Source organism: Poromitra crassiceps (genome assembly GCF_964638095.1).
Source record: "Poromitra crassiceps genome assembly, chromosome: 1".
Taxonomy (NCBI): domain Eukaryota; kingdom Metazoa; phylum Chordata; class Actinopteri; order Beryciformes; family Melamphaidae; genus Poromitra; species Poromitra crassiceps.
In genome coordinates this window covers 84,128,888-84,273,066 of record NC_139623.1, presented here as the reverse complement: position 1 = coordinate 84,273,066, position 144,179 = coordinate 84,128,888, and the positions used below count along the sequence as shown (strand labels likewise).

Here is a 144,179-nt window from a genome sequence, read left to right as displayed (position 1 = left end):
GACTCTCCAGATGACCCTGGCGTCGTCCTCCCGGCCTCGCACTCGCTCGTTTTTCCGTCCCCCTCCTCCAGGGTTGAGGACAGCAGAGCGAACACCACCGGCGTCGATCTTCCCCTCGGCTCTCCGCTCGTTTTTCCGTCCCCCTCCTCCAGGGTTGAGGACAGCAGAGCGAACACCATCGGCGTCGATCTTCCCCTCGGCTCTCCGCAGTGCAACGTTAGGGGGTGTATAGCGGTTAGGCTGGGCCGGTTCCCCCGGCGGTAACCCCCCTCGCTCACTCGGAGACACGAGCGTCGCTCTCCCGACTGTAACAACGCTGCAGACGATATCCCTCTCTTCCCTCTGGCTGTTCCCCTGCAGCACCGTTCTCCTATCCGTCACAACGTTCTCTTCTCCCCGGCTGCTCACACTCTCCCCAGCCCGTGTCTCACCTCCGGCCTCCCCACTCTCAGTGCAGTCCCTGGCCAAGTGCTCCGGCGACTGGCAAGTCCAGCAGAGTCTCACCTGTCCGCCGCCTGCACGTCTCTCTTCTCCCGCTGTCCCCCGATCTCCGACAGCCTTTTGACACTCTCTAGCCAGGTGTCCAATCTCGCCGCATGCCCAGCAGGCTCCCTGCTGTCCATGTCGTTGTCCCGCATACCCGGTCCGTCTCCCGGGACCGCCTCGGCACCACCTCGCCACGTGGCCCGGCTCTCTGCAGGTCCAACACAGTCTCTTCCGTGGCTCCTCCGGCCGCTCTCCCTGCTGCATTACCTCCGCGCTCATCAAGTCCACCCGCTGCATGACTTCTCGCAGCGCCCGCATCACCTCTACTGCCCAGGCAGGAGTCTCTTCCACCAGCCGTCCGACCTCTCTCAACACACGGGCCTCCGTGCCCGCCAGCATCGAGCTGATCCCCGCCGTCAGCTCTCCTTTCCTCCCGTTCACCGATGGCCATTCTCCGCGCACCATCGCACGTGGTCTTAGCAGCTAGCAGTTAGCAGTTAGCACCCCTGGTAGCTAACTTACTAGCGCTAGATCTAGAGCCAAAAAGCCGCACCACCCGTCTCTTTTGCCGTTCCTTCTCACCCTCTCCCCTCTCGGCCGAATCAGAGGCGTTACCGCTTTACTGTCTGACACCAATGTAACAAATCGGTATTCGTCCAAGGAACTGGAGACTTGAAGTTGGTACAGGCTTTTTATTCTTGTCTTCACAATATAGCTCCTAGCAGCTAGCTTCGCTGCTAGCTCTGCAACCACCCGGTCAGCTCGCCCACATGGCCTGACTGGCCTCCGCCCCGGCCGCTGGTCACATATATCCCCTTCCCCCTAGGAACACCCCCACACATATCAGTTCCTAGCCAAGCACGGAAACACCCCAATACACGTAATTACCCGATACGCTACAATATTTTATGTTGTCAATTTGATCAAATAGATGTTTCCCATTAATTAATGATAAAAACTAGCATATCATTGAACTCACTTAAGTATGAATTAGGTAAAGTTGGGGGGCCATTTGAGTTATATGTATTTGTTCTCTGTTTGTCTGGGGAGAGTCAACATTCCAAAACGAACAAAACTTCTTATTTGAAAAACTGAAGATTGAACCAGGAGGTTTCCATGCCTTTACCAAACAAGTGCAGATGCTTCAAACTTTTTTTTAGAACTAAAACTTTATCAATCAATCAATCAATCAATTTGTATTTAAAGTGCAGAATCACCATGAAACATGGTCCTGATACACTTTACAATTAAAAGAAAGCATAGGACAAAGTATAGCAAACAATGCATTAAAAAATATTGATGTTGCAAGGATGTTTAAAAACAGAAACAAGCACAATATAAGAGACTCAATTAAACATTGAGCTAAAAGGGGTGTTAAAACACAAGCAATAGAAAAAAATAATAATAATAAGAAAGATAAAGAGCCACATTAAAAATAGACAAATAACTACTCCTAAATAGTTATCCCTTACACATACACATATATACGTGTGTATATATATATACATATACATATACACATATACATGCATATCATCATCATCATCATCATCATCATCAGTATATAAATGGGAACTAGGGCTATGTCTGTTTCTCTGTCCCACTGTGATTGTCCCACTGTGATGTCATAAATCCCACTGTGACATCATCAGTGATGTCATAAATCCCACTGATGAAATCTCACTGTGACATCATCAGTGATGTTATAAATCCCACTGTGACATCAGTGAGGTCATAAATTTGACATCATCAGTGATGCTGGTCTCATTGGCCTTGCGAGCTGCAGGGCCAGCTTGGCGAGCTGCAGGGCCCTAGGAATCGAGTGCGCGAGATCCCTAGTAAAAAAAAAACGGCGGGCGGTCTAAGCCCATAGCAGCATAACTAGGGGCTGGTAAGCCAGGCCTAACTATAAGCTTTATCAAAGAGGAAAGTTTTAAGTCTACTCTAGTCTACTAGTTTTAAGTCTGGAAAGTCTCGCCAGATGAGAGTTGTGTCTCTCACTGAACCGACAGGCAAAAATGGGCTGCCTGTAACTAGTGAAAAGAGCGAGGGGGAGAAGTGTAGTCGTAGACTGAATTTCAATCATGGAAGACCAAATAAGGCATTAATAGAGCACCCCATGCTGTCATACCCCTCAGCCCAAATGACGTCACTAAATGACGTCACCATCTCCGACGTCACCTTCTCCATGACGTCCCAAATGACATCAGTTATGACATCATAAATGACATCATAAAATGACATCAGTTGTGACATCATAAATGCCCTTCTCCCAAATGACATCAGTTATGACATCATAAATGACATCAGTTATGACATCATAAATGCCCTTCTCCTGGTACTATATAAAGCCCCCATCACCACAGCTTAAATCACACTTGTGCAGTCATCACTCACCTTGTGTCAGCATCACGCATTCATCCAGCATCTCCAGAGCAAAAAGCTTCATTCAGTCCATCATCATGTCTGAGTCTGAAGACGAGCAGCAAAGGGTCAACTCCGCCGTGGACGCCTTCCTCCAGAGCACGATCAACGCCCCGACCAGCCCCGGGCAAATCTCCAATCCCCAGGCTTCATCTTCGGCGTCACAAGGGGCGCTCCTCTCACCAGGGGCCGCAGCCGCAAAAGGAGATCCAGCACCACGGAGGTCCAAGTCGTCTTGCCCGGATATCAGTCCGCGTAGCACTCCGGAGGCCGTGGCCGCGGCAAAAGAGCCCAGAAGTCCACCTCCCCCGGATCTCAGTCCGCACAGCACTCCGGAGGCCGTGGCCGCAGCAAAAGAGCCCAGAAGTCCACCTCCAAGAAAGGCCCAGCGAAGCGCACCACGACCGCCGGCTCCTCGGCGGACGCGCCAAGGCTCCAGCCCCTCCAGGCCTCCAAGATCCCCTGATCGCAACGATGTCTTCACTGGTCGGGTCCCTCATCGACATCGATGCCCGGCTGAGGACGCTCGCGAGCCCCACGCTCCCCACGGCAGCAGCCCAAACAGCCCTGCCCCAGGTTTCAGGTCGTATCCCCCCTTTTCAGCCGGCATCTCTTCCGGCGGCCGCACTCATTGCAGGCCGGGTGCCAATCCCCGAGCAACTCTGCCCTGTTGCATACGGCCGCTTCCCTCTCCCGTGTCCGGTCGGGTATTATCAAACATGCACTTAGTCCCTGGTTTCAGTCAACGTTGCGGCATTGCTGCTGCACTCATTTCAGGCCGGGTGCCAATCCCTTAGCATACGGCATACGGCCGCTTCCCTCTCCCATGTCCATTCGGGTTTTAACAACATGCCTCTAGTCCCAGTTTCCAGTCAACCTTTTCTTTTTCATAGCATGTTTCCTCTCTTACGCATCCAATCCATCGATCCAATCCCAGTCATTTAGATAAAGTATAACCCTTGTAAACTTTTCCGGCCATGCTGAGTAGCGCGCTAGCTACCTGGCTAGCCACCGGCCTTCCATGCTATACTGCGCATGCGCGTGGCTGGTCTAGCGTTGCCAAAGATGCGCATTGCAAATGCAAGATGCGACACTATCGTCTCGTATTCTAGAGGTGAATGGTTGCAGAATAGAGGCACCATGAGTTCCCTACTTTCTCCCAGTAGGGAATCGATCTTCCTCTACGAGATTTACTCTGGTATTGCAAATGCATACGAAGCTTCAGTCTCGATCATAAACAAAAGGTGCTCCTCCCAGTCCACCATGGCTTTAATGTGCAGTGCAGCATCACCCGGCTTTCCGTTATGCATAACTCGTCAGGTCAGCAGAGCTCATTCCCCGGTCACGGCGCAGTAGATTCAGCAGAGCACATCCCTGGTCACAGCACAGTGGCTACAGCAGAGCATATCCCGGCAGCGTTGCCAGACGTACGATAATTATCGTACCCGTACGATAATTTTGACCTCTCTTTTGGGGGGGGTGGTCCCCTCCCAGGGGGGTCCTCCCTTCAACAACTGGGCTGCTGTCCTCATCAGCCATGCGTCCTACATCCATCCAGAGCAAGCTGCTATATTATCAGCCCAAAGATGCCTCCTTCCATGATTGGTAGGAAGTATTAATGCATTTCGTTGGTGGCGGTCTTCTCTCCCAATCCCCGTTTGGTGCCCATGCCCGGGCAATTTGCATATAACCCCATAAGTGTCCTTGCCATTGCTTAACCTCAGTCAGCCCACGTCCTGACAATTTGCACAACCCATCATCCCTGCATTCTGCTTAAACATCAGTCAGCCCATGTCCTGACAAGTCAGCCCCCGTCCTGACAATTTGCTCAACCCATTATCCCTGCATCCTGCTTAAACTTCAGTCAGCCCACGTCCTGACAAGTCAGCCAATGTCCCGACAATCTGCATAACCCATCATTCCGGCATTTGCATAAACCTCAATCAGCCCTTGGCCCCCTTTTCCTCATCTCTCCCCATCATCACATGACAGGATCCTGGTTCATCCTTCACTTCAAGACCACACTCCAGAAATGCAACATCCCTGCAGAGAACTATTCCAGTCACTCCTTCAGGATCGGAGCAGCCACATCAGCAGCCATGCAGGGGGCGTCCTCCGCCTCCCTTCAACAACTGGGGCGCTGGTCCTCATCCGCCTATGCATCTTTCATTCGACCAGAGCAAGACACCATATTATCAGCCCAAAGATCCCTCCTTCCATGACTAAAGAGGCAACAAGCACTTCGTTGGTGGTGATCAAACTCTCCTTTTCCTCATCAATGCGCCCATGCCCGGGCTATCCACATCCACTCCCTTGCATCCCCGCTTTGCCTTAAAAAACCCCGGTCAGCCCCTCATCTCCCGACATGCCTAAATTCTCCCCCCGTCAGCCCACGACCTGACTAAAGCATACCCCAGGCGAGCTCCATGACCCCCGTTTTCACTCTCCCAGTTCCTGAAATAACTTTAAATTCCTTTGGGGGATGTCCTATCTCATACAGCACCGACGCCCTCTCTCATAAGCAAGAGGAGCGTCACATCATGGAGTCATACGCCATACTCAAACCGTCTATTCTGATTCAATAAAGTTTGTTAAAATTATATTAAGAGTCTCTCATGATTGAAGTGTAGTCGTAGACTGAATTTCAATCATGGAAGACCAAATAAGGCATTAATAGAGCACCCCATGCTGTCATACCCCTCAGCCCAAATGACGTCACTAAATGACGTCACCATCTCCGACGTCACCTTCTCCATGACGTCCCAAATGACATCAGTTATGACATCATAAATGACATCATAAAATGACATCAGTTGTGACATCATAAATGCCCTTCTCCCAAATGACATCAGTTATGACATCATAAATGACATCAGTTATGACATCATAAATGCCCTTCTCCTGGTACTATATAAAGCCCCCATCACCACAGCTTAAATCACACTTGTGCAGTCATCACTCACCTTGTGTCAGCATCACGCATTCATCCAGCATCTCCAGAGCAAAAAGCTTCATCCCACCACCTCCCCAGATCACCACCAATGTCATGACTCCTGTTGGAAACAAATCCCCTTAGGGGGGATGTCCTATCTCATACAGCACCGACGCCCTCTCTCATAAGCAAGAGGAGCGTCACATCATGGAGTCATACGCCATACTCAAACCGTCTATTCTGATTCAATAAAGTTTGTTAAAATTATATTAAGAGTCTCTCATGATTGAAATGCAGTCTGATCGTTCCTTAGGGAACAGTTTATGACGATATGCGTCGAAAACGGGAATAAAACTGTCTATTTAAATGGAGGAAAAGCATGCTGCCACTTGGCCCTCACAGAGCTCCATTCTAGGAGTGGCTTGGACGCTATTGATCTCAAAACAACGCCTAGGATGACAAAAACGCTGCGGAGAGCACTGGATGAGTCATCAGAATTAATGTGAGGAGAGGGCTGCAGGTTAAAAAAAAACGAAATTCTCCTTTAAGTCTTGAAATGAAGTCTCCAAAGTTCAACTTAAATATTAATTTAGGATCTTTGGGTATGGTGAGCCCAAGATAGGTGAGATGGTCCTTTGCCAATTTAAAAAGGAGATTTTCCAAGAAACCAGGAGTGAAAACATCGGAGAGAGGCATAAAGTCACTCTTTGTCCAGTTGATTGTATATCCAGACAACTTCCCGAAGGAGGTGAATAGTTCTAGAAGAGGGGGAATCGATTTCTCTGAGTCATGTAGATACAATATTACATCGTCAGCGTATAGACTAATGCGTGTTTCGATGCCTCCGATCTTCAGGCCTTCAATACTTGAATGAGCGCATATTTTTAAGGCAAGGGGCTCGAGCGCAACGGCGAAGAGGGCCGGTGAAGAGGGCAACCCTGCTGAACCGAGCGTAGTAGTGGAAACTTGGTCGACTAATCGCCATTAGTTATAACTGAACATGTTGGACTAGCATATATAAGCTTTACCCACAATCTAAATGAATCGCCAAATCCAAATTTGTGTAGTGACTCGAACACATAAGGCCAATGAACCTGATCAAATGCCTTCTGTGACACGATTGCTGCACCACGGGTCTTATTGTGATCTGCATACATGGAGTTGAGAAGGCGCCTGACGTTGAAAAAAGAAAGCCTATTGGGAATGAACCCTGTCTGGTCGGGGTGAATGATGGATGAGAGATGCTTATTCAAACGGGTAGCCAGAGTTTTTATTTATAGATTACTTTTCTATCAAAGTTCTGAAGTGCAATGGGTCTGTAGCTGGCCGGATCTGCTTGCTCCTTCCCCTTTTTTAAGATGAGTGCGATGTTAGCTAAAACGGTCATTTATTTCCTTAGGATTGGTCAGCAGGGTGCCCCTGATTTGATGGAAGAGATTAATCTGGAAGCCTGAGCGCCCTTGAGCTGTCATGCCAAAAGTTTCTCTGGCTTATCTCCCAATTCAAATTGCTTTTGTCTCAGTTTTAACAGGAGGGTGTTTATTTGGCCGCCCAGAATACAATTATATTCATATTTTAGCTTCAATATCTTATTGTAGTCCTCTGAGGATTTTGAGTTCTGATATGTCGCTTCAATTTCCAGTAGGCGCCTCTCTTAATTATTAATTTAATTTTAACTCATTGAGTGCCAGCCACTTTTGGAGAACGGACGCTCCCAGTGCCAGAGTTTCAGAGTGTTTTCAGTGATTTCTCGAGGCCCACAGAATATTGTGTGATATTACTATATAAACACCGAACACGCACAAAGAACGAGGAGACTCTATTGTATCATCAGCAAAAAAAAGTTTATTGATACCATTTTCCGTTCTTTAGTTATGAGCCGGAGAAGATAGGTTGTTTTCAGCAAAAACAGGCGTTTCAAATTAGAAGCTGAGATATTCCGCCTTTTGTGAAATTAAGCATTTCAAGCACATTCACTGAGTCTGAAGCTAATATTTTCTGATGTAGTGACGTGGTGTAGTTGTGTGGTGCCCTACGTGCCCCACCCCCCTCTCCCCCCCTCAGCTGCAAACTCCTCCCCACACTAACACACAGCCTCACGCACCCAGCGTCTATTTTCCGAGTGCTCCGTTTTTGTGCGCTGGCTCCCGCGCGACACGGAAAAGCCAAACCGGACTGCTGAGAATGGTTTGGCCCTTCGGCGTCGGGTGCTGCTTTTCTGGCGGCTAATCGTGTGGAGAAACTATACAGCAGAGACAGAGAGGCTCAGTTGTGGGCGCGGATTGACTGCTGTTCGCAGCCAACGTCAGCTCCAGCCAGAGCAATCTATATGGCTCTGGCTGCAGCATGAGCGGTTTCTCTTTCATCACGGGGCTTTTTCCTGCTGTTTTCCTGACCTTTCTCTAATCTGGAGAGCACTGTTGCCACCTAATGAGTCCGTAAAATAGGTTATACACCTTCAATAGCTACAATATTTGTACAGGAGATGCCTGAGGCTTTGATCCACGTCCCACCGTCAAAAAACGCATTTGACGCCGATCGACGTCATTGGCACTGAACGTTACTATTTACTTTGACGCCGATCGACATCATTGGCACTCAATGAGTTAATATCTGTTGATCAGACTTATTGTAGCTCACCATCTGCCTGGACTCCTGTGAATGCTGACATTTGGTCAACGACCTTTAACCTTGCTGGAAAATGTCACGACACCAAAAGTCCGTCTGACACAAAAGACCCTGAAACACCTCAGCCTTCGGGTAGAACAAGCAAACTGATCACAAAGCTCTGGATTCACTTGTATTGTCAAACAGCTCGATAGCCATCTTCATTCCTTTCCCTGGTAGTAAAATCATATGGTCGTCACAAGCACCAAGCACCTCTTTTCTAGAGGCTCGTCGTTATTGTCTTTATTGTCGTTGTCAATCGAGTTTTCCATGCCAGGTGCACTTACAGTATATGACACAATGTGAGGAGTGTTGACGATGAATTACTATGTGGGGGGGGGGGTTCAAGGGAGAGACATGAAGGGCAAAACTGGCACACACTTATCCATCTCATTTCAATCATATTAGGGAGGGATCGAGTGTGAATTTGTGGGATATCATGAGGACTTTTCTTTTAAACGGCACTGTGTCTCAGAATTGTGTTATGGTAGCACTTTTAAAAGTACATTATATAGGGCTTAGATCTCCTTGCATTTCTTTCTTTTGTTTTATTTAAAGCGGCCCGCGCGCCTCAACCCATCTAACACAAACAAATACCAACTTTTGATTCAAATTTCTAAGAAACTTATCTTCTTTTCATTTTCACTGTGGACACTTTCCTGAAAATGACAGCGATTTCCCCACTCTGCAAATGTAAGGGATGATGATGACATTTCATGCGGACATAAAACACACCTTTTTGGGGGGGTATGGTGGTGCAGTGGTAAGCGCTGTCGCCTCAGAGCTCAAAGGTCCTGGGTTCGATTCCCACCTGGGACACTGTGAACGCTGAAGGAATGCGTGCCCGTCCGCATGTCCTGGAGTGCCCACCGCCTGGGTGGGGTCGTCAAAAGGGCCCTTCTGTGTGGAGCCTGCATGTTCTCCCCGTGCCTCCCGGGGGCTTCCCTCATATAGGAACCCCTTCACCAAAACATGCAATATCCTGGTTGCTGATGTGGTGCCTCCTCTGGTTGTTAAGGGCGCCTGTTCGGAGGGAGGGGAACTTGTTGGAATAGTGTGATCCTCCCACGTGCTATGTCCTACCGGTGAAGCTTCCCCTGTCAGGTGAAAAGAAGCAGCTGGCTACTGCCCATGTCTCGGAGGAAGCATGGAGCCATTTTTTTTTTTTTTTTTTATGTGTCACATCACTGTAGTTGACTTCAAAATACTTAAAGGGAGCCGCCAGGGGTTTCGTTTGGGAATTGATTATTGTCAGGTTCCTCTGACAGGAGCTTTGTGATCAAGTGGGACACGCTCTTTTGGGAAGTGCTGAAGGAAGGAAAGAAGGTTAAATGCTTTTGTTTCATCTGTGAAATGAGTTATACCTCTTTCACACCATTTTTTGAGTTATTATATCTATCTCCAATAAAGTCCAAATAAGCACAAAAGGCCAATTATAACTGTTACCCAGAGGTTTTTTAAACGCTGACAACCCTATCACACACACACACACACACACACACACACACACACACACACACACACACACACACACACACACACACACACACACACACAAACGTTTTCAGCGCTAATAGATAAACCATTGACACACTGTACTCCATTGGTAAACCTTTCCATGGTCTCTGAATTGGTAGCGGTCAATTATCCTCCCTTCCACAGTGGACTGTAAGCAGCGAGAGGTGACCACACTAGTCAGGTCAGCTGCAGAGGCTAATGGTGTATTGAGCTGCGGACAGGCCTCAGGTCAAGAGGCCTTCGGTGGTGCAGCTGCTCTGCACCTGGGCCTGGGGTCTGACGGGATGGGGGGGGGGGGAGTGGTGGATCTCAGCACCCCTCATCAAACCCTCCTCTCCAACTTCCAACACCTCATGAATCATGACACCCCCCCCCCCCCCCCAGCCCTCACCATGGGGCCGCACATCAAGAGACAACGATGACCATTAGGACTCCTTCATTCATTTATGTCAACTGTTTTCTTTGTCTTGTCTCTGATGTCTGCCAACTGGGGAATTGCATAAAGCCAACATGGTCCAATGCAAAAGAGTGGAATCGCTGAGTGCACGAAGAAAGAGCATAAACAAAGTTATTTTTAGAGATAAGTCCCTTCACAATCTTACCATTTGTATTCATTCTCCATAAAATGTCAAGCATGGTAAAAAATCTGCCTTCTCTTGCAAAAGTTATATAGGTAAAAAAAAATTGCAATAAATATGACACCACTAAAACAAAAGATTAGCACTATGTAATCTATGAGTTTCATTCATGGTGACATATTTTATAGAAACTAAATCATCGCCAACCAATTATTTGCGTCTTGATTTAACATTCATGAGATGTTAATGAGCTGAGAAATAGCCCTAATTCAAAAAGCTGTCTGTGATATTTAGATGTAATTGGGTAATGCTGGTGACCATTTTTGGGTGGCATAAAAACTTTCTGTTGCACTGATTTAAACACTGCTTACTTTCTTGCATTGTGAAAAATTGCTTCAGAAACTACAGTATGAAAAGGTCTGATTTTGGAAGAATTGGGGCATTTGGTATGTTTTGATCAAGGAGCACAACATTATGTACATCAGACATGAGAATTTAAACCCAATTCACATAATACCCACCTAAAAAGTACATGGAAGGAATGCTGTAGTTTCCAGTTTCCAGAAAATACCACAAAGCAGAAAATGATCGATGTACGAGAGTTCTTGAGACTTGAGAAGTATCCAGAAGACAAAGACCAACCCTGCATGCATCCTCCTCAACCCCCACTCCCCACTAAGTGCTTGAACTTGGATTCCCTCACTCCTTGGCCTCCATCCCCCACCTCTCTCCCTCCCTCCCTCCTTCAAAGGCAGGCAGGCGTGACATGGCTTTGGCCCTGACCCTGGGCCCTACCTGGATGTTTTGTTTGGAACGGGTGGAGATCAGATGTTTTTGGTCATTACACCGCCTCTCATTAGGTTGCCCGTCTCATCCAAATAGACCTAATGAGACAGTGTTTAATGTCCAAAGTCCCCAGCCTGCCCCTGGTATAAGGACTGTGTGTGTTGGGGCGCGGTGGGCCAAATTACCCCGGTGTCTCATTCAGGGATGGCACCTGGGCCCCCTTGTCGCTTGGGGGAGGTTAGCTCAGGGTAGGGGAATCCACCGGGGGAGGGTGGGGGTGGAGGTGGAGCGGTGGGAAGGCGAGGCTGGGCCCAGCTGGAGGAAGTTAAGGAGCTAAATGCTGATTGGGGTGGCGTGGATGTGGGGATATGAGCAGTTTGAGGAAGAGTCAGCGGGGGACTCGCTGGGGTTCTTTTGTTTGAGGACATGCGGGAGAGTCCGGCCTGAGTCTGAGTGGAGCTGAATACATCAGAATCAGAATCAGCTTTATTGGCCAAGTATGTACACATACAGTACAAGGGATTGGACTCCGGTTTGCTTTGCTCTCAAAGTACACACATACAGGAAAAAAGAAAGACATGCCCAAATCAAAAACAGGCAAGGCAAAAAGAGTACATTTATACATAGCAAAAATTAGCAGCAGCTACTATATACAATTGTGGTGTAATGTGTATATTTTAAAGACGTATATGAAGGAATGTAAATTTACAGTAACTACTATCATCTTCATCATCATCATCATCATCCCCAGCATAAATGGGAGCTCAGGCTCTGTCTGTCCCACTGTGATTGTCCCACTGTGACATAATCTGTGATGTCATAAATCCCACTGTGACATCATCAGTGATGTCATAAATCCGTACAACACAGGAGACTCAATGCTAGCCTTCTAACGAGAGCACACACAAGAATGAGAACACATATTTCTGAGATGCCAAGTAAGTTGTAACAAAGCAATAACCCTGTAAACAGTGACAACAAAGACTTTCACTCCCTCTATATCAGTGGTGTAGTACTGTACAAAAGAGTTACTTCTGGACTGTTACTTCCTGGACTCAGTTTCCCATAATCCTCCACACCTCACATTTGCTCCTTCCCCTGATTCACCAATGCACACACCTGCCAGCAATCAACCATACACACCTGACATCACTCTGGACTGATTAGCCCCAGTCACTCTGCCACTGTATTTAAATCCTCTGCTCAGTGTTGTATGTTGAGCACCGCAGTGTTTGCTGCCCTTTATTGTGTGCGTCTATGAAAGAAAGTAAGTAATGATTTACCTTGTATTCTCACCTTTACTATGTACTGATACATGTTAAATATGCACATGTGTTCATGAAGTATGTTTGGTGTAGCAATTATATTGTTTTGCTTCTATTGTATAACGTGTAATGATACCTTTCTCTTGGTCTGTTGCAGAACCACACACACACGCATAATGTTGAAATTCATCAATGTAATAAATATGTTCAAAACCTGACCGGATTGGCCTGGACCTCCCTTCTTCTTTATACGATCTGACCATCATACCATGGTGATGTTCACTTGACCACATTGCACCAGCTGTAAACAAGGCTATCTCGGTGAGTACTCCACTAATTTGAAAAAATTATGCCACGATGAGTCCCTTAGACACAGTGTGGAAAATAGGGTCCAAAGTTGAAAATGAAATGATCCTTTAAGGTGGAATGTTTCCTTCTTCCTTCAAGCCACGAGTTGATGCCGTGTGAATCATTCAGCCCACCTTAAATATATTTATGACAACTTTGCCCAGTGATTTTCACTTATTTCTCCCCCCTTGCATGACATGACTGATGATGATGATGACACACACACACACACACACACACACACACACACACACACACACACACACACAGCACTACACCTATGCTCTATATTGTGTCTGTCTGATTCACACATACAGTGGCAGCCAGCTTGAATTTGCGCTCCCAGCTGGATCCATACCAAACAACTGAACTTTGTTACACCAATAAAGGACGTTGCTTTTAGATCATCTAAGGAAACTATAGACAGTTTTGTGTTTCGCAGGGAACAGTTTGAAACATAGCTTATTTCTTTTCAGCTATTGTATTAGCAAACACTGCAACAGGAAGTAAGCTGGGGACAATTTGTTTGTTTTGTCAAGTTAAAACCATCTATATGGTTTATTAAGATGTGATATGAGGTGATCAATAGTCCAGTTGGTCATGTGCAATTCCATGTCTTCTCACAAATGTATGTACATACAGTAGCGTGTAACAATGTAAGTAACATAACTCAAAATGCAAATGTGTTATATTACACATATATGATGTATATATCTATGAATAACTTGTAAACGTCACACAAATGTGATGTATGTATATAAGACTTGTATTGTATTGCAGTATTGTATTTGGACCCCAGGAAGATTAGCTGGTGCCACAAGCATCAGCTAATGGGGATCCTTTTTAAATAAACATGTGATGTGATGTTAAGTTTCTGTTTTATCTTTATTTGGCCCTCGTTACTGCTTTGCTTGCACCTGTGTTACTTCCTGCATTTTAGACACAAATTGGGTGGGAAGTGAAAAAGGCTAATGCTGATGAGTGAAACCTTGGACTAAGCGACTTCTGACCAACTTTGACAAACTTCTTCCTTTTGTGAGACTTATCATTTAGACAACTGTCTTCATCCCTGTCAGACTTCTCATTTAGAAACCTGGAGGTGACAGAGGACTTCCCTGAGTGCTCCCTTCCAGCCCGCTGTGACACGACTGCCGTAATCAGCCCCGGTGAAGGAGTCCACCTTAATGGTCATTTCAGCTGTGTGCTAATGAGCTGATCGGAGCACTCACAGATGGAGGATGTGAAAAGCTTTCTGTAATACTGACGTCTCATTCCAGACTTCATGAAAAGCAGCGGGGTCGCCGGGGAAAAAAGTCTAAAAGACTGAACATGGATCGGCAATTATGGTATTTTAAACTGCCTTATCGTATTCTATTTTTGTACTCCTTTTGCACTTTTTATAATGTCAGATGTATTTTCAACGTGATGATATTGGAGGGCTGCAATCCAATCGCCAGAATAAGATGTCGGCATTGTATGTTTTTGGAATCCACAGAAAGGTAAAATATGAACATTTCTGAACCAAAATATGTTGCATCTCAATGTACATTTGAAACAATGTTAAACAGAAATTAAAACAACTTTCGTTATGTTTAGGCAAGTAAAACAACTTTGGCTATGGCTAGTCAAGTAAAACAACTTGGTATGTTTAGGCAACAAAGCCACTTACACACAGGACGCCAAAGCAACGCTCAACCGAAGCTGTAGGCTACCTATGCTGTACCCACAAGTTTCATTTAGGCGCAGCCACGTAACTGCCATATATGCAGGCAACGCGACTGCATCGGGGCCCGGCGTGGTTGGGGCCCGCTCGCTGGGCCCGCTGGAGCCCGCACCCGCCAGCACGGGGACGGGGGACCTAATCTCCTGACAGACAGTGGCACGGATCATAGCACCTGCAGCAGCCCGCCATCCAGGATCACTGGGAGGGAGAAGACGAGGAGGCGGAGGAGCAACACAACTCCTGTCATTCCATGGGTGTTTAAGGAAAAATATTTCTAAAGTGAAAACAATCCCAGAACTAACCAAGATGCTGTTTGTAGTAGACAACAGCATTACTGCAAGTTTTGGTGAAGTCTGTAGCCTACCATTTTACTTTTCCTAACTATTCCAGTGACTGTCCTTTTCCCAATTGAAGCTTATTAAATCTTACCTGAGAAGCTCAATGTCACAAGCCCGTTTATCTGGACTTGCAACACTCAATTGAACATTCCCGCACCCGGCAGCTGGATCTAAAGGGATTAATAGACGACTTAGTTCACACAGAGAAAAGCCTTATGATGTATGTAGCTTCATTCATTATTTATTTAACTAATAATGAACATCCACGCTTGTGTTTTGTGTTTATAAGGCTGCTGTGTGTCTGCCTGGTCGGTGTGCTGTCACCAATATGTTTTAATCTCTGGTGTGCCGTCACCTTTTCATTTCTGGTCAGGGCAGGTGCGCTGTCACCCAAAATGCATTGCCTGTCAAGGTGCGCCGCCGCCACCAGATTTTGTCAGGGTTATATGAGCAGGGCCCGGTTTGACCATCTTGCATCAGGGCCCGGTGCTGACTCGTTACGCTGCTGTTCAGGCGTCCTTGTTAACAGGCGAAGTATGCGCTGAGAGAAAAAGAGAAGGCGTCTTGTGTGAACAGTAAGGCATACGTTTAGCTTGTGCCTGCTTCAAGCTTCAGTTCTGCTTACGTTCGGCGTCCTGTGTGAACGAGGGCTTAGGCAACTAAAGCAACTTGGTTAAGGTTATGGGTTGGGGTTCAAACCAAAAGTAGAACACTCCTCGCTGGGCAGTCGAGCTGGCGCTCTCTTGCTGTGTACGCCGGAGTACAGACGTCATGAACCTGAACATTAACGTTATACACGTCATTAGACTCTATCGCATGTATGATAATATTAACATAAAGATTTAGTCCTTCCTGCGGCTCATATCCGACCCATGCCCCATGGGCCATCCGACCCATACCTTTCCTGTCTGTCTACTGTCCTGTCTAATAAAGGTGAAAATGCTGAAAAATATAATCTAAACAAAAAACAAACAAAAAAAGACTGATAAGAATTATGTTAACAGTTGCTTCTCCTTTATCCTTTGATCTTTATGGGGAGATTGACAAGAAGTGACAACTTCGTAAGTCATTCATACCCTAAAACTGAATCCCTGATTTGATCACTCTGAACTTGAGATCATTTAGCCAATGTGTTTCATGCTTCAGAGCCAAGTGTAGCTTAGACTGAATCATAATGTGTTTCATGCTTCAGAGCCAAGTGTAGCTTAGACTGAATCATCATGGAGACACACTGAAATGCAAAGATGCTGAGACTAACACCTGAAAATGAAATATGACATGCAATGATGTTAAGCCATTCCTAAATATCGGAAGAGAAAGCATTCCACAGGAAGACTTTTGAGTACATAATAAAAACCGGCTGCTGTATCAAATTTAATTTTAATCTGTCAAATGACTTGTGCTATACCATTAAATGTAGTGGAGCCATTTCCAAAATGGGCCTGCAGCTGCTTACCTGATCATGTGATACGGGTGAAAACACCATTAAATGTAAGTTGACAGTCTGCACTTTAACGCTTAATCATTGTGTCATTTCACATCTAGAGAAATGAGAGTTTGGAGCCATAAATAGGATGGCACTCAGATACGATTATGAACACACTTGAGGGCATTCCTGGCACTGTCATCAGTGGTGAGGCTCATGGGTAACAGATGAGGCCCAATCAAAGATGAGCATGGAGACATAACAATAAATCCATCACCTAACCGAAGGAGAAAATGACTATATACTGTAGCTTTCAGGCAACACTCTCTTAATGTGAGTCCAGATTCCATATATATATATATATATATATATATATATATATATATATATATATATATATCAGAAGCATAGCCTTCTGCTCTCAGGTCAATGAGAATGTAATGGCGAGGGAAATGAATAGGTAATTTCAAATAAGCAGTATTGAACATGCAATTAAAAACATCCATTCCTTGTGAAATTAACCAGGACAACGCCTGTCTAATAGCCTACATACTTTACTGAGAGAAAATATGCACATCTTTGAGCAATCTATGAGTTTGAAAAGGGAATAGTGATCAGCCCCAGCTTCTGATCACAACCATCTCTAATTACACAGGAAGCCTCAAACCTTGAATTCACGAGGTGTCAGAAATGCGTCGGGCACTGAAAGGTGAAGCCAATGTCCTGGACATGTGCAAATAAAGGCCCATCTCATTAACTTTAAGTTATGTCTGTACATGTCCACAGAATATAATGTCTGTCTCTTGAGATCAACACAGATCTGCACTATTTTGTTCAGATGTGCTTTCAGGAATATTAAAACACAAATGAGGACATAAAAGACTTGACCTTAATGCTTATGAATGTTCCAGTGGAAAATCCCGGGGAAGAACACTTTTCATCTTAAACATTACTCAAAGAGATTTCAGATAGTAAATACTAAGGGCCCTATCTTCCCCCTGGCCTTAAAATAGCATTTAACGACAGGCGCAGCGCTATTTAGTGGCTGTGGTCAAGCGCAGTCCCTATTTTCCCCTCGGCGCTAAACCCGGCCATAACCATTTAACCACGGCTTTTAGGCGTAGAATTATTCACAACTGTGGTCATTGGTGAACTGCATTTACGCAATGACATTCTTCCTTTCGAAGCTCCGATCCACTCGATCCAGTCCGGGTTGCGGCTGCATGCTGTCATGCTGTCATGCCAATTTGGATATCTCAGCACATCACAGATCATAGCCTGAATAAAACAATTCAACCTACAGCCAGGCAAATACAGATCTGTTCAGCAGGGCTGATGCGGTCTCCGTGTAGCCTACAATATAGAACGTTAACTAACGGTGACATTCATGATACCATCAAATTCCATGATCTTTATGTTGTAAACACATAACTTTCACAATAGTGAACAAGCACCCCCACTCGGCTCATTCAGGGCAGGTAGTTTTATAACTTGTAGGCTACCTGCTGCTCCTGCACATCACAGCACAGGCTAAATGATGCACATAAATATAGCCTACATTATGTAAAGTCATGGCATAAATGTGTTTTTATTGAAAAAGTACGTGTCAAGTAAGCTAAGTCTTGTTGGAGCGGACATCACAGTACAACCGTGTCAAAATGTATTAGCCTCAATGCATGCTGGGATATTTCACATGTCTGTCTGTGTGTGGCTTTGGTAGGGGAGTCGGTGCACTGAATAAGGCCTGGTTTTGAAAAGCGCTAAGCGCTAAATTAACGCCAGTGGGGAAGATAGCGTTTAAGGCCGAAACGCCCATTCTGGCCTATTCTGGCACTGCACCACGACTCTTCGGCGTAAAGCGCATTTCGGGGCCTAAAAACATGATGCTATCTTCCCGAGTCAGGCGTAAAGTGTGTTTTTTTGCGTTTAACGCCAGTTTAGCGCCTAAGGCCAGGGGGAAGATAGGGCCCTAAGTAGTCTCTTAAAACAGACTGTCTCATCTACATCCGGCGAATGCAGCTATATACAGTCTGTACGTTACACCCCCAGAACATGCACAAGGAAGTTGGGAAAAAACCTTCAGACAGGAAAGAAGTTCGACGGAATCCGACCAATCACGACACGTGTGTCCACGAAAAATGCGGCATATTGGATTTTGATTGGACTAATGAGCGGAAGACCCGCCTTTCTGCGATTCTGATTGGACTAATGAGCGGAAAACCCACCTTTCTACTTCCCATTCCGGTTGGTGCATGATTCTCCCCCACGAAGTACAGACGGTATGGCAGAAGCATTTGAAAATTGCGGAAGCCAACTCGTCTGTTCTAAGAGACTAGGCCCTAAGTGATTGTAGTCCTGAGAGCAATCAAAAACATGTCACTGTGTGCTAAGCTTTGGTATGAAATGTATCAAAGCTTTTTGAATGCAGATCCTAGACGAGGCTGGACAAGTGGTTGCAGGTTGTAGGTGCGTGCACACATCAAAACTTAATAACCATCAAAACTTGTTGAAGGGATTGATCCAATAGACACAGTTTGACAAAAATATGAACTTTCAAAGGCAGAAGATCTGAGTCTTTTAGGTGCTAATGGCCTTTGTTATGAATTTGCGGGACAAGACGGGCTTGTCCGTTACGAGAGAAGATCTGAGTCTTTTAGGTGCTAATGGCCTTTGTTATGAATTTGCATGCAGCAGAATAAGAACTAACACTAATATACTACCAATTTTGGATTACTAAAAGGTAAATCATCATACTTTGGTTAATGTGAATCGCCTACATTTGCGTAACACACTAGCAGCCAAACTCACAAAAAGTAAATGCAGTCCTTCACTGCAAAACGTTAGAAAACATTTCTGGTATATATTTGCCCTCTTTCTGACAGCAGCTCTTGACAACTCATTGACAGCCACAGTATTTAAAGGTTAGACCACTCACCCCTTTCCTGTCCTTGACCTTTATTGAACAGCCAGTGTATGGACCTGGTCAAAAACAGGATCTTACTGTCCCTCTGGCCAGGTCACGACCCCGTTGACCACAGACACACTGAAGGCTTAATACTGGACAGATGGTAGAGCCAGAGCGGGCTGGATTGACTTGGAAGTCCCTGAAGGAAGCCAATCAAACACTGTCACAGAAAAGATGAACTGAACAATGACACAATCCATCAATTGGGCCATCAAGTGACCAATTATATACAGACCATCCCATCAAATGTATCTTTCATCCCTCAGTGCTGACAGCCTCCTTTTGGACTTTGCCCCTTTGATGCAGTAAAGGGCCCAACAGTAATGGGTATCTAGGCCCTAGTAATGGATATCTAGGTGGTGGTGACTGGTATCATCCTTGGCTGAAGCTGAATTAGTTACTTTACAGAATTTACCTCAGGCCATATGTGTTTATAATTTACCTCAGATTTAATTCATTGTAAGTGTTTGGATGTATAGTTTAATTCAAATCTACTAATTGTTGAATAGCTTTATTGATTTGGGAGAGAAACATCCAATGTGATAACCCTAATCCTAACCATGATTATGTTTTTACCCTTTGGCTGGTTTATGTATTTATTTATTTATTTATGTATTTGTTTGTTTGTTTGTCTATCTACCTGTTTTGTGCTTATTGGATTCATTTATTTATTTGTTTGTTTGTCTGTCTGTTTTTTGCTTATTGGATTTATTTATTTATGCTCTTTTACAATACATCAGATAGGTAGTGGGGCAAATGTGGTGTGAAGAGGGCATTAAACGCCTGTTTACAATGAGAAAGTTGCATTTAATGACCATTTTGTCTTTCTTGGTTTTGTTGTCCTTGAAGGGCAATTACTGTAATCACACAGCTGATCATTGTGCAATGACATGCATGCACAGACATGAGACTACACACCAAAACCACCATACTAGGAATCTCGCATGCTACACGCGCTCCATTCCTAGTCCAGACACCACCCACTTAGCCAATTTTAACTAAGACTAGTTTCATACAGTAAGAGATCGTCTAATGTGATGTTGTATATAAGGCAGTATTGTATTGCATTGTAGTATTGTATTTTGGACCCCAGGAAGATTAGCTGGTGCCACAAGCATCAGCTAATGGGGATCCTTTTTAAATAAATAAATCAGTATAATGCTGCACTGCTAATCCTGCAGGCTGAAATGACAAACACTGAGCTATAATACCGCGAAGATCCACAAATGTTATGCCCAGCAACTAGTCCCCACACCGTCTAACAGGATACTAGTACTACTCCCCTATATGTCGCAGCTAACACAAGACTCAAACGACAAATGCAAGATCAACTTAATAGTAGCCTACATGAAATCAAGCAACACAACCCAGTCAAATTTCATTAACTCCTGGCACAATACCAAAATAAACTCCCGCACACTGTCTCCATATGCAAAAAAAAAGGGTTTAATCAGAGTAATAACGTTTCGGTCGTGAGACCTTCATCGGTCTCACGACCGAAACGTTATTACGCTGATTAAACCCTTTTTTTGCATATGGAGACAGTGTGCGGGAGTTTATTTTGGTATTGTGTCGGGTTTTGCCCTTCTCCGACGCACCTGTTGAGTTTAGGTGTGCAAAAGCTTTTCTCCATTAACTCCTGGCAAAAACTGCTAATGTTATCCCAGCTCACAAATCCTGCAAGACACTGACTGGCTTATGTTATGGCACGTACAGACTACAAGATCCTCGCCTGTCATCAGTCTCTGTTCCTTTCATACAACTGTCTGTCTTGTAATCAGGAGTCTTGGAGTCGTTTTGGTTTTCACACTATATGACTGAGTTGCGACCAGTGGCCAGGCTATGATCTGTGATGTGCTGAGATATCCAAATTGGCATGAAGAGATGACAGCATGCAGCCGCAACCCGGACTGGATCGAGTGGATCGGAGCTTCGAAAGGAAGAATGTCATTGCTTTAATGCAGTTCACCAATAACCACAGTTGTGAATAATTCTACGCCTAAAAGCCGTGGTTAAATGGTTAAGGCCGGGTTTAGCGCCGAGGGGAAAATAGGAACTGCGCCTGACCACGCCCACTAATAGCGCAGCGCCTGGCGTTAAACGCTATATTAAGGCCAGGGGCAAGATAGGGCCTGCAGTGTGTGTCAGAGGCTGTAGTGCAGTGGTTCTCAAATTCTTCCACATGAAAGACCCCCTAAACTGACAAAAATTAGACCACGGACCCCCATTTGATAGGATTTTGTACCACGGACCCCCATATGATAATAAGATTGATGCTTTTAGATGTTTTATTACAGAAAGTGTATAAAACCCATGACCAAAATAGTCATTGTGTTATTTCTGAATGGAATTATAGGAAAAATAAATGACCCCCCTTTTGGCTGGGGACCCCCTGGAACCCCCTCAAGGACCCCTGGGGGTCCTCGGACGCCCATTTGAGAACCACTGCTGTAGCGGACACATTTTTAAAGTTAGAGTGAAGATACTGATATCATCAGAAACGAGAATGCCTGATGCATCCATTGGTACCAGTCATGTCATGCTAGTCAGGAAGGGGGCTAAATAGCGCTCCAAAGTTAAAATAAATGCAGTTATTTTGCATGCAGTAGCCTAACCTATACATTTGTTATTTTCACCTTCTATTTGAATATTTCTGCATACTGGGGTCCCTCTTGGAATTACATAATTTGCATATGACTGGAAAGCTGAGACACTTGTGGATTCAATTAGCCCAATAGTATTAATGTGTGTGATGATGTTAGTCCCCATAGTATAGCCATTTCATTGTAGTGAGACCATTCAAAACTTGACCTCACGGTATAAAATGTAATTTTTTTAGTTACTACATTGTGTCTTACATATTTCTGTAGTAGGTGTGTTGAGCCTGTACCTACTTTAGCAAGTTCATCCAATCTGTGGTCTTTGCCATAGTTTTTCTTTTCTTTTTTTCATGTAAATTGGAAGGAGGTGGGCACTTTAAATGCGGCTGCACCCAGGGACATCACACTGTTGTATTATGAGAGGGGTGACCTTTTTTCACTTGAGCACCTGCCCCCTCAAATTTCTGTGCACGCCACTGATCAGTGACATCACAATTGCTCGAGTGACCATCACTGATGACATCATCGAGTACTCTAGTGACATCACTGATGATGTCATAGACATTGTGACATCATCAGTAACATCATTACTGACCAAAATCATCACAAATCTCACAATGTGACCAAAAACATGGGACAAAAAGAAAGACAGAGAAACAGACAGACAGAACCCACTTACTTGTTATATACATACACAAGTAAGTATGATGATGATGATGTGCCACACTGCTTGACGTTTTTTGTGGATGTGAAATTTACAAAGACCATATAATAAAGGAAATTTACCAATAATGATCATAAGCAGTGGCAGCACTGAATTACATACACAATATAACACAAAATATAACATCACATCAAATAGCCTAAATATCTGTACAGTAGTAGCCTACACATTTTTCTATTTATAAGGTTTTGCACATCTATCCAAAAGAAATTTGAATGAACAGAGTGAAAAAAACTAATTAAATATTGTTTCTCCATACTAATCGCAAAAACACATAGCCTATATTTAATCCATAATAGCTTAAATCTTCTTCTAATCTTTTACCAGGGTAATTTTGATGTACATGTAGGCTATCTTCTACTTCTTTCACTGTATTACCTGCAGCGCCCCCCCCCCCTTTTTAATATTAAGACAGACATGTATCTGATGTACATTATGAAAGTAAGCAAATGTATATAGCGTGATACATTTATTATTATTATTAATATTATTTGTGTATTTATTGTTTTTGATCATCTTCGAGGATCCACACCGTATTTTACGTCATCCCGTCTGGCTCCAGTCCCGCACGTCACCTCCCCTCCCTCCTCCCCCTCCCCTTAGCAACAGAGGCAAAGATGGCGGCGTCCAGTAACGCTCCTCCGCATTCTCCCGAGACATCGACGCCGTTGAAGATACCCAAAACAGAGGTGCCTTCCCCTGAATCGGAGGACTTGAGCGACAGTAATCAATACCACTCCAACCCGTCCACGCCCAACCGCTTCTCGCCGCTGAACGTGCAGGGCGCGGGCACGGCGGGCAGGACCCAGGCGGCGGCCTCGTCCTCCTCCAACAGCTTCACGGCTTGCCGGGGGATGTCGTGGACCCCGTCCGAGACGAACGCCCTCATCGCCGTGTGGGGCAACGAGCGGCTGACCGAGGCGAGGATGCAGCAGCTGGAGGTGGCGGGCACCGTGTTCTCCGGCAAGGCCCCCGGGCCTGCCATGTACGAGCGTGTCTCCAGAGCCCTGGCCGAGCTGGGCTACGAGAGGACCCCGTCCCAGTGCCGGGAGAGGATGAAGGTAACGTTTAGTAATGAGGGGCACAATGTGCTCCCTCCTCCTCCAGCATCAGCAGCATCTCTACCTGTCACTCTGGGGCCGAGAACTCTGGAGAACACAGCAGTGTTGACATGCAGTAGCCTACAGCTTACTGGGTTGTGGGATCACAGTCACACACACAAAATCGGTAACACAGACACAGTAACATTTCATATTTAAGGTAATTATATAATATAACTATATTATATATAGTTGCTTATTAGCATGCATAATATCAGCATATTGGCTGTTTATTAGTCAGTATAAAACACTTTATTAATGCCTTATTCTGCAAGACCATATGCCATTTTTGTACATTAATTAAGATCTTAATATGCTTTAGTGGTACAGTACTCCCACCGGCACCTTATAAGGCCCATAATGAGCACAGATTGTAAGATCATAATTGTACAGTACAACCTCCTTACTACAGTATAAATAAGCCATAATTAGGAGGTTATTGAGAGGAAACTCTTAGCTACTGGCCTATTACAGTAGTTGTAGAAATATGGTCATGCAGAATAATGCATTAATAACTGCTTCATGACTAAAAACTAAACAGCTAATATGCATGCTAATAAACAACTAGTTAATGGTGAATATGTGTGTGTACTGTAATATAAAGTGGTACCTTAACAATAAGTCTAGTTACATGACAGGCCTGGCTATTTGTCTGACCTGCACATTAAGCACCAAGTGTCCTCTCCTAGTCCCAGGAGCCGGTCTGCTGACATTGATAAATGTACACTGTGCAAGTCACTCAAGCTTATGACTAGTTTCCTAAAACCTTGTTACACTCCCCTTTGCATGTCTCAGCTGTCTCAACCAGGGTTACAGTAGTCTCGCTGGCCAGCCTCCTCTCCCTTCCGTCCGAGGAGTCTGGCGCCGCAGGTCTCCATAGTGGGATTGCGATGGGCGGCGCTTAGCGGCAGTGCCCTTGGAAAATAGTTTCAAACAATCCAACTTGCTGTTTTCAGCGTGTAGCAACGAGCTAGCGTGTAGGTTTCTGCCGTTAGCTTGCTAGCTAGTTAGCGTTGTTGTTTTCCCTGAGGCGGCAGGGGACTATTTACAGCAACACACAGGGAAGAGGGAGCGGAAGCCACTCTGATTGACATGGTCGGAGCCAATGACAGAGCTTCTTAAGCGGGGAGCGGACATCCGGCTGCCACTGAAACCGACGCCTCCAATGGGAGAGCAGAGCAGAGCAGGGGAGGGTTTATCCCAGTTATGGAGACCTGCGGCGCCAGACTCCTCGGACGGAAGAGAGAGGAGGCTGGCCAGCGAGACTAGGGTTACAGTGGTGGAGGGCAAACCCACCCAACTATCTCCACTTGTCAAATAGCTTACCTGCTGTACCTTTATACTAACATATATTGTGTATTTATGGTACACACCATGTTAAGTCAGATTTGTACCTTTATACTACATATAGTGTATTTATGGTACACATCATGTTGATTGATTGATTGATTGATTATTGATTGATTATTTTATTTGGTCTCCCTTAGGAGAAACTTGTTGTGGACGACAAGCTCAAGCTGCAGCATACAGATAACAGTAGCAGTGATACATACAGAAACACCAGCCCATCACCATGGGCATCAACACATCTACTATAACATAAAATTTATCATGACAGTTATCATGACATGTGACATCATCCCCACACACATTTAGCATCCACCCATATTCCCACCCTGGATGTGCCACTCACCCACACACACACATGCACAGTTGCGCACGCTCTCTCTCTCACACACACACACACACACACACAGGTCGCAAGTACAAAAAGTATCTGTAGTAGGCTACATGGTCCTCAGGTCCGTCTGTCCTCTCTTAGCTGCTCATTAATAAGGTTAATTGATTGAGGGACAAACAAGTTTTTATAACGATTGTGTTTGCACAAAGGGACCCTGTACCTCCTTCCTGACTGTTAAGTTAGATTTGTACCTTTATAGTATATTGTGTATTTATGCCTTATGGTACACATCATGTTAAGTCAGATTTGTACCTTTATACTGACATATATTGTGTATTTATGGTACACATCATGTTAAGTCAGTTTTGTGGTAGATATGGGGGAGGATACATTCATTCATTTTTGTCTATGGGTGGTTCTTTTCCTTATGATGATCACCCAATACAGAATGGAGGTCATAGTTTATGTACTTTTTTTTTTTTTTACCACCCCAACACTCTACATCTCCCTTCTTAATCAAAGCGGTTTGAACTGCCTCCTGTTTTAGTATTTATACCCCGTTAAAGACAACTCAGACCACCAGGAAAAATGGGTTCCGGCCTTTAAAAAGTGAATTGAACAGTCGTCCAGGCCGGAATTACAGCTCGGAAATTCGGGTATCATCCAGAGCGCCGCTTTGTCCGAGTTGACGTCATAACCACATCAAAATGGTGACTTGTATCGTTAATGGTAATCACAGAATTATTATAAAGACATTTGTTAACGTTTTAACACATTTTATGTCTCAATTATGTAATGCGTTAATATGTGTTTGTGTCATCTATGTTTCACTCTGATTAGAGCAATATGTGAAATTCAGCATTCGGTTAGCATTGTTAGCTAGTAGTAGGTAGCTACAATGTTACACAGGTTTCTATAGCAACCTATAGCCTGTGTTTGGTTCCCCCCCCAAGTGGGAAGTGCAGCGTGAATGCATTAGTCATATGTCCAAGGCGGAGGTTCCATGTTGAAACTTACGGCGGTCCGAGTTGTCATGAATGCGGTAATAGGTCGAACATTACTTCAACTAAATTAGTTGAAGTAACGTTCGACCTGGTTAGCTTTAGTCTAAAGCTAAGCATCAACATGTTGCCTGTACAAATAGCTGACGTGTCCTCCCATCCCCGTCCAGACACTGCGGCGCTGCTACAGCCGCGTGAAGGAGCACGGTATCGGCAAGCGGAAGAGCAGCTACTCTATAGAGCAGCTGGAGAAGGTGTTCGGCCAGGGGGGCTGGGACTCCCAGAGCTGTGCCCCCGTGCTGATCAACAGCAGTGGGCTGTATCAGGAGATGGAGTCGGACGGCAGCACCCTGGAAGATTTCTCCCAGGAGGACTGGTGCAACCAGGTGCTGGCCTCCGCCTTCCAGGAGGGAGACATGGAGGCCGGTGAGTGAGTGTTTGTGTTGGCGAGCGGTGAGCACTGCGCATTAATTGACACTAGGGCCCGATAGATACTGGATGTTTGGATCCGATACCGATATTAGGGTGTAAAAACAAATCTGACAGCGATATATCAGCTGATATTCTTATGCTTACGGTACTTGCTTATGCCTGTTACTCCTGGATGGAGCATAGGCCACTGATGATATTTCTCCACCTCATCCTGTTCTGTGCGTACATAAATACGTACATAAATAAATGTTTTTTGCAGTGATCCCTCAAATATCAAACACTTGTGACAAACATGTAATTGAGGCAGGATATTTTACAGTTATATTGTCCAAAATGACATCGGTGTCAGTGCACTGAATCTGTCAACTTCACTGGGACTTTTATAATTATAGATAACTATAAAAATACATAAAAATAAAAAACACAAATAGAACTTGAAGAAGAACTTAAAGGGATACGCCAACTTTCACTCATTTGCCATATCCTCATACATAACCAAGATACACAGTGTCTTCACCGTGACTCTCTGCGCAGTATACAGTGAGCTACAGTCGTCAAGTTAGTTAGTATCGCCATAGAATGGAGGCAAATGGTACAGTCGTTCAAAATCACCAAAAACACACATCTAACAGCGCCAAAAAGCTCTTTGTGCTTTGGGTAGGCTACTCACCACGCGATGAAATATTAATCCATAGTTACGTGAAACGTCATTTTCGGAGTATCAGAATCAGAATCAGAATCAGAAAGACTTTAATGATCCCCGGGGGGAAATTGGGACAGGTTACAGTAGCTCGCACTCAGAACACAACATGGCATCAAATAAACAGTAGTAAAATGCGATAAGTAAGCAAAAATAAAGTAGAGTACGTATAAAGTAAGCAAAATAAGTAGAGTAAGTGATGTACATTACGTGACAATTGCAGTTATTGCATACTGGACTTATATTAAGTCGGCTTGCCCCTTACATTACACGTGGCTCAGCCAGGCACAGTTAACCTATCGGCTGGCTCAGGCTCTGGGAGACTGAGCGTCTCTGAGGTGCTCTTTTAAGAGAGGCGTTAAAGAGTCCAATGGCCACAGGCAGGAATGATTTCCTGTGCCTCTCCGTATTGCATCTTGGTGGGATCAGCCTCTCACTGAACGTGCTCCAGTGTTTGACTAGCACGCCGTGGAGTGGGTGCGAGTCATTGCTCATGATGGAGCATAACCTGGACAACGTTCTCTTCTCCGACACCGCAGTCAGAGAGCCCAGATCCAGCCCCACAATGTCCCTGGCCTTACGGATCAGTTTGTTGAGTCTGTTGGCGTCCGCTGCCTTCAGCCTGCTGCCCCAGCACAGAAATAGCATACAGGAAGGCACTAGCCACTACCGACTCATAGAACATCCTCAGCATGGTCCGGCAGAAGTTGAAGGACCTCAGCCGTCTCAGGAAGTAGAGACGGCTTTGCCCCTTCTTGTAGAGTGCATCAGAGTTCTTAGCCCAGTCTAGTTTATTGTCAATGTACACTCCAAGGTACTTGTAATCCTCCACTATGTCAACACTGACCCCGTGGATTGAAACAGGGGTCACCGGAGCCTTGACCCTCCTCAGGTCCACCACCAGCTCCTTTGTCTTTGACACGTTGAGCTACAGTAAATCCCCACGCTTTACTTCCTTGTTTGCCTGTAAAGAGCACTTCCGTTGTACACCGCACATGCCTGGCGGCCATGTTTATAAAGTAATTCCGGCTATCTATTTACCTTAAAAAAAGATAATTTCTCTGCATTTTGGATTAATATTTCATCGCGTGGTGAGTACCCGAAGCACAAAGAGCTTTTTGGCGCTGTTAGATGTGTGTTTTTGGTGATTTTGAACAACTTTACCATTTGCCTCCATTCTATGCGATACTAACTAATGGAGAGTCACGGTGAAGACACTCTATCTTGGTTATGTATGGAGGATGGCAAATGAGCGAAACTCCCAAAAAGTTGGCATATCCCTTTAAGAAAAAGGATATATATATATCTATATATATATATAGATATATATATATTATATATATATATACTGTATATAGTCAGTCGGGCTCTAATTGACACAGTTGAACAGTTGGTTTGAACTCTTGTGTTTGTGCTCTCTTTTTCTTTCTCTCCAGAAGAAATCCAGGTGCCTAAAAATAGAGTTCTACAGATTCAAGCAGAGCTGTCAGAACAAACCCAGTAAGTCAACTTGGGACAAAGGCTCTACTCACTGCGCCTTTGTTAATTGACCATGTTAGGCTTTGTGCTGTAAGTTGTGACTTTGTCTAATCATAAGTTATTGCTAGAAGGCCAACACTATCATTTGTTTTCATTTTTGATAACGAGTCATTTGTAGACGATAGTCTTGAGCACAATTTCTATTTGGAAATAGTATATTAACTTTAGAGGTCCACCGATCGATCAGCACGTGATTGGAATTGGCCGATTTTTACCTCAAATATGCGATCAGCTGATTGCAGATCTTTCTTTATTGTTGCCGATTTATGCAGCCGATCATGCTGCACGTGAGAAACACGAGACAGCCCATTTCTCCGCAGTTAATTGGTGTAAAAAAACGAAAACATTTTCATGATAGAAATCGTTTCACTTTCATATTAGGCTAATCATTTATATCATTGTCTTGCAAATCACACAGTTTGCTTTTGTCAGTGTTTTTTTACTCACCTCCACACCACACCAGACTCTGTCAACACACCCCTTGCATCTTGAGTAGGGGTGGGAATCGCTGAGTAGCTCACGATACGATATGGTCACGATACTTGGCCCTCGATAACGATATTATCACGATACAGCGATTCTGCGATAATCGATATATTGGAAGACGATACATCACGATACCTGTGTAACTGAAGAGAAAAAAATACCCCTAAAAGGCAAGAAGCAGGTATTATGTATTTATTAGCAGAATTGACATGAACTCTCTCAGAGTTCACTCACTCACTCATAACATTTTCGATACCACGGAGGAAAAGTTACACATTAAGTCTTTTTATTATTATTATTAAAACAAGAAAACCTATATAACCTACCTACCTATATAATTTCTAAAAGTAGATATTAATGAGCAAACATTTCCATTCATGTAGCCTACAGTATTTATGTTTTTGTTTCAACTACAAACATAAATAAACGTCAACTTGAAACTATGTTTCAACTACCACACACAGCATAATATTTTAGCCTGTTTATTTAAAAAAAAATATATATATATTTTTTTAAAGTAGTCTACACAATATAAAATATTGATGTAGAAAAAAATAAAATGTGCTGCACTTTCAATTTGATTTATGAAAGTAGGCCTATATGTAAAATGGAAACTGTTCTATAATAGACTGCTATAGCTGCTAAAAGAAAAAAATCGGTGAAACATTGATTCTATTTATTTTTCTATGTAAACGTTAAAGTGTAACTTACCACCAAAACACTTGTTTTCAGCTTTTAACCAATATATACTGTATGACTTGGGGGGTGGTGTGTGAAGAATTCTGGTCAGAATTTCCACATTTGAGACCAAAATGTTACCATTGTACCATTTGTATCATTTTCAGCCGCATAAGTGCCCTCTATGGGTTCAACCCTGCTTTTTTTTGCCCTCAAAACTGCACAAAATGTGGTACAACCTGACGTCACGATGAACCAAAGACTATGGGATTTCAAGATAGTGACTCCCCTACTCCCCCTGTACCCTTTCCCGGCCCCTCACAACTCCAAGCCTATCCCCATGATGTCACAAGCATTTTCCTACCAATATGGCGCTACAATACACAGCTAATTGGCTGTTTGTGTCACCTGACCTGTTAATCACCTGTTAATTGATTACAATCGCCTGTTAGTAGTCCTAATTTAGTTCACATTGGGGCCAATGACCCCCAATATGATGAGATTTGGTTTCTCAGATGCAAATCAGATTTTTGTTTTGTTTTATGTAGCCTAGATATGATTTTGTCCAGAATTCCTATATATTAGGTTGAGAGACAACAGAGAATCTTGGAATCCTCTCAATGACCACTGGTGGTCCCCTGACCCCACATTGAGAACCACTCAACCACGCTTCAGCGTGGTGTGGCTTCGGCAAGGCATCAGCCCCCGTTCACAGAGTACGCCGAAGCAACGCTCAACCGAAGGCCTACCTACGCTGAACCCACAAGTGTCATTTAGGCATCCTTGTTAACAGGCGAAGCCGTTCATACCACCCGCGTGCGTGCCACACTAACGCCTTGCCGAAGCCACGCTCACGCCACGCTGAAGCAATCGCTCAGGATTGACGCAAATTTTAAAAGCGTGACCCGTGAAGCCAGGCATGAAGTCAATGGGAGTTGTGGGTGGCTTCAAGGCGCGAGAGTAGGCGCTGAGAGGAAAAGAGAAGGCGTCTTGTTGTGTGAACGGTAAGGCGTACGTTCAGCTTGTGCCTGCTTCAAGCTTCAGTTCTGCTTATGTTCGGCGTCCTGTGTGAACAAGGGCTAAGCTTATGTTCACCCGGCCGTGCTGCTCAGAGCCTGGCTTCTGTCAGCTGAGGTGACTGACTCGTCCTGGTTCTTCAGATGTCCAAAAACGAAAATCTGATTTCTAAATAGCCGTTATTTTGATAAACTGAGCACACAAGGGTAATCTGAATGGTTAGTCTAAACTTATAAAAGTGACATATTAACCCTTAACGGCTGTAGAGCAGAACGGCTCTGCTGTAAAACCCTCTACTTTTCTTCCTTTTCACAGAATGGTCACTCACTCCTCCACCTTATGTCTTTTTTTCTTTTCTGTCAAACACTGCAACAGGAAGTGCGCTGGGGTTCAATTTAGAATCATGTTTTTGTTGTCAAGTTAAAACCGTCAATAATCATTCATGTATCTTTGTTTTCCCACAGGAAAAGGGATGTGATGCAGAATGTGGTGCGCATCCTGGAGTCGGTGCAGCTTAAATGGGAGCACTTCCAGACGTGGACGGAGTTCTCGCGGCTGCACCTGTCCAACAAACTGGCCATCTTCGGCGTGGGCTACAACACGCGCTGGCGCGAGGACGTGCGTTACCACTACGCTGAGATCAGCTCCCAGGTGCCGCTGGGCAAGCGGCTCCGAGAGTACTTCAACCCCGAGAAGCCCGAGGGCCGCATCATCATGACCAAAGTTCAGAAGATGAACTGGAAGAATGTCTACTACAAGTTCCTGGACATCACCATCAGCGAGGCGCGCTGCCTGGAGCTGCACATGGAGGTGGACTGGATCCCCGTCACCCAGTCCAGGGTGACGGGGTGCAGCAGAGGCACGTGCCACTACCTCCTGCCTGGGGACATCCCCAAGGCATATGGACTCTATGCTGTTGGCTACGAGGTGCTAGTGGCACCCTGTAATGACAGCGCTCAGACATCGGGCGATAGTCAAGACCACGGCTTAGCTCAGTGCGAGATGGAGTTGGAGAGCATGACCCGGAGCCAGACCGACGGAGAAGCAGCAGGGAAGGGTGACAGGACTGGGGCTAAAATCACTTACTGTTACCTAGGCATAGCCGAGGATAGAACCCTACAGCAGTGCCTGTTCCAGCACTTTCAGGGTTCCACAAAGCACTATGTCCACAGGGAACCCTCCGCTGTCACACGTTTCCTGCAGGAGAGCTGTCGCAGTGGCACTGGAGGCCAGGGCGGGGAAGGAGGCGAAGCCTCGTCTCAACATTTGGCCATTTACATTAAGTTCATCGAGGTGGAGCTGGACTTCCTCTCAGCAGGCTCCCTGGTGGAGTGCCTGGAAATTGCCGTGGGCTATTCCTTAAAGTACAACAAAGAGCCACTGTAACTGCCGCTCAGTGTTTGGGACTTGCCTTGATAAGATGGTTAAAGTGTTCCAGCCAGCCGGGGCACATGAAGGCTCACTGGTTCTGTCTGTTACACAGCATGGATGTGTGCAAGAAGCTATCAAATCATTTGCACAGCCTTTTTCCTCCTTGAATTTTGTTACCCTGCCACTAGACTCTAATCAAGGCAAATGAATAAAGACATTCAATGCAGCAAATGCATTGAATGCAAATATGGGAACACTGGCATAAGTATTTCAATGTATTACAGGGATGTGACATCCATGTACTCATTATGTTCAGCTGATATATGCACTACAAGGTTGTGCTGCTCGTCTTGTGTAGACGAATATTGCCTCATCAGGGAGCGTAGGGTTGGCAAGGTGACTACTGCAGTGTGCATCTGTCTACCTCAATAGGATGTAGCAAATAAGGCAGCGACGGGACCATAGCGTGTACTTGTTCTGAAACTGCCTTTACTTTGACTGTCGAGGTCTGGATCTGTATTCACAAAGCATCTAAGATCAATGCCTAATTTATGCGTTGCGGTTGCACCCATGGATTTGTGGGTATCAGTAGGTGGACGCCACAAAGGCCCTTCTTGGATTACCAGCACCTCTCAAATATTCCAGACAGTTGTGTCACAGTCTTGCAGATAACACAAAGACGAAAGTATTCCAGTGGTAATCTGCTTGTGCACAGGTATAAACAAGGCATAAAGGTATAAAGAGTAGGGCCCTATGATTTCCACAATGCAGAAAACACGGACGGAATCACGGAATTTGGTAATAAAAATGGAGTCAACTGTAAAACATGGAATATTGCAGAATTTTCCATAACTTGGCTGAAATTGATTAAAAGAAAATCTAAAGTAAGCCTCATTATTGTAGTAACCTACATTATTTAATAATTGTAAAATAGGCCTAGAGGAATAATTCCGGTTTTTGATTGGGGTGTTTTGAGAGGTCCTGCGTGGGACCCTCACGTCACCTCACAACTTGAGAACTAGCTTGAGAAGACGCTGTCTGAGACGCCGGCCTTGTCATTAAACAAGCGCAAACCCTTTAGACCACGGCGCCACTCCCCCCCCCCCCCCCCCCAACACCACCCATATCCCCATAGCCACTAATCCTACCTGACCCTCGAATCATGACTATCACCTTCCTATCCCTATGGGCCCTTTTCCCTTGCCCCCACCCACCCACCCACCCCCCAACAACAACACCCATATCCCCCTAACAACTATTCCTACCCACCCCTTGAATCCCGACTCTACTACCTTCCTATCCCTAGCGACGGCCCTTTAACCACTAAACTCACTAACCGTCATTCAAAAAAGGGGAGGGGGTGCAGAATTTGGGAAAAAGAAGACAGAATTTGGAAGAAATCAAATCAAACACATTTCATAGGGCCCTATATGAGACGAGTACTGATCTAGGACCTCTAGTCAGGTTGTATGACTAAGCTGCTGAGGTAAACTCGTCCTAGACCAGTATTCAAACTGGATTCTTTATGAATATGATTCCAGAGGTTATGTGCAATGTGCCAGGAAAGGACTGTGTAGACTAGGTGAAGAATTACAATGGATGAAACCATTGAATGAATCCATATCGAATCTGTCTATGTATATGAAATTTACCTTATATATCCATATAATATATATTTAAAAAATATTGATGTTCTTGAGCATTCCAGCTTTTGCGAACTTGCAGCATTCATTTGTTTGGGTATATATGAATATTATATTTTTATTTTTATTCCTGTTATTTTATTTTATTTTATTGGTTGACACCATGTCTTGTATGTAATTGTTTTGAGTTCAGTCTTGTATGTTTACATGTTTTGAAAAAAATAAAATAAATAAATGGGGCACTCGCCATCATTTGCCACTCAGTAAAAATGGTTTTGTGTGTTGGTTTGAGGAGCAGGTTGGTCTGGAGGTGCAGTGGTGTTTGAGGAGCAGGTTGGTCTGGAGGTGCAGTGGTGTTTGAGGAGCAGGTTGGTCTGGAGGTGCAGTGGGTTTGAGGAGCAGGTTGGTCTGGAGGTGCAGTGGGTGCTGGTTTGATTCCTGAAACTAATACGAAAGTGTACTTGACCTGTAAACTGAAGCCTGAAATGTAGCTGGTTTTATATCTGAATATAGAAATGTTTGTATTCAGAAAGACAAATTCCAATATCTTGATGTATTATCTTGACCTGTTTGGACCTGTTTTCAGCCTAAAATGAATGATAGCACTGTGATACCAACCTCCAGGTTCACTGTATCCTGAGCAAGGTGAAGGATTCTATCAATTACCTATCTTTGAATAGACAGCTCAGTCACTGTGTCACTTTAATTCTGTGATTGCATGATAATAACTAATAATTGCATGGATGCGTGCAAGACTTGGGAGGAAATATGTTGTTCACCAATGTGGCCAGGAGATGGCAATAGATGGCTATTGGTGAAAAAAGATCCAAGTATGGTCCTGTATTAATGACTTTCAAATCTCTCCTCTTTGATGGAGTGTCCCGGTGGCTCACTGAGTAGAGCGTGTACCATAATGAAGTTCAGTCCTCTCTACAGCGACCCGGGTTCGAATCTGGCCTGCAGTCATTTGGAAGGAAACAGGTCATTATATGAAAGCAGCCTCAAGTAAATCGGTAAAGAAAACACTTTGTAGAGGTAAAAGCACTCGCCTACCACCGCGGAGACCCGGGTTCAATTCCCAGCAGTGGTACTTCTGGCTTGGTTGCGGAGAATAGAGTGATCCTCCCACGCTAAATAAATAACAATGTTGAAATTGAGAAGTTTGGACTTATTTTTTTACAACTGAAATTATTATTTTAATTACAGAGAGTAAAATATAGAAAAAAACTATTGTTCAGGAACCGGTATCGAAGTCAAGGTACCCGTATCTGTATCTAACGAAAGTTCTTGAATGATACCCAGCCCTACGTATACGTAAATAGCCTACTATCACTAACGGTAACATTAATTCATGTGAACACAAACCAAAGGTAATACTGTCGAACGCTGCATACTTGCACAAATTCCTCATTTTGTAATCTTACTTACTGTGGCTTCAGTGTGTATTAAAGTGAATCATGAAGTAAGCTGTCGGCCCAGTTGCTATTTAAAAGTAGTTGGCATTGAGAATGAGCATGTTGCATCTCCAATGCACAGTCCAATTTTTCAAGCACATTAACTCATTGAATGCCATGGACGTCCTTCGACGTCCAATTAAATAGTGACGTAGAGTGCCACGGACGTCCTTCGACGTCCAATGCGTTTTTTGACGGTGGGACGTCGATCAAAGCCTTCCGCAGCTCCTGTACAACTATAGTAGCTATTGGAGGTCTATAACCTATTTTACAGAACCCTTAGGTGGCGACAGTGCTCTCCAGATTACAGAAATGTCAGGAATACACAGCCTGAATTAGCCTTGATGAAAGAGAACCCGCTCATGCTGCAATCCAGAGCCATGTAGATTGTTCTGGCTGCAACTGACGGTGCGTGCGAACACAGTCAATCCGCGCACACAACTGAGTCCTTCTGCCTCTGTCTGTCTGTCAGCATAGTTTCTCCACATGATTAGCCGCTAGAAAAGCAGCAGCGCGACACTGAAAAGCCAAACCTTTCACTGCAGTCCGCGTGTGGCTTCTCCATGTTGCGCTGCCTGGGAGGCGGCGCTTCCCAGGCTTCCTAGAGACGCTTGGTGCGAGGCTGTGTGTTACTAGTGTGGGGAGGAGTTTTCAGCTGAGGGGGGGGGAGGGGGGGTGGGACACGCAGGGCAGGACACAACTACACCACATCACTACATCAGAAAATATTACCGTATCTAGAGTCAGTGAATGTGCTTGAAATGCTGCATTTCACAAAAGGCTGAATATCTCAGCTTATAATTTGAAATGCCTGAAAACGCTGAAAACAACCTATCTTCTCCGGCTCATAACTAAAGAACGGAAAATGGTATCAATAAACTTTTTTTTGCTGATGATACAATAGAGTCTCCTTGTTCTTTTTGCGTGTTCGGTGTTTACATAGTAATATCACACAATATTCTGTGGGCCTCGAGAAATCACTGAAAACGCTCTGAAAACTCTGGCACTGGGAGCGTCCGTTCTCCAAAAGTGGCTGGCACTCAATGAGTTAAGGCTGCTTTCTCACTGGGAACGATTGCTTTTTCGTTCGGTTCCGCACCTGGGAACGATTCCCCCCCCCCCCCCCCCCCTCTCCTCCGCTGGTCAGCTTTCACATTACAACATTTCTTCCGCGCTCGGAAACGGAACGGAGTGCCCTTGCATCATCAACTATGCCTGGAGTTTATCCTCGCCCATGTGTTGTCTATGTGGTTCGGAACGATTGGCTTTCACACTTGCAAGTGTTCCGTGCCTGGGCATGCCAAAGCGCTCCCCAGACCACCTTTTCAAGTGGATCCTCTCACGGTTCCCTGTTGCGCGCTTGGGCGCGGAACGGAACGGAACCCAACGTTCACACTCGTCAAATGTTCCGAAACTGGGGTCAATTTGGGGACAAGTGTGCTCGGGAACGGTACCTGGGCGCCAGTGTGAAAGCACCCTAAAAGGATCAAATCTGTTTTCCATCACCAGCAACACATCCACAATATTACTCCACCTTGGAGAAAAATGCCTGCCTATTACAACCTTTTACCAATCATATTAACATGAAAAGTGAAATTGGACTGCACATCATTGCTCCCATAGTGAATACCAATCAGCCTTGATTCATGAATAGACTGCAGTCCCCAATCATTATTTATTTTGGTTTTAACGTTACATCTCATATTAACTATTAGACCTTCCTTGGTAACAATGTTCTTTTAAGGCGCAAATATGTTTTCATCATTGCTGCCCTTTTCCTTTCGGTGGATCTGCTATTCCTGTAAATTTGCTTGAAAAGTCTACCAAAATAAATTGACTGCGCCTGGGGCGTTTCTACGGGTGGGCCTGGGTAGGCACAGGCCCACCCACTTCTTGCCCTGGCCCACCCAAAAAAAAAAATTTTTTTTTTTTTTAATTGGTTGTTTTCTAGAGGCAAACTTGCTGCTGCCTTGCTAGCTAATGGTTTTGTAGCTTAAAAACGCAGGACATATCATCTCCAGAGTCTAATGCATGACGACTTCATGACATCTAGGAATTTTGCGCGCTTCCCGCGCAAACTGTCGTCATGCAATTGCCCCACCAATTTTATCCAGGCCCACCCAATTTTATCCAGGCCCACCCATAATTGAATTTCTGCCTACGCCCCTGCTGCGCTCTACATTGTAGGCTATATCCCTATACCTGCTTTTCATGGGAACTGACTAGAGGATGACTTACAATAATGAAAATTGCCATATAGTTACAGTTTTCTTTAGAGCAATATAATGGAATGAGCAACATTTCGCCTCCAGGTGTCAGGTTTGCTCATCATTTGACTGGAGGGTTTTCCCCCTTCCCCTTCTGAATACAGTAGATTTCAGCTGGAGGCCCAGATGCAACCCCCCCCCCCCCCCCCTTCCAAAGAAAAAAGATATGGGACCCATGCTTCCTTGGATTTAATCACAGGAATAACCCTTGTTCACCTCTCATAATTGAACAATCCCTTGGCATTATCCTCACCTTTGTTGCTGAGGCAACTGGGCAAGCAAAGAAAATTAAATAAAGGGGTCTGTCCACCTCTGGGAGTGCTGATCAGTCCATATTTTTACATCATGGGTAAGCTTTATTATTAAATTATTTATTGTTGATTAAATTTTTTAACATACAACAAGAAAAACATAACCACAAACATCTACAAAGAACACAAAATACAAAATACATACATAAACACAAAAAAACTCACTCAGGAACATAACCCCCCCTCCACGCAGGACCCCCCACCAACCCACACATATACAGTAATTAGCTCACAGCAGTATGTGTGCCCAACAGCAAGAAGAAACAAATGGAACCTATAGCTATCATGGCGATACCCATGGCCCCCATGCATGGCTTCTATAAAAGTATTCCATGATGCGCCATGCATACGGGTCACCAACATCTCCATGACAGCCAGGTCCATGACAACGATACCCATTCTTCCAAAGGCAAAATAGGAGCCATCCATCTCTGAGCTACCTTTTTTTGTGGCAGAAAGGCCTAGTAACAGCCACCGCCTGTGCCTCAAGGATAAATTCAACCCAGTAAAATCATTCAACAACAAAACAACAGGGGAACGAGGAACAGTGACTCCCAGCACTACGGACATCTTCCTGTCAACTTCTCTCCAAAATAAAGAAACGGCTGAGCACTCAGAGACCATGTGTACAAAGGTTCCAGGGGTAAGCTCACCTTGGGAACTCATGCCAAGCTGAGTGGAATCTGTCTCTCTGCTTTCAAACCCACACCTCTTCACACATGAGAGAACATTAGCTTCAGATTTTCCAGGGGGACTGGGGGGATGCTTTACTATGTCAGTGGCTTTACTTGTGGTTTTGGAAATAGGCTTATTGTTAAGCCAGCAGCATTTGAAACTGGCAAGTTGCACCCATAAAAATATCCCTGAATATCCTCTGGAACTCTTTTTACATCTCTTTAAGAGGCAGATCATTCAGGTCAGTCAGTCAGGGGTGAGACACTTCACTCTTCAGTTTTTACAAGACTTGATACATGTCCATGTTGTTGATGTTTTTGATCAATATCTACTTAAAACTAGTTAGCAAAAACTGTATAACCTCATATTCACACCATGACAATGACTTTTCCCTCCTTTCCCTTTGAGAGAGAATTTTGACTTAATTTTCATATCAATGTCTGCGGGTTATGGATGATATTTGGACTTTTACAATGTTTTAAAATGGCGCAGTGGTAGCGCTGTCGCCTCACAGCAAGAAGGTCCTGTGTTCGATTCCCACCTGGGATGCTGAGGGTGTGTCCCCATCCCCATGTCCTCAGTGCTTACTGCCCAGTTGGGCTCGTCAAAAGGGCCTTTCTGTTTCTGTGTGGAGTTTGCATGTTCTCCTCATGCTCCCCTGGGGTTTCCTCCAGATAGGAACCGCCCGCTAAAAATCAATGTGCAAACCCCCCCAAAACCAATATTGACAATTAGGCTAACTACAAAACAAGTGTTACATTGGTAGAACGGGATTATATCCATCCATCCATTTATAAATTTGCTGTATTATTCTCGATGTGTTCAGTTGTTTTAGTGTTTCTATCTTCAGCGTACTATAGCCTAGCACTCTGTGCTACTGCGACGACCCAATAGTCAGAGCCGTAAATTCAAAACTCTGTAACCCTGGAGGCATTTCTGCGGAAAAGGTGTCATCATCATCATCATCATCATCATCATCATCATCAGTAGTATATAAATGGGAGCTAGGGCTCTGTCTGTTTGTTTCTCTGTCCCACTGTGATTGTCCCACTGTGATGTCATAAATCCCACTGTGACATCATAAGTGATGTCATAAATCCCACTGTGACATAATCAGTGATGTCATAAATCCCTCATAAATCCCACTGTGACATTATCAGTGATGTCATAAATCTGACATCATCATGGTCTCATTGGCCACACAGCACCCGAGCTGCGGGCAAGGCCGTGCAGCGGCCGAGCTAGGTTCCTAGGATGGAGAGTGGGGATGATGCGCCATGGCTGCAGTTATGGAAATCGCCCGCTCCATGACTGACATACATGCAGACACCACCCACCCACCTAGGCAACATCGTGCAACTGTTCGCCATCAGCTCATACTACATCACTGTTGCTTGGGTGACATCACTGATGACATCACTGATGACATCACAATCATGACTGACAATGCCACAGACACCGCCGCCACAGACACTGCCACCCACTTAGCCAATTTTAACTAAGAAGATACCTCCGCCAATGAATCAAAAAAGGAAAACGGAAACAGGGTGGAAGAGGCATGGCAATCAGGAGACCAGTTGAGAGATGGTTCTGGAGATAGGCTACACGAAAGCCATGCATGTTCTGATTGGTCGAATTGCACAAAATTCGACACTGCACTTTCTCAGGTCCCCAGCCGCACGCACACCCGCCAGGTTTGAAGTCGATACGAAGTTACGAACAGTTCTCGAGATAAACCTTTTTTGTGTTGCCAGTAGGTGGCGCTATGCGCTATGGTTCCCTGCAACACACTCCCCAAGTTTGAAGTGGTTCTGACAAACGGTTCTCCAGATAAATTGCTTTTGGTGTTGCCACTGCCAGTAGGTGGTGCTATGACTATAGGACGAATCAGCGTGACGTCACTTGACACCCAGAAATGCGCACGTTAATATCTCAAAAACTATAGGCTACATCATGACATCGCTTATATTTTGACATTCTGAGTGAGAGCAGAAGTAGGCCTAGCTCAAGAGTTTGATGTAGGCTATAATATATGCATGTCGTGTTAACGTTGTGTGAACTGTGCAGTTTTTAAAATGTAAACTGAGTTAGACGGCTAGAGTCAGACACACAAGCCTCGCGCCACTTGGGCTCCATAGGGTTCCGTTGCCGTTGCCACCCAGTGACGTGGTTTGTTTACCAAAATGCTGCTCGGCTGATCCCTCGTATAACAGCGACCTTTTACAGCTTATGCAACAGAAATGGATTCGAATCATTCAAACACATGAAGTAGGCTACTTTACCTCAAAAATGCCTACAGCATTTTATCCAAGAGGATTTTTCCATTTATGGTCTTGACTAAATTTCCCCAAGAGGATAAGTTTGATCTATGTATCTATTATCTATCTATTTATCAAAATTGTATCTTTATTTATATATAAATTGTATCTGCTATCACGTGTGGTCGTGAGAATATGGCCTTAATAATTCTAAAAAGTATATTTCACATTTTTAATTCATGAAAAGAAGCCTTTGCACTTGCGTGTGAGAATCAACTAACAGGTGGAGCTAGCTCGATTTACTGCGTCAAGTTACCAAAATATAGTCGGAATAATACCGGAATAAGTCCCGTTTGCCGTCCAAAATAAAAGCGCAGCTCTTAGGCAAAGCAATTGTTGCAACCAATTTCGCAAATGACAGGTTTTTATTTTGACACTCAGAACCGGAAGTTATGTTTTTAATTCTGACCGGACTGGCGCCGTCTCTCTCCCCCCCCCTCTCTCTCGCTCTGTCCCCCTCTCTCTCTGTAAAGGACACAGGATGACAAGTGGCATACTAGTTGTACTCGCTGCGGTCACGGTGAGGAGGAGGGTATTTCCGATAGCCAGAGTCGTGGAGGACCTTCAGTGTTGGAGGTGTTAATCCATTTTACACTTCATTTTATTACCACTGCCTCGCTGCAAAGTCAGAAATAGCGTTCTAAGGAGACTTCCATATTTCCTCACCTGAAGTCAGTGTCCCTTGCCTTACCTTACCTTAACCAGCTAACACCGGGAAACTGAAGGAGAGACACTTGACAGACTTGAAGAGCTTTGCCCGAGGCGAAACACAGCTCGGCTACAGAGCCAAGTGGAAGCTGGCTGCTGAACCATGGAGGTCTATACAACTTCGAGGAAACTTACTTTGCTGTCGTTGACCTTTCTGTTGGGGCTGTCAGGTCAGTAAAGGGCATTTTGAAATTTGAATTTACCTTTCCTGAAATAGCCTGGGTGTGTTTTTGTGTTTTGTTTTTTCTTATATCCTACACTCCCACATTCAGTTGAGAATAATATCCCTGATTTACGTTACTTGGACATTGGAAATACATTCTCAGCAAGTAGTATTATGTCCAATAGGATTTGGGACACAACTATCCTATATCTTCAATGTTATTGACTGTAGCCTAGTGTATGAAAACACGTTTGGTCATTTTTGTATATTTTGAAACTGTAGACATTCTAGTCTTCAAGTATGTGTGAACTGTATTTTATTACAGAATGGGCTGCAAACATAAATAGCGTTAGAATAGTTCATGACCCAAAAGGAGAAACAAATAATATCTTTCAAGGCTTGCCAGAGGATGAAGAGATGGATTTAAAGCTGAAACACCTGTTTGTTTTTCACAGGCTTTGAAACAAGTGTGTTACACATGATTATGTCTTCCAGGGAAGAATAATCCCTTTTGGCTCAGCAGTCACTCTCTCTAGGGATGTATACTGACATACAGACTGATACAGCCGCTGTATGCCGCCTACTACGCCCCTGCCATCTTTTTTGATTTAGAAGATTAGATTTGAGCTCTAGGCCAATTTTTTGCTGACATAGGAAATCACCAACTAACACTAACCATGTATTACCTGGGCTATAGACTGTATACTCTCAAGAAACATCTTTCTCTGACATGAAAAATGCATGCACGCGCGCGCGCACACACACACACACACACACACACACACACACGTCTTTTTCCGGAGGGCCTTGGGTGCTTGGTTTATAGACAGAAGCCGGTCACGAGACTTGAAATCAGGTGGGAGCCTCTTGATTTGGTCTAGGCTGCCTGAGCCAGTGTGCCTTTGAGCGCTGTTGCCAAAACAATCACATGTGCTGACACGGCCAATCTCAGTCTGGCCTGTTCCGACCTAAGGGAGTGGTCTTGCCTGAAAACAGCTACCTTTTTACCATTTAGACAGCCATGGTAACATTTAAGTTCAGAATGATGCCACTGAGACATTCCATGATGGACCCACCCTGACCTCAGTCCATATCTCCAATAGTGATTCACTCATCTGGAGCTGTTCACACCAGGCAGTGATTCAGTGTTACGATACAACAATGCATTACTACAACAGTAGCTGACCTTGACCTCAGCGTTTGACTCACCATCAGTCCCCTGCAGGTGTGTCCTGAAAACACTGAGTGGTCACTGGTCAAGATGCGGGGAGGAAACGGTCATGAATAGCGGGCCTGTGGTAACAGGAAAGCTGGACACTCCTTGAGTCTCAGTGTTGTATTGCTTTAGAGCAGGAAGTGAGCAACCGTCCCTAACAAACAAGATAAGACCTCATTCGGTCTCTCAGTCAAAAGTGGCGTAACAGAGAATTCTGTTGAACTGTCCAAGTTGAAAGAACCAGTGATCTTCAATTTGACACGAGTAAATGACGATTGTGTGCCGAAAAAATGGTTGTCACTGCAATGAGATCAGAAGGCGTACTGTATAAGTATATAGTTTAGTGTATTACTTTGAAATGCAGTTATGGAGCCTTTTGATATCAGAATCAGAATCACTTTTATTGCCACAGTATGCAAGTTACATACGAGGAATTTGTCTTAAGGTGCGTTCACACCGAGATATTTATTTTTCGCTCTGTCGCTCAAGTCAACCCTTTGGAATCGCTCTGTCGCTCTGTTTAAATCGCTCATCAACAGGCACACGAAATGACGGACATGTGGGGGATATAACGTTACGCAATGTCATGATATTTGTCCACTACGAGCCACCATCATTGTTTACAAGCTAAAGCCTATCAGCGTGCTCCTAATGCGAGCTCCATACCGGTAGGACAGACTTCACTTCATGTCAGCTGTCAGCCTGTCAATGTGGTTTGTTGCCACACAATAAACCAGCGGTTTGTTCCAAACCAGTGTGATCCTTGACTCGCTCTCACACGGCAGCCAATCAGCGTTGAGCGGCGAGCGACTGATGCCAGCGTATTTTCGCTCGAGTTGGGATATTTCATCTCGAGCGACGAGCGAATTTTCTCCCTATCGCTCTGTCTCTGCCGCTCGGACGCCCAGCGATTTTTCTCCCAGGCGAATATACGCTCAATCGCTCGTTTGCATTGACTTTGTATGTAAACTCGACGCCAGCGAAAAACTTTAATAGGTCGGTGTGAACGCACCTTTAGTGTGTGTATGCAGCGTAGCGGTCACATCAATATACAGAGATAAGAAGTAGGAAGATAACTAAAGACAATCACAAAGTTGCAAGTGCAATCAAATCGAGTAAATATATACAATATGTACATGAGTGGTGAAGTGTTCTGTGGATGATAAGTGGATTTACATGAATTTACAGTCTGAGTTAAATAAGAGTTTACATTGAATGTACATGAAATTTACAGGCTAAGTTAAATAGGCATTAAATGGGCAGGGAATTTACATGAATTTACAGTCCCAGTTAGACAGGCATTAAATATAGTTAGACATTCATATGCATGGAGTAAAATAGGGAATTCCCCAGCAAACATCAGGCGTGGGAGCTTTTGGGGTGACTGACTGACAATGTTTGGGATCCTTGTTTCAAGGAAGAGTACATAAAATAAGTAAGCATGGTCGGTGATGCAACTTAACTTGTTACAGAAAAAAATGTATCCAGGACACTGGTCCAATGAATTAGTACTTTTTTTTTATTGCAACACAGATGTTTGGGGTCAGACGCCCTTCCTCAGTGTTGCTCTCTGGCAAAATCTTATCTCATAAGTAAATAGCAATGTACCCAGTGTTGCCCGGGTTACATAGGACACAGCAATACAACTGCGCCTTTTGCTTGGCCGGAATGGATGGTGGTGTCCAGAACTTAGAAGGTTTCCAGGACCATACAACCTGCCCATGACCATCCCTGGATTATACAACACCGCCATGCACATTTTCAGCCCAATCCGTCCTGGGGTGGGGGTGTGGGCGTAAGTGTGAGGTGGTTTCCAGGACTTTCCAGGTGGATCCAGGTCAGGACTTTCCAGGTGGATCCAGGACTGTCCAACCTGCCCATAAGCAAAGTTTCAGCCCAATCCAACCTGAGATGTTGGCATGCATAAAAATACCCACACAGACACGCACACAACGTCAACGTTATTATATAGATCAGGCTGACGCATTGATTGTTTTCAAAGCACTTCAAATTGCAAACTTTTTAACTAAAGCCAGTCAGGGCTTTTTAACTTTTTATAAAGTAATTCGGGTTGAATCGGGCAGGCATTCCCAGAAAATAGTTGAATAGCATAATACTTGAGTTTCCCCTTGAAAATATTGACAACCCTTCTATGCTACTTATTCTGTATCTGCATCAGCATTTTATATGAGTTTGGTGTGTGTGTGTGTGTGTGTGTGTGTGTGTGTGTGTGTGTGTGTGTGTGTGTGTGTGTGTGTGTGTGTGTGTGCGCTGCGTGCGTGCATACCTTTCCATGTGCACAGCTGATAAGCTTGAAGCTAGAAGACCCATATCAAAGCAGCAGTGTATAAGCTTTGCCTTATCTCCAAACCAGCCATCGTACAATGACTCTTCTATTCCAGACACGCCATCTGGCAGAATAACATCTTCATTTGTTTTCCAGGTGGCTCCTACAATGGACTTTACTTATTTAACAAGGTCAATCCATACAGGCTTCAAAGCTCCATTGGGATGGGGGAGAGGAGAGCTGGGCTGCCACCACCCATTTTCTCTGTGGCGTGCGCTCAGTGATTTAGGATCGCAATTAGCAAGTGAGAGCGGTGCAAAAGCCTTATTTTTAGTTGCATGTACTGTATTATTTTAACACAGGGTCAGTCAGGGCAGTGGTTTGTATTATTTTAACACAGGGTCAGTCAGGGCAGTGGTTTGTATTATTTTAACACAGGGTCAGTCAGGGCAGCAGTTTGTATTATTTTAACACAGGGTCAGTCAGGGCAGTGGTTTGTATTATTTTAACACAGGGCCAGTCAGGGCAGCAGTTTGTATTATTTTAACACAGGGTCAGTCAGGGCAGTGGTTTGTATTATTTTAACACAGGGCCAGTCAGGGCAGCGGTTTGTATTATTTTAACACAGCCAGCCAGTCAGGGCAGTGGTTTGTATTATTTTAACACAGGGCCAGTCAGGGCAGCAGTTTGCATTATTTTAACACAGGGCCAGTCAGGGCAGCAGTTTGTATTATTTGAACACAGGGCCAGTCAGGGCAGTGGTTTGTATTATTTTAACACAGGGCCAGTCAGGGCAGCAGTTTGTATTATTTTAACACAGGGCCAGTCAGGGCAGCAGTTTGTATTATTTTAACACAGGGCCAGTCAGGGCAGCAGTTTGTATTATTTTAACACAGGGCCAGTCAGGGCAGCAGTTTGTATTATTTTAACACAGGGCCAGTCAGGGCAGCAGTTTGTATTATTTGAACACAGGGCCAGTCAGGGCAGTGGTTTGTATTATTTTAACACAGGGCCAGTCAGGGCAGCAGTTTGTATTATTTTAACACAGGGCCAGTCGGGGCAGCAGTTTGTATTATTTTAACACAGGGTCAGTCAGGGCAGCAGTTTGTATTATTTTAACACAGGGCCAGTCAGGGCAGCGGTTTGTATTATTTTAACACAGGGCCAGTCAGGGCAGTGGTTTGTATTATTTTAACACAGGGTCAGTCAGGGCAGTGGTTTGTATTATTTTAACACAGGGCCAGTCAGGGCAGCAGTTTGTATTATTTTAACACAGGGCCAGTCAGGGCAGCAGTTTGTATTATTTTAACACAGGGCCAGTCAGGGCAGCAGTTTGTATTATTTTAACACAGGGCCAGTCAGGGCAGTGGTTTGTATTATTTTAACACAGCCAGTCAGGGCAGTGGTTTGTATTATTTTAACACAGGGCCAGTCAGGGCAGCAGTTTGTATTATTTTAACACAGGGCCAGTCAGGGCAGCGGTTTGTATTATTTTAACACAGGGCCAGTCAGGTCAGCGGTTTGTATTATTTTAACACAGGGCCAGTCAGGGCAGTGGTTTGTATTATTTTAACACAGGGTCAGTCAGGGCAGCAGTTTGTATTATTTTAACACAGGGCCAGTCAGGGCAGTGGTTTGTATTATTTTAACACAGCCAGCCAGTCAGGGCAGTGGTTTGTATTATTTTAACACAGGGCCAGTCAGGGCAGCAGTTTGTATTATTTTAACACAGGGCCAGTCAGGGCAGCAGTTTGGATTATTTTAACACAGGGCCAGTCAGGGCAGCAGTTTGGATTATTTTAATACAGGGCCAGTCAGGGCAGCAGTTTGTATTATTTTAACACAGGGCCAGTCAGGGCAGCAGTTTGTATTATTTTAACACAGGGCCAGTCAGAGTCAGGGTAGTGGCATACTGTATTTATATATGACGATATGACAGCACTTGTTTGTTTCCTGTTTTCACTCCCTATTGTTCTGCTGTCAACACTACATCCCAAAGTATATCACACTGTCCCCAAAGATGGCCGAAGGGAGGGGCGTGGAATGCAATTTGCCCAACTTAGAACAACTATGTCCTTATCTCTAATTGCCTATTTCTTAGAATAATACCAAATGCATGTGCGGCAAAGCCCATGTCCGCCTTGAGCCGGATTACAGCCGTCTGAAGCCTGCGGTCCCCTCTATGTGTCCCCAGCAACTGCTGCCATTTTGCTTTGAGGAGGGAGATTGAGGGATTTATTGGTACACACGTAATAATGACATACAAATACAACAGCTGACTTTCCCCCCTCTGGCAAGGCGCTTTGCCGCCCAATCAAGTGTGCCCACACCTCTTGTAATCCCATGTATTTACACCCACTGACACTCTGTGTGAGGCCAAGATGGAAGCAGCTGCAGGTTCAACCTCTCAGTGACGGGGAAAGAGCGAGGTCACTGGGATGGAGATGACATCCCTAGTTCCAAAATGTTAGCAGGGCTTGTTCCTCTTGGTCATTTCATTCTGTTAAATTCCGTCTCTTCCTCATAGTCTTTGAACCGTCCCCCTTTCACTGATGTGTTATCAGCTTAATACTATGCAGTTTATAGCCCTTCATTATCAGGGGTCAGAGTCTTCTCACCAGCTGTGCACACCAGACATGTACAACACTTCAGGCTAGCAGTCATTCTAATACTGCAGATAGAGATAGGACACAAGTCGTAATTATATGACTTTAATTAAAGTCACATTCACAGGATTCATACTCTGATTAGATTACGGAGCACTGTATTAAGTAATATTAAGTACATTTTTTAAAGGCACATACTCAACGTAAGCCTGTGTGCATTACAGGTTTTCACAGACAACATTCACTGAGTTTCAAATTTGTATAGTCACTAGGGCTGTACAGTAGTCTCAGTGCCAGACCTATGAGAGTTCTTACACTGATACACTACTGCATGCTGCAGATCTCTCTCTGGGTCTGCGACATTGCTCGCTCCAAACTGATCGGATTCCTGGCCAGTGATTGGTTGCCCTGGAATCCTGGGGCCACCAATCAATAATGACTTTTTAGCGATCAGGCGCACCCACCCAACCTGACTGTTGACTTTTGAAAATGAACCACTCTCTCTACGGTACAGGTACTACGACCTGTCAGTCATTCAATTGTTCCCGCCTCAAAACAGCAGCGGGGTATGCAGAGTGGCACAGACTCTATTATGAAGTATGCAGAGTGCAGCGATTCAACATCATATTTGAGTCTGGGGAGAGACTACTAGGCTGCAACTAATGATTATTTTCATTATCGATTCATCTGTTGATTATATTCTCGACTAATCGATTAGTCGTTTGGTCTATAGAATGTCGAAAAATGTTGAAACTTTTTCTTCTCTTGTCTTTTGTCCTGACCAACAGTCAATGACACAAAGATATTCTGTTTACTGTCATAGAAGACTAAAGAAACCAGAAAATATTCACTTTTAAGAAGTTGGAACGAGAGAATGTTGTATTTTTCTTATATATATATATATATATATATATATATATATAATAGTTGCAATTAATTTTCTGTCAAACGACTGATCAATTAATCGCCTAATCATTGCAGCTCTAATAGTCACTATTGTTAAGTACTGTATATCCATCGTTCATACACACTCAACACTGGATATCTTGTTAAGTACTGTACAGTATATCCATCGTTCATACACTCTCAACACTGGATATCTTGTTAAGTACTGTACTGTATATCCATCGTTCATACACACTCAACACTGGATATCTTGTTAAGTACTGTACAGTATATCCATCGTTCATACACTCTCAACACTGGATATCTTGTTAAGTACTGTACAGTATATCCATCGTTCAGACACTCTCAACACTGGATATCTTGTTAAGTACTGTACAGTATATCCATCGTTCAGACACTCTCAACACTGCATATCTTGTTAAGTACTGTACAGTATATCCATCGTTCATACACTCTCAACACTGGATATCTTGTTAAGTACTGTACAGTATATCCATCGTTCAGACACTCTCAACACTGCATATCTTGTTAAGTACTGTACAGTATATCCATCGTTCATACACTCTCAACACTGGATATCTTGTTAAGTACTGTACAGTATATCCATCGTTCAGACACTCTCAACACTGGATATCTTGTTAAGTACTGTACAGTATATCCATCGTTCATACACTCTCAACACTGGATATCTTGTTAAGTACTGTACAGTATATCCATCGTTCATACACTCTCAACACTGGATATCTTGTTAAGTACTGTACAGTATATCCATCGTTCATACACTCTCAACACTGGATATCTTGTTAAGTACTGTACAGTATATCCATCGTTCATACACTCTCAACACTGGATATCTTGTTAAGTACTGTACAGTATATCCATCGTTCAGACACTCTCAACACTGGATATCTTGTTAAGTACTGTACAGTATATCCATCGTTCATACGCTCTCAACACTGCATATCTTGTTAAGTACTGTACAGTATATCCATCGTTCATACACTCATAACACTGGATATCTTGTTAAGTACTGTACAGTATATCCATCGTTCAGACACTCTCAACACTGGATATCTTGTTAAGTACTGTACAGTATATCCATCGTTCATACACTCTCAACACTGGATATCTTGTTAAGTACTGTACAGTATATCCATCGTTCATACACTCTCAACACTGGATATCTTGTTAAGTACTGTACAGTATATCCATCGTTCAGACACTCTCAACACTGCATATCTTGTTAAGTACTGTAGTATATCCATCGTTCAGACACTCTCAACACTGGATATCTTGTTAAGTACTGTACAGTATATCCATCGTTCAGACACACTCAACACTGGATATCTTGTTAAGTACTGTACAGTATATCCATCGTTCAGACACTCTCAACACTGGATATCTTGTTAAGTACTGTACAGTATATCCATCGTTCAGACACTCTCAACACTGGATATCTTGTTAAGTACTGTACAGTATATCCATCGTTCAGACACTCTCAACACTGGATATCTTGTTAAGTACTGTACAGTATATCCATCGTTCAGACACTCTCAACACTGGATATCTTGTTAAGTACTGTACAGTATATCCATCGTTCATACACTCTCAACACTGGATATCTTGTTAAGTACTGTACAGTATATCCATCGTTCAGACACTCTCAACACTGCATATCTTGTTAAGTACTGTACAGTATATCCATCGTTCAGACACACTCAACACTGGATATCTTGTTAAGTACTGTACAGTATATCCATCGTTCAGACACTCTCAACACTGGATATCTTGTTAAGTACTGTACAGTATATCCATCGTTCATACACTCTCAACACTGGATATCTTGTTAAGTACTGTACAGTATATCCATCGTTCAGACACTCTCAACACTGGATATCTTGTTAAGTACTGTACAGTATATCCATCGTTCAGACACTCTCAACACTGGATATCTTGTTAAGTACTGTACAGTATATCCATCGTTCAGACACTCTCAACACTGGATATCTTGTTAAGTACTGTACAGTATATCCATCGTTCAGACACACTCAACACTGGATATCTTGTTAAGTACTGTACAGTATATCCATCGTTCATACACTCTCAACACTGGATATCTTGTTAAGTACTGTACAGTATATCCATCGTTCATACACTCTCAACACTGGATATCTTGTTAAGTACTGTACAGTATATCCATCGTTCAGACACACTCAACACTGGATATCTTGTTAAGTACTGTACAGTATATCCATCGTTCAGACACACTCAACACTGGATATCTTGTTAAGTACTGTACAGTATATCCATCGTTCAGACACTCTCAACACTGGATATCTTGTTAAGTACTGTACAGTATATCCATCGTTCAGACACACTCAACACTGGATATCTTGTTAAGTACTGTACAGTATATCCATCGTTCAGACACACTCAACACTGGATATCTTGTTAAGTACTGTACAGTATATCCATCGTTCAGACACTCTCAACACTGGATATCTTGTTAAGTACTGTACAGTATATCCATCGTTCAGACACTCTCAACACTGGATATCTTGTTAAGTACTGTACAGTATATCCATCGTTCAGACACACTCAACACTGGATATCTTGTTAAGTACTGTACAGTATATCCATCGTTCAGACACTCTCAACACTGGATATCTTGTTAAGTACTGTACAGTATATCCATCGTTCAGACACTCTCAACACTGGATATCTTGTTAAGTACTGTACAGTATATCCATCGTTCAGACACTCTCAACACTGGATATCTTGTTAAGTACTGTACAGTATATCCATCGTTCAGACACTCTCAACACTGGATATCTTGTTAAGTACTGTACAGTATATCCATCGTTCATACACTCTCAACACTGGATATCTTGTTAAGTACTGTACAGTATATCCATCGTTCAGACACTCTCAACACTGCATATCTTGTTAAGTACTGTACAGTATATCCATCGTTCAGACACTCTCAACACTGGATATCTTGTTAAGTACTGTACAGTATATCCATCGTTCAGACACACTCAACACTGGATATCTTGTTAAGTACTGTACAGTATATCCATCGTTCAGACACTCTCAACACTGCATATCTTGTTAAGTACTGTACAGTATATCCATCGTTCAGACACTCTCAACACTGGATATCTTGTTAAGTACTGTACAGTATATCCATCGTTCAGACACACTCAACACTGGATATCTTGTTAAGTACTGTACAGTATATCCATCGTTCAGACACACTCAACACTGGATATCTTGTTAAGTACTGTACAGTATATCCATCGTTCAGACACTCTCAACACTGGATATCTTGTTAAGTACTGTACAGTATATCCATCGTTCAGACACTCTCAACACTGGATATCTTGTTAAGTACTGTACAGTATATCCATCGTTCAGACACTCTCAACACTGGATATCTTGTTAAGTACTGTACAGTATATCCATCGTTCATACACTCTCAACACTGGATATCTTGTTAAGTACTGTACAGTATATCCATCGTTCAGACACTCTCAACACTGCATATCTTGTTAAGTACTGTACAGTATATCCATCGTTCATACACTCTCAACACTGCATATCTTGTTAAGTACTGTACAGTATATCCATCGTTCAGACACACTCAACACTGGATATCTTGTTAAGTACTGTACAGTATATCCATCGTTCAGACACTCTCAACACTGGATATCTTGTTAAGTACTGTACAGTATATCCATCGTTCAGACACTCTCAACACTGCATATCTTGTTAAGTACTGTACAGTATATCCATCGTTCAGACACTCTCAACACTGCATATCTTGTTAAGTACTGTACAGTATATCTTGCGGGAGGAAAGTGACATGGGATCAATGGAAACAGTGGGAGCAACACAGCTGTAGTTTATAAGAGTATGGGGAATGCAGGGTGTTGCTTGTCACTATGACCATTAAAATGAATGTTGAATCGTAAGTGGAGGAGGCACATTCAGACAGTCATTACAGAACGCAATATTGCATGAAAATAGGAATTTGTTTATTGTTTTCCCAGTCAAAGTAGGAGCAGTCATTTGATTATTGTGGGCACAGAAAGATATAGGCAGTGAGACCCATTGACCAGCCAGTGTCTTGGTGGCAGTCATGACATGCTGATGTGTGGATGTGTTGGGACGTCCCTTTACTTCCCTGGGCTTTCTGTGACGTCCCATCCCGTCCCTGATGTCCCCGACGGATGAAGGCCTCCTCTCCAGGGTCATGAGAAAGCCACTGGGCCACTTTCCCAACATTTGGCCCTGGCCTGGGGACTCTCTTAAAGGCACAGGCACACGCACTTCCCTCCCTCATCTTTCTCTCCTTCTTCGTTCTCTCTCTCTCTCTCTCTCTCTCTCTCTCTCTCTCTCTCTCTCTCTCCCTCTCCCCATCACCCTTTCTTGAAGAGGAAGCGGGCGGGGCATGGGCAGGCTGGCCGTGCTGTGTATGGACATTCATATTTCTGCCCCCATGAGTGATTGATGCCGGTAAAGACGCCCGCGAGTTCCGATAGAAATCTCTTGTGGACAGTAAAGCATGTGGTTTTGTGTATTGTTTTGCCTATGGGCTACATAAACAGAGTTATTCCCAGCTGATGTTTGCTTCTGGCATTTCACAGTCAAGAATAGTTTCTCTCAACAAGGCATTCTATTCCCAATCTAAATACATGCCAGATGAACTATATTTATAGAAATGTTAGGTTTTTGAAGGGGATGTTTCAAATCATAATAATGGCATGTCCTGCTGAATTGCATACACAATGCAAGACTGCAGTATCATACTCATACCAACACCTAATTTAAGGCCGCCTATGGAGCCAGTATAGCCAGGCTTTGACAATACACTGGCTAATGACTATTTACAGCCAAGGGAGCCACAGGAGGCTTATCAGGTGGCTCCTACGGCCAGTCTGGCTGCTTCGCTGGCTATTCTCCCTGTTCCCTCACACTCATATGTTCTGGCAGGCTGCTGATGTCAACCCCCACCGCCCCTTTCCTATCTCCCTCTGGGCCGGCAGTGTAGCTGCTGACAGAGTGCTTAGCTAATGCTACCTAGCAGCACACAGCTACTACTGCCTTCAAGCACTGCCTATCATAATTACAAGTTGAGCGCACATGCAAGATCCCAAAAAGTGGTAAATACGACCTGGAGTTTTCTATTCTATCATAGCCTACCTGAGATGCTGAGTTGAGACATTTAGGAGGCGGAGAGCATGGAAACTGATGGTAAATGTGTTATATTTTACAACAACTTTTAGCTATTAAGCCATCAATTACATGCACAACACACATTTTCATGTTGCAACCGCATATCCTTATGACCTGTCCTTCAAAATAAAACAAAAGTAAATAAAGCTGTGGACAGACCGGAATTGAGAGCAAAGCAAAGGCTTAGACAAGATAGGTTACATCCATGTTAAATCATTCTTACTTGGAGGTACTTGGGTGGGGGTGGGGGGGTAGAGACTGATGCACTTAGGGACATTGACATAATCCTGCCGTGTATTTGTGTAGCTTGTAATTAGATAAATAAATAAAAAATACATCTTTGCTAGATACTGTATTTATTGTTTCTTCTCTAATTACTTATTTCACACCTCAATTAGCTAGTAGCTACAATTAGCTACAGTAGCTACTGTAAAGAGTCCTGGGGCCTTATCTTGGTACAGGCGATATCCCCTATTTGCCCTTGCGCACCTGTTTGCGTGCCTTAACGATAGCAGTCTGCCTTGCGCAAGTGTCCAGGTGTTATGCCGAGTTTTGCACCCCCGCCCGGCAGCAGCTAAATGCATCCCCACCTCACGGGAGCATATTGTAATGATTTATTGTCAGGCTTGGTGTGGGAAATGTGGATCTAGTCGCGGATAGTTGATGGCCAAGACACACTTGGTAAACTGAAGTCTCGATGAGTAGGAACGCTGTGGAACTTGATAGCTGGGTCTGCAAGGTTCGAAGTTGGGAACGGTTGCAGAGTGTTGTCGCGAGATTAGTTTCGTTTATGAACAACTGCAGAGGACCTGCAGAACCGAACCTTTATAGATCCTGAATATGACATCGCTTTGTGTTATGACATCACCAGCGAGACCATCCGAAAGGCATGATTGAGATACAGCCCCGAAATTTGGTGGGGATGCAATTCTCGGCGGGGATGCGGAAACGTTCACGGCACCTGCTGCAGGCGCAGCCCGTGCCAAATCATCTGCGCCCCCAAAATGCCAGCGCAAATGGGATTTGGGCGGTCTTATGCACCAGAATTATTCACAGGTGTGGCCAGGCAATTACATCAATCAAACCAATCAGATTCCCGTCTCGCAATTGCTGTGTTTGCGCGAGGCTTGCAATATGCTGTAATTCTCTCCATGCGTAATAGAGTGGACTCACTCGTGCGAGGACAGAGAGAGCTTATTGACAGATCGTCTGTGGTGCCAACGACCCTCCGGGTTATGAAGATAAATAGCGTATGTCCATTGTCCAACAAGTTTTCTCAATTCATTTCCCTCTTTGCGATGTGATAAACGTTTCTCAGTGAGTTATAGTTGATTGCCTCACTGAATTATCTGCTAATACCCAATTTTAGCAGCGAAATTTGATGTCCTGGCGTGGCAAGGCTGTGTGTAAGGACATATCCAAAAGGAATTTTACTTTGCACTGCGCTGCGCTGCACGGTGCGCTCCCGGAGCAGCGAGGTATTTGCACGTAAGAGGTCCTTTTCAAAGCTCTTAGCGCAAAGTAATTGCGCACTGCTGATGATAGGATAATGCCATCCCCACATTTTAGCGCTGAAACGCCTGCTTTGGCATGTGGCACGCCTATGCCCAGTATAATTATAACAGGCATGCGCTTGTGCCCGCCCCAAATCTGCATTGCACATGGCGTTAAACGAGCGCAAACGCTAAATTAGCGCTTTTGGGAAGATAGGGCCCGAAGTAGCATAATGTCAATACTTGAAGGAATGAGCATTTTTCGTTGTTTTTTTAGAAGGATGGTTAGTTCAAGAAGGATCCAGGTGTAGCCTGGCTGAAAAGGTGTGTTTTTAGTCTCCGTTGAAAGATAGGCAGTGATTCGGCCGTCCTGACAGAAGGGGGGAGCTCGGTCCACCATTGTGGCACCAGGGGCAAGAAGAGTCGTGACCGGGATGAGTGACTTTTGAGCCCACGTAGCGATGGAGGCACGAGGCGATCTGCAAGGGTGGAGGAGCGGAGGGAGCGATGCCTTTTTAATAAGTGTTACCGTTACATTGAAATAGCCTCAGAATTAGCCCTATTTGACTGAAACAGAATTATGCATTTCATTGTGTAAAAAGGATTACCGTTGTAAGCATGTTTGTCATTGTAGAAGTATCAGACGTGATGTAAGTTACTGTATATAAAAAGAATGGTCTTTTAAGAACACACGCACGTGCACAGACACACACACACACACACACACACACACACACACACACACACACACACACACGTGCGCACACACACAAGTAGGGCATTTTCTTAGACCCGCTCATTATGTCACTTTGATACCTGTGTGTGGAGAAAATCTCTTTTATATGAGCACAATTAATTACAAAGAGCTGATGAAACACAGATCATGGAGTAATTGTGTATGAGGCAGCGGGCAGCCTGGTGTAAAAAGTCATTACGTTCCCACTATTAAGCGGAGGCCTTCAGGGCATCAGAGCTGTATCGGCGTTCTCACCCAGGCAGAGTGAATGAAGAAGAAGTGGCTGTTAGAGAGCCAGTAGGAGGCAGAGTGAATGAAGAAGAAGTGGCTGTTAGAGAGCCAGTAGGAGGCACAAGCTGAGTTGATGCTACTGTGCTCACAGTGCATCACTCAGACACTGGCACTGTCAATATCATCAATTTGTCATATGCACTGCAGAGTAGTTTTATAATGTGTTGTAATTACATGTTTTAGTGTAAACAGCTCTTGGTGGCTTCTAAAGAAAAATTGACCCATCATTTAAAACTTGATCATTCAAAGAGCTGTTTTTGACTTTGAGTGACACACAGACCCCCCCCCCCCCCAGACTGCTTCTTAGCAGCACTTTGACAGGAAGCAGGAAGTAGGTTTTGATGGACAGACACAATTTAGGCCAAGTTCTGACTTCACATATTCACACAGTGCTCCCAGGATCTTCTGGAGAGTGGCGCCGCGTGATCCCAAACATCAATGTAACAGCTGTCTTTTATGGAGGCTGAGGTGAGAGTCTCAAGCCTAAAAGTCCTGTGCCTGCCAGCAGAGACAAATAGCCGCTCTATCAATCTCATTTTTCTCAGAAGCTTGTGTCTGGGATGCCCAGTCCCTGCTGTCATCTCTGCATTCACCCCACTAGCTCCACTCCCTTCCCTCCCTACACTGCAACAAATCCCATCTTAACAAGTCATGTAGCACAGCATTGAGTCTCAACATCTACATTTTCCTCAAGACAAATGACAAAATGTGACAAGGGAGTGGCACAATTCCACTTGTTGTCAATGCAAATTAACTTTCTTGATTCAAGTCATTTTTCTAGATACAATGATTAATGGCCTTGCTGAATTACTTTTTTTAAAGAATTGTTTGTTGACATTAAAGGTCCCATTCCGTGCAAAAGCTGTTTTTACTTGTAAATGCATATATACTGCTGTCAGCCCTCCCTGTAATGAGTGGTCACACGCTCAGAACTGCCACAGTTGGATTTGTCCCTATCCAGCGTCCCCCTGCAGTCTCCTCCAAGCCACACCCCCAAACGCTTCGTTTGCCCAGAGGGGAATTGGGACGTCACTAGCTTCCTCCTGCATACTGCGCGGGTCTCTCTCACACAAGCTACCTGCACCATTTTGTCTATAGCCACAAAATTAACACTTCTAGCTGGAGCAACGCCAACTGTACGTGATCCAGCAACTGCAGAGGTGCATTCGGTAAGTCTAGGCATTTTGAGATGTCCTCTTTAGCATAGTACCGTTAAGTTAACGATAACTCGCAACCTAGCATGCTGGTCCACAGACGCTAATCTGATTGGCCGCTGGGAGCCTGGGGCGGGCTCTCCCTCAGCGGCCAATGGGAACTGTTAGTTCTGAATATATTATAGAAACAGGCCATTCTTGGGAAGCGACGAGATGAGGAAGTGAGAACTCCGTCACAACAAACGGGGTTGCTATATTTTCGACAGATTAATCCAGAATCATGTTTTATGGACCAGAGACACACGTTTTTAAGAGGTTACAGCTGCACGAATTGGGACCTTTAAGACTCAAAGCACGGGTGTCAAACTCATTTAAGTTCACATGGGACCCAGTTTGGTCTCAAGTGGGCCAGGCAAAGGAAATTATTGCATAATAACCATATCTCCTTGGTGTATCTTACGCAAATAGCGTAGCACAGAATCAGATGACGTGCAACTTTATAGCAGGTGCTCATAGAATAGACCATTTGAAAAAGAATATCCACCGTTTAAACAGATAGAAACACTGACTGGAGGGCTTTAAGGACATTTCTTGCAGTGTATCTCCCCTTCACAGTTACCCCTCCTCTGCTGTCTCTCCTATCTCTCCCTTCTCACCTGCTTACACATGCTTCCTCCGTTTCTTTATCATCATCTCATCGCTACTCCCTCCTCTTCCTCTTCATCTCACAGTCCAACCTCCTCCTCCTCCTCCTCCTCCTCTGCTTCCTCCTCCTCCTCCTCCTCCTCCTCCTCTGCTTCCTCCTCCTCCTCCTCCTCCTCCTCCTCCTCCTCCTCTGCTTCCTCCATCTCTCCTGAGGGCTGCAGCAGCTCCAGCATCTCATCAGTATCAGCGTCTCAGGTCAGCTCAGAGGCTCGGAGTGAGGGGACCTTGTTATAGTAGAAGCAAGCAAGACGTGCGTGTGTGCGTGTGTGTGTGCGTGTGTGTGTGTGTGTGTGTGTGTGTGTGTGCGTGTGTGTGTGTGCATGTACTGTAACTATGTGTGTGTGTATCTAACTGTACAGAGCCTTCACTTTGTAGCCCTGAGCCCCCTATGTGTTTATTCTCCTCTTTCTAATCATCCCCCTATCTCTCTCTCTCTCTCTCTCTCCATCTCTCTCTCTCTCTCTCTCTCTCTCTCCATCTCTCCACTGATCCTTCCCTCCCTGGGTGGTGTATGTAATTATAGGCTCTTATCCATCTCTCTGTCACACACAACACGGCTGTGAGGGAGCTCCGTTGATGTCATTATCTCTGATAATGGCTCAGAGGTGCAGCTTGCACAACCCTTCCATCTATAATTGTTGTTTATTGAAAACATCCCCCGCAGCGCTGCCTCTCCGCTGCACTGTATTTTGGCTAATGCACCCCCCCTACGCCGACAGTCATGAGAGTGGATATCTTTTAATATTCCACTAATATGCCATTTCTCAGTACACACTGAGGACGTCCACCGATACTGCCCTAATTGTATTTCTCTTTCTTCATTTGCAGTGGAAGTGACAACGGCCCTCAGAGAAAACATGTTTGCCATCATCAGATTAAGAGCAACCGAGTGGTTTTTAAAATAAACTATTACACAAATGTAATTTTCCATGCCCTTTGCCGAAGGGCGAGACTTGGCTGTTTCATTTGGCACAAATGCCTGTATTTCTGTCATCAGTTGGACACTTATCCCCTCACTTGCAATGAGGCAATGATCTCCAGCGCTGGGGTCCAGCTCTCCTCCTCACAGGCCACCATTGTTAATTGTGAAAGTCACCGTGGACCTGTGGCCCCGTCAAAAGGCTAAATCAGTTTCCTTGCTGTTGATGTCTGATGTCAGCCCTATTTTCTGCTTCTCTAGGCAAGGACAATGGCATACGAATTTGTATGGACGTGCAAGGCAGGAAAGTGCGTAAAGATTATGGTGACAGGAAGTGGTATATTTGACGTACATGTCACCTTGAAATGCTAGCCTTCACCGAAATGACACTTTACTTTACTTTACTTTACTTTACTTACTTTACTTTACTTTACTTTATTGTTTATTTGGACAGGACAATGCACATTAATAAGACAGTTATACATGTACAGAATCATCCATACGTGACAACGGTAAAAGTGCCGGGGTTAGCCGAAGCTAATTTTCACCCGCAGTTCTCGGGACATAAACAACTAAAAACTACAAGATAAATACAGAATATGGGAATAAAAAAGCAATATAATAAAAATGCACAAGGGATAAAAAAAAAACATACACAAGGGATAACAATACATACACAGAATAAAAGCAATACACACAAACGGATAAGATAATAAAATGATAGAAAAATAAAATGTTTTGCCTTTGGTGTGTCCCCATCCACCAGCAGAACTCATCATCATTCATTCATCTCTTTTTTCACATATCTCGGTGCCACAGCACAACTGTACACAGGCTCTGAATTACAGAGCCCCTGGTAATCTCCCTGCACATGTCTTTGAAGAGGTGCAAGTTTCTAAACTGAATGCTAATCAGGATCTATCAGGATTAAGTCTGGATTTAAGGCAGACTTAGCTTACTGCTGAGTCTGTTTTACAACGGCAATATGGAAATGCTCGCCACTTGAACCACAAAGTGATGGGGTTCTCTCGCATGGGAGGCAGCGTTTGGCAAACCGGCGCCTTGTTTTAGTAAAGCGGTGACAGAGAAGCTTTGAGCCGAGTGTCGGCATTGACGTTTGGAGCATTCATTAGTGACTGGTCATTACGTTCACTGATTCCCCGAGGACACCCATCCCTGACAGACGTTCCCATTAACCCCAGACATTACGAGTAATTAGGCAAACCGCTCGCTTTCCGTCCGGTTCTTCTCACTTGGAGGCGTGCCGAGGATTGTTTATGTGAATGTATGCATGACATGCTGAAGGCAATTGGCAATTTAGGCAGACGATCAACCTCTCGGTGCTCGATCGCTATATTCCCAAGAAATTTGAATTCCCGTATGCAGAGGTTTAGATTTGACTCACAATGCAGTTAAGGCTACTTTGATATATTTTTGTAAGAATAAGTGTTAAAGCGCTCTATATAAAGTATTGCAGGAATGAGTCCTCAAACCAGGAAGTTAGCACTTCCTGGTTCCCTCGTCTCGAAGTCAATGGGGATTTGTTAAATGCCTGAAATAAGGTCTGTGGTTAACACAAATGTATGAAACCGCAATCTTTGTACAGCAAGAAGATAATGTTCACAAATGAACACCATTCTATGATTTTGAAGTGTTTTCTGAAAATTGAGATTTTTAAAAGTCGCATACCATTTCAAAAATCATAAACGTGGTGTTCATTTGTGAAGATCTCGCTGAACACAAAGATGGCAGTTTCATAAACTTGTGTTAACCACAGAGCGTACAGTATTTCAGCCATCCAACCAAAATCCCATTGACTTCCAGACGAGGGAACCAGCGTGATGTGAACTTCTGGTGCATCACTGTGGTGCTCTATTCTGACAGCAATCACTCATACTGTGTATAGTGTTTGGTCATGAAGACATCCACTCATACTAGGGCTGTCAATCTCCCTCTATAATCAAATTCGAATTTCAGTGCTTTATACATTTTAATATTCGAATTATATTCGAATATTTTAATTGAATTTTAATTGAATTAAAAAAAAAAAAAAAAAAAAAAAATTTGGTCTGAGTGAATTGTTGTCTTCTCTTATGTTGTGTTCTGATTCTAAATATAGCTGAATCTTTGGGTTTGACCAAGTAAAACTTTTTTCTAAGCATTTTACCAAATGTAGATGGAAAAGTGAATGGTGGATGAATATTCAAAATAATATTAGGCTTATCACAAATAGTCCAGCAATGATGTTTATTTAAGAAAACATGTTCCTTGTACAATGTACATACATTCATTGCATTAGAAAATAGGTCAGATAACCAGAGCTTAGTTAATATTCATCAGTGATGTATTGGTGCTGTCTGAAATGCTAAAATAAAATAATTGATAATAAAAAAAGACACAGCCTTTGTTTGAGCTCCTTATCAATAAACAAATAAGTAAACTTTGCCAAAACAACAATGAGCCATGAACAACAAAAAAATCAGTCACGTATTGCACTTAACACTTTCAGTGCCACGGCCCTTGGGCAAAAGGTTGCTTGCTGTGCCACATAGGCCGCAATGCATTTTAAAACAGTCATATAATTTCTTTAATAATTACTATGTAAACACTGAACACGCACAAATAACGATGAGACTCTCTTCTATCACCTGCAAAAAAAAGTTTATTGATCCCATTTTCCGTTCTTTAGTTATGAGCCGGAGAAGATAGCTTGATCGAACGAAAAACAGAGCTTTTTTTCTACGAGCTGAGATAATGAGCCTTTTGTGAAATTAAACATTTCAAGCACATCACTGACTCTGAAGCTAATTTTCTGATGTAGTCACACCTCAAAAATAATTTCCTTCAATAAAACAGTGAAGGCAAGGGAATTTTGTTTGGAAGAATAATATTTTTAGCTGAAACCAGCAGCGCTGGCGCCTGCATGCGCTGCTGGTTGCAGCTTCTTGCTGATCTTTTGCTGCTGGTGGGCATCGGATATTCTGGCTTGCGTTTGCCAACCCTGTCCTGCTGTCTGGGTCTGTGTTGTGTACTTGGCTCTGCGTGCCCACCTCCCCCCCTCCTCCTCCCCCCCCCCCCCCCGTTGTGGGAGGAGTGTCTCTCTGCTCTGCTGTTTTCTCGTTTTCTCTGCCTGTGCTCAGCACTGAAAAAGTCAGCTAGATCCTGCTTTTTTACAGCCGCGTGTACCAGCTCCCATGCTTCGAGTTGAGAATAATAACAAATCCACGGCTGATCATGTGTTGCAGCGGACACGGAGGCTGTTGCAGCGGACATCGAGGTGCTCAATTGTGATAGCAGATTGGCTGCTGCAGGGGCACAGCTAAACGTTGCTTCAATGAAGCCGCTGCATACGGACGGATGCGATGCGATTTCCTTCCCCCCAATGACTTCTTCTGTGTGTTTCACTCCACGTTCTCTCATCTGGAGAGCGCTGTCGCCACCTAAGGGTTCTGTAAAATAGGTTAGACACATTCAATACCTCTGAATATTGTAAGAGGCGATGTAAGAGGCATAGATCGACACCCCCCCGTCAAAAAAAAAAAATCGAGTTATGACGCCATTTGGCGTCGCTGGCACTGTACGGTAAATTTCTAATGACGCCATATGGCGTCGCTGGCACTGAATGTGTTAAGAGCTATAGGTTTACATTCAGTATAGCAGCTTCAACAGTCAACTTCAGTTAACAATGAATGAACATACATTTTAAGAGCTACACGTAGGTTTACATCAGTATAGCAGCTTCAACAGTCAACTTCAGTTAACACTCTTTTCTTCAAGTATGTTGTCAGAACTTGTCACTGTTCTAGTGTTCTAAAAAAAAAAAAAAAAAATATTAATAAAAAAATATTCGTTTAAAAAAAATAATAATAATCGAATTTCGTTCATAATTATTAAATTTGAATAATATTCGAATATCAAAATTCGTTTCAACAGCCCTAACTCATACTGTGTATAGTGTTTGGTCATAAAGACATCCACTCATACTGTGTATAGTGTTTGGTCATAAAGACATCCACTCATACTGTGTATAGTGTTTGGTCATGAAGACATCCACTCATACTGTTTATAGTGTTTAGTCATGAAGACATCCACTCATACTGTGTATAGTGTTTGGTCATAAAGACATCCACTCATACTGTGTATAGTGTTTGGTCATGAAGACATCCACTCATACTGTGTATAGTGTTTGGTCATAAAGACATCCACTCATACTGTGTATAGTGTTTGGTCATAAAGACATCCACTCATACTGTGTATAGTGTTTGGTCATGAAGACATCCACTCACTGTGTATAGTGTTTGGTCATAAAGACATCCACTCATACTGTGTATAGTGTTTGGTCATAAAGACATCCACTCATACTGTGTATAGTGTTTGGTCATAAAGACATCCACTCATACTGTGTATAGTGTTTGGTCATAAAGACATCCACTCATACTGTGTATAGTGTTTGGTCATAAGGACATCCACTCATACTGTGTATAGTGTTTGGTCATAAAGACATCCACTCATACTGTGTATAGTGTTTGGTCATGAAGACATCCACTCATACTGTGTATAGTGTTTGGTCATAAAGACATCCACTCATACTGTGTATAGTGTTTGGTCATAAAGACATCCACTCATACTGTGTATAGTGTTTGGTCATAAAGACATCCACTCACTGTGTATAGTGTTTGGTCATAAAGACGTCCATCCTTTATTAGCATTGCGATCCAACCTTCCGTTTCCTAGAAAATGTCAACTTTTCATTGATTGGATAATAATTGGCGGCGACCTCAAATCATCCAATCAGAGAAAAGTTGAAATTTTCTGGGAAATGGAAGGTTGGATCATGATGCCTATAAAGAACAACATGTCATTTTTCACCCCGAATCCAGCCCCACTATCCGTGAGTCAGCGGAGGGAGTCAGGGGGGAGGACAGCGGGGTTTCAAGTCACTGACCAAACACTCTATTTCAGTGATTGCTGTCAGAATATAGAGCCATTTAACACTTATTTTAACACAAAAACATCGCTGAATGCAGCTTTAAAGTGAGGGATATCGGAAGGGAAAAGGGTAAGGTAAGACCTCAGTGTGTCGCGATGAGGCATTGCAGTAGCGCTAGGAGGTATTCTGTCGCATTGTGTGTGACTAGGCCACACTCACACACACACACACACACACACACACACACACACACACACACACACATGTATACAAAGGCTTTATTAAACGTCTTCATCACTGTCATCTTTAATTAAAATCTTAATTTAAATGCAACACGTTTTCCGTCTCTCTTTGAGACCCTATGCTATAATCACTTAATTCTCCCCATACCACTTCCTGCCTAAACAAAGCCCTCGATGTGAACACTTTCATCACGATGGCACTGATGGCACATCCGTACACCCTCCCCCCCCCACTCACTGATGGCACATCCGTACACCCTCCCCCCCCCACAAACTGATGGCACATCCGTACACCCTCCCCCCCCCCCACTCACTGATGGCACATCCGTACACCCTCCCCCCCCCACTCACTGATGGCACATCCGTACACCCCCCCCCCCCCCACTCACTGATGGCACATCCGTACACCCCCCCCCCCCACTCACTGATGGCACATCCGTACACCCTCCCCCCCCCCACTCACTGATGGCACATCCGTACACCCCCCCCCCCCCCACTCACTGATGGCACATCCGTACACCCTCCCCCCCCCACTCACTGATGGCACATCCGTACACCCCCCCCCCACTCACTAATGGTACATCCGTACACCCCCCCCCCCCACTCACTGATGGCACATCCGTACACCCCCCCCCCCCCCCCCCACTCACTGATGGCACATCCGTACACCCTCCCCCCCCCACTCACTGATGGCACATCCGTACACCCTCCCCCCCCCACAAACTGATGGCACATCCGTACACCCTCCCCCCCCCCCACTCACTGATGGCACATCCGTACACCCTCCCCCCCCCACTCACTGATGGCACATCCGTACACCCCCCCCCCCACTCACTGATGGCACATCCGTACACCCCCCCCCCCCCACTCACTGATGGCACATCCGTACACCCTCCCCCCCCCCACTCACTGATGGCACATCCGTACACCCCCCCCCCCCCACTCACTGATGGCACATCCGTACACCCTCCCCCCCCCACTCACTGATGGCACATCCGTACACCCCCCCCCCCACTCACTAATGGTACATCCGTACACCCCCCCCCCCCACTCACTGATGGCACATCCGTACACCCCCCCCCCCCCCCCACTCACTGATGGCACATCCGTACACCCTCCCCCCCCCACTCACTGATGGCACATCCGTACACCCCCCCCACTCACTGATGGCACATCCGTACACCCTCCCCCCCCCACTCACTGATGGCACATCCGTACACCCTCCCCCCCCCACTCACTGATGGCACATCCGTACACCCTCCCCCCCCCACTCACTGATGGCACATCCGTACACCCTCCCCCCCCCACTCACTGATGGCACATCCGTACACCCCCCCCCCCACTCACTGATGGCACATCCGTACACCCTCCCCCCCCCACTCACTGATGGCACATCCGTACACCCCCCCCCCCACTCACTGATGGCACATCCGTACACCCCCCCCCACTCACTGATGGCACATCCGTACACCCCCCCCCCCCCACTCACTGATGGCACATCCGTACACCCTCCCCCCCACTCACTGATGGCACATCCGTACACCCTCCCCCCCACTCACTGATGGCACATCCGTACACCCTCCCCCCCACTCACTGATGGCACATCCGTACACCCTCCCCCCCCACTCACTGATGGCACATCCGTACACCCTCCCCCCCACTCACTGATGGCACATCCGTACACCCCCCCCACTCACTGATGGCACATCCGTACACCCTCCCCCCCCACTCACTGATGGCACATCCGTACACCCTCCCCCCCCCACTCACTGATGGCACATCCGTACACCCTCCCCCCCCACTCACTGATGGCACATCCGTACACCCTCCCCCCCCACTCACTGATGGCACATCCGTACACCCTCCCCCCCCCACTCACTGATGGCACATCCGTACACCCCCCCCCCCCCCCACTCACTGATGGCACATCCGTACACCCCCCCCCCCCACTCACTGATGGCACATCCGTACACCCTCCCCCCCCACTCACTGATGGCACATCCGTACACCCTCCCCCCCCACTCACTGATGGCACATCCGTACACCCCCCCCCCCACTCACTGATGGCACATCCGTACACCCCCCCCACTCACTGATGGCACATCCGTACACCCTCCCCCCCCACTCACTGATGGCACATCCGTACACCCTCCCCCCCCCCACTCACTGATGGCACATCCGTACACCCTCCCCCCCCACTCACTGATGGCACATCCGTACACCCCCCCCCACTCACTGATGGCACATCCGTACACCCTCCCCCCCCACTCACTGATGGCACATCCGTACACCCTCCCCCCCCACTCACTGATGGCACATCCGTACACCCTCCCCCCCCCACTCACTGATGGCACATCCGTACACCCTCCCCCCCCCGCTCACTCAGTCATCTTAACACACATCCTCTGGGAGGACGAAAGGCAAGCCTTGTCTGATCCATACAGTAATGGCTTCCTCCTCTGCTATCATGATCGTCAGGAAAATAGCTTTGCTGCGGGTTTCCTTTTAATAACGGCGCGCAGGAGGAGCTCACAGAGGAATAGTGGTTTCTGTCTCGTCTCACTGTCACTGAGCAAGACATCATCACGCAGCGAGGAACCATCAGGCCTCCCCTTAACTGCCCAAACGTGTCGCTCATCTGTCTTTTACCTCCTCCCACTGATAAAAATAGAGCCGAGCTGTCAAGTGCCAAGCAAGCTTTTTTTCCTCCTTTCTTTCTCTCTCTCGCTCTCTTTGACTTTCACTCATTTCATTCAGCTCTTCATCATTTGCTGGCAGCAGCTGTTATATTAGTTGGAGGAAGGAGGAATACGGTAGTTCTACGGTTGGGAGGAAATAGTGCCGAATGAGAGGGCTGTTTGACGGTAAAGTAAAGCGCTGAAAATTGTAAAAAATAGAGCGTGCATGTACACTGATATTGATTTGTTTAGGAGGGCGTTGTTTTAGGTGGCTAAATTACGTTTTAGTTCTTGGCCCCCTGTACTAGAGAGACAGAGCTGTGGAGGCTGCTGCTTCAGAGTGCTGGGTCTCGATAAACGGTGCGCTCAGCGTCCGAGAACACTACCTATTTCAGTTAGTGTATGCAACTAGCTGATAGGACCCCACTTCAAACAAACCGAACTATCCCTTAAATCCAAACATGCCAAACGAGTTGCCCCTCTGCCAACCAGAAGATTTGAATTGTTTGATGAAATAATTTCAGGATGGGAGAACAAACTAGTACGAATCCATGCATGTGCTGATGTGCCGTCCTCCTACATGAAATGTCACAGTTTCCTGAGCAAAGCTTTGAGCATTGAAAACACACCCAATAGGGTGAGCCGCGTGTCCACCCGCATTCTGTAGAAAGACTTCAATCATTCAGGGAAACTTCAATTATTCACTCTGTCTCGATCATTCTCAACTTGATGATCTACTGTATAAGCCATGTGAGCTTCTTCTCTTACACCCCACCACTGCCCTGACTTCTCTATCGCTTTATTATTCATGAAAGGGCATTGTGGGGGGGGGGGGGGGGTGACCTTGGGCTCTGCTGTGTTAAACTAGGCTCGGACAACTCAACATACATACAGTAGCACTCAGTGCCACTGCCCTGTCATTTAGCCAGGTGATGATGAGCAGATGGAGCTCATGAACTACAGTAGCCCACATAGGGGTTCCTTATTCTTTTACATCTACATCTAACGCATCTATAAACAAGGGGAAATAGATGCAGGTAATGCTGTTTCACTTCACTCTATACTAGATCAGTTGTTCTCAAACGTATTCACGTCAAGGCAGGGGCGGACTGGGATCATAATTCAGGCCGGGCATTAGATACCAAGCAGGCCAGGCTGATATGGGCCGACGCGCGTGCTGTCGTCCGAAGGGCCCCGGTGAAAAATTTGGGCTGTTTGAAGCTCAATTTGGGCCATTTGAAGCCAGATTTGGGCCGTTTGATGCCCAATTTGGGTCATTTAAAGCCAGATTTGGGCCGTTTGAAGCCCAATTTGGGCCGTTTGAAGCCCAATTTGGGCCAAGTCCAATTTTACAATGAGATGCACCCACTTTAACCCTGAATAAAGTAATAAAACCACTAGTAAACCAGTAGGCGGCGCCTGGCCTGCTGTTCAGTGAGTGGCCTGGCCTGGCCTGCAAAAAAAAATATATATATATATATATATATTTTTTTTGCAGGCCAGGCCAGGCCAGGCCACCGGGCATTTGCCCGACGTGCCCGATTATGCAGTCCGCCCCTGCATCAAGGACCCCGAAACTGACACTAATCCGACCCCCATTTGATCAGATTTTGTCCCAGGGTCCTCCAGCGGATATGATTTTAGCTTTTAAATGTTTCACCAAAAATATGTCATACAGTCATACAGACATTCTGTCACTGCCTTTATTTATAGATGGAATTCTAGTGAAAATCTAATATTCCCCTTCTTGCTCGGGACCCCCTGAACGCACTCAAGGACCCCTGGACTTTGAGAACCACTGTGACTGTTGTACTACATCGTTCTTCAAGAGGTCATTTTGCCTGTTTGTGATGATTGATTTCAATTCACCTCCCAGGTAATGTTACTCTCTCATGTGAATCGGGCTACTCACTGCCACTTGTGGGCCGATGAGCAGCTCTATTAGAAAAGTCAAAGATGTTCTACCAAAAGGAAATATGACATTGGCAGATATGAAGGCATGGCGAGAGAGAGAGAGAGAGAGAAAGTGGAGGAGATGGAGCTCAAATGAAGAGTGTGTCAGATAGAGCCAGATTCTGAGCTGCTGTTTAATGGAGTCGGTGAGGATTAGGACTGGATTATGTGGGAATTGCGTTGAGGCAGCAAATTAGCCCGGTAGCTTTAATCTGAGGGGCGGACAAAGCTGGAGTACATGACCGTGTGTGTGTGTGTGTGTGTGTGTGTGTGTGAGTGTGTGTGTGTGTGTGTGTGTGTGTGCGTGTGCGTGTGTGCTTGCGTGTTTGCGTGCGTGTGCGTGCGTGCGTGTATTTTTTTTGTTTATTCATTTTGTGTGTGTGAGAGGGAGAGTAATTATGAGGTGACTTAGTTTGTTGTTTTAAACTTTGGGCATGCTGACAGACAGACAGACACAAACAAACACACACAGGGCCCTATCTTCGCAACGGCGGTAATTTTGCGTTAGCGCCTGTTTTGTGCTGAATAGACCCTTTTACAGCCGACGTCACAGGGGTAGTTGAGCACACATCACGGTATGCACAACTCCGCGATCTCCTCTCCCTCTCTGCCTCTGATTGGCCTAGTGTCAAACTTCCATCCAAACACATTCGCTTGGCTATCCTGCATTACATCTCTTTCTACAGTCTGTGGTCAGACCGTCAGACTCAGTGGGTCAGACAGACAGCAGTTACGCTTGCTAGCCTGCATGAAAGACACCAGTGTGTTTCTGTTTTTAATATAGTCATATCTATGGTTTATAACGCTGCCGCTACTCTTGGCAGTGTACGTATGTAGCCTATCCACCTTATTTTTGAATGCCCCGCTGTAAAATAATTATGGGTACAAGGTCCGGTTTAACGTGACTTGATTTTTGCAGCTTGCCATTTCCTAAAACGGTGTTCTACTTGATATATAGTATATACTCTCTTGTACCCTGCTTGAATTCCTAGCCCATAAACTAACATAACTTGGCCAACAAGTATGTAACATACCAAATAAAACAAACAGTAATGTCTTTATTTGATGTAGAATGCAGAGGACATGTAACTGTTTCGTTAAACTCGCGTTCCAGGAATATTGTATTGTATTTTTTATTGAATATTTGTATTTCCTCAGAGAGCCTGTTCGTCCTGGAAGCTATTGACTGTATATATTATCCCTATCTCATAACAACACCATCACATCATATACCTGTTAAAAACATCTGAGTTTTGATGCAATTTGGGTTATTTTGTTGACTGAGGTAGGACAATAGAAGCGGGTAAACGGCGGAGACAAAAGAAAAGATTTTAAGATTTACAGTGGACTCAATTAAAACTCGACTCGTGCCGAGGCTTGTGCCAGATCGGCTGTGATGCCAACGACCCTCCGGGTTATAGCAGGTGAAGGTGAATAGCCTATTGCAAGTAGGCTACAATGTACAAGTTTTCTCAATTCATTTACCAAAACCCCTCCTTGCGATGTGATAAAAGTTTCTCAGTGAATTATAGTTGATTGCCTCGCGGAATAATCTGCTGGTTACCCAATTTTAGCAGCAGAATTTGATGTCCTGGGGTGGCACGTCCGTGCGTATTGATGTTTCTGCGAGGAGATTATGGTGCGCTCCAGCGCAGCGAGGTATTTAGCGCGTAAGAGGTCCTTTTCAAAGCTCTTAGTGCAAAGTAATTGCGCGCTGCTGACGATATAATGTCATATATCCCCACATTTTAGCGCTGAAACGCCCGCTTTGGCATGTGGCACGCCTATGCCCAGTACAATTATAACAGGCATGCGCTTGTGCCCGCCCCCAATTTGCATTGCGCACGGCTTTAAACGAGCGCAAATGCTAAATTGCCGCTTTTGGGAAGATAGGGCCCTGTGTGCACTCAGGCGTACGCCTGGCGTAGAGTTTTTTTTTTTGTGCTAAGACCACCTATTTGGTGGCGTTAAAATTGAGGGCACCCAAGGCCTTTTTTTCTAACACATTGTTTGGCACGGGGAACGCCCAAACCTCTGTTTACGCTCGGAACATAGCGACGGTATCTTCGCCAGAGCGCAAAATGACACTTGCGGGAGGGAGATGACAGGCTAGAGGCCCACGGACACACCTGGGCCACGCCTACACCTGTCTCTGCGCTTAGATCCCAGCGCAAAACTGGATGGTGGAGGCAGAAGATAGCTTAAGACGCAGGGAAGATAGCAATAAGAGGTGCGCAAACGGCAGCGCAAACGATAGCACCGTATGAAGATAGGGCCCACACAGTCATACACACACACCCACACACACACACACACACACACACACACACACACACACATTTTAAATACTTTATTTGGTTCCACAAATTACATTTCATAAACAGGGAAACAAATATATCAGGGTCAATTAGTACTGAGCACTTATGGATACACATAGCACCTCCTTCTCCACACTACTAGACTGCCAATAATTGCTGAGACAGAGCAATATTTGACAGTTTGTTTGGCTCTTGCTCTTGTCAGGCCAGCAATCTGCAGGCCTCTCATGGTGCATTTATGTACATGTCCCAGGCTTCCAAATATAAGCACACTGTATCTACAGGTATAACCTAGGCTCGTGATGGTCTCGAGTAGTGGTTGGTATTTTATATATTTGTCTTGGAATGCCTGGTCCATGTACAGGTCGAAGACACAGCCTACCTCTAGCATCAGCACCTGCTTATGGCTGGTGTCAACAAAAACAGCGTCGGGTGTATTGGGGATATTAGCAAAGACATCACAGGCAGACCCAAACCACTCTGGTACCACTCTACTGTGCTTATACAGTACTGCACTAGCAGGCATGATGTTATGGACTGCATCAGACACAATATTTACAATACACACACACACACACACACACACAGACACAGTGATCTAGTCTTCCCTTGCTATTTTTTAGCAGCAGGAAAGCACCATCTTAACCTCATGTGTCGTCATGAGTGCTGTTACAGCTTCTGTTTATTTTTCCTTTGAATAAACTCAGACAAGATTTCCACATAAAAATCATCCCCTTTAAACAATACATAAACGATTACATAGAAGATTATCTTACAATGACGACATGAAAGATGTACATGTATGCGGTAGCTACTCACCTAGCATAATGATTACTGTAACCTTAAATGGTGTTTTGGATCACAAAAGCAAACTGAAGCAATATCTGTTTCATTTACTAAGGGAAAATGTAAACCAGCACATACGCATTGCTTTTTCTACACTGAGCGAATGCATAAATTACCTTTGATTTCTTTTGCACATCAATCCGGCTTGAATTTCACCTTGATACAGTAATGTGGGTGGGGGAAATTCAGTCCCAAAATAAATCCAAAATAAAAGTTTTTGAAGTCATTTTAAAGCATGTCTCTCAACATGAAGTTGGGGATGGGAAGGGGTGAATTCTTCTGAGCGACTATGTATGTACAGTATATAGTAATTTTGGGGGACAGTAGGGCTGGGTATCATACCAATCCCATACCAATACGAGTAGTACCCGTAAAGTGATGCCGATACCAATAGAGTAGCCTACTTCATCCGATACTTAAACTTAAACGTTTTCGACAGCACCACAGACTGTATGGGTTGTAGCTGCTGCAGTAATGGGCCGATAACACGTCACACTAAATCGAAGAATGCTTGCGGTGATTGGCTGCGAGCAAAACCATACAAATACCGGTAGTACAAATAGTAGTTTTTTTTTTTAGATCTGTGTACAAAAAGGATCGAATGCAGGTATTGTTTGTCTGGAGAAGTTTCAATACTACTTGGTACTGGATTATTCTGGTCGATACCTTAATATATCGAGTACCAACAGCAGCCCTATAGGGGACAGAGAGAATTACAGTCTAGTAATAACCTACAATAAAGTAGTTCTAGACCTGTGAGCCAGCGTCCCCAATGAAACCTGATCAGAGCAGGTAGGTGACCCATGAAGGCACAAACAGTCCAGTGAGTTCTCCACATGCGAGGTAATGGCCGCCGACATGCACACACCACCAACACACACACACACACACACACACACCTGAATGTGTTGCGTGTGTGTGCAGTAAACACACGCTTGTCGATTACGCACACACCATGACACGCGCCTCTGCTCTGCTGTGGGTTTATTTGCGGTGGCAGAGAGAAAACAGGTAGATGGCCTGCCACTCACTCTGTACATGAGGATGGATGGGGTGTGGAAGAGAGCAAAACATCTGAGTTATGACTTATTAATGTCTCAGGTATGTGAGTGAATGAGTGAGTGAGTGAGTGAGTGAGTGAGTGAGTGAGTGTGCGTGTGTCTCTGTGTGTGTGGAGGGGGATGGGTGGGACAGGGTGAAGTTGGTTACAAAGAACTCATTTCCAGCCTCGGTAGCACCTTGGCTTTTCTTTGCTTTGCTTTAGCTCAGTCCCTTGCAGGCCCTGCTCGTAGCGGCCGCCCCGTGTCCGTTCAAATCATGGTCTGTTCACTAGGAACCGGCACGTGCGTTCACCGCTAACAGCCTGTAGACATCGTCTCACATTTTCACACTCCACCACGCCACACACACTCCACCACAGGGTTTGTGTGTGGGTAGCTGTTTTCCCAAGACCATGCCAGTGTGACTTACGCACTGCTACAGCAAACAAACGCTTGTGTTTTTTTTGCTGCTCTCCTGTGGCCAGCCTGGACCCGAAGTTTGAGAGTGCACCTCTTCTTTAGATAGTTTATCTGTGTTAAGAGTATTCAACATTAGATAATAGCGAATATTGCGATATTTTCCACAGTAACGAATATTGCACTTGCGATAATATCTGTATCTCTAAATTTTGGCGGGACAACATCTGGATATAAAATTGTCTGCCCAAGCCCTATTACAGTTAGATCGACAGTACGCATCAGGCTGATGATAGGCTTGATGTGGTGTGGAAATGTTCGCACCTGTTAATAAACTCGTCACAACAACACTGGTGTTACATTTTACACTGGCTCAATATCTGTTTTTACCCCTCCTGTTTGTGTCTGTTTCTCGCTTTCTTCCTCTGTGAAGATAATAGGAGCTCCCCAGCTGTTCTGACCGTTTTAACTGCTCTACAATGCAGCCGGGACAGTGTCGGTGGGCACGTAATGTAAACCTGACCACAGTGTAACACGGACTACCGTGGCAAGCCTAGCTGATGCTGCCACTGAAAATCAGCCACTCAGTGTGGCCCACCTCAGGTCTGTAGAACCTGCAATGAAATGAATGGGTTGTGTATTTAAAATCATCACACTATAGAGATGCTACCAGGCTCCTTTCTTACCTCTTTTTGAAATCATCACCACTTTATCTTTGACAGTTGTTTGACAGCAGTGACAGCAAAATGTTTGACGTAGCAAACATCTTGACAAAAAGATTTTTGTCTTGATTATGACTATCTTGCTTAGTTGCTTTATGTATGTGCCTCAATACATGCTTGCTGTAGAATACTGTAGATCCTGCTTGAAAAGAGGCAATTCAAACATGGGACTAGATTAAGAAGGCATTCTTATGACACTCCTCCATCTTATCAGCGGACTAACAGCCATAATCACAAGCATCTCGCAGGCGCTAACATGACTGGCACATCTAACATAAAGCCTACTTTCAAAGCGCAGGATGCAATCTCCTGCCTGTGATCTCCTGCCTGTGATGCCAAAGTCTCGAACTCTAAATTACGTGTCTCTGTTCATTGCGGATTTGCTTGTTTAACACAGGCAACATGACAGGGCTTTTCCCTGCCACCCCTTGGGAGCCGATGGGCAGATCCAATGCTAACAACTACTTACTTTGAGGCGAGAGCAAGATATCACTATCACCGCTGCCCATCACGTAATTACAGACCCTTCTCCCAATAGACGCTCACTGCCGCTGGAAGTTCATTTCCCCTCGAGAGGGGAGGCGCAGAAGCTGAACCCCCCTCTGAGAAGCCCGTTTCAGGAGGGACAGCGACGTGTTGGAGTCCAGAGTGCTGGGCTCAGTGGAAGAAGAGTGTCCTGCATTATGTTGGGCTCAGTGGAAGAAGAGTGTCCTGCATTATGTTGGGCTCAGTGGAAGAAGAGTGTCCTGCATTATGTTGGGCTCAGTGGAAGCAGAGTGTCCTGCATTATGCTGGGCTCAGTGGAAGAAGAGTGTCCTGCATTATGTTGGGCTCAGTGGAAGAATAGTGTCCTGCATTATGTTGGGCTCAGTGGAAGAAGAGTGTCCTGCATTATGTTGGGCTCAGTGGAAGAAGAGTGTCCTGCATTATGTTGGGCTCAGTGGAAGAAGAGTGTCCTGCATTATGTTGGGCTCAGTGGAAGAAGAGTGTCCTGCATTATGTTGGGCTCAGTGGAAGAAGAGTGTCCTGCATTATGTTGGGCTCAGTGGAAGCAGAGTGTCCTGCATTATGTTGGGCTCAGTGGAAGCAGAGTGTCCTGCATTATGTTGGGCTCAGTGGAAGAAGAGTGTCCTGCATTATGTTGGGCTCAGTGGAAGAAGAGTGTCCTGCATTATGTTGGGCTCAGTGGAAGAAGAGTGTCCTGCATTATGTTGGGCTCAGTGGAAGCAGAGTGTCCTGCATTATGCTGGGCTCAGTGGAAGAATAGTGTCCTGCATTATGCTGGGCTCAGTGGAAGCAGAGTGTCCTGCATTATGCTGGGCTCAGTGGAAGCAGAGTGTCCTGCATTATGTTGGGCTCAGTGGAAGCAGAGTGTCCTGCATTATGCTGGGCTCAGTGGAAGCAGAGTGTCCTGCATTATGTTGGGCTCAGTGGAAGCAGAGTGTCCTGCATTATGTTGGGCTCAGTGGAAGCAGAGTGTCCTGCATTATGCATGGACCTTGTTATTTTCATCACATGGCGCTGTCAGCCGTCATTGTCATCCCTGCCCCGTCAGCACAAATTTGCAATGTGTTCACAGATTGTTGCTTTGGCGTCTACTTTAACTCTCTCTCTCTCTCTCTCTCTCTCTCTCTCTCTCTCTCTCTCTCTCTCTCTCTCTCTCTCTCTCTCTCTCTCTCTCTCTCTCTGCCTTTTCCCTCTTTCTGTCTTTCCCCATAAAAATGGAGTCCGACCCAGGGGTTCCATTAACTGGTCGTGTTTCCAAAGTGGTACGGCTGGCGGGTCAAGGAGGGCTTTAAGCTGTGGTTGTTGTGACAAAGCCGACACTCACTGTCAGGCGACTGAGAGGGAGGGAGAGAGAGAGAGGGGAGGGGCCCTGTTCAGGAGGAGTCCATGCATTATTTCACACAGCAAGTGACAGCCGTGCACACAGGCACAAATCCCAGCAGACACCAGGGTGTCAGCGAGAGGTGTGTGTGAAAACCCCTCACCATACTATATCCATCTCAGACAAATAACCTAGATTAGGATTTGACAGGATTTGGCCAGGTTGTTGGAAGAAGTCTTCTGAGGCTGGGAAAAGACAGTGCTGTGTTAGTGTCAATAATATCATATATCATACAAGCCAAAACACAGGTGCTTTTTGGGTGGAATGAAAAAGGGGTCCCTCATGATACCTGTAAATCTGTTTCTTAAAAACCTGATCTTCTCACTCAACTTCTGGTCACCAAAAGCTCATCAGCAGCCAATCATAGTGGTTAAAATGACTTCATCCTTCATCCAGATGACCCAAGTTCAAAAGCCCATGTTGGCACACATCCATCCTGTTGAAGTGCCTTTGAGCAAGATACTGCATCTCTACCAGCTCAAGGGAGGCTGTTCTGTCCCTGAACCTGATCTTTGACCTCCCTGTGGCAGGGGGCAAGAGAAACAAGGCCAGGTCGAAACCTAGCATAGGGCCGGTGCATGGTATCGTCACTCATGTATACCCATGAGGTCCTTGCCAATCCCCAGCTTTAGCTGTGGTGGGGCATTCCTGTCCGTGTTGGAAATTATCTTTTGCATAGAGGCAACAGGATTTCCTAACCAGTTTAAAAGGTGTATGGATTTAAAGTGGAGATGAAGCATTGAACAATACAAGTGTGGTTTGTTTGCTTTGTACCTTGGGTAAGACAGAACCCTGCAATCAAATGTGAATTACACCTACATTGGCTGCAAAACTAAAATGTATTTGCCTGTTTTTGCCCTGTTGATGGAGATATAGTTTTGTGTGGCAAATATATCGTATATAGTTTTCTATTATTAGCCTGGGATTGCTATGTAGCTAGCGTACCACCATGGATGCTACTGTTTACAACAGCTAGTGTGGGATTCGCTGTGCTGTGTTGTAGCATATTCATTAATTTCACAAGTGCAATTTTGATGGTCAAGACAATTATAAACAGGGGAGGATAAACATTTTTGAAATGTGGCAGAGAGTTTACTCACCTATTTTCAGATCAACTGCAGAGCTCACGAAGTAGCGTTAGTCCCACAGGTGGGCTGAGACGAGAGCAGCTAGCCACAGGCACCTTCTTCATGAAGAACAACAAATGACTTTACCACTGTCTTTTAAACTAATAGTGCTCATTTGAGCATCGAGGGGCAATACAAAATGATCCCCCTCGGGTCCGTCCTTCGTTGGGTCCTCCTTCTGTGCTTTTACTAACGTTAGTATGTCCGTGCTCCATTTTTCCCGGTGAGTAAACAACAAGCAGCGCTGCAGCCTGGCTGCATAGACAAGAGCTACAATGCGTGTGACGTCACCATCTAGCTTTCAACAACATGGCGTCGCTCTACCAGTCAGTGTTGCCAGATACAGCTGATGGTTTCCAGGTCAAAAGCTGTTCCAAAACTAGCCCAAAATATCTGAGGAGGAAACCTGTCCAAAACAAGCGAATCCTCCCCTCCACAGTAGCCTACAAATTATGCTACATAGGCTACATACAGTACACAGTAAACAAAGTTTGATATTTTTACACAATCGATATATTTACGCAGTCCAATCGAGCCCAATTGGCCGGAAAACCAGCCCATCTGGCAACACTGGTAGCAACAGCACTCTGATGTGTGACCGTGTGTGGAGTCGCACATACTGTAGAGTCATTGCGACTGAGGAGATCATAGGGGGCCCCACCGGCCCCAAAAACAATTTCCCAATGGGATCAATAAAGTAGGCTATCACATTATTCTAAATCATTTGCTACTATCATGCCTTTGCTGTGAATAGCACATAATGGCCTATTGATTTAATGCCTTTGGTGCAACCAGAAGCTTAAAGCAACTTGACGAACATTTAGTAGACAGGTTATTGTTTATTGTTAATACATTCAATTGTGGCGCTGTGCAGCGAGCATTTGTGAGGTACTTTGTCTACAGTATCTCTTGTTAATATTATTTTGTTTCCATCTGTTCTTATGTCGTTTATCTTCTGTGAAGCATCTTGTGGCAAACCTATTTGTTCAATGACCTTGACTCGACTCCCCCTGAGCTATCAGTGCTTGTTGCTACGTTGGTCTCTGCAGCCCGACTGGCAGACAAGTCATTCACTTCAAATGAGAAAATAAAGCATCATTGAGTTGCAGCTGCGCTTGATTTACGCTACAATTGAGGAGCAAACCGTGACGTTCTAGCAGCCAGGTCAGTGGCTAATGCAAACAGTTTATTCCGACTGTATCAGTCACATCTGTGGGAGACTCATCACCCCCAATACTCAATGTAACGTTTTTGTCAAAACCACGCAATCCACAATAAACACAGTGGATTTATTCAGTACTGATCTGTTATGAGCTTGGGATTAGACTGTAATTCCTTTACTGAAAGACTGACCACATGGCCTCATCGCTCTATTAATTCTTATAATCCTGATCATTCTGCAAATGCAATCAAATATGTCTTGAAACATACGTATTGCAAAAGTATGTGATACATCCTCCATTGAATGCTGTATTTGGCAGATAGACGTATATGTAAGAACAAAATGGAACAATGCTCTGTCCTGTGTGATGTGTTGAATCAAGCCAACCATTCAGACAGTTGCATCTTTTGAAATATAACAGGGGGGAAGTTGCTCTAAAATTCCCTTTATGGGGATTGTTGGGGGTGGGCAGGCTTTGAAGTGTGGTGAACCTGCTGTAATCACGTTATGTTCAGTATTGTTCATCATGTTATGTTCAGTATTGTTCATCATGTTATGTTCAGTATTGTTCATCATGTTATGTTCAGTATTGTTCATCATGTTATGTTCAGTATTGTTCATCATGTTATGTTCAGTATTGTTCATCATGTTATGTTCAGTATTGTTCATCATGTTATGTTCAGTATTGTTCATCATGTTATGTTCAGTATTGTTCATCATGTTATGTTCAGTATTGTTCATCATGTTATGTTCAGTATTGTTCCTCACGTTATGTTCAGTATTGTTCATCACGTTATGTTCAGTATTGTTCATCACGTTATGTTCAGTATTGTTCATCACGTTATGTTCAGTATTGTTCATCATGTTATGTTCAGTATTGTTCATCATGTTATGTTCAGTATTGTTCATCATGTTATGTTCAGTATTGTTCATCACATTATGTTCAGTATTGTTCATCATGTTATGTTCAGTATTGTTCATCATGTTATGTTCAGTATTGTTCATCATGTTATGTTCAGTATTGTTCATCACGTTATGTTCAGTATTGTTCATCACGTTATGTTCAGTATTGTTCATCACATTATGTTCAGTATTGTTCATCATGTTATGTTCAGTATTGTTCATCACGTTATGTTCAGTATTGTTCCTCATGTTATGTTCAGTATTGTTCATCACATTATGTTCAGTATTGTTCATCACGTTATGTTCAGTATTGTTCATCATGTTATGTTCAGTATTGTTCATCACATTATGTTCAGTATTGTTCATCATGTTATGTTCAGTATTGTTCATCATGTTATGTTCAGTATTGTTCATCACATTATGTTCAGTATTGTTCATCATGTTATGTTCAGTATTGTTCATCATGTTATGTTCAGTATTGTTCATCACGTTATGTTCAGTATTGTTCATCACGTTATGTTCAGTATTGTTCCTCACGTTATGTTCAGTATTGTTCATCACGTTATGTTCAGTATTGTTCATCATGTTATGTTCAGTATTGTTCATCATGTTATGTTCAGTATTGTTCATCATGTTATGTTCAGTATTGTTCATCACGTTATGTTCAGTATTGTTCATCATGTTATGTTCAGTATTGTTCATCATGTTATGTTCAGTATTGTTCATCATGTTATGTTCAGTATTGTTCATCATGTTATGTTCAGTATTGTTCCTCACGTTATGTTCAGTATTGTTCATCACGTTATGTTCAGTATTGTTCCTCATGTTATGTTCAGTATTGTTCATCATGTTATGTTCAGTATTGTTCATCATGTTATGTTCAGTATTGTTCATCATGTTATGTTCAGTATTGTTCATCATGTTATGTTCAGTATTGTTCATCACGTTATGTTCAGTATTGTTCATCACGTTATGTTCAGTATTGTTCCTCATGTTATGTTCAGTATTGTTCCTCACGTTATGTTCAGTATTGTTCCTCATGTTATGTTCAGTATTGTTCATCACGTTATGTTCAGTATTGTTCATCATGTTATGTTCAGTATTGTTCATCACGTTATGTTCAGTATTGTTCATCACGTTATGTTCAGTATTGTTCCTCATGTTATGTTCAGTATTGTTCCTCACGTTATGTTCAGTATTGTTCATCACGTTATGTTCAGTATTGTTCATCACATTATGTTCAGTATTGTTCATCACGTTATGTTCAGTATTGTTCATCACGTTATGTTCAGTATTGTTCCTCATGTTATGTTCAGTATTGTTCATCACGTTATGTTCAGTATTGTTCCTCACGTTATGTTCAGTATTGTTCATCATGTTATGTTCAGTATTGTTCATCATGTTATGTTCAGTATTGTTCATCATGTTATGTTCAGTATTGTTCATCACGTTATGTTCAGTATTGTTCCTCATGTTATGTTCAGTATTGTTCATCACGTTATGTTCAGTATTGTTCCTCACGTTATGTTCAGTATTGTTCCTCACGTTATGTTCAGTATTGTTCCTCACGTTATGTTCAGTATTGTTCCTCATGTTATGTTCAGTATTGTTCATCACGTTATGTTCAGTATTGTTCATCATGTTATGTTCAGTATTGTTCCTCACGTTATGTTCAGTATTGTTCATCACGTTATGTTCAGTATTGTTCATCATGTTATGTTCAGTATTGTTCCTCACGTTATGTTCAGTATTGTTCATCATGTTATGTTCAGTATTGTTCCTCACGTTATGTTCAGTATTGTTCATCATGTTATGTTCAGTATTGTTCCTCACGTTATGTTCAGTATTGTTCATCACGTTATGTTCAGTATTGTTCCTCATGTTATGTTCAGTATTGTTCATCACGTTATGTTCAGTATTGTTCATCATGTTATGTTCAGTATTGTTCATCACGTTATGTTCAGTATTGTTCATCATGTTATGTTCAGTATTGTTCATCACGTTATGTTCAGTATTGTTCATCACATTATGTTCAGTATTGTTCCTCATGTTATGTTCAGTATTGTTCATCACGTTATGTTCAGTATTGTTCCTCATGTTATGTTCAGTATTGTTCATCACGTTATGTTCAGTATTGTTCATCATGTTATGTTCAGTATTGTTCCTCATGTTATGTTCAGTATTGTTCATCACATTATGTTCAGTATTGTTCCTCATGTTATGTTCAGTATTGTTCATCATGTTATGTTCAGTATTGTTCCTCACGTTATGTTCAGTATTGTTCATCACGTTATGTTCAGTATTGTTCATCACATTATGTTCAGTATTGTTCATCACGTTATGTTCAGTATTGTTCATCACGTTATGTTCAGTATTGTTCCTCATGTTATGTTCAGTATTGTTCATCACGTTATGTTCAGTATTGTTCCTCACGTTATGTTCAGTATTGTTCATCATGTTATGTTCAGTATTGTTCATCATGTTATGTTCAGTATTGTTCATCATGTTATGTTCAGTATTGTTCATCACGTTATGTTCAGTATTGTTCCTCATGTTATGTTCAGTATTGTTCATCACGTTATGTTCAGTATTGTTCCTCACGTTATGTTCAGTATTGTTCCTCACGTTATGTTCAGTATTGTTCCTCATGTTATGTTCAGTATTGTTCATCACGTTATGTTCAGTATTGTTCATCATGTTATGTTCAGTATTGTTCATCATGTTATGTTCAGTATTGTTCATCACGTTATGTTCAGTATTGTTCATCATGTTATGTTCAGTATTGTTCCTCACGTTATGTTCAGTATTGTTCATCACGTTATGTTCAGTATTGTTCATCATGTTATGTTCAGTATTGTTCCTCACGTTATGTTCAGTATTGTTCATCATGTTATGTTCAGTATTGTTCCTCACGTTATGTTCAGTATTGTTCATCATGTTATGTTCAGTATTGTTCCTCACGTTATGTTCAGTATTGTTCATCACGTTATGTTCAGTATTGTTCCTCATGTTATGTTCAGTATTGTTCATCACGTTATGTTCAGTATTGTTCATCATGTTATGTTCAGTATTGTTCATCACGTTATGTTCAGTATTGTTCATCATGTTATGTTCAGTATTGTTCATCACGTTATGTTCAGTATTGTTCATCACATTATGTTCAGTATTGTTCCTCATGTTATGTTCAGTATTGTTCATCACGTTATGTTCAGTATTGTTCCTCATGTTATGTTCAGTATTGTTCATCACGTTATGTTCAGTACTGTTCATCACGTTATGTTCAGTATTGTTCATCACGTTATGTTCAGTATTGTTCATCACGTTATGTTCAGTATTGTTCCTCATGTTATGTTCAGTACTGTTCATCACGTTATGTTCAGTATTGTTCATCATGTTATGTTCAGAATTGTTCATCACGTTATGTTCAGTATTGTTCCTCATGTTATGTTCAGTATTGTTCATCATGTTATGTTCAGTATTGTTCATCATGTTATGTTCAGTATTGTTCATCATGTTATGTTCAGAATTGTTCATCACGTTATGTTCAGTATTGTTCCTCATGTTATGTTCAGTATTGTTCATCATGTTATGTTCAGTATTGTTCATCATGTTATGTTCAGTATTGTTCCTCATGTTATGTTCAGTATTGTTCATCACGTTATGTTCAGTATTGTTCCTCACATTATGTTCAGTATTGTTCATCACATTATGTTCAGTATTGTTCATCACATTATGTTCAGTATTGTTCATCACATTATGTTCAGTATTGTTCATCACATTATGTTCAGTATTGTTCATCATGTTATGTTCAGTATTGTTCATCACGTTATGTTCAGTATTGTTCATCATGTTATGTTCAGTATTGTTCATCATGTTATGTTCAGTATTGTTCATCATGTTATGTTCAGTATTGTTCATCATGTTATGTTCAGTATTGTTCATCATGTTATGTTCAGTATTGTTCCTCATGTTATGTTCAGTATTGTTCCTCACGTTATGTTCAGTATTGTTCATCACGTTATGTTCAGTATTGTTCATCACATTATGTTCAGTATTGTTCCTCATGTTATGTTCAGTATTGTTCATCATGTTATGTTCAGTATTGTTCATCACGTTATGTTCAGTATTGTTCATCACGTTATGTTCAGTATTGTTCATCACGTTATGTTCAGTATTGTTCATCATGTTATGTTCAGTATTGTTCATCACATTATGTTCAGTATTGTTCATCACGTTATGTTCAGTATTGTTCATCACGTTATGTTCAGTATTGTTCCTCATGTTATGTTCAGTATTGTTCATCACGTTATGTTCAGTATTGTTCATCACGTTATGTTCAGTATTGTTCCTCATGTTATGTTCAGTATTGTTCATCATGTTATGTTCAGTATTGTTCCTCATGTTATGTTCAGTATTGTTCCTCACGTTATGTTCAGTATTGTTCATCATGTTATGTTCAGTATTGTTCATCATGTTATGTTCAGTATTGTTCATCACATTATGTTCAGTATTGTTCATCATGTTATGTTCAGTATTGTTCATCATGTTATGTTCAGTATTGTTCATCACATTATGTTCAGTATTGTTCATCACGTTATGTTCAGTATTGTTCCTCACGTTATGTTCAGTATTGTTCATCACGTTATGTTCAGTATTGTTCCTCACGTTATGTTCAGTATTGTTCATCACGTTATGTTCAGTATTGTTCATCACGTTATGTTCAGTATTGTTCATCACGTTATGTTCAGTATTGTTCATCACGTTATGTTCAGTATTGTTCATCATGTTATGTTCAGTATTGTTCATCATGTTATGTTCAGTATTGTTCATCATGTTATGTTCAGTATTGTTCATCATGTTATGTTCAGTATTGTTCATCACATTATGTTCAGTATTGTTCATCACGTTATGTTCAGTATTGTTCATCATGTTATGTTCAGTATTGTTCATCACATTATGTTCAGTATTGTTCATCACATTATGTTCAGTATTGTTCATCACGTTATGTTCAGTATTGTTCATCATGTTATGTTCAGTATTGTTCATCACATTATGTTCAGTATTGTTCATCACATTATGTTCAGTATTGTTCATCACGTTATGTTCAGTATTGTTCATCATGTTATGTTCAGTATTGTTCATCACGTTATGTTCAGTATTGTTCATCATGTTATGTTCAGTATTGTTCCTCATGTTATGTTCAGTATTGTTCCTCACGTTATGTTCAGTGTTGTTCATCACATTATGTTCAGTATTGTTCATCAGCAAATCAGCCTTTCTCGCTTTGATGTTCACTAGACCTTCAGCACCGCAATGCCACACTTTGCACAATTTGTTCCTCCATTCAAATGATTCATCTAAAAGCTGCTGATAAAGACAGTGGGAAGTGGAGAGAGAATGAAAAAAGCATTGGGAGATAGAGGAAATGAAACTGAAATCATTTGGAAGTGAGAAAGATGGGAGTTGCCTATTGCCACGGTGCTGTCGATCGGGCAGGAAAATGTGCGTAGTTGTGTGTTTGTGCACGCCTGCATAGATATGTGTTTGTGCGTTGCGTCCTAGCCTACTTCCTTTTCCCCCTCCTGACACTCCGCTTCCTGTCACGGCGGCCTGGCGCTCCCAGATAAGGCCTTCCAGAACATTCCTCCTTCCTGTCGTCGCCCTCGCCTGCACACAGCACGACTCCAGCTCTCGGCCACGATCAATCGCGCCGATAACAGTTAGGCACCAAAATAAATAAATACATTCTGTCTTCTCCCCATCTCAATACAAAGGCTGTCGGTGAATAACAGCCTCTATTGTAGTAGCAGGAGGGAGGGGGGGGTGGAGGGTGATGGTACCTATCTTGGTGGTATGGAATGAAAATATGAAACACAGTGGAGTCTGGTGGCTGCTGCTTGTGTTGTGTAGAAGAGGGAGAGGGCTCCACCGCAGATCCATATGTTTACCAACCATGACAGCATGTGGCTGCTATTGTATTCACCATTTGAGTCTGTGTGTGTGTGTGTGTGTGTGTGTGTGTGTGTGTGTGTGTGTGTGTGTGTGTGTGTGTGTGTGTGTGTGTGTGTGTGTGTGTGTGTGTGTGTGTGTAGGTGTAGGTGTGTGTGTGCGTGCGGGCGTGCGTGCGTGCACACACAAAAAAGGTAAAGTGTGGCCCTGGAGACATGTATTGTAGCGGGAATTACCATAGAGGCAGTTTTGAGTACTTTGCCATGTGTTTATTTGTCAGTCAGTCTGTCTGTCTGTCTGTCTGTGGACAGATATTGTGAGCGTGATAGCATCAAAACTGGTGTGATCCGAGCATTGCACATTGAAAGACATGACAAAACAAAATACAGTACATAGGGCTATTATGTAACAATGATATCATCATGTAACAAGGCATGAGATATCATGTAACAAGGCGTTAAAGATAAATTTAAGTCTTAACAAATTGTTTCTGTTTTTATAGCTGCCAAATAATGTTCCAATATATACTGTCTGAATTCTACATGTATTTTGGCGGTGTTTGTCACATACGTGACGCAAATCGTGACGTCCTCAGTGATGTCATCACAGATTTGTGATGCAAATCGTGACATCATCAGTGACATCATCAGTGATTCCATCAATTCCACAACATGTTGCGCATTGTCTCCGTCTCTACCCTGGAAATCGAGCATGCATGCTACACAGTGACATCATAGTACAATCATGACAAATTGTGGATGGATATGTTGTAAGCTCTGTGTGTGATAGCTAGCTCCAGTGAGGTGCTGGAGGGCTGCCACAGTGATTACGTTTACATGCACACAATATTCCACTATTATTCAGAAAATGACAATATTCTGAATTTGATAAGGGTCATGTAAACAGCATATTCCAGTTGCATTTTCCGAATTTGCCCTTTTTCTGAATTTAGCATTTTCCGATTAAGACATCTGGGTTATTCCAGTATTATTTGGGTTTAGGAGGATTCTTTGATCATGTATACAGCGCATTCGGAAATATGAGTCTCAATCAGGGTTTTTACCGCAGTTTGCGACGCATGCTGCCTGTTTGTTTTTCAACTGATGTGTGCTAGAAAGCACTAGAAGAGGCGATATAATCATATATGCCTATCATCTCTGGCATGCAAAAAGAAAAGCCGACATTTCTGATCGGGAGGAGATGAGAAACATCGATTTAAAGAGAGAGATATTTAAAGAGAGAGTATAGTGCCCACGGAAGTCCACAATGCTTGCGAGCCTGCGAGGTAATAACGTAGGCTACTAGCCTACTTTTTATGAAAGACTTGGATGCGCAACGTCAAACTTTCCAGCAGCAAGCTCCTGAAATGGACCAAGTGATGCTCGTAAGAATAGTGCTGCTGTTTATTCTCAACAGAAAAACTCAGCGTACCTGCATCTCTCTCTCCCCCCCTCCCTCACGTGTCAGGGAGGACAAGCTATGGCTGCATGTAAACGGGAATATTAGTGGATTATTCATTTAGTCGGAATATTGTCATTTTCCGAATATGGGCAAAAAGCGGAATATTGTGTGCATGTAAATGTAGTCAGTGAAACTGTGCTACTTGTCAGCTGAATCAAAAGGACAGCAGAGCCTTTTCATTTAGCCAGTGTGTCGCCGGCACCACGCCCATCTTTCCTGCAACATGATACCTCCTGTGCTAGCTGGTGAGGGGCAGTGGGGCCTGAATTCACAGGGTGTGTATTGGCGTGTGTGTGTGCGCGTGCGTGTGCGTGTGTGTGTGCATGTGTGCGTGTGTGATGCATGTGTGTGTATGTGTGTGTGCGTGCGTGCGTGCACGTACAGGTGCTCAGTAACTGAAGTCGGACCCCATTGTCTATTGTGCTGTGGGGTTGTGGGTTGTGGAGCAGGCTGCGGCTGACACAATGGCTCGATTTAGAAAAGGGAAGCCCTTACCTTATCTGGGAAGGAAGAGCACTCCAGTCTCTGAAATGAAGTGAAGAGACTTTTAAGAGCTAGACAGAGGGAAGCAAGCTGTGTCATATCCTGTTTCTTTAAAGAAGACTCGCTGATCAGTATCTAGGAGCAGACTGAAACAGATAGGAGGCTGCTTGGAGGCTCATTTGCAAAAGAATACTTGTAAGGTTGATCCTGATTTGATGTTTTGCTTTGCTTCATTATTCAGTTTGCAATTTGTGGACTCGTATAGTTCACAATCATGCCAAATGATCAGATCCTGACATGTCCAATTTGACAAAGTAAATACGAAAACCTAAAGGGAAAAATTGCTCAAACATAGAACCCACACAAAGTAATATACATCAAATCTAATATGAATACAACAGCATCAAGGTTCAGTTTTAGCACTCATCCTTTTTCTATTTGCATGCTCTCTCATATTATCTGTATACAATATCTTCCACCGAAATGATACACAGCTTAAATCCAAAAATTAAAGCCACTCTTAAAATCTTAACAAAGAAAAACAGAAATAGTGCTATTTGCCCCCTATATTGATTCACAACAAACATGTCAATCTATCTGCTCTGTCAGCTACCTTTAATGTTCAGCTAAAGACAGTTGTCTTGTTTCATTGAAATAAGAACCTCCTCCTAAATTCCACCATTTTGTATCATTCAACAGTATGGAGAAAGTCACTCGCCCTCTTATTTCCCTTTTCCTAGAGTCTTAACTGTGTAACTGCAACCGTCTCATTTCTGTCTAAATCAAAAGTGTCTCCTGTGCCTCCAGAACTCAGCAGCTAGGATCGCTAATCATTAGGGATGTCACAATATATCGTCCCACAATATATCGCGATATCAAAACGCAGTGTTGGGCAAGTTACTTTCAAAATGTAATATACTACATATTACTAGTTACTTATATTTGAAAGTAATAAGTTACTTTACAATATTACTTTCTGTGTAGAGTAACTCGTTACTTAGTACGCTACTTTTGCATTACTTTGACCAAAACAACAGCAGCAGCAGAATGACATTGCTGCCCCGGAACCATCCCGAAAAATAATTTCAACCGCCTTGAAGTCGGTGTAAACAAACAAAAAAACAAAATTCTAAATGGTATTCTTTTCCTTTGTTATTGTCATCTATAGTGGTTATTTGCATAAAAACAAATAGGTTTGATTAGGAAATGATTGTATCTTTTTTAAATATGTGATTTGATTTAATAAAATGTAACTCAATTTGTAACTTGAGTTACTTGAGAAAGTAACTGGTATAATATTACTGAAATCCTAGTAATAAGTTATATTAGTGAGTTACTGCTAAAAGTAATATATTACATGTAATATGTTACTTTTGTAATGAGTTACCCCCAACACTGTCAAAACGTGACAATATGTATCGTTGAGATGAAATCTCATATCGCGAGAAAAAGAAGCTGAACATGGTGGCACTGATCTGCATCTGATTGCATGCTCGCTCTCCTTTTCATTGCTTTGTTTGAACAGACGAGGGACGTTACAGACACGGAGGATGAAAATGGTGAAATTACTCAAATTAGTGTGGAGGATGCCCCCTCAACTTACAAATCGATCGCAAAAAAATATTGTTAAAATATCGTATCGTTATCGTGAACCCAATATCGTGTATCGTATCGTATCGTGAACCGAGTGTATCGTGACACCCCTACTAATCATGCTAACAGAAGAAATCACATCACCCCGATTCTCACTCCACTTCACTGCTTACCTGTTGGTTTCAGAATTGACTTCAAGATTTTGCTCATCACTTTTAAAGCACATAAAGGCTTTGACCCGCAGTTATAGCTCTGCCTTCTTAACCCGTTGAGCCTGAGGCGACTGAAGATCCCTGTGCAGGATCTAGACATAAGACTCAAGGAGACCAGGACCGTCACTGTCCAGGTACCTCCTCTTTGGAAAGTCCTCCCTGAGGAGCTCAGGCAGGCAAAATTACTTTCGTCTTAGCACTTCCTAAGCCCTATTTCCCACAGATGTGCTTTTATGTACTGTTTCTTACCTCTCCGGTTTCGTTCTACCCCTGTCCTCTTCTTTTGTTGTGTAACCTTGTTTCTGTCCCTTGTCTTTCTTTGTTGTGAAGCACTGTGCAAACTGTGTAAAAAGCTGTACAGCTGTTTCAGGTTCAAGACTGCTGTGTCTTTGCTGCTGGCCTCTTTTTGTCTTTTGTAACCTTGTTTCTGTGTCTTATAGATACACTCAGTTCACGATACGATACATGATATTGGGTTCACGATAACGATACAATACGATATTTTAACAATATTTTTTTTGCGATGGATTTGTAAGTTGAGGGAGCATCCTCCACGCTAATTTGAGTAATTTCACCATTTTCATCCTCCGTGTCTGTAACGTCCTGCAATCAGATCAGTGCCACCATGTTCAGCTTCTTTTTCTCGCGATATGAGATTTCATCTCAACGATACATATTGTCACGTTTTGATATCGCGATATATTGTGGGACGATATATTTTGACATCCCTAGTGTCTTATGATTGTAAAGCACTTTGTAAACTTTGTCTTAGAAGAAGGCTATCCAAATGAGGTTGTTAAGATTGTATTAATGTTGCTCACTATTTTAACGTAGTTGTGGTCAGGCAAGGAAATGGCATAAAGACTAAGGTTTAGGTAAATGGGTCAAGCTTAGACCGTATAAAAATATGGATGTAGTAGCCACCATGACGTCGTCACCTATTGGTTTGTGGACCCCCGTTTTGAAGCCTTGAGTTTGGCATTTTCACCGTCGCGATCTTGTTTATTTGGAGCCAGAAGCAGCGCGAGAACCGGGGGTTTCCCACAGAGCTGCAGCGCCGCCTGCTATTGGTCCACGATCGGCAAGCTGTGTGACAGGCGACCTGTCAATCACGCCCCAAAACATAGTCTGCTTTATTGTCTATTTGACTCTAAATGGGACCATCATTTACAAAATGAACATCATGCTGTGTTGAAGAAGACTTGAAACTAGAGATTGATTGAGACAAAGTGTTTACTGAGGTCATATAATCAAGTGAGAAGTAGGGTCATTTTTCCATTGACTTCCATACAATCAGACTTGTTTTTGCAGCCAGTGGAGGCGCCCCCTGTTTAAGCACGTCCGCATTGCCAGCATCTCTATTCACCTTATTCAGAAGAGACCGTCTGGCTTGAGAGACTAACAGGAAGTGTAAATACAATCGGAGGTTCCGATTGTATTTACACTTCCTGTGACTCATAAACCTAGTCTGACACATGTGAGTTAAACTAGGTTTGACCAGGTGAGTCAGACTAGTTTGAGCAGGTAAAACAGCCGGCGTTTTGAACAGGGAGTCGCGATACAATGGGTCAAGTGGGCGGGGCTGCATAAGGTGAATATAAGTCACTCTGTTAGTTGGTTGGTTGGTCGGTCCACAAAAAGTTCCCCATGCTTTAGCAGGCACAGTTTTCGCACTAGTTTTAGAACTGGAGGTTGCCCCCTTGGATCAGATTTAATTTCCACCACCTCACCATCCAACCTCGCTAACACCTGTGTTTGCTTGCTGCCACATGAACCTTCCTCTTTCTTTGTTGTACCCTATTATTTGATGCTGTAATTACCCAAGTAAGTAATGTCATCTAATGTAATAATCAAATCTATTCTATTCTAAGCCTAATGTCATCTGATATCTATGGAAGTGTTCGGATTGTGAACCAGAAACTACATTCATTCACAAACTTGATGATTGATAATACTTGACAACATGTGCAAACAGGCTGTTGATGTTTGCTGTGCCAATATTTCTCACTGTGATTTCTGTCAGTGGCATGTTTACTGTCACTCGTACAGTATTTATAGCTAACTAGTCCTCAGCTAACTTGTATCAATGATATGTGTGTGGCGGGCGATGGCTGTATTGCTGTGTGTTGCTGCTAGCTTAGCTAGCTAGCATCTATCTCTCCGCCCCCCACCAGATGTGTGTGTGTCTCTTCAGGGGCCTTACCTTTAGCTTAGCGCTGCCTTTGAACACTGATAGGATTAGGAGGGTGGTGCTGAGGCTTAGCACAGAGTCCTCACTGCTTCAACATGTAACCCAATCATCTCTGAGTGCAGCAGAGATGAGAGGAAGCGCAGCCATGGCACATCTCTGTCCACACTTCATGTTGGATCACACACACACACACACACACACACACACACACACACACACACACACGCACACACACACACACACATCCCCAACACTTGACACTTGAAGTAAGTGTTTAATAAAAATGGTCGTCATGTTTTCGCCTCCAGCTACATGTTACAGAATACGCCAAGACATGTGAATTGAAATGTATGTGAAATGCATGATTCACTGACCATGCCAATACACTTTGCCGTTGGTCAGCTTCTGTTGCCTAGTCTTTGCGGTGGTGTGTCCCGCACCGTTGGCTCTAGTTGTCGGCGTCTTTTTTGGCCAATTCTACATTTTGAATCGGCGTCGCGGGCAGTCGGTGAGAGAAATCATTCCGATTGGCTGTCAGCTGGTTAAGCGAAGCAGTGCAGCAGAAGAGAGGGTACGCACAAAATGTTCTTCTCATTTCTCAACTACTTCATATCACTTTTCTTGTTGCTGATTTGCTCACACTGCTAAGCATTCAGGAGGAGCCATGTTCTCAGTTGTGGATGATGGATGTGGCTTAAAAAAAAAAGTGGACATAATAAATTATGTACATAAGTGGATGCAGGCACTTTGCCTGGGACCATGGGGTTTCGTCAACTGACACCATTGAGGCTTTTAGAACTCCATGAAACTTCATACTTTCAGTGCTTGGTGGCCTTTACAGGGGAATCATTCAGACTTTGAGTTCAGAAATGGTCACAGATACAGTACGAGCACAGCTATTTGTTGCTTGATGTGATCTCCTGCAGACAGTAGTCTACAGCTTTCCTGTGTATTGACTGCTCATCCTGTGGGCCTGAGCCCAGTTTATATTGTCTAAGTCAGAGGTTCTCAAATGTTTTTCAGCCAAGGACCCTTTACAAGATACAAAATATACCGGGGACCCCCTCTTTCTGATTTGTGATTTTGGGCTAAGCTTAACTGTTTCCACGGTAACGTGCTTGACTTTTAATTTGATAGGTTTGTTATTAGAATGTAATCCATGAACCATTTTAGATTTAAAGCATAAACTATTTTCGTTGAACTATGAAGATTTTGCAGAAAAATATATATCTATATATTTTTTTTTATTACATTACATTTACATGACGTCATTTAGCAGATGCTTTTGTTTTGTCCAAAGCGACTTGCAATATCACATTTGTCAACAGTACAGAAAACCACTATGCAACACAATCAATGACAGCCAAGATATTTTGATAGACTAGCACCATGTAGGAAGTAGTTTGAGAAGGAATAAGTAACATGTAGCATTTTGTTTTAATGATTTTTATTTTTATTTATTTTTTACCTGAGAACTTTTCGCGGACCCCCTGGCAAAGTGCCACGGACCTCCATTTGAGAACCACTGGTCTAAGCACACCATCACACACACTTGACCATTCTAGGCAATGGGAGTGGCAATGGTCAGAGAACAAGTGATCTTGAATATGTATAGTGATCCGTGTTGCTACGGTGTATATTGCCATTACTGTGTGTTTGCCGTTCCACATGTCAGTGATAGGGGCTATAGGATAATTCATCTCTAGCAACACCAGCAATTACAGCATAAATACAGGCTGACTTCACGGGGGTTCATTGTATACTGTATTCACAAAGATCCTGTTAGCCATGCTGACCTTAACCGCTCTCAAATGACATGGCACCATAGAATTACATGGTACAATGGCTATTATTATCCTTTTTTGTACAGAGCCAGGCACACTCATTACCACAAATGGACCACACCTCATTCCTGAACAGTATCACGGCTGTCTCGAGCCCAAGTGAAAATGTGTTGTTTTGTTTCTGTAGCCTGATTTATGGCTTCCAAAACATGACATCATCGTACAGTGGGCGAACACTCCAGTCAGACTGCAACAATGTACAACATGACATCATCGCACAGTGGACATGACATCATCGTACAGTGGGCGAACACTCCAGCAGACTTGTGAACTGTCCAGCTACACAAATAACCTGTGCTTTCTCTATTAGGGTGGATTGATGTGTATTCTACTATAGACTTATGTTAGGTTATATTTTGACTACACAACAATTAGCCTAGGTTTCACTATACTATAGAGTTACTGTATGCTAGGTTATTTTTTGACTACACAACAATTAGCCTAGGTTTTACTATACTATAGAGTTACTGTATGTTAGGTTATTTTTTGACTACACAACAATTAGCCTAGGTTTTACTATACTATAGAGTTACTGTATGTTAGGTTATTTTTTGACTACACAACAATTAGCCTAGGTTTTACTATACTATAGAGCAGGGGTGCCCAATACGTCGATCGCGATCGACCGGTCGATCGCGAAGGTAGTGTGGTCGATCGCATGGCATTGAGGGGAAGATTTTTTTTTTTTTTTTTTACTGTTTTTCCACTGTTTCCACTGTTTTTCCACTGTTTTTCCACTGTTTCCACTGTTTTTCCACTGTTTTTCCACTGTTTCCACTGTTTTCCACTGTATACTCAGTGTATATATATATAAATAAATATGTTTGGTAGATCACTTTGACTTGGTCATTTTAAAAGTAGCTCCCAAGCTGAAAAAGTGTGGGCACCCCTGCTATAGAGTTACTGTATGCTAGGTTATGTTTTGACTATACATAACAATTAGCCTAGGTTTTACTATACTATAGAGTTACTGTATGTTAGGTTATTTTTTGACTACACAACAATTAGCCTGGGTTTTGTTGGCCAAAGGGAAGTGTTTGAAGGATGCTGTGTGGATGAAGCTTTTTAAAATGATTTGATGTGATGTGTGTTCAAAATGTTAATTTTACAGTATATGGCTAACAATGCAATGTCCTCTGGCTTTTACACCGCTCATAAAAGTCTTCTGAGCTATAGCCATTTTTCTTCAACCTGTAGCTGCATTAAAAGAGGATTTAATATACAGTAATAGCATTACTTTTGCATAAGCAGTACTCTTTGCCTAAAACATCCAACTTGGCTTATTTCCTTGATTTAGGCTGTGCCATCTCTATCTTTGGCCTAAGCCTTCATTCCTGGCCCTTTGCCAGCTGATACTGAGCAAATTGGTATTTTTCCATCAACAATTCCTCTCAGTTCAGAGATTGAGCGATATCACAGACGGATGTCCTTGTGAATAATCCGCCCAAAGTGCCTCTTTGATAGCGTGTTATGAGTCATGGCAAAGGGGACTATTTCTCCAATGATTTCTTGGTCTTTCTTTCGGTAAATTTTGAAAGGAACACCGTTATGAGCACTGATTAATTGGCTAGATCGTCAGGTGTTTTTTCAGGAGTCTCCACCTCAGACACGTTTTGGACAGACTGAAAAGAAAATGTTCCACTGTATCCGGGCCGAGGGGGAAGGGGTATCAAAGGCCAAGTAGCAAAATAACCATTTCCTTTGGGGACAGCAAACTTTGCTAGTCGTTTCCTGCCTCCGGGAGGCCTTTTGTTTGTATGTGATGACCCCCCTCCTACCCCCTTTTCTCTCTGGGATCATGAGCTCTCTAATTAGGAGATGCAAAGCCTTCTGCACGAAGGCAGGACAGGATGTTATCAGAGAATACTGTGCGCACCACTTACTGTATATGGCAGTGGGCTCATTATACTCGAGCAAGCTCCGTGGGGTGGAACTCCGCGAGTCACCGTGCGGACCTCGCGCTGGGGCAGATGCGTTTATACTCAGAAGTGATCAGCCAAGTGATCAGCATGTATTGTACAATGGTAATAGTGAGAACAGCCCGTGAAAAAGTCGCAATTAAACGCTATTATGTGCAGTACTGAGTGCGCTTTCACTCTCAAACGACCGTACATCAGCACATGAATGAATCACCAAACTTGTTTTTACTGAATAGCCGTTTCAGTTCTCAGCCCTGATAGCCTACTCTGTGCTGCTTTTAATCTCTCTCAACCATGCTCTCAACACAACACATTTACTTGGTGAAATTGTTGGTGAAAGTGTTCAGGGTTCAGTGGCTTGAAAGCGGCCATGTTTGGAGAGAAGCCTTGCGGAGGTCGCGCTGTGAGAAAAATCTTCAGGTACACGGTTGCCGCCCTACGGAGGTAGCGTCCAACCACGCCCAACAAATTTACGTAATTTGACGCGCCCGGCCCTCGCTCCATCCCCGCACCCTTCACGGCATGGTGAGCATAAAGCAGCCTTTAGGATGCAGGGTCCAGTAATTGACTGAATCATTGAAACAGTGGGCTCATCACTCAGCCTTCCCACCATGGCTGCTGCAACACATGGGCGAGTGCCACTTACTTGGTTCTTGCGTTTACTAAAGTCAATCTTTTCTAATACATAATCACATCAATCACCAATCACCTACAGACTTTTCAAACAGATTTGATTGCATGATGATGTTTTCTTTGTTGTGTTTGTGAGGGCCAGATTTTCTAGTATTCAATATTTTCTTTAAAAAAATGTTTTACCCCTAAAATAACATTTGACATCAGTAATGTAGCTACAACACTGATCAGATCAAATTGTATATAGGCTATCTATAAGTCTATATATATAGATGATATATTATACATTATAAGATTATATCTTATATCTTAAGATACCTGTGGCTGAATCCCCACACACGTAGACCCAGAGCCGTGTAGATAGAAGAGTCCCGACATCTCCATTCACTCCAATGGACCAGTTTTTTACTCTCAAGAGTTCCAGGAAGTAAGGTCCTGGATTAAGCAGCACTGTCGAGTTGCAGCAAAATAGACAGTTTGTGTTGTACTCTGAAAGGGTTTCCCCCCCCCCTTGAATCAAATTGTACATTATCAGCTTTATTTTAGCATGCAAAAGTAGCGCGAGACCCATTCCTGGCTGTTCATTGGCTAATGAGTCTCGCATTTTGGTCCTCCGCTGACGCCACTCTCTCTCTAGAGGACACTACGTAGACCCAAGCGAGTCACCTTCAGGGCCTCATCCCCTGACTACACATGCTCCAGCGGAGATTCAGAGGGTTCCGAACCCTCATTTTCCCCTGCCTCTACATCTGCTGCCTCTTTTTTAGACCAAGGCCGATTCCCACAGAGAAGATGCCACAAACGGGGCAGTACCAGGAGACCCCCGGCCCAACCAAGCGGGGTGCCTACATACCAGACCAGGAGCCAAACCCCGCTCCTATTCCAGTAATTAACCTCTCTAGTAAGTCACTACCACAGTCACACATTGATGTGCTCACCAAAGGCCTGTCTTCTGTCCCTACTGCTAAGTATCAGTCATTCAACACCACAATTGAGTTACACAAATGTATCCACAAATTAAGAATGAGACTGTACTTTAAACAACACAGCGCTACCGATAGTGCCCCACCGGCTTTGGCACCACCCTCCACCTTCATACCCCCGGGCATCATAGACCCTGCTGCTACAGTATAGACACTTATACTAGTAAGCTCATTCACCAGGACATCTCCAAACTGGAACACGACATCCCGTTTGTCAGACAAAACATTACGCAAAGGGAAAGAGCAGCACTCAGGGAACTTCAGGAAGACAACTCCATTGTAATCCGACCAGCCGACAAAGGTGGCGCTGTAGTCGTACTCAAGGGAGGGGAGTGATCTACGCCATCAAATGCCCCTGTTCTTTCCTCTATGTAGGTAATAAAACGACGCGCCCTTTTACGCACACGCGTAACCCAGCATAAAAGTGCCATCCGCCGCCGTGACATCAAAGCGCCCTTGGTTGATCACTTTATCCAACACTCACACAGTGACAATAGTGACCTCCGTTTCTGGGCCATAGACTTAATGTCACCTCACCCGAGAGGTGGAGACTTTGACAGAGCGCTCCTGCAGCGTGAATCGCGCTGGATACACACGCTCAACACAGTCGCTCCACACGGACTCAATGAGGAGTTTGACTTAACGTGTTTTTTATAAAGTGTTGTATTGTGTATCCCCCCTTGCTATACTGTACATATCATGCCTGTCCCTTGTAGCCTACATTATAGCCTGTTTCTCTGTTACACTTCTAAGTATGTCTGCTCTTAGTCTCGATGCCAGACCCATGAGAGTTCTTACGCTGATACACTACGTTACTGCATGCTGCAGAGCTCTCTCTGGGTCTGGGACGCTTCCCCCCCAGCCGGCTGGTAATGGGAGGGAACCGTTCACTTGGCCAGTCATCTGCCAGGGATGGATACAGTCCTGCTCAATCAGTAACGACTTTGCGATCAGACAACACGGGAGGCGCAGCCCATTTTTCGAACCACTCTCTCATTGGTGCTACGACCTGTCACTCATTCAATTTCACCCCCCTAGACGCAAATGCATTGGCTTAGAAAGGGTATGGCTCAACAGAAGAGGTGGCAACCACGAGCAATTATTATTGCAGCGGGAGATGCTTATGAATTCACAGGCTTGATTCCATGTTCCCCACAGGAATGAATGAAGAACTTAACATGACTATTTTCCTGTAGGGGGCATATGTACTCACCCTCTTGTCTTGTCTATTGTTTGTAAAAAAATTTTTTGTCAATGATTAGCCTACACTGATTCATGAACGGTCTAAACAACCTGATGCCCTCAGTAGGCTATAATTGATTTGCATAAGCAGGTTATTGTTTTAATGTGAATTGTGAACATATTGATAATGTTTTCTGTGACATAGACATGTGTATAAGCTGAACAAGCTGGAGCTTGACTCCCAATCACCTAATTAGGTGCTGATGACTGATGATTGTCACCTGTCAAGGTTTACCACCTGATCATTCATGTTGCCTCACTGCCTATTCAAGGCCTGTTTGTACACCATTTCAGCAAGCACACTGATGATGGCCGGACGGCCGAAAACGTTCTGTGCCAAAGTACATTAAAACTTTTTATTGCATTCGAGTGCGGTCCCCACTTCTTCTTACCCCCCTAGACGCGCCCACCAAACCCCAGCAGTGGCTGTGAAGTGGTACAGACTCATTTATGTAGTATGCGGAGCGCAGCGATTCAACGTAATATTTGCGTCTGGGGAGAGACTAGTCTGCTCTATGCCCTTGTTGATCACATGCTATTATATGATTTTCTATATTTTGACATCACCACTGCGTCAGACACTTCTTCCGTGTGCCACGTCACCTCACATGTGCCACGTATGCTCTCTTATACAGGTGCGGCAGCCCCACACCCAGCTAATACAGCCTGACGAAGACCAGCGAGGTTGAAATGCGTTGCGTTTTGTTGCCCGTGTATTTTGTTTTGAAGATGTACACTTAGTAAACTTGTGTACACCTGTACATTACTTCCAAATTAAAATGTGAACTTAATATCCAAGAAGCTCCTTTTTTCTATTTTACATGATAAGATATCAAATAGATAATACAATTAAGAGAATATGATAATATAATATGATATTTAGGTAATTGATTAAAAGACACAAAAACATTGGGCTAAACAGGGGTAAATAGCCTATTTATTTTTGGGGTAAAAACGCTTTTCCGCGCTGGCCCTATGCTAGGTTTCCACCTAGCCTTGTTTTAGGTCACCACCCCATTTTCTCCCCAATTGTACTTGGCCAATTCCCCCTGCTGTCCCGGGCTTTGCTCCACCCCCTATGCTGATCTGGGGAGAGTTGTACCCTCTGTCTGATTCTCAAGTGAACGAGCTTTATAGGTGGCATTTCTAGGTAAGAAGTTGTAATTAGGCTGTCTGAAACCAGTTTGATACATGAATTTGCAACCTTTCTAGGTACCTGGTTATGGATCATTTTCGAGGAACCATACCATGGTACCTTTGTTTTGTTAGGATATCCCATGATACTTTGCGACCCTTACAATCGACGAAGAAGAATGAAGCGAGCCCGAGCGAGCCCCTAATGGCGACGCCCACAAAGCCGACTGCATCAGAAAAAAGTGAAACAACGTTGGCTAAATACCAAACATCTGTCACTTTCTTTTCGTTTTTATTCTGTCACTTTGTTTTCGTTTTTATTCTAGAATAGTCGATAACGTCAACCTTTACTTAATTTCAGTGCAGTCAGATGTCTGCAGCACCAGTGCGACCTGTCGCGTGCGATGCTACCTTCAAGAATGAGGACATCTGAAACAAGTTATTTTTTAATCATCTATTTTAAAATGAGATACCTAATTAAACAGTCATCTAGTTAGGTAACTAGATGATATTAAGCTTCCTTGCATTACAGACACGACTAGAACATGCTTCCTCCGATACGTCTGCAGTCGCCAGCCACTTCTTCTCACCTGACAGCGAAGTGTTTCACCGGCAGGTTGTAGCAGGTGGGATGATCACACTATTGCCCCCAGTTCCCCTCCCCTCCAAACAGACTGACCAGAGGAGACACTAGTGCAGTGACCAGAACACACATATACCCTTAATCCGGCTTCCCAGCCGCGCAGACACGGCCAATTACGTCTGTATATGGAGTGGATGCCTGACCAAGCCGCAGGTAATGTGGGGGCTCGACCCTCATGTTGGTAGGCAGGGAATCTACCCAAACAAACATTATATTCATCATCATCATTCAAATACACATTTGGAGGCATGATCCTGCTGTAAAGACAGTGTGTGTGTCTGTGTGTGTGTGTGTGTGTGTGTGTGTGTGTGTGTGTGTGTGTGTGTGTGTGTGTGTGTGTGTGTATGTATGTGTGTATGTTTGCACACACTATAATGTGAGTCAGTGTGGGAAAAGCTGCAAGCTCTCTGAGTGTAATGTAATCCAGCCCTACAGTGTGGCGGCCTGTCTCACGCTCTGTGTCATCGTACTTCTCATTTTACAGCCCGTCCAAACCCGCTTCACCTCTATTTTAGGACTCATCTCGTCATCATTGCCAGGTCATTATTGTAAAAGAGAATGTGTTCTCAATAATCTACCTGGTCAAATAAAGGAAATGATCATTTAGAGACTTTCTTCCAGGCCCTCCTCCATCATTCTGCTCGCAGTGAAAACATGACCAGCGGGGGCAGTGACGCTCTCGTCCAGGAAATATATGCTCATTTGTTTCTTTAACCAGAGGGGGGAAAAATATGCCCAACGTTAGCCAGTGCCCACTGTCACAGAGCATGGTAGCAACATTAGCCAGTGCCCACTGTCACAGAGCATGGTAGCAACATTAGCCAGTGCCCACTGTCACAGAGCATGGTAGCAACATTAGCCAGTGCCCACTGTCACAGAGCATGGTAGCAACATTAGCCAGTGCCCACTGTCACAGAGCATGGTAGCAACATTAGCCAGTGCCCGCTGTCACAGAGCATGGTAGCAACATTAGCCAGTGCCCACTGTCACAGAGCATGGTAGCAACATTAGCCAGTGCCCACTGTCACAGAGCATGGTAGCGATCGTATTACGACCGAGGAGAACAACAAAGTTTTCGTCTCAGTATCTTTTCACGGTTAGCGTCTTTGCGGCAAATTAGCATGTTAAGCTGTTAAACATATTCAATTAGCATCGCTACACGGCAGAGAACCTCACCTTCACACACACACCCCGCGACCCCATATGTTATCAGTCTCCCTGTCAAAACAAGATGAATGCCTCTTCCCTCGCTCACTGCAGAGAGCCCTTATCTTTGACTCCAAGCATCATTCTCCTCTCCCTTCCCTTCCCTCCCGCCAGACTAGGCTCCTAATTATAGAAAGCCATTTTTGACACAAGAAAGAGACGTTAGGCATCTTATCAGATACTTCTGTTATCGTAATAAAACACTCCTAAGGAGGTATGTAACCTGTTTATCATAATTAGAGGAAACTGAGAATCACAAGATCCACAAGGCAGTTATCAGGTCATCACAACAAGATATTATCCTAATTGTGAATTACAACATAATATAGCCTCCCCCTCCCTGTTTTCCCCTTTTCTTTTCTTTTTGCTTTGTCACCTACTCAAATCATGTTTGGAATGGTGCTACCAAATATTGGGATCACACCAATTTAGTCTTTGCATGTGAATTGGGTCAATTTAGACAAAGAATGACTAAGAACAACAAATATAATAATGTGCTTTAAAGATTAATAATATAAATTACTTTCGGATGGCTTCAAGATAATCATTTGGACATACTGTATTTGGACATGCAGTATACATACAGTATTTCATTTCTATTCACTACTGTCTGTGTGGAAGGAAGGCCATTTGGTAAAGCAAACAATCTTTGGAGCATGCGAGAGGAGGGGGAAGGCATGTATACATAGAGGTTTTGGGTGTATAGCCTACCCTCATTAGAGCCATCCAAGACTGTTACAGCCATGTCACGCTCTCCAATAGGGGAGGTGTATTTGTCACACACACATGCAAACACACACACACACACACATGCAAACACACACACACACACCGAGCCACGCATCCAAAACATCAACATCTGCTCGAAGAGAGAGGAGGAGGCGGACCAAACACTGGCTGTGCATTGCACCGTGGGAGGACCAAATGGCGTCATTATGGACCTGGTCCGCTCAGTCAGTTCAAGACGGAGCTTTCATCTCCCCCAAAACGTCTGTCTTTAAAACCCTCAGGAGTGGCAGATCATGCCAGCATGAACAAATCACGTGGATAGTAGTTCACGACATCGCTGCGGGAAAAACAAACGCACCCCCGATCACTGCAAACAACTTCCGGCGGAGGTAGGGTAGGGGTTTGAAGCTCCATGCTAGTTTTTGTTTGAGGTCGATAGATCAAGTACAGTAGAAGCGAAGCGGAGATATAAGCGGAAGTTGACCAAGAAAATGAAGGTTGTCTACCTGCCTCCTGCTGCCTGGCACCATGCCAGCCTGGAGCACCTGTCTGTCTGCTGCCTGGCACCATGCCAGCCTGGAGCACCTGTCTGTCTGCTGCCTGGCACCATGCCAGCCTGGAGCAGCTGTCTGTCTGCTGCCTGGCACCATGCCAGCCTGGAGCACCTGTCTGTCTGCTGCCTGGCACCATGCCAGCCTGGAGCACCTGTCTGCTTGCTAGACTAGCAGAACAGAGCGCTCCAGCTCTGTCAATCTCATGGAGCTTCAGCATGCATCCACGCTTCAAGTGTTTTCCAGTGTAGCTTCTCGTTTTTTGTCGATGTACCTCTTTCTGTCTACACATGTTGGCTTGTCGAGGGGACAGGACAGTCAATAGAATGCATTTGTTTGCATCATGTGGGTTTAGACAACCAATAGAAAAAAGGAACTAGGGGAAATGGTACTCTCTGATGCAATCTGATTTAAATTCACGGGAAAACATGACACATTCACTGTTAACGTAAAATTTTCTCAAATCCGATTTTCTATTCTATTCTTTGTGCATGTTTTGGTCCTGTGTGATTATAACGATCTGTACACACATTTTAAGGTGGTATATGAAGGCAAAATGGATGCGTTCACACCAGTGATGGTTGTGTTCTCTGATGAAAGTTGACTCATTTCTGCTGCATCATTCTGTGGCATATTGCGTTGTGATGAAGGCGTTGCATTTGTTGGATTTATCGACTTCATCAGTTTTGGGGGCAACACATTATTTATTTATTTTACCTTTATTTTACCAGGCGAGACAATTAAGAACAAAATTCTTATTTACAATGTCGGCCTGCCTCATAAGGGGAAAAGGGAGGAGGGCTAAAAGATCAAACATGTTAAAAACAAAGCACATAAAACTACAATTAAATCGACAATTAAATGAGATGCAACAAAACAACAATAAGCATTAAACACAGCAGTAAAAAGCACATAACAACACAACAGCAAGCATCAACAAGGACAGCAACATTAACACAGAGAGGCATAAAAACAGAAAGTGAGCAGACATGAGCGCAAGGGGGCATAAAAACAAGTAAAGGTGGACAGAGGGGGTGTGTAATGGAAGTGATACAAGTGCTACCCTACAGAGAAGGGAAGCATGTACAAGAATCAGTGAGGGTGTCTGAAATAGTGAGTCTGAAGGCAATCTGCAATCACATTACATTTGTGTACATTACATTTGATTAGTGAAAGATTGAATGTTATATTGTTAACTGATAATTACGTGACAATGCATCTCAGGCGATGTTGCGGAGTAGCGCATGTAACAAATTACTTTGTCCAAGGAGTAATTAAGTCAAGTTAAGGCATTACTTTTTTGAAAGTAATGTGTAATGTGTAAAATATATTACTTTTTTGAGTAACGAGTCACGACCCCCAACACTAGACTTCATATTAGATATTAGATACGTAAAATAATACCATTGTGGTTTTCCCGTCGCCCAACCCCACCAGACCCCCCCCCACCCCCAACCCCCCAGCCCCCCACCCCGGTTTTTCCTTGCCTTGAGAATCCCATGATCTCTCCTGTGTTTTCCCTGTTTTCACTTAACCCCCTGTCAACCTTTTTAACCATCCACCACCAACACTACACACACACACACACACACACACACACACACACACACACACACACACACACACACACACACACAGACACACACACACACACACACACACACACACACACACACACACATCCGCACACAATCAGCCACTGGTGACAGCTCAGGTCTCTCCATCTTCCCTGTCACGTCATACCACCTTTTGATTAAAGCAGAGAAATGATATGACATTCCCAGATTGAAGGCTAGTGTGTTTTGATGTCAACTCTCTGTGTCTCTCTCTCACACACCGACACACACGCACACGCACACACACACACACACACACACACACACACACACACACACACACACACACACACACACACACACACACACACACACTTGTCTCTTGTCATACTCCAGGAAGTAGAATAAAGAGAGGGGACTGTGGTAGAATAGAGAGAGGCAAAGTGACCACCTACTTCCTGCTTCAGCACTGTACCAGAGATTTTCATCCGCCATTTATTTTCCCATAGACATTTCGTAAAATGCTTATAAAAATGGTTTACTTCGTCAAACCAAATGGTTCAGCTATATTTAGAATCGGGAGAGAACATAGAACATTTAACTCGGACCAAAACGTAAAACAATTGTGGATTTAAAGACAATATTTTTTCAATGTAGTCTTTTTAAGTTTTGGTCCCAGCGAAATGTTCTATGTTCTCTCCCGATTCTAAATATAGCTGAACCATTTGGTTTGACGAAGTTAAACAATTTTTATAAGCATTTTAAGAAAAGTCTATGCGAAAATAAATGGCAAACTGCATTGCCAAAGAACTGAATTCTCAATGTACACATTTTGATATGTCATACAGAGTTCCAATGTATTCAGTGGCGATGTCACAATTTGACATACGCTTTATAGGCAAAGGAAGGCAGAGAGAAACAGAGAGAGAAGGGGTGATCTCTTGTAAATGTGTGTGTGTCGGTGCAGTCTAACTGGGAGACTGTTATCAGTTGTTATGGAACATGATGCACTGTCCAAGGTTTCAGCAAAAGGGGAGAAATCCTCAATGCCACTGGGGTGAATCTGTATGTGTGAGATGTCACTAATAAGTCATACCATTAATTATGCGTATCCAATTATAGCTTATTGATTATGAAATGCCAATGAATGGAACTTCAATTTTATACAACAATAAACATGCTTCCAACCTCTTATGCATTCTGTCACATAAGACTGACCATTGGAGATTGTGTGACTGTCTGGCTGCAATTTGCATGTATCCAATCTTATCTTTATCAAAAGATCCTCCTACAGGCCAGAGGCCTCTGGTACATGTATTAAGATCATGCATGAATGGTATCACATAATGTTCTCCCAGTTTTAAACGTACTATGTCAGCACATGAGCCAGGTGGTATGAGGGGGGGATGTTTTTCTTTTCATGCTGTCTGTCTATGAATGTCTCTCGCCCGCAGACGTTCCGCTTTTCGTAATTTCCAAGGTTCTGGCTGCCCACTCTCTGACCTATTATCACTCATTTGTACAGGTCTCAGAGAGGAGAATCAAACTCAAAATTTTTACAGTATGAGACAGGAAAAGAGGGAGAGAGCTGCTTATCTCAATTGTCTTTTTGGGGCTGCGTCAACACTGCTCCAGTGTGTGCATTTGTCTCTCTCTCTCTCGTAAAAACACTCTCTAAGCAAAGCACTGATTCCACTATTTTACTGTGAATGTCCCATTTATATCAATGTCCCATTGATTCACATTCAAAACACTTCATATATTAGTCTTGCATCTTGTGTGTGTGTGTGTGTGTGTGTGTGTGTGTGTGTGTGTGTGTGTGTGTGTGTGTGTGTGTGTGTGTGTGTGTGTGTGTGTGTGTGTGTGTGTGTGTGTGTGTGGAATTCAACATCTCTTCTCCAATGTCCATCTCATGTGCAAAACACTGAGTGAACTGAATGATAAAATAGTTTGCTTGGTGAGGAAGTGGTTTGGATGAAACACTCATACCACCCGTGACATTATTTTCCAGTCTAAACAGGAGGGTGGGTTCGGTATCCCAAATGTGGAGTGGATATACAACGCTACAAGGCTGTCCCACTTGATCAACATGCTCAACAGTGATGATAAAACTGTCAGGGAACTTGCAAGATCTTCCTTGTTTCTAGACATGAAACGGCGTAAGGTCCCCCTAGCACAAGAGGGCGAGCCGAGTTTCCTGAGTTTCAGAAGGAAGCCCAATTCCAAGATGGACACGTGCTCTGCTGGTTTTGGGGTCTGGTCAGACTGGCCTGACCTCAACGACCTCTGTGTAAGAACTGGAATCTCCCTGAACTGGGTAAAACCTGACTCGGATACTGTATTAGTATCTGAGGATATTATAACTGAGCTCAGTAAGGGCTACTGTTATTGACACTCAACAAAATCTAGCACCAGCTAGTACACGAAGGTCCCTCGTAAGTTTACAACAACAGAGACAACAACAACATTGGACTGGTTTAAAATTACAGGGAAAGCTTGCTTGCCTCCCTGCTGCAGATCATAAGGTTTCACACTCAATACTTAAGAATCATGCAGTTGATGAGGACATACAGTTAAAGCGAGATTACAAGTCCTTCCGACCAGGCTCAATCTCTCTCTCTGGTATCCTAACACTTTTTCTCCTCATTGTCTGCACACACACACACATTTAAATGATTAATTTATGTCCACATAAATACAGAGTACAAAAGGATATAAACACTAATAATGCAGTCAGATGCTAGGAGACAGTTAGTTACAAAACTGCCTAGTTGGCAACCACAATAATGCGTACAAAAAAAAGGAACACCACACAGGGTGATGGCAGTGTCAAGTTGACAAATACAGTTATACTGTAATACAAGATATTGGTTAGTATCCACTTCAAGGATATAATTTATGTAAAGAATAAATAATAATAATACTTTTCTCATTTTATTGGAAATGAAAGGGAGGGCTTAGCCCCCATAGCCCATTGATACCAGCCGTCCCTGGTCTGCACCATGATCATAATCCAGTCATTGAATCCATGTCTGATATTCTGAATGGTTGCTTTCTTTGTATATAAGGGAATGTATATTGCAAGACAGACATGACAGAATTGTTGACCTGTTAGTTAAAGACATAAGGTCATACTGTATGTTCCATCCTCTCTGTTGAAATCCATAAACACTCCCGTGTTTCAACTGCCATGTTCAAAATGTGTAATACTGAATATGACATATTTTCAAATGTGACAGCTAATACACCTGATGTTGTTGTTGTTGTTGTTGATGAGGACAGTAGAGAGGCCACCATTTTGGAAGTGGGGTGTGCTTTTGATTCCAGTCTGGAAGAAGCTTTTATCACCAAGGTTTTGAAATACCAACTGCTCAAGGATGCCATTTTACAGCTTGGGTATAATTGTAAATTGCTTGTTTTCATATTTGGAAGCCTTGGTAATGTCCATAGGCTGGTCGTAAGTGGCCTGCAGAGGGCAGGACTGCCCAGACCGAGAGCCAAGGCTCTGGCCAAATTCTGCTCTATTTCTGCAATAATTGGCAGTCACCACATTTGGAGGAGGCGCTGTTTCCTTTATCCATAGATTCAGACTAGATACATCTGTCACTATAAGATTTCCCATTGATTGTGCATCTATTATTGTTTGTGTTCAAGGATTTTTTGTCTAAATGTGAACACAAATTGTGTGTGTGTGTGTGTGTGTGTGTGTGTGTGTGTGTGTGTGTGTGTGTGTGTGTGTGTGTGTGTGTGTGTGTGTGTGTGTGTGTGTGTGTGTGTGTGCAGGTGTGTGTATTGTAGTCTAGGATGGTTGTATAGTGTTATGTGTTAGAATGTGTGTTTCAGTTATTGTATCTTTTTTCCACTATTTGTATTGTTGTTCTTAATTATATAATATGACTGATATGTTTTGTATTCCTCCAATAGCTTATCGTATGTTGTAAGTACTGTAATACAAATATAGAAAATATAGAATGTCTATTTGGGCATACAAGAAGCCCATAATGCTCTGTGATATGACACCATGCAGGCTTATCCAGCCTTCTCAACCTTAATTGTATTGTGGTTGGTCTATCTTGTGGTTTGCTGTCTGTAGCTGAAGACTCTTAGGAATCAACAATAGAGTACCGCAGGGATGAGGTATTTTTGTAGGCTTATCCAAAAGTCCCTGTGCTGCTGGTTCGTAGGGGGAAAAGACAATGGGATTTTTATATGGGAATTTCAGTTAAATGTATGAAATAAGATCTGTGGTTGAAACTGACATTTGTGTTCAGCAAGATAATCTTCAGAAAATGAGGACCACTTTTATGACTTTTGAAGTGTAAATGCACTTTTTTCTTTATGCGATTTTCAGAAAAAGCTTCAAAAGCCCAATTTTGATCCAATTTCTTGATGATGATCATATTTTGAAAAAGCCTGGGGAAATTATGTAACTACAATCCAGCTTTTTCAAAATGACAGGACCCAATTAACCCAAGGGGTGATATAATTACAGGTCAAAACTAGGTAACATATTTGTCACTTATTCTAATTGGGCTGCATTATTTGTGGGGAAGACATGTTTACTCTCTTGCCTTGTGTGTTACAAGACTCCCACCTATCTTCAAAATATTGTCCTGCTTACTCAAATGAGTTCAGTGCCTTTGATTTTTAAATAAGAGCATTTTGTTATGCAACAGAGTTGTAGCTGGTCCAATTCCTTTCTTCTTCTTTTTCATGGTTTTTGTTTCTCTCCAAGAAATTACAATTTCAATTCCATTTAATTTGATTTATTTAATGTGACTCATTGACCATGATCCATGATCACATGGTATGGAGCACAAACAAAACATACAAAAACAATATACAATGGCACACGGCATGGCTAGTGCATATGTCATTTAAACAGATGCACGACATGGACATTCTTCAAAAAAGCACCTAATTTACACATAACTTTTTGTCTGTCTGATTGTAGTAGTAAGATCAGTTTAAACATAGATGGACGAGTCAAATAATATCTGGGTAAATATAACTCTCTGAAATTCAAAATAATTGCATTCTTGCATTCAAACAAAATATGATACTCGTCTCCCACACAGTTGTCACTACAGAGGTTACAGATCCTCATACTTCTATGCAGTCCTTTATATCTGCCAACAACCTTGGGGATTCTGGTGTTATTAACCCTGAAGTTACAGATTGCATGTATATACCTTTGGTTTACATACAGCAGATCATTTTCCAGTTTGAGTTCTTTTTTTAATTCTACTTACAAGTCACAGGATGTCATGCTTCTGAGCTCACTTTGCCATTTCTGCATAAACTGATCCTTAAGGCTTTGCTCAACCGTTAACTTCAACCAGTCAATGTTGTTGCACTGCTGTGTAAGCCAGAGGTAAGACAACCCACAGTCATCCAGAATCTGTTTGACCCGCACCACCCACGACGACGCATAGATGCCAGAGTTGTGCAAATCAAGCAGGCAGTTATACAACATGATACGGCTAAGTTTGTTCTCCTTGCCTTCAATCAACCTTGCCCAGTAGCTGATCATTCGTTTCTTGACAGTGACACAGAGTGGGTATCTCCCCAGCTCCCCATAGACCATATTGTTACACGTTGTCATTTTAACTTTCAAAATGTACTTGAGGTGTAGCTTTTCCAATATATCAATTTTTTCAAACCAACTGATATTACTGTTATCACTTTTGTTGTTCCCCGATCCCCAACCCCATATTCTTATTATATTATTATGTATCCCACCCCCCCCCCCCCACACACACACACACACACACACACACACACACACACACACATGCACACACTGATCTAGTTGAGATGAGAAATGTGAGAAATGTTGACTTTCTCAGACTGGAACTTTTCCTACTACTTTGAGCCAAAGGATGATAAGAACACTGGACATCAACACTGTTTGGTTTCCCTTATCATCCACACAAGAATCATTGCCAGTTTCAGCAGTATATTGGAATAGTGTAACAAAATTAGATTATCTTGAATCACCTTGATCTTGATCACAAACTTTGCTTTTTCATAAACCTTTGTTAACCATAGACCTTATTTCATGCATTTAATCGAAATCCCCATACTAAAATCCCTTCACGTTTCCCCTATGAACCAGAAGTGCTACTTCTGGACTCATTCCTGCGGTACTCTATTTAGCAGGCTACTGCTACTACTGGACTTCACTCTAACACTGCCAAGCCAAACAGGCTAATCCTGGAATATAGCCCCATCACATGCTATCAGGATGCCCAGCTTTTTCCTCCCTATCGTCATCCACACAATGCAAAGGAAGTGTGGGTGCGTGCGTGTAAAGGGGGGGCGAAGGGGTCTTTGATTTTTTTTCACACAGAGGATGTGAATTTCCGTGATTGTCTACTTCTTTTCAGTGAAATGCAGAAATCCTCTATGAACTCTCAGTGAATGCAGAGCGCTTTTAGACCTTTCACTCTAACTCAGTGAGTTAGTGGCCTGAAGCTGGATAGAAATTGGGGGCCCTCTTGTTTCTGTCACCAGATAAGACTGATAGTGGTGGATGAGCGAGCTAGGGCTTGTATGTGTTTAATACCACCCTCAGGCCGAGTCCATTGACAGATTTACCATCATTTTTCTTCTCCAGTAGTTCTCATGATGTCTCGCTCAGATGGAAGCCAGCTCCAATTAAGCGACACTCTGTCCTCAGGAAGCTGCACTGCACACTCTCACATACAGTAAACACTGTGTTCTCGCTTAAGGCTCAGTCGCTATCAAGAAGCTGCACTGCACACTCTCACATACAGTAAACACTGTGTTCTCGCTAAAGACTCAGTCTCTATCAGGAACCTGCACTGCACACTCTCACATACAGTAAACACTGTGTTCTCGCTAAAGGCTCAGTCTCTATCAGGAAGCTGCACTGCACACTCTCACATACAGTAAACACTGTGTTCTCGCTAAAGGCTCAGTCTCTATCAGGAACCTGCACTGCACACTCTCACATACAGTAAACACTGTGTTCTCGCTAAAGGCTCAGTCTCTATCAGGAAGCTGCACTGCACACTCTCACATACAGTAAACACTGTGTTCTCGCTAAAGACTCAGTCTCTATCAGGAAGCTGCACTGCACACTCTCACATACAGTAAACACTGTGTTCTCGCTTAAGGCTCAGTCTCTATCAGGAAGCTGCACTGCACACTCTCACATACAGTAAACACTGTGTTCTCGCTAAAGACTCAGTCTCTATCAGGAAGCTGCACTGCACACTCTCACATACAGTAAACACTGTGTTCTCGCTAAAGGCTCAGTCTCTATCAGGAACCTGCACTGCACACTCTCACATACAGTAAACACTGTGTTCTCGCTAAAGACTCAGTCTCTATCAGGAAGCTGCACTGCACACTCTCACATACAGTAAACACTGTGTTCTCGCTAAAGGCTCAGTCTCTATCAAGAAGCTGCACTGCACACTCTCACATACAGTAAACACTGTGTTCTCGCTAAAGACTCAGTCTCTATCAGGAAGCTGCACTGCACACTCTCACATACAGTAAACACTGTGTTCTCGCTAAAGACTCAGTCTCTATCAAGAAGCTGCACTGCACACTCTCACATACAGTAAACACTGTGTTCTCGCTAAAGGCTCAGTCTCTATCAGGAAGCTGCACTGCACACTCTCACATACAGTAAACACTGTGTTCTCGCTAAAGGCTCAGTCGCTATCAAGAAGCTGCACTGCACACTCTCACATACAGTAAACACTGTGTTCTCGCTTAAGGCTCAGTCTCTATCAGGAAGCTGCACTGCACACTCTCACATACAGTAAACACTGTGTTCTCGCTAAAGGCTCAGTCTCTATCAGGAAGCTGCACTGCACACTCTCACATACAGTAAACACTGTGTTCTCGCTTAAGGCTCAGTCTCTATCAGGAAGCTGCACTGCACACTCTCACATACAGTGAACATTGTTGCATAGAAGCACGAGAAGACAGATATGAGAATCACTTTATTCTGCGAGTAGTGATGGTATCGTTTTATGGTGCTAAAACGATACTTTTAAAATTGTACCGTGCCTATGCTGTGCCTGAATGGATATTTTTTTAATTTTAAGTGTATTTTTTAAAGAGTATTTCAAGCAGTGCGTTCCAAGCAATGTTAGTGAAGGAGCGTGGGCGACATTCCACTCAGCAACTTGGGCATGGAACCTAAATGAGGCACCTACCTGTAAATTTGCATTACAATTCGGTCCCGGTTGTAAAGGTACGTCTGGTACCATAGCGGTACCGGGTTTCGGTGCCCAACCCTATCTGCGACTACAAGAAATGTACAGGAGTTTGTCTGTAGCAGGGACGTATCATAACGGATGTCCCTGGCCTGCACCAAATTTACATCGCACATTGGCAAATTGCCAATGGCAATAGTCACGTTATTGTGCGTGTAAACACAACCATTGTCACCAAGAGAGATACATACAGACACAGACAGGGACAATTAAACTTCACTCACATACAGTGAGTGACACAAGACCTTCATATCACTCTGCATTTCAGCAGGAGAGCATGCAGTATGCATCTGTAGACACATCTGCAGCTGTAGAGGGACGGGGACAGTCCAGAATTGGAGTAGTGTATCATGATAGCTACACTGAAATACATGTAGAGATAACCTCACACATTTCCACAGGTACAAATGCACACACCATTGACCCTGTTCCCCTCTCTCAGTCAGCACTATTCCTTCAATTAAGGCAGGCTTCCCTTCTCCTCTCCTCTCTCAGTCACTGGAGACTGGCTGCTAGCTTTTCAACTCGAGGACAGAAGTTATTCATTTAAAGTTTATTGATGATCTACAAGTAGACAAAGGTACCATAACGCCATTTCTGGATTACCAGGTGCGACTCGGCAAGCATAACGTTATAATCCACGGAGCAGATAGTAAGTGAATATAATGTGTGGAGTGTCTACGTCCCGACAAGGTGAGATTAGGAGAGGAGAGTGCAGAGGGGAGAATTGCCGCCCTCACAGTGAGCCTCTGGGACAGCTGATTGAAGGGAGGTACGTACCAGTCTGTGTCACTAATCAGCTTGCATTACCCACACCTGTGTTGGCTTGTGATACAGCTGCCGGCAGGTATAAAAGCCGGGCGGCATCTCCCCCACACTCTGGCTCACTCTCCTCAGCGAAGCACCTGGTCGGGCGGTAAGTTAGACCCTCCACTCTTTCCTCAATATTTTGATGTTGAAGCTAAAGACTAACTGCCTGTTTGTCCTCTGTAGGCAATCTGATGACGTATTTTGTATCTTCCTGAAAGAAGAGGAAGAACCCAGTGGACTTAAACCTCTTAACTAAGAAGACGGAAACGGATTGGGAATTCACATTTCAGTTGCACTATTTCCCCCCCCCGCTTTTGTTAAAGAACCCCTGATTAAATTGAACCATTCCTGCAATGACCTGCCTCTGTGTGTTGTGTGATTTGGGAAAAACCTCTAACCTGACGTGCAGTGCTCACAAATGTCATTCAATTCTAGAAGTGAGTCGCCTTAAAGTTAATATCCCAGTCTTCTTCTGTGTACCACGGCGGGTATTGTGCTGCGTATTTACCATTATTTACCGTGTAGCCCTATTGTGTGTAGGCTACATGACATGTCATGTTTTGCAGTGATCAAGGCAAACTGCGTGGTTTTTGAATGGAGAGACAACGGAATATCGCTTAAACTGTTTCCACTGCACGTATCGCATTTTCATTTTATCGATACACCCGACTTTTCCGCCTCCCTCAAGCGTGAATTTGTTTAGGCTTTTGCGAATTAGGCAGCGTTTCCAGTCCGTTTTCTTATGCGCAAATTGAAATTTTGCATAAAAACAGCTGGATGGAAACCCGGCCTTCCTCTCTCTGTCACTGGAGACTTGCTGCTAGCTTTTCAGCTGGAGGAGAGAGACCACACCTTCCTCTCTCTGTCACTGGAGACTAGCTTTTCAGCTGGAGGAGAGAGACAACACCTTCCTCTCTCTGTCACTGGAGACTAGCTTTTCAGCTGGAGGAGAGAGACCACACCTTCCTCTCTCTGTCACTGGAGACTAGCTTTTCAGCTGGAGGAGAGAGACCACGCCGTCCTCTCTCCACCACTCTCTCTTTCCTTTAATTATACTGTAAACAGGACCTGTCAATCAGTCCCCAAAGCATACTCTGTTTTATCGTCTATTTTAGTCCAAATGGGACAATAATTTGCTAAATGAACATCATGCTGTATTGGAGAAGACTTGAAACCAGCAATTTGTTTGGAAATGTTCGCTGGTCGAAGCTTTGATGAAGTCAGTTATGGAGACTGTGCCACTTACAGTCTATCTCTTTCATGGTCCTTCTCTTGACTAAATGTGCTGCTAGTGTCGCTGTTGAAAGACATCTCAACGGGGCTAAAGTCTTGTTTCTCTGTCCCACGAAACAAGTGTTCATATCTTGAAACAAGGCAGAATCGTCTATTCTCAGTAGTCAAGTTGTATGTAACTTGCTTGCAAGTTTGTTCTGAATGTAAGCAAGCTATCAAATATGCATATACTGTATAAGCATTTTTTTTTTACACATGTTAGTGTTAAAGAGTGAAGCGTTTTCTGTACATGAAAGAGTGTTTCAGTATGTGACATGTTAGGTGCATGACTAAATAATTCAGTGCTGAAAATATATTTCTGTTAATGCAAGTGCTTTATGCATACAGTACATACAGAAACACTACTGTATGTGAGCAGCAAAGAAGTAAGGTATGTCAGCGTTTCCTAAACTATGCTGACCCGTTGGTGGGTCATCGAGTAAAACGTAGGCTATAACAAGTCGAGGTCTGCACACACGAGCCTGGAAACGCTGTGTGTCTTTCAGCACCAGAGTGACAGAGCGGAGAGAGAGAGAGAGTGGAGAGGGAGGGGGCTGTGTGGGTATGTCCCCTATAGGGTGGGATAATTCCAGGAATATTCAAAGTTGGAAACTTTACATGGGAATATAGGAATTAATGGGAATTGACAGGAAATAACGGGCATTTTACCATATACAGACAAACATTTTGTTTTGTCATAAGCCGACATGCATGCAAACATTTCTAGTACACATTTTTTAAATTACACTTTTGACTTAATCTATTTGTGAGTAGAACTTTAATGGATTATTTCATTGAACATGAACAACAACAACAAATCCATTTCCTCCATCACATGCACAGATAATTCCCAGCATCCTGCTGCTAATTGAGATGTCATGGCAACTCATGTGTATATTTGTGCGTTTGGGTCCCCCTGGTTTGTGAACCCCTCGTGTATGTGGAGCGTTTGTGTTTGATAATCTCCAAGATCTCCATTTTGTTCTTTTTGGCAATGAGCGGTAATTGCAGGTGAGATCCAAACAGGGTTGCATGGGTGGTGTCACCACAGACTAGTCTCGCTTGCCAATCTATCTCCACACTTCATTTGGCGCTGTACCAGCGCAGGAGTGAGTCTGGCTCAACTCACTCTCATTCTGGTTTAGTGAAAAAAATGCTCTGTTATCTTTGCAACCATCCACCAAAAGTACCAAGCAGGCCTGCTTTATTGCACAATCAAAATCTTTGTCAAAACTTGCCATTTTCAGCATATAGGTTGCTAGCTTGCTAGCTAGCATTGTTGTTTCACAGTGGCGGAGGCATTTGAGAGGGGACACGCAGGGAGTGGAAACGGACTTCCTTTTGCTCCGACTGAAATGGTCGGAGCCAATGGCAGAGCTTAGACCCGCAGCCTGCTTCCATCGAGTCAGACTACCACAGACACCCAGTTCATAAATGCTGCAATACTGAAAATGGAAAGGTTTCCATCAATGGGCCATAGGCTCAATCACCATTGTGTTAACTCAGGAGGCCATAGATAGTGACTTAACAGACATTTATTTATATGCAAATCTTTGAGATGATCACTTTACGTTGAAAATGTGTCTAGTTTAGGAACTTAGGAGTTTAGGGGCCCTATCGTCGCAAAGGCGGTAATTTTGCGTTAGAGCTCGTTTTGCGCTCGAATAGCGCCGCGCAAAGCCCTAATTGTGGGCGTGTCGGCCCGCTGCACTTCGTGTCATCTCGGCGCTAACTTCCATATAGGCTTGTTTATGCCCAAAAGTATGTTTGCAGGTGTGATCATGATGATGTCCATCCCCCTTAAAAGCCACAGCGTCCTCCTCGCGTGCACAAGCAGCGGGACAGAGTGAGAGAGAGAAAAGATAGCCTAGATGGGGATTGTCATGCATAGAAATCAAATAAAACGTTCTCATGCCCACCTGTGAATCACCTGTGTATTATTGCCATTTCACACGCTGAAAAAGGGCTGCTGCCCAAACGTCTGTGTGGCAATAAAAGTATTCAATTTGGAGTATGTCCTCCTTTCTTGATGGCTGTCATGTAGAGTTCTCAACGGTCCTAAAAAATCTAATCCGACCCAACCCAACCCGCTTGAGACGCGGACCCAGCTCAACTCGCCTGCCGTTGTCACATACAGTACACTCAGCCCGAGACCGACTCAGCCCGACCAAAACAAACAGTTATTAGACCTAGAACGAGTGTGCAATTAATGCTGCCGCGGCTCAAATAATGGGAACGGTATGTGTGTGTGTTACTGCCATAAATGTTTTTCAGCTTTCATGCTGTTATGGGCGTATGCTTATCCCTTTTCGGGCTCTCTCTCTTGCATCTCCGCTGCGGGGCTACTGCGTGCGTAATTACGCAGCGTACTGAGAGCCGCGCTGAGTGATGCCGCTCTATTTGAAGGTGAATTTCGTTCCACCAGCACACATTTTATTAATCAGCTATTTTTTATTTGTTTCTATTAATATACATTGAATCCCACCAATTTAGTCCATCATTTCCCCCTTGGCGCACATAAAGACACATGCTTCCATCACTGTCTGCTTGATGGCGAGAGGGACTTCAGCTGTAGGCTACTCGTGACAAAACCAGACATCGAATGTTCAACAGTTAACTTTTGCAGTAGCTAGGCCTAGGTTACTGGCTATTACTAGGAGATGAGGCAGTTAAGTTGAGCTGGGTAACGTTATAGGCCGACAGTATGCCCTGTGTCTCTCTCTCTCTCTCCCCCCGACGAGGGAAGTGGAGCGGGCTATTGCGGTGCTATTAAACGTAGCTTAATGGTTGGAAAAGATCAACATTTGCTTTTTATTTTCTAAAGTAATCTACTGTTACACCACAGACCTGTATGGTCGGGAATTATGTAGCCTAATAAAACCAGACAAACAAATTCTCATTTTTAAATCAAGGTTTTTTTTCTGCAATGTAGGCTATAGTTGAAAATCAACGTGGCATTCTGAGGAGGGAAGAGTGTGTGCAGGCGCGAGGTGTTGGAGAGAGAGACATCCATGCCGTGCATAATGTATCCAAGCGAGGATTTCCTGCACTGCGCGGAGAATACTGTGTGCGCTCAGGCGTACGCCTGGCGTAGTGGGGTTTTTCGCGCTAAGACCTGCTATTTGGTGGCGTTAAAATTGAGAGCACCCAAGGCCCTTTTTTCTAACACATTGCACTGGAACGCCTATTTTGGCACGGGCAACACCCAAACCTGTGTTGACGCTTGGAACATGGCGACGGTATCTTCGCCAGAGCGCAAAATGACACTTGCGGGAGGCAGATGATAGGCTAAGAAGCGCATGGACACACCTGGGCCACGCCTACAACTGTGTCTGAGCTTAGATCCCAGTGCAAAACTGGATGGTGGAGGCAAACGATAGCTTAAGACGCAGGGAAGATAGCATAAGAGGCGCGCAAACGGCAGCGCAAACGATAGCGCCGGTACGAGGATAGGGCCCTAGGAGTTTAGGAAGTTTAGGAATGTTGGATGACAGTCATTCACACCACAGCCACGTGTATAGGTAGAATGAAAAGTGTTGTATTTTATTTCAGCCGACATGAGGGATTTCTATCAAAGTCAAATTGGCCAACATCATCCAAAAAGGCCCTGTAAGCTTTTGAATACCTGTTCATGTGTGCATCGTTTGGTAAAGCCACGGAAATAGCTCAGAGCTTTTGGCACATGCCAAGCCAGTGCAAATCCCCGTAATCCATGACACCCAAATTGCACTGCCTTTTTTTTACGTTACTGACACACCGACCACTGCCACCAAAATAGAGGCCCGAGATTTCTGACCAATCTTTCCATTGAAACGCCTAGTCTGATCTAGTCTGATCTCTCTCTGCTTTTTCAAGCGACATGTCAGGCACCAGGCAGGGTAACCCGGATGTTGTATTTGCAAACAAAACAGCTTTGTGCAGTGCAGTGGAGTGACAAGCGTGGAGTTACTTGAACGCTACTTTGAACCATAAACGCTGTAATCAAAATATCGCCTTAAGCTGATTACTCCCAGTAATTGGGATATTGGTGTGCATGTAAATGTATGATAGTTACATGACTTGTACACTATAGGTGTGTGTGTGTGTGTGTGTGTGTGTGTGTGTGTGTGTGTGTGTGTGTGTGTGTGTGTGTGTGTGTGTGTGTGTGTGTGCGCGTGCGTGCGTGCGTGCGTGCGTGCGTGCGTGCGTGCGTGTGTCCGTCTGTCCGTCCGTCCGTCCGCGTGTGTCACCCTGCGCGTGTGTTAGCCACTATAGGCACTGGCCGCCTTACATCTGGAGAAGACAATGCTTTGTATACCATTGAGTGCTGAACATGTTTACATATGTCTGCTTGCATCCATTATAAGCTTTGATTTGATTTGATGTATTATGGATATACAAGACCATTGCGCTACACTATTTTTCATGTGCCTACAAACAAGCACATGCATCCAGTGTCTGGTTCTATCATATTCTTCCAAAATTTTTGGATCTCTCATATTTGTCTCTCATATTTGTCGTACTTTTGGATCCAAATAAAAGTATTTAAGAGTGTGTGTGTGTGTGTGTGTGTGTGTGTGTGTGTGTGTGTGTGTGTGTGTGTGCGTGCGTGCGTGCGTGTGCGTGCGCGGCGCGTGCGTGCTTGTAATGTGCAGCTCCACCTGGATTCCTCTCTGTTTATGTAGAATTACAGGGATTATTATGTGTAGTACTAGGATGCTATTTTAATTTAATTTGATCTTGATTATTATTTGTTGTTGTTGTTGTCATTCTTCAGCCAATATTGGCGTTAACATGCGTTTTCTGCAATCTGATTGCAATCTGATTGCAGAAATGGTTGTCCTCTCAATCCGCATAAAGTTGCTGTATCCAGATTGAGAGGACACATTGCATTTACACTTGTGTTCAATTTGTACACAATGCATCCCTGACCACTTCCGGAGGTGGTTTGGCCGATCAGATTGCAATCCTTCTTCAATGCGTTTTGGGGGTGTTTACACCTGGCATTTCAGGTGATAAAACACAATCTGATTGCAATCTGATCACAGAAAACGCATGTTAACGCCAGGTATAAATGGCCTCAAAGACTACAGGAAATAATATTAAGGAAATATTTCCTTAATATGAGTTATACTCTCTCTCTCTGTGTGTCTCATGGGAACCAATGTGTTGCAGTGAAAGCATGTCTCTCTAAGAGCCCAGTCTGTAACATTTCCTTTGTCCAGACAATCCTTATGACGAAGAACCTTCAAGATGTTCCCCAAGTATCAAAGATTGTATCATGTCTGAATAGAACTCTTGTCTTCTGTGGGTTTGAGCCTTGACATAATAATATAATAATGACATTAGGACAAACAAGTCTTATCTGACTTTGCACATCAGCTATTTTAGTATTAAGATAGAAATAGAAAGTTGATTCTTTGCCTTTTGCCAGACACTGTTCATGTGCTGACATTGGCCTTGCTCATGAGCAATAAAATAACATAAATATTTATCATATATATCTACAATCTCTTATCCTTAATTTACAGAAAATTCCACCACAGATGATTTATTTATTTTACCATGTTAAATGAACGTATTACATTTCATGATTTGCTGTTAACTCATTCACCGCCAATGACGTCTTTGACGTGTTATCAGCAATGGCCTTCCCCGCCAAGGACGTGTTTGACGTGTTTTTGTTTTTATTGGTGCAGCGCCTGCAGCAAACACTTGCCCAGCCTGTCACACAGACACAGGTCCCTGCCTTCAAAGGGTAGCCGACAGCACGCGATCAAACACATACCGCAGCTGTTGTTTTGAAATTGAGCATGAGGAAAAGCAGAGAACGGGTAACGCTTCCTTGTGCAGACAGGAGAAACGCAATTGAAACGCCGAGCTGGAGTCGCCTTCCTCTGTGCCAGCCAGGAGAAAACGGGAGAAAGTAATCAAGAGATGTGTTTGATCATCGGAGGAATGAGGAAATGATCGATCAGTTTGCGAGGGCGGTGAGGACGTGTTGAATAGCCGAGGGGAAAACGGGAACGATCATAGATATGACAGGGAGACATGGACGAGGACGGTGTACCAGAACAAATCAAAATAAACACAGGAACAGCTAGGCAGCAGCGGGCAGAAGGCACTCACAGCAGCCCGCTGTCCTTCTCAAGAGCTCTTCAGTTGGTTCATGAAATCGCTGGGCTGCTCGCCCTCCAGTGTTGCTCCTGGCCAATCCCAGCGCCACAGGGCGTGGTTATTGCTTATCCTATGTTGGGTTAGAAATCTAAAAGGGGGATCGTGTGTGTGTGTGTGTGTGTGTGTGTGTGTGTGTGTGTGTGTGTGTGTGTGTGTGTGTGTGTGTGTCTGTCTGTCTGTCTGTCTGTCTGTCGGTGTGTCTGTCTGTCTGTCTGTCTGTCTGTCTGTCTGCACACTCACACCGAGTAAACTGTATTGTTGAATGTAAAAAAAAAGCACTTCATGTGTGTATATATATATATATATATATATATATTTTTTTTTTTTGTCATTTGTGTCCTAACGAATAATATTTACATGTCTGATGTCAATACAGTTCAAAATAAAAGAATTGAGAGTGAGTTATGCCTGAGATTGTGCCCTTTTACAAAAATGCTTTTTTCTCCCTTTTCTCTTCCCAGACAGGCTTTTTTGGTGAACATGGGGTGTATAAAAAGGGTTATAAGTAGAGTACAGAACATGCTAAAAGCTAACTTTCTTTTTGGGGGTGAAAGTAGAGACTTAGATCTTCATTTCGAGGTATTGGACATCACTGTAGTCCTAGTACAGAATTTACTGTGGGTCTTGAAAGATGACCAAACATTATGGAAATACTTGGCCTGTGCCAAAAATGCCAGTCAGATATTGGCAGTGAATGAGTTAATATAGGCTAAATGTGTGAAGATTCTTTTTTTTCACATTCTATATTTTGATTGATATCTGAATAGCTATTTAATAGGCCTAGGTGTTGTGATGAACATAAGGAGAACTAAGGGTGGTCAGAAGGGCCCAATTGGATTTTCTGCCTGGGGCCCAATCAGACTCTAGAATCGCCTCTGATATTAACTCATTGAGTGCCAAGGACGAGTATGTTCGTCAATTCAGATACTAACGTAGAGTGCCAAGGACGAGTATGTTCGTCAATTGCGTTTTTTGACGGTGGGACGTGGATCAAAGCCTCAGGCATCTCCTGTACAAATATTGTAGCTATTGAAGGTGTATAACCTATTTTACGGACTCATTAGGTGGCGACAGTGCTCTCCAGATTAGAGAAAGGTCTGGAAAACAGCAGGAAAAAGCCCCGTGATGAAAGAGAAACCGCTCATGCTGCAGCCAGAGCCATATAGATTGCTCTGTCTGGAGCTGACGTTGGCTGCGAACAGCAGTCAATCCGCGCCCACAACTGAGCCCCTCTGCCTCTGTCTGTCTGTCTGCATAGTTTCTCCACACGATTAGCCGCCAGAAAGGCAGCACCCGACGCCGAAGGGCCAAACCTTTCCCTGCAGTCCGGTTTGGCATTTCCGTGTCGCGCTGGGAGCTGGCGCACAAAAACGGAGCGCTCCGAAAATAGACTGGGTGCGTGTTAGGCTGTGTGTTAGTGTGGGGAGGAGTTTGCAGCTGAGGGGGGGGAGGGGGGTGGGGCACGCAGGGCACCACACAACTACACCACGTCACTACATCAGAAAATATTAGCTTCAGACTCAGTGAATGTGCTTGAAATGCTTCATTTCACAAAAGGCGGAATAACTCAGCTTCTAATTTGAAACGTGTCTTTTTGCTCAAAACAACCTATCTTCTCCGGCTCATAACTAAAGAACAGAAAATGGTATCAATAAACTTTTTTGCAGATGATAGAAGAGAGTCTCATCGTTCTTTGTGCGTGTTCGGTGTTTACATAGTAATATCACACAATATTCTGTGGGCCTCGAGAAATCACTGAAAACGCTCTGAAACTCTGGCACTGGGAGCGTCCGTTCTCCAAAAGTGGCTGGCACTCAATGAGTTAATGACATTTGATATCCAGCTTCTCAAATATATGAATTTGCATCATTTGCTAGCTAACAAGCTAGGCAAGCTAAACAACAGCTGTGTAAACAAATCTGTGACATTACTTTTGCGTAACAAAAGCAGTAGTGTGTATGCTAGGAATCATTCAGACATTCGTTGTCTGAAGTTGACTAAGATTTCTTGTTGATTCTCACTTAGATAGAACGCTATAGTTAAAATGGCTCCGAGCACACCCTGTACTGATTTTCTGTTAATAGTTTTGTGTTTTTTCATAGGTTTTTTCGGGGGAGTTTATAAAATTATAATTTTTCCCCCTGGTATTTTCAACTTTGTCACATGGGAAAACGTCAAATTGTCAAATATAGACAGTTGTCTACTGACTAACAACATGGAATGCATTGAAATGAATGCATGTCATTGAAATCTAACAGTGATTCCTAATAGGTAGGCTACTCCTAATAGGTACTCACTTTATATTAACGTTTTTGTTATTGACTTATAATTAGCGCACACTTTGATGCAGGAGGCGCTGCCAGTTCCCCAGTTACAAGTGCTTTTTGGATCACTCGTCCCAGGAGTGTTCTGTGGTTTATCTCCATAAGAAAGCATGGCATGTCCGCTCCACCCAGCCTCTAGAGAACTTACGAGCTGGAGCCGAACTTTACAACAGCTTAGCCTTGACACCTCCTGCTCATTTTCCATATCTCTCTGTCTATCCCTCTACCACTCTCTGCTTCTCTGCTTCTCTCTCTCTCTCTCTCTCTCTCTCTCTGTCAGTTTACTCAAAGCAGCTTGATAACACTCTCAGAGGAAGTGACCGAGCCGCTCCACCCAGGTTTTAGCATGAAAGATGCCTGTAAAGGTTGTGCTCATCAAAGCCTGCATCTACACCGAGGCCTCGAGAAGTAAACAGGCTCAATCTGAAGTGTTTCCTGTAATTAAGAGATTTGCCCACGTTGGTTTGTGAACACACACACACACACACACACACACACACACACACACACACACACACACACACACACACACACACACACACACACACACACACACACATCAACTGTTGGGAAAGCACTGGTGCTGTTGTGCTAGCATACACACAGAAATGCCATCTTAGACCCTGTTTAGACCAGGCGGGTGGGGTTCAATATTTTATTTTCCAGTCTTTTTTAGAGCACAAAGAACAAAATTGAACAAACTCAGACACAGGAAAAATACAAAAAGAAAAGAAAAGGCATACATACATATATATTATATTACATGGTGCTACCCTCGCGCGGCTTATGTGCTTGTAAGAGATGTTCTAAGGGGTCTATGAGAAACCCCTAACCTCATCAAGATAGGCCAGAAACGGGTCCCAGATAGTTGAAAAAGTGAGTTGGTCCTCAGGAACCTGTCTCTCCAATCGTATAAGTGAGACCATGTCCGTCAACCACAGCTGAAAGGAAGGTGGAGTGGGTGAGTTCCATTCCTTCAGAATGGACGGTACCATTCCTTCAGAATCGGGCGGTCGTCCCCTGTGTCAGAGACTGTTGCACAGCCGTAGGGAGGAGCAGAGAACATTCAAAGCAGCCGAAGATGGCGAGTTCCACCTCCGGCTGAAGGGTTATTTTGTAGGCCTTAGAGTACCAGTCAAATATTTTGGCCAAGAATCCCGTTAGTGAAGGGCAGAACCAGGCATGAGATAGTGTGCCCTCTGACCATAACAGGTTGAAATGACATTTCAAACCTAACCCTAATCCCTAAACTCAGGCCAAACCTAACCTTTACCCCAGATCTAATTCTCACCTTAAAACAAACTTCTAAGCCGAAATGGCTCACTTCCCCTAAAAACATCCACATTTCAATGTTACACACTGTATGAAACACCGTAAGTCAGAGTTACTAATGTTCTCAATGAGGGGGCAGTTTTGTTTGGTCGCATTGAGGCCCGTGCTGGGGTACCAAAAACTGCAGTTCCTCAAATGGCCACTTGAGGCTGGCTCCAAAAGGGAGTCCCCATTCCCCAGCAGGAATAAACATGTTACAGCCAGTGTTGGGGGTAACTCATTACAAAAGTAACATATTACATGTAATATATTACTTTTAGCAGTAACTCAGTAATATAACTTATTACTTATAGGATTTCAGTAATATTATACCAGTTACTTTGTCAAGTAACTCAAGTTACAAATTGAGTTACATTTTATTAAATTAAAGCACATATTTAAAAAAGATACAATCATTTCCTAATCAAACTATGTGTTTTTATGCAAATAACCACTATAGATGACAATAACAAAGGAAAAGAATAACATTTAGAATTTTGGATTGTTTACACTGACTTCAAGGTGGTTGAAATTATTTTTCGGGATGTTCCGGGACAGCGATGTCATTCTACTGCTGCTGTTGTTTTGGTAAAAGTAATGCAAAAGAAGTGTAATAAGTAACGAGTTACTCTACACAGAAAGTAATATTGTAAAGTAACTTATTACTTTCAAATGAAAGTAACTAGTAATATGTAGTATATTACATTTTGAAAGTAACTTGCCTAACACTGGTTACAGCTTGATTTGAAAAATGGTCTCTATAGCTTCATGACATTCTTTCATGACAACTGTAGGGGGGGGTGAATTTTTAGATCAACTTAACCGTTTAGGGTCAAATAGAGGATAAACATGTTTTGTATGTATGTTTGGGGCATGATTGACAGTTCGCATGTCCAGTGATCGCTCAGCTCGCGATCACACACTACTAGCAGGCGGCTCTGTGGGAAACCCCTGGTCTCGTGCGAGCTGCATGAGAACCAAGAGCTGTATGAGAACCAAGATGGCAGCGGCCAAAATGCCAAACTGGAGGCTTCAAAACGGGAGTCAACAAACCACTGGGTTTGGTCACAGGTCACAGTGGCATCACATCTCTTTATACAGTACGGTTCCCCCATTACCTCCAGTGAGACCCAAAAGCCCCATCCAGTCGGCAGTCCTCCCTTCACCCGCTTCATCCAGTCGGCAGTCCTCCCTTCACCCGCTTCACACCGAGCCAACTCAGGCCCATTTGCCCTGCCATCAGTCGCCATGGAATATTTAAAGCCAATCAGCATGAGGCCAGCAGAGTGGATTTCAGACCTGCCACACTGGCAGAGATTAAGCCTCGCTGACCAAATGAAGGGTGCAGAGTGAATGTTATGAATGTGATGCTCCTGGCCTCCTGGTATTAAGAAATTGAAAATGGAGGGGTAGATGGAGAAGGGTACCAGGCTGGTACCCTTCTCCATCTACCCCTCCATTTTCAATTTCTTAATACATTTGTTCATCTTTGTTCCTCAGTAGTGGGGGTGTACTCCTGTCTGAATCGAGTGGGGGGATTTCTGTCAGGAAATCTTCTTAAAGCAGCACTTGGCAATAGGGATGCACAATATTGGATTTTCTTTGCCGATATCTGATATGCCGATATTTTCCAACTCTTTTGGCCGATTGGCGATTGCCGATGCTGCCTGGTACTGATATATGCGTGCATTTTTCCCCACCTAATTTCAGAGATCACTTATCGTGATGGCCCACTGGCAGATGCAGAGACAAACACATTTTCTTTTTCAAAATGTACACATTCCCTGCAATCCCTGGACAAAATAAGATAACTACTTATGTAAAACATGCAATATTTTTGTTTATCTAACATTTTCTATCAAACAAAACTGTAATTCATCCTACTTAAACAGGCTTGGATGATGCTCCCCCTGAGACAAAAGTCAAGCATTCACTTCAGTCAAGCATCGAGCATTTGGGCATAGTTAAAGCGTTGTTTTATCGCCCTGTCACATCGGTAGAAATGCCTTTATCGACCGATACCGATGACGTGCCGATGTCATCGTTCATCCGTACTCTGCGCACAAGTAATGTAGTCATCAATCAAAACCGACACAAAAAAGACATTAATTGACATGATTTCTGTGTATTAAAGTCTCAAAAGTTCCTATAGACGGTTTTCACCAGAGCGCAACCCCACAGCACTTCCTTTTTCTCAGCATTCGGCAAACTGCAGAAATATTCACTCGACATCGTTACTTTTGTTTTCGCCGCTCAGCTGTATAGACGGTTTTCACGGAATGGTCAGTCCTGCACTTGAATGTTTTTTTTCTTTTATGTCCATAGCAAACACTCCAACAGGAAGTGAGCGGGGGTTCAATTTAGAATGTTTTTGTTGTCAAGTTAAAACCGTCTATACGAGGAGGAATCAGCGCGACGTCACGACAACAACAAACACCTGACTTCCGGGTGTCTCTGCGGGGTCTTATGTCTTTCCCTCCATGTAGCACTCCCATTAGCTCCCGTTCTCCTGCGTTAACTGTGAGCTAACGTTAGTTGTGTGGCAATAAAATGTCACCGAAAGACTAGTTTGATAGAGCGGTCAACCTTGTTCAAGTCATGCTCTTTCCATAAAGCCCACCAGCTTTGATATCGTTGATATTTATACAATATTGTGGCTCTAAAATATCATTTTTTCGGTGCGGTGACTGTCATGGCGTCGACTTCCGTTCCGCTCCTCTCTGCTGCTTGTACTCTGCACTCTGCGCATACTCATGTTTCTTTCCCCTCAGTGACACTGTTTGTTTACCAAAATGCTGATCAGCTGATCCGTCGTATAGCTTCTTATTTATCTCTATCCCTATTTTTTAATCTTTCATCCACCACCCACAAGAAGACCACAGTAGCTTCCCGGTGGAGTCTGTTGCAGGCTTACTGTAATCATTAAGTAGTCACTCTGTGTGACTCAATGCATTTATGTTTAAGCCTCTTTCTGTCATCTCTCTACTCATCACTGATCCATCCATCCATCCATCACTCAGCACCTCTACAAGAAGTCATTCAAATCTTCTTATAGGTGGAGAGATCGACTGACTCAATGAACCTGTCCTTTTCAAAACCTGTCCTTCTTGCACTGCTGCTCAATTTCATTTCTCTCCTTAAATCTTTCTTTCTTCACCTTTGACTGTCTCTATCCTTTCACAGTTGAATGACTTTAGTGGCATGACTGCTCATTGTATCTTTTCTTAAAACAATGGAAAAACTTGCCAGCGGGATGATCATTTCCATTTGCTTCCAAAGCCAAACAACACGTTTGAAGAATTTTCTGGAATGAGACTGATGTAACAGGGGCAAATAGGTAGGGCTGCGCGATATGGTTGAAATCAATAGTTTTTCTGTATTTATCACGATATGGCTCATGTATGCAGAATCTCGTTAAATCCAGTTGAACTGAATGGTAATGTTAGGTGTGAAGTCAAATAAAATAGAAATATTCAAAAATGTGTTTTGTTTGTTTAAAATGTGCTTGTTATCATCAATTTAGACAGCAGAATTTTGTGTCCTGACGATATCCCAAAATCACCATATCATCATGAAACCACTGAAAGATGATAAACGATAATATTGAATGCCCAGCCCTATGAATAGAGAAAATCTCTATGTTTGCATAAAAATCAGTGTGCACGTGCAGCTTTACGATATCTTTTGAATTGTGGTGGAGTGGATGAAGCGTGTTTGTATGTATGGAGTGGATGATATTAGCAGATTTCAATCTTTTGCGTTAGGATTCACATGCAGTGTGGAGAGGTTCACATGCACAAACACACACACACACAGCTGGCAGTCATCTAAGAATGCTCAAAAATGACTCTGGCACACCTTGGGTTGAGAGAGCCTCCCCACGGGAGAGGAGGAACAGTTAGATGTGAGAGAGGGAGAGGAGAGACTGTGAGGAGAGAGGCATGGGTAAGAAAGAGGGATAAAGAAAATATGAAAACGTGTGTGTGTGTGTGTGTGTGTGTGTGTGTGTGTGTGTGTGTGTGTGTGTGTGTGTGTGTGTGTCACCTCCCTGGCTTACCCCCTCGTTCACTCTTTCTCTCTCTCTCTTTCCAGAATGCTGAAGTCTTATTGTGGAGATGTAGGCTTTCTATTGACTCACAACAACAGTCACCCTCACACACTGACAAAAGGGGGAAATTCTTTTGAGACAATGTCAAAATCTTTCAATATAGTGAGCACACACAAAGCACACAGCTATTCAACTCTGTTTCAGTTAAGTGTGTCTGTAACACAGACTGCTGTTGGAATGAATGAATCTCAGTAAATCGGCAATAACATTTCTTCTTGTGTAGTCAGAAAATGTGCCTTTAATGTTTGCTATCAGTGACTGTGTTTTGGCTCTCTGCTTCCCCTCCCTGGCCATGAAGACACATTACATCTCACTCTGCCTATGAGCCTCTCAGTATAGTGTTCCTCCCTATTCATCCATAATAGACACCCCATTAAGGTATCATGGTATACTGGATTCATCCACTATTGATGAAGTACTCTGATGAGGTGAATCCAGGTGAAAGCCATGATCTCATATTTATTTCCCTTATTAAATCAATAGCAATCAGAAAGGAGGAGATGGAGATAAATAGAAGCAGACAACTTAGAGAAGGATTTCTAAGCTTTGAGCAAGGGTAAACCTCTGGCACCGAAAGATTAAGCCAATGCGGAAGCGCCTTAAACCTGCATTACAGTGAAATCTGCTTATCGTGATCACGGTTATAGTGATCAACCGCATATACTGATCAAAAAGCTTTGTCCCGAATCATTCCTACAAACTGTTTAAATAATTTGCTTATATAGATCAATACTCCGCTTACAGTGATCATTTTGGGCCTTGTCAAACAGGAGAACAATGGATTTTTTTTTTTACTACAGTAATTGTATTATTTTTTACTTAGAAAGTGCCAAAAATGAGCTAAGGAGATACAGCAGCGATACTTGGTGCATGTCTGTCTTTATATGGAGAGATCACAGCATCTCTGTCTGCCTGTCAGTCTGTGGAGAAATGGTGGCATCTCTGTCTACGCGAGACCCCTGTGTTTGAAACAGCTGGAGGCCTAACTTACTGTGTGGATTTTTAAAGTCAATAACATTCAGTAGGCTAAATAATGAAGCTGTCAGTTTCATTACCTTATATGTACTGTATTCATGTAATAAACATACAAATGGCAATTCTGGTCATCTACATAAAGAAAAAGGGGAAAAAAACGGTTATAATGATCATCCACTTATAGTGATCAATTTGACCCGTCCCAAGGTGATCACTATAAGAGGAGTGCACTGTATTTCTAATGTCCAGCAAGTCCATTTGTATGGAAGTCAATGGGAAAATGAGCCTACTTCTCACTTGATTTATGACTTCAGTAAACACTTTCCTAATGCGTTTATGCTTCTCAATCGCTAGTTTCAAGTCTTCTTCAACACAGCATGGTGTTCATTTTGTAAATGATGGTCCCACTTAGAGTAAAATAGACGATGAAGCAGACTTTGTTTTGGGGCATGATGACAGGTCACCATCGTGCGGCTCGCCAATCACGGAACCAATAGCAGGCGGCGCTGTGGGAACCCCCTGGTCTCACGCTACATGTAGCTGCTTCTGGCTCCAAATAACCCTATGTGTACTCCACACCAGTTCAACTAGTCTGCACCAGTAGCATCGCCACAGATACAGTATTTCACACAGGCACACCCTTAGCATTATTACACACACTGCACCTTTAAGGATCAAATTAGATCCCAGCATTTGTTTACCCTCTCATCTCAACACCACAATCAGTCCCATATCATTCCTTTAGCTCAATAGAGCCTTACACATGAAAAAAAAAAAGATTGAAAGCTGTAGCGGATATAGAAATCCTTTATAGATGTGTGTCTGTGTACGAGTGGATTTACATTCTTTGAGTTGACAGACTGAGTTCCTAGAGTAGCTTAATAGAGACTGGAGTTTTTCTTATTTTAGATTGCCATCTCTGAGGAAGATGCTTAAAATGATGAAGATATTGCCTCCACATGTGCTTGCATGCATGGATAGCAGCTTTTCTTATGTTTTATGTTTTTTTATTATCTGATTTGTTGAACGTGCGACTAAATGGACTTTGGGGCGTTGAAGCAATAAAGGGTGAGGTATTTATCAACATTCTCCAAATACATTCTCACAAATGTAATTTTTCTTGCCATTTTCTATATCTTTTTAAGTTTTTACTCTTATCTTGGACTTACCTTTGACCCGTGTTTCCATGTAAGAGCTTCAATGATAAGTACAAAAGGGTGGATGGATAATGGATGTCCAAACAATATTGAGTAAGGTTATGGCATATCAAACTAGAGGCTGACATTTGTTCGGAAGTCCTGTGGGATTCCCATGGGATTGGGAGTCATTTCACTATTAATCACAGGATTGGGATGGGACGGGGAAAAAAGTCAATGGGAGCGGGTGGGAGCATGAATCATGACAACAATATCATTTTGTATATATAAATATGGCCAAATGGTGTGAATTACAACTGCAGTAGAACACAAAGTAATGTAAAAGGGATGGGGAGAACATCAAATCAAAATCATTGCATTGCCCTAAAGACTAAAAAATAAAAGAAAAAAATGGGAGCGGGATGGGATAGGAGTCATTTTAGCGGGACGCGACCTGATTTGTTTTTTTACTCTGGCCCGGGATTGGGATGGGAGGGAATATTTTTGTGGGAGTGGGATGGGACCAGAGTGAAAAACCACTCCTGTGTCACCCTCTATGTCAAACCTCTTCACTTCACTGTACACTTGAATCACACCTTGAATCACTTTACCTGTTGCACCTACTTCATGCACATAATCCCCCCCCCGACACACACACACACACACACACACACACACACACACACACACACACACACACACACACACACACACACACACACACACAACTCTAAGCTGAAACGTCTTAACTGCAATAACTGTGTAATAACCATGTAATAACTGTCCCAAAGCTGTGACTCAATAACTCTAACTGTGCAATTACTGTCTCAAATCTTTGCTTACTGTATATAGATCAATAAACAACTGTGCAATATCTGACTTGAAGCCTTGTTTACAATCCAGTGTGGTTTACATTACTTAGACTGTAATCTAAGTACAGTCTAAGTACAATCCCCCCCCCCCGTCTTATATACATATTTATAACGGTCACTCTACATCACACATATTATGTATATAATTGATCACTGTCCTTGTTTGTTTGTTTTAGCTTGCATGCATACCTGTTCTTTTTCCTGTGTTTTCTACATACTTGGCCAATAAAGCTGATTGTGATTGTGAGTCCTCTCTGCAGCTCATGTGTAGCTCCTGTGGCGAGTACAGTAACTGTGTGAACGTAGGCTGAGATCATGACGAGGCATTTTTAGATGACATATTTAACGTTTGGTTTTGTTGACAGCCACAGCTGGATCTGTACAGATGCAAGCAGCATTCAAAACATGTTTACAGTTGTGTCATGTAAAAGTTAAAAAGTAACGGCTAGTTTCGTCTAACATATTCATGATTAGCGATGGTGTGTGGACCAAAGGTTGGTCTGTGGTTCTTCCAGTGCCCAGTAGGCTCACACTGACAACTCCCTCTCTCTCTCTATCTCTCTCTCTCTCCCTCCCTCCCTTTCTCTCTCTCTGTCTCCCTCCCGTCCTCTCTATCTCCCTCTCTCCAGGCATATGGGCCAAGATCCAGATGCCCCAAACGAGCATGGATGTGATCAAGGGTCAGATGGTGGTGCTGAAGGCCTCGTACACCCCGAAACCAGGCAGCAACATCAACTCCAATACCATCCTCTGGAACTTTGTTTCTAACAGCACGCATATGGTAATGGTACCAGAAAATCTGGCTTGTACCATATTAGAAGCCTTCATGGACTTATAAAACGAATCATTTAAGAACATGGGAAATGCTCAAAATCAGAGGGGGATAAACAACAGAGGAACTAGTTAGACCAGGGGTGGGCTATTTTTCATTTTGTTGTCATTATTCAGTCTTAACCACCATTATTTGATCCTTTTCTCACTCACTCCTATATATGTCACCATCGCTTGAAATTAACTTTTTTGACCACCTGATATGGCTGCTAGATTTTAAAGTTACCAGCCAATTAGAATTTCCACTAGCCAAAATGTTTTTCTTGAAATAAACCAGAATATGAGGGGGTTAATTTAAGCATAAGTATCAGTAAGTGGCCGGAATTCTCAAAGCCTGTGTTGAAGGTCACACGAACAAAAATGCACTCTTGAGGCTAAATAAATCCAAAACCAACGAGTTAATTATTTAAATTTCTACCTCAAAGTAGAACAGTAATTTCTTACACATGAGAGATTATTGAAAGATATTCCATATTCCAGACTGAAATGCTATAACAGAAGTGGAGTATTGGGCAGAATGACATGAGCATTTGGACACTTATTCAGCAGGTATCTTGCATGTTGCGTTCAGGTGCACTGTAAAAAAGAAAGAAGCAAAGAAGAACAAAAGAAGCAATTCCATCGCGGGCCACACAGGGGGCGCCGGGCCCGCGGGCCGTATTTTGCCCATGTGTGAGTTAGACACTTAACTGCATGCTAGGAAACTTTGTCATGGCATGCTGAAAGTCAGCAGTACATATGGTAATTAATAAAGTAAAAGTTGCACTATTGTAATCATTGCTGCTGTGGGTGTCCGGGTAGTGCAGCGGTAGATTCCCTGCCTACCAACATGAGGGTCGCAGGTTCGACCCCCCCGTTCTTAGGGTCGACCCCCCCCCCCCCCCCCCCCCCCGTTCTTGGTCGGACGTCCATACAGGCACAATTGGCCGTGTCTGCAGGTGGGAAGCCGAATGAAGGAGTCCTGGTCGCTGCAGCAAAATCGTTTCACTTTACCATCTGTGCCTATAATATCTGGGATTACAGTTATGAGGGATGTTTGCATGTTCTTATACGGTTAATCTGGCAAAGCCTTTCCTTTGGAAACCCTTAGAAAATGAAACTGCTTAAATACATCAGTGCCAGTCAGGCTTTTTTCTCTTCAAATTAAGGTTAAAGCTACGTAGATGTGTTTTCAGGCTATTTATAACATCGCTGTTGCGGTCAAACAAATTAAATGACGCAGAGGAGGCCGACACAACAAGCCCAACTGGACAACACCCTCTTCAATCCTCTATTGTCCATATCTTTTCTTTCTTTCTTTTTCCCCCCAGGTCACTATGAGTAAACATGTTATCTTGGGACGTAGCCATAGTCTAGCGTGTGTGTCTGCTTAGTTCAGATTATTGGGCTGTACAGATGGAAGTCTCAGAGAGCTGGAAACAACACAGTTGATTGTGAGGTTGAAGTGAGGTTTTTTCTTACGGCCAGACAATCATCCAGTCTTTCACTCTGCCTCGCTGTACTTTGTAGGCAGAACGATGATTACAAAAAAGAAATGGCTGCTAGCTGAAGCCAAACCTACAGTAGATCCCACAGTCATTGGCTGAAGACGGGAGCTTGAGGTGGATGTTACAGATTTGCAGGATCGGCTACTGTGACAAACTAACCACTCATTTGAAAATCATGTGAAATCACTATTTTGCCAGGTGTTCATATGTCTGTCTGTCTGGCTGGCTGTCTGTCTGTTTGTCTGGCTGTCTGTCTGTCTGTTTGTCTGTTTGTCTGTCTGTCTCTGTCTGTCTGTCTGGCTGTCTGTTTGTCTGTTTGTCTGTTTGTCTGTCTGTCTCTGTCTGTCTGTCTGGCTGTTTGTCTGTCTGTCTGTCTGTCTCTGTCTGTCTGTCTGTCTGGCTGTTTGTCTGGCTGTCTATGGACAAATTATATTAGTGTGATAGCATCAAAACTGTGCAAGATGCAGCCACAAAACCTTCCAGATGTGTAGTCCCCCCCACCCCACTTCACGCCCCTGGCCCACATTTGTTTGAACTCACGGGCATCATGGCTGGTGTGATCCCATTGCAAGATGGTCTCTAGTTCAGTAATGTTTTTGTAAAAAAATTGAAATATTTTCCAAATCTGTTCCATCATGGACAACATGAACTGGCGAAGAACCTAACTGGGTAAAATCAATCATGTTGAAACTGTTTTGCTCTATAGCTAATTTTCCATGTATGTTACATTGACCCCAGTCTTCTTTTTTTTTATGTGCAGGTCATCCACTACACCAAAGAGCAGACCAGCGTGGGCAGCCCTCAGTTCCAGGGGCGCGTGGGCTTCACGGCGGCCATGCCCTCCACCGACTTGTCGCTGTACATCAACAACACCCAGGAGGCCGACTCCGGACGCTACATCTCCCAGGTCATCATCCCTGGAGAGTTGGCCCTCAGTGCCGAGCTCCGTCTCAATGTCAAGGGTAACATACAGTTTGTACTCGAAAAGAAATTACAATCCACTACTATCACTTCCCTGGTACTATAGCAACACTCAGTAACTTTCATGGCCCTATCCTCTTCTCCCTTCTCTCTCTCCTCTCCTCTCCTCTGCTCTCCTCTTCTCCCTTCTCTATCTTCTCCTCTCCTCTCCTCTGCTCACCTCTCCTCTCCTCTGCTCTCCTCTTCTCTCTTCTCTCTCCTCTCCTCTCCTCTCCTCACCTCTCCTCTCCTCTGCTCTCCTCTTCTCCCTTCTCTCTCTTCTCCTCTCCTCTCCTCTCCTCTCCTCTCCTCTCCCTCCTCTGCTCTGCTCTGCTCTCCTCTGCTCTCCTCTTCTCCCTTCTCTCTCTTCTCCTCTCCTCTCCTCTCCTCTGCTCACCTCTCCTCTGCTCTCCTCTTCTCTCCTCTCCTCTCCTCTCCTCTCCTCTCCTCTCCTCTGCTCTGCTCTGCTCTCCTCACCTCTCTCAGTCCCTCCTGCTGTCCCAAAGTGTACTCTATCAGGGAAGCCGGTGTTGAAGGGCAATGTGACGCTGAGCTGTAAGTCCAGCGCTGGGAAGCCCATTCCTCTGTACAAGTGGAGGAAAACCAGTCCCAGCTCTGAGGTCTTCTTCTCGCCCATGCTCAGTGAGTTGAACTGAATTTTATAGATGTATTTGTGTTGCTGCAGTTGATCCAAAAAGTAATAATGATAATAAATAATAATAATGGATTGCATTTATGTAGAGCGCTTTTCAAGGCTCCCAAAGCGCTTTACATATCAGTATCGGTGTGTGTGTGTGTGTGTGTGTGTGTGTGTGTGTGTGTGTGTGTGTGTGTGTGTGTGTGTGTGTGTGGGGCGGGGGGGTGGGGGGGGGGGATTCAACTCATCCACCACCAATGTGTAGCACCAACCTGGGGGGTGCACATCAGCCAGTTTGCGCCAGAAGACTCTCCACACATCATCAGCTATCACTATGGAGAGTTTTTTGTGATACAATTTTTATTTGTACAAAAACAGTGTAGACATCCAATCAGCAATAAGAAATAAAAGGACCGATCAGTGTGACAATAAAATAACTCCCCCACCAAAAGCACAGATTCAAACATCAGTCCCAATCAATGGATGTGTGGATGTGAACATATTCGCTCTCAGACACACATCTGCACACACACAAAGATGTGTAGAAATACATGCACCTACGCACAGCATATCCATACCTTCTCATACATACTTCAATGAAATACTAAAGTGTCACGGTGGAGAGTTGAATACTGAAAGAGTCAATTAGATATTGAGGTATGATTACAGTAGGTGGCCATGATTGAAGGAAGGCCACAGTGTCTCCCTTGAGAAATGTATGCAAATGTGTACATTTCAAGTAATCGTTAACATTTGCTCCACATGTTGTTATATTCAGCATTTCATATCATACTCGCTGAGCTCTCAGCTTGTAAATACAGTAGCAAGCTTGTAATATTCCTCTATTTGTGCCATGGTTTCATATTTGTTTAGATTTTGAGATTTAGGGACTGCTGTGGACACAGAAGCAAATCTGACTAGATTAAAACACAGAACGAGCCTGAAAGCAGATTTGTAATTTCATTGTCCCCGAAACCCTTCCTTCTGTTTGTTTCTGCGCTTCTCCTTATTTTACCATCAGTCACGTTTCTGGAAGCCTACTTATTGGTTTTAGAATTAGCAAATTACAGTGGAGTGGAATGGACAGTTATTACAAGAGCATGGCAACTTTCCTATATGACAGTGTTCTGTAATAGAACTGAAGAACTCTTCGCACATCTAATTCTGGAGACAGGTGCGTAGGAGAGGGATGAATCTAAGCTACTAAAAACGAATTCCTGCATGCTGTCAAACAACCAGCGAACCAGCGAATACACGGACTCAAGCGCCTGAAGAAATTTGGGCTAAGGAAAGAAATCCTCAGGGACTTCTACAGAGGCACCATTGAAAGCCTGCTGACTGGCGGCTTCACCACCTGCTACGGGAACTGTACCACCATGGACCGCAGGGCGCTACGGAGAGTGAGACGCGCGGCACAGCACGTAACAGAATGTGAGTTGCCAGATCTGCATGAACTGTATAAACAGCGGTGCCTCAGGAGGTCCCTGAAGATCATCAAAGACACAAACCATCCCCACAACAGCCTGTTCTCCCTGCTACCCTCAGGGAGAAGATACAGGGTTCCGAAAGCACGCACAAATCACTTGAGGAACAGTTTCTTCCCGCAGGCCACGAGACTCCTTAACATACACAAATAGTGTAGTAGCCGCACTGTACCGTACTGTAGCTGCTACCATTACGTATGTCTAACGTTTAATTGTATGTTTAATAAGGAATATGCTATTTGCACCTGTATGTCAAATACGCCGAATTTAAAATGCCGAGTTTAATTGTATGTTTAATAAGGAATATGTTATTTGCACCTGTATGTCAAATACGCAGAATTTAAAATGTTTAAGCACGTCTAAAGTATGCACCCGACACGTGCACCTATGTGCAGTGAATATGCCACTGTCTCTGACTTGTCTTATCACTATACTGCCTTATGCTTGTTGTGTCTCTTGTTGTTTTTGCACCCATATGCCCTGTTATATTTGTTATATTTGTACTATTTGCACTATGTTGTAAACGGAGTCCACAGCACAAGAATTTCACACGTGATACTTGTACCATGGAGTGACAATAAAAAATCTTGAATCTTGAATCTTGAACCAATCACTAGAGACCAACATATCTCCCTGAATATAATGCAGTGGGGAGATTGCAAAAAAAAGTCTCCTCTTTGAATAATCAGAATCTGAAATACTTTATTGATCCCCGAGGGGGAAATTGAGTAATGCTGCAGTTGCTCACATTCAGGTAGGGCAAAATATAAACATATAGACATTATAAGAAGGCCTTGAAAGCAGAGTAGTTAGGATTTCAGAGTGCCGGTAATTGGTACACATATTCGATTTAAAAAACGCCTCGCTAGCAGCGTCTATCTCGTCTATGGCAGTAGCTATTGTTATTAGGTCCGGTGCACTTGACAGTGGCGTTAGTCCCGCCCGTGGCGCTGTTTATTGCCGCTGATTGGCTAATCATCAGTCCCCCTCTGCGCTCATTGGACTCATCGTTTTTTCAATCGAGAAAATCGCTGTTGCATGTCACGATGCCAAAGCAGAAGCAGCCAACTCAGTGAAGGTCTGGACCCAGGCAAAAATGGCCTGGTAATAGATGCTATTTTCATCTTCTATTGTAAATGGCGAGCTTAATACAAAAAGCAACAAATGGACTTATCTTGAATGTAGTCAGTCCACTGTAGTGTTTCATCAGTGTAGAAATGAGCATAAGTAGTGTAGTCTAGTAAGCATCAAAGCAAAGCAGGCTCAGTGTTTCTAAGTGACCATATGAAAGTCATGAGCCATGGCCACTTCACCTCAATGAACACATTTCACTGTGAACAAAGATACTGCTCAGCTCCTCTGCATGCTGTTTCCACTGTAACCGGAGACACAAAGACAAAGGTGTCAAAGAAACCCATTGAATGTACAGTACACAACGTATGCAGTCCAAGTCAGAGTACATTGTGTTTGTAGTTGCATTGGCTGACATACCCCTCCCTATGTGTATCTTTTAGATGAGAAGGTGGGCACTCTGAAGTTGAGCAACCTGAACAGTAACATGTCGGGGAAGTATGTGTGCACAGCCAGCAACACTGCCGGTTCAGAGACCTGCTACATCAACCTGGAGATCATCAGCTGTACGTAGCACACAGAGCCACAAGCACTGGGATATATATATATGTATATATACAGTATATATATATATATATATACAGTATATATATATATATATATATATATATATATATATATATTAATGGTAACTTTCACTGAGCGAAAAGGGCGAGAATCCAGAAATATTATGGTCTCCCAGAGTCATTTCTGATGCATATTCTGAGTTTTGTTGATATGCGCCATATATTGTCAAATATGCACTCACTATACATTGTGAGGATATATTATACTAGGATGTTCCAAATATGACCTTGTGTCATGTGCGTCTGAAAATATCAAAGTTCAAATTTGTTTATGACTAGATACTTTCTGAATATGATATGTTTTTTTGCATAGTACTGTATCTGGTATGACATGAACTCCAGAATCTAGCACTCCAACTCTATTCTGGAGTTGGAATGTTCCGAACATTAAATCTGTGACTCTCATGATCGGAGAGTATGCATTATGAATATCATCATATTTGGATCATATCTTGGAATATTCAGGCAATAATATATCTGGATTTTTTTAGGGTATTTGCGCCACACATAATGCATACAGTACGCATTAGGGCGATATGCTTTGGTTGAGTGGCGATGTGTAATGTGTGTGTTTCTCCCGCGGTCCTGTAGCCAGTAAAGTGGGGGTGATAGTCGGCGCCTCGGTGGGCTCAGTGCTCGGCTTCCTCTTCCTTGCCTCCATCCTCGTGTTCTTCCTGGTGAAGAGGAGGCGAGACGGCGAGGACGAGCTGGCCAACGACATCAAGTGAGTTCATGTCACTTACCTGCTTGAAAGCCGTTACATGTAGAATCTTTTCTGATTAGGAATTCCACTTTCTGTGTGGAGTTTGCATGTTCTCCCCGTGCCTCCCGGGGGTTTCCTTCATATAGGAACCCCCTTCACCAAAAACATGCAATATCCTGGTTGCTAATGTGGTTCCTCCTCTGGTCGTTAAGGGCGCCTGTTCAGATGGAGGGGAACTGGTTGGAATAGCGTGATCCTCCCACGTGCTATGTCCTACCGGTGAAGCTTCCCCTGTCAGGTGAAAAGAAGCGGCTGGCTAACTGCCCATGTCTCGGAGGAAGCGTGGAGCCAGTTTCGGCTCTCCCCAGATCGGCAGAGGGTGGAGTAGCAACCAGGATAAATAAATAAATTAGCACTAATGGGGGATAGAAATGGGATAAAAAATCGGGGGGGGGGGGATTGAAAAAAAAAAAAGGAATTCCACTCAGACAGAACCTTATAATCCTAAACTCGCAGTTGAATTTCCTCTGATTGAAGGCTCCAGATCCACTCTCTGCCTGGAGTAAGTAACTCATTTAGTAAGGTGTGTGTTTACACCAAAGAATGTACTAAATACTTTTTTGTCATGCATAGTTAAATAATCCTGCCCCCCTGGGGGCCACGGTGGCACAGTGGTAGCGCTGTCGCCTCACAGCTAGAAGGTCCTGGGTTCGATTCCCACCTGGGACGCTGTGAGCGCTGAAGGAGTGCGTGCCCATCCGCATGTTTGCATGCATATTTGCATGTTCTCCCCGTGGCCCCTGGGGGTTTCCTTCATATAGGAACCCCTCACCAAAACATGCAATATCCTGGTCGCTGAAGTGGTGCCTCCTCTGGTCGTTCGGGGCGCCTGGTCGGACGGAGGGGAACTGGTTGGAATAGTGTGACCCTCTCACGTGCTATGTCCTACCGGTGAAGCTTCCCCTGTCAGGTGAAAAGAAGCAGCTGGCTACTGCCCATGTCTCGGAGGAAGCATGGAGCCAGCTTCGGCTCTCCCCAGATCGGCAGAGGCTGAGCAGCAACCAGGATAAATAAAATGGGGGGGGGGGGGGATATATGAATATGCGCACATTGTTTAGATCCTTTCATCCAAAAAAGTTGTATCACCTGCAGTTTTGCTGTTTTACAGCAGAAAATCTATGCAGAAAGAATATTATGAATTCCACCCAAAGAAAGTAGTCAGGTTAAATGGTTATTAGCCACTTATATTTTCCTATTGAGTGGTTTTCATAATTGCAAATAACTGGGTGCATTGTGTAAAGAGTTTGGTCGTATAATAGCTTACATTAGCTTTATGTTGCTCCTGGATAGCATCAACATAGCATGACAGACTCTGGCAACATCATCACACACACACACACACACACACACACACACACACACACACACACACACACACACACACACACACACACACACACACACACAACACACACACACATGCAACACTTTTATTCACCTATACTTGTCAACCATACAATGCCTGGCCTTGAATCTTGAATCTCTCAACATGTAAATCGATATAGTGTAACACGTACCAAGTCGTTACTTAAAGACCCATTGACAATACTATTGCAAATGTCAAAAATCGCATCCATACAACTTCCAAATATATTTCCTTACTTGTATTAATGTAACAGCCTAATAATTACATGTGCATCTCAAAACCGTTCTAATTTCTTCATCAATATTTCTGTTTTCCATTATAAACATTGTTCCTTACTATTACCCACAACCAAGGGCTAATTTCTGGAGCACAGCAACAGCAACATTGTGTTGCAAACCGTTAGCAGGTCAACAATGACAATGAATGTGATGAAGTTTTGACTGGCAGGCAATTAGGAAGATAAAAGTTATATTATTTTTATTTTATTATATTGTAGTACTGTATTAACAAATATAATTGAATCCTTTCCCTCCACATAGAAATAGTATTTGCATTTTTTAAGCATTTTCCATTAATTTGCTGAGGTACCCCTAGCGCCGCTGCCACTTTGAAAACCACTGGGTTACAGCCCGAACACACCATACGCCGAAGCTACGCTGAAGCAACGCAGCGCAGAGGCAGTTTCATTTCAGTGTTCTTGTTAACAGGCAAGACCGATCAGACCAGCCACACACCACGCCATGCTGAAGGGACGCTGCACGCATGCTGCAGCAATAGTTTTAGCTTCTGGTATGGCCAGGCATGAAGTCAATGCAAGTTGTGAGCGGGGGAAGGGCAGCGCCGGGCAAAACAGAGCGAGGAGTGGACAAAACAGAGTGACAAGTGTGAATGGCTCCTGCTCAGAGCTTCTGTGAAGCGCTGCTTCAGCGCTGCTTCTGAAATGTCTATGGCGTGAACCAAGCGTTATTCTAATTTAATTTCTATTCACCTTATTCTTTGCCCACACATGGACGCTTCCGCATTACGTCATTTCGTAATAGTATTTCCGTTTTGACTTGCCAAAAACCCCGCAGGCAAAATGGCCGCGCACACTCCCCTCCTAAAGTGGCAAAATTACTCCCCCATAAACTAACATATCTTGGCCAATATGTATGTAACATACAAAATAAAACAACCCGTAATATCTTAATTTTAAGTAGAATGCAGAGGACATGTAACTGTTTAGTTAAACTTGCATTCCAGGAATATTGTGCTCTAAAGATGACGTTAGTGGAGTCGAGGCTGTTTCGTCCTGAAACCCACATAGGTTGCGCCAGCCGTAACCTATGTGCGATTCGAAATAACACATCCGAGATAGAAACGTTATGAATATAGCCACGTTATAAACAACAAACTAACGCTGGTGATCCGTATGGAAACAGTGTTACTCGAAATGGTTAAAAGTTATATCAATCGAATTTGATCATTCAGTGGCATTTTACTGCCATATAACATAACTAACTAGCGGCTAATATTAGCCACAGAAGGCAACTAGGGCTGAACCGGAAGAACAAATACGTTTGCGTTGAACGCGGAAGAGAGAAAAAGTGGGCGTGGTGAATAAGGTGAATAGAGAACCAACAAGCTTACTGGTGTTATGGAGGTATCAAGGCATGGTGAGTTTTATGGACAGCACACCTGCATTTATAACAGAGTGTGTGCATGTTACGGACAACATACACATACATAAACTGAGCGTCTCTCCCCTCCACCTGCAGGGAGGACGCCCAGGCTCCCAAGCGAGTGTCATGGGCCAAGAGCGGCATGGGCTCAGACATCATCTCCAAGAATGGCACCCTGTCCTCCATCGGCTCCAGCCCACACCACGATGACAACCACCACCACCTGCAGCAGTACCCGCAGCGCCCGCCCTCCGCCACCGACACCGCCTCCATCATCACCGCCACGGGCAGCTATCGCCCACCCCGCCAGCACGGAGCCTCCACGCCCACCCACTACGGCTACAACAGCAACGCCACCCTGCCCCGCGACGGGAGCCCCCTGCCCAGGACGGAGCGCTCCACCCAGCTGCCCCAGGCCCAGCCTCGGCCAGCCCCCTACCTGCCGCCGCTGCCCACCTCTGTGGTCACGGCCTCCAACATCGCCCGCATGGGAGGGGTGCCCATCATGGTGCCTGCGCAGAACCAAGCCGGATCGCTGGTCTAACACCTGCCAGCACCGGCAAAACAGTGCGGTCAAAAAACATGCTTCCAAACCTGTGTGGCACACTGTACCATCACACTCAAGGGAAGGCTCAGCAACTCCCCCCCCAAAGAGAACACTTCAACTACTATTAAGATAAGAGTTAGATAAAAAGGTCAAATTCACCTACTGAATTCATCTACTGTTTTGGCGCCAGGAAGCTTTTGGCACGCAACAACACCTGGCAGGACTTTCAAACAGACTGTTTACTTGCTTTAGGTATGCTGAAGTCTCTTTTATATAATGTGTGCACTGTATACAAAGTACTGTATGTACACCTAGTTCAGACTGTGATACATTTGTGCAGTGTCTTCTTTCCTATTGTATCAATGCATTTCTAATGTGTTTTTTTTTCAATTTATCTTTTAAATGTTGTATTTTCCTACAAAAAAATACCCCCCCCCCCAACAAATGGACGTGGTCACATACATGCCCTAATGCAATGGTGGTGTAGGTCTGCTGCACTTCATCCATGCTGCTCAAGAAGAAGATAGTGACGACTTAGGTGAGATATGAGGATACCATGTATTCATGACCATGGTCTAGCAGCAGATTTATGAAAAGAGAGATGAGACAGCATTATATATTCTATAAAAAAATTAACAAAAACACAATTATTATTAGACTCAGTGCTTTAAACATAGTGGTTTTTACACAGCTTAGATCAATCTTATAATTAGCTGCACATCTGCAGTATAGTGACTTTGTTGAACATATACGAGACCACTTCTGAGTTGTAATAATTTAAAGTTGCTAGCCGCACTGAAATTGTAAATACAATATTTATTTTGTGTTAAATGTGACAGACTGCTCATTGCATAATATGGTTAGGCGCAGACTGTATGCTTCTGTATACAATACCATATAGGTGATGTGTTTGCCTACAACACTGGATACCAAACCAAAGATATATTGCTTTGTTATGTTCAAATGCTATCTTTAGACACTGTAGGTCAGTGGTTCTCAAATTGCGGTCCGGGGACCCCCAGGGGTCCTTGAGGGGGTTCCAGGGAGTACCCAGCAAAAAGGTTAATCATTTATTTTCACTAGAATTCCAATCA

At 43.6% G+C, this 144,179-nt stretch overlaps 2 protein-coding genes across 2 annotated transcripts; both read left to right on the top strand.

The window, feature by feature from the left end:
* Window positions 1-23,378: 23,378 nt before the first annotated feature.
* Window positions 23,379-32,800, top strand: msantd2 (Myb/SANT DNA binding domain containing 2; the record flags this gene model as incomplete). The annotated part of the gene is made up of 4 exons (XM_083641323.1): window positions 23,379-23,841; window positions 26,733-26,988; window positions 29,131-29,194; window positions 31,879-32,800. Exons 1-4 carry the CDS (start codon window positions 23,398-23,400, stop codon window positions 32,798-32,800), a joined length of 1,686 nt encoding a protein of 561 aa, XP_083497449.1. The 5' UTR covers window positions 23,379-23,397.
* A 9,391-nt stretch (window positions 32,801-42,191) lies between these two features.
* esama (endothelial cell adhesion molecule a) lies at window positions 42,192-143,363 on the top strand. Its single transcript, XM_083640566.1, has 7 exons — window positions 42,192-42,331; window positions 132,282-132,433; window positions 134,731-134,932; window positions 135,417-135,572; window positions 138,566-138,688; window positions 139,340-139,472; window positions 142,635-143,363. Exons 1-7 carry the CDS (start codon window positions 42,265-42,267, stop codon window positions 143,080-143,082), a joined length of 1,281 nt encoding a protein of 426 aa, XP_083496692.1. The 5' UTR covers window positions 42,192-42,264; the 3' UTR covers window positions 143,083-143,363.
* The last annotated feature ends 816 nt before the right edge of the window (window positions 143,364-144,179 follow it).

What these genes read in the sequence shown, in the direction of transcription:
- esama (XM_083640566.1), top strand. Translation starts at nt 42,265, where the DNA reads ATGGAGGTCTATACAACTTCGAGGAAACTTACTTTGCTGTCGTTGACC. An exon ending in CTTCTTCTCGCCCATGCTCA is followed by an intron (nt 135,573 to 138,565) that starts GTGAGTTGAACT and finishes TGTATCTTTTAG; the next exon opens with ATGAGAAGGTGGGCACTCTG. An exon ending in GAGCTGGCCAACGACATCAA is followed by an intron (nt 139,473 to 142,634) that starts GTGAGTTCATGT and finishes CTCCACCTGCAG; the next exon opens with GGAGGACGCCCAGGCTCCCA.